Source organism: Amblyomma mixtum, chromosome 2, assembly GCF_055824585.1.
Source record: "Amblyomma mixtum isolate Tamu chromosome 2, ASM5582458v1, whole genome shotgun sequence".
Classification (NCBI taxonomy): domain Eukaryota; kingdom Metazoa; phylum Arthropoda; class Arachnida; order Ixodida; family Ixodidae; genus Amblyomma; species Amblyomma mixtum.
The window spans coordinates 81,813,564-81,957,742 of NC_143013.1; the positions used below are offsets into that span (position 1 = coordinate 81,813,564).

General features: G+C 46.7%; 1 long non-coding RNA gene across 1 annotated transcript; it reads left to right on the top strand.

Annotated features, from left to right (window-relative positions):
- Positions 1-44,524: 44,524 nt before the first annotated feature.
- On the top strand, positions 44,525-110,440 carry LOC149359919 (uncharacterized). Its single transcript, XR_016288197.1, has 2 exons — positions 44,525-44,708; positions 110,298-110,440. It is a non-coding gene; the product is annotated as an uncharacterized LOC149359919 (long non-coding RNA).
- The last annotated feature ends 33,739 nt before the right edge of the window (positions 110,441-144,179 follow it).

Genomic DNA, 144,179 nt, shown 5'->3' on the forward strand with positions numbered 1-144,179 from the left:
GTTGTTGTCCGTGCATAATAACGTACCGTTAGCTGCTGCGCCCACGGCGGACGCTACTTCCGGTCTCGGAAACGAACGGGATTCTCTCATTGTGTTCCTGCCTGACTGGATAGAGGACAGAGCATGTTCTCGTACAGCAGAGCAGAGTTCACGGCAGTAGTGTATGGTCGTGAGAAACGGCTGGAAGTTGCCGAGAGATCCAGCCAAAGTTATGTATCATTGCTTCGGCCTGTGCATCTATGGTCGAATGTTGCTCGGGTTGACTAATGAACTCCTTTGCGGTCGCTACTGACTAAACGTGTCCGTGTTTACCCTGTTGCGCCGTGATTTTTTGCGTTCTCTACAAATGTTGGCTAAAATGTAAAGCAGAGCGTTGAAAGTGCTGCATAGCTTTTGTTGCAACTACTCGTAAGCTAAACGAATACGTTCGAAGTAATTAGCGACAGTCTTTTCGGTAGGACTTTGCATAAAGTCTCGATTGGTGACCATAATCGAGGTAGCTCTCAGAAAACACGAAGGGACAAGTCAAAACTTTATGCAACGCCTTTTATAGAAATGGAAGTTCCGATTAAGACGGCAGTTCTGTTCGATTTGGCTTCACTCGCTGTACCAGTTCCGTAAAGTTCTGCGGTGGTGTCGCAAGCGTGCAGCGCCAGTTCCTGCAGTTCAAGTGCAGCTTGGCACTGGCTGCCTCGAAAACGAATGGTCGAGTGCAGGCTTGGTCGACTGCTAGATTGGGCGTCGCCAACAAACTGCGGCCGGCTGTGCTCTGCCCGCATCAACGGCCGACAGGATTCCCAACCGTGCGAAAAAATTCTCAAACAGCATATCACAATGAAGTGTTGCCATGAACAGCCTGTATACTCTCTGAATTCGACTGATGTCAACGTGCATCATACTGCATGCACGCGTTGGCTTTTTAGACCTAATGTCGAGTACGCGTAGAAGTTTCTTTGGCGAACTAGGGCTCCGTTCTCGTCGGCAAATGGAATAACTTGCGCATATTTGCCATTTCTGCGCATGATCAGGCAAGCCATCGTCTCTGCGTGGCGGCTGCAGCCGCTTGATTTCGGTACTGACCACTGAGGAGGCACAACTTTCCTGAACTACACCTGCACGACGTCTGCACTTTTTGAAAAGAATGGCGAAGTGCTGCACCACGAGGACCAGTTCATGTAGTGCAGGCAAATCGAACGCACCGAATGAGGCATGAAAAAAAAAAAATTGTCAGCCTCTGCTTCAGAACTGAGGGCTACGTTTCCTGTGCCATAATGTAGGAGAGCCAATGCTGGCGAAAGTGTTTTAAGCTCGCATTCATGTGCATGAATGTTTTTCACATATTGGACTTCACCCTATTCCCTGCCACTTGCACTTGTTTGCTCTTATGCTGATATTAGAAGCACAGGAGCTAACCGGTGTCCTGTAAGAAAAGTCAGCACATTCGCAATTCCCTCTCTACGTTTCTGCACATGCGCGGAAAAGAAGGTGTTCGTCGAACTAATGACTGTTGCTCACTGTTACAAATAGTAAAAGCGCATGAGTCTTGAAATTACTCAGAGTGAACAGTAGCTACAGAACAGTTCTGGGTGCTGCCTTTTATGCACTGTTAGCAAAATATGCTTGCCGCGTTATTGTATTCGGCACACGCCAGTACACTGTGAACACATATACGCCTGTATGGGAGTAAAAAGGGAGTAAGTTGTACAAACTACTCCCTTTTAAACTCCTTTCTGTTTATAGTACGTACAGGTCCCTCCAATATGAAAGGGAACAAAGTTTGAGCACTAAAATAATGATTACTCCATAATTCTATAATTATGTGTGACAAGCGCAATTCCCTCTCTTTTGCAATTAGTTTTCTTATTGGCGTACAATATCCATGCCATTTTAAAGTTAAGCATAAAAATATCAACAAAAAACTTTTTGGTGTAAACTGGTCGCTCCATTTCATATTAGACGGACCTGTATGCCACATATCGAGGCATAACAGCTTACGAAATGTGATTGTGACAAACCTCGTTCAAGCGCAAGTCAGAGTCGTTTGCTATGCAATCCGTATACAAAATGTTCATTTCGAAACCGGGACATTATCAACTTATTCTGCGTGTGCAAGACATATTTACGTCTGCAGTGAGGTGGGCGTAAAAATAGTACGAAAAAAAAACATCGCTTCAGAGTCCACAAGTGGATGAAACAAGCAGGGTCAACTTTATTCTCGTGTAAGACGGAACGAATTCGTTCGGGCATCCTTATGCGTATACGACGGGGAAACTGTGGCGACTTTCGCGCTGGTCTTACACTCTGTAGCACTAGCACAAGTCCAGAAAGTGGTGCCTATAAAATAGTGTTCAACACATTTTAATTTTACTCTCAGTAAACATAAATTTCGTTCAAACTAAGCTAAGTGAAATATTATTGTTTTAGCATATGCATTTGAGGCGTTCCTCAGTACCATCAAAAATAAAAAAAAGAATAATAAACAGCACAGCTGCAGCATCTAGTCAATGTAATTTGACGCGTCCAAGCACTTGTGTGAGCTATGAGGCGTTCTCTGGTGTAGAGGGCTGCGGATTATAATGAAAAAGCTGGAGACCTATAAAGTGAACAAAATTCTCAGCTCATAGGCGTTTTACTACGTTAACAAGAAGTCCCTTTTCGACAAAAAAGTCGTGGTCTCTGCGTGTGCGTGAAGCCTGCACACTCCGGAGGAAGCACCCACCGGTAAGTGCACCTCTGGGTATCGACCGGTAAAAATGCATCGACACAATACGAGCCTCGACCCATCCACCCATCTCCACCTCACAGAAGTTACCACCCACCAAAAGTCCGCGCATCACTGGAACGAAAAAGCGACGGCGAAACCCGATTCAAAGACCCAATAAGAACGCGAGAAAAACTTACAACGCAGACTTGTCACATGACATCGTGTGGTCGCCTGTGCATTTTCTTGCGCTTTGCCTTCATCGAAACGGAGTAAAGTTCTCTTTACTGCAGCAATAGCTTTACGACTGCTTGACCTGGAGTGGTCTTAAATATATTGGACGAGGCGTTTAGCGGTTTTCACTGTAAGGGCGTGCCACTGTTTCTACAAAGCTCATGCACCGTTAGCTGCATTTTAGGTCTCCTCGATGGCGTTTAAAAAAAAAAAGTCATAAACTATAAACTGAGGTTGATATAACCCAGCGAAAACAGCCGTCTGTGTTCCATAAGCGCTGTCAAGATGAAAAGAAAATACAGAGAATGCGCTCAAACTTAAAGAAACAAACGCGATGCTAAAATTAGAAAAAAAAATGGCTCAACGGGTCTGACGAACCTATGTGGATAGGGAAAGGAAAATAAATAAAACGTCTTATAGGTTGAGAAACAGTGAGCTGCAGGATGCCCGTATTTGCTTGCACGAAGTTGGCACGAGTGGGGAACGGGAAGCGCGTGGTCTCCGTGCACATCGTCTTATATAGGCGCACCGAAAGGCGGACACCCCCCGAGATGGGGCTATGGGCACAGTCCGACTGGCCAGTCATCGAACTCGCCGCCGGAGCCGTTTCCTGGGAGACGGAGAACGCGCCGCCGAGTTCTCCCCGGTGTCTTTTCCTCCCCTCAAAGGGGAGTAAAGGAATTGTATTCGCGAGGCTATACTTTTGTTTACAGCACTAATTCTTTCGTTTGTTTTTCTATCCACCTAACCACCGCGTGTGTAGCTTCTTTTGGAAGCCAGTGAGTGTGCCCGCTGTTACTCATTCTGCTTTTTGAAAGCACTGCACTGAAAAAAAAGAACAAGAAAAGATGGGCATGCAATTGATAACGCTACAGCAACCAAGCAAGCGCGCTATAAAGCTATACGACACCTTGTGGTAATTCGATTTTTCAAAATGTTTTAAGTAAGGATGCAGGATTCGTACTACAGCGTTCACTCCAGATGATGAGTTAGGCATTCGGGAGGCACAGTTCACACGATGTGGGGGGCTGAGAATGCAGTATGCCGCTCCAGCTGTTCCGATGCCTGACCACGGGTAGCACAATATTCCAAAGCAGCAACATGTAAAGACTGGCGTATACAGACCTGGTTCGAGCATGGACTGAGGAAAAACAGTGTTTGTGAGAATTGAAATTGATCTGAATTCTTTTCAACGAACACGATCCATGATGTTGCATACAGAAGTCTAATCTGCAACATGTGAGCATTCTGACAATTCCTTGCATTGCAAATCCTCCTTGGTGTGTTGGTGGTCCTGGCGATTGATAGCTGAGAATTAGCTCGCGTATTTGGTCTCGGCCTGTGTTGCCGCGTTTTGTTCGAAGTGCAGGAACGCCTTGCACCGACACTTCGGCGTACGTTAAAGAAACCTAGGTGTACGACATTATTGCAGAGCTTTCTACTACGGTGTACCTCGAAGACCACACTTTTGCTTTGGCACGAATAAATCCCAATCGTCTTGAACTATCTGCCATTAATCCTTCCCGTTGAGCTTTTTACCGTGCTGTTCTGTCAGGTAGCGGTCTACTCAGCTGAAGGTACCCCGAAGGACTGGGTCATCAGCACCCTTATGATTTCTCTAAGTTTATGAGAGGCCAGAGCCGTGATTAATTAGGGTGAGCAGAGGGGCGGGGGGATGTGCAATTTATATACAGCTTGATAAGTGGACTTGACGACCAAGCAGTAGTTGATCTAGATACTTTATATATTTACATACGTACCGGAGTCGTGCATTGCAACACTTTAGACAAACCGTGAGACTTAAGTTTCAGGTGAAACTGTACACACTAAACACAGCGCCTGTAAAATAGCGTTGACTATATATGATCAAGCTCTATATACGTACCAGAGTCATTAATTGAAACACGGTAGATCCTTGACGTCAAGACCATTAAACTGAAAGGAAATTTTATGAACTAAACAAAGGGCCTGTAAAATAGCGCGGACTGCGCATAGTGTGGCAGTATTGGCTTTCATGCGTCATACAGAAGAAAAAATTTCTTAAGATAACTGTTTACGTTTTCATCGTAAGTGTCACTTCCACGCTCATGCCTTTGCGTCTCGCTCCCAGAAGACGCTACACGGACTTTTCCGACCATACTCTCGGTTCTCCCATCTTCAGAATCACCCCTCTGTGTACAGAGGGCAAAACACACGTCTATAACAACCGAACTAAGTTTTCCGCACCTCCTAAAGCCGCTGCGACAATGAAGGCAAGAAATGACGATGAAATCCTATGAGTTTTACTGCACATGCTTACATCCAGACTATTTTTAACCAAATGTTATCGCTAGATATCGCGTGTTGACTTCAAAACACGCCCAGGACGTGTTCTAGACAAGCGTTTTGCCCTCTGTAGATTACAGCCGTTCTGAAATGAATGCCTCAAGTGCAGGATCTTGCTCAGAGGTTCAACTTCTGTAATGCAATGTAAAGTAGTTGTGCTTGAGAAAGTTGTGCTACAGCGAAAGGTTTACTGCCTCGTTGCAAGGCTCTGACTTCATCTTGTAAGCACTCCACCCCTTTCCTCCAACAAAAAAATAAATAAGAAGAAACGACTACAGGCAGACAAAAAACCGCCGGCCAAGGTGCCGTTGTCAAGCGTTTGTATTGTGGCATCTCTGTTGCTGTGTAAACAACTGAGCGGCCTATATTGTCCCGCGTTCTTTCACTGATGTTGGTGATCGTCTTTATTTCACCTCTTAGAAACGTCGTTTAAGAAGAAGAACTTAGAACAAGAAGTTCTTTGTCCTTAGTCCGATGTATCTTAGGCGACTTACATCAAGGTTAGAAAACTCTTGGCTAGGCTCTGATATGCTGCAAATAAGAAAGACGCTGTGTGTATGTCTGTGCGCTTATGTGTGTGCGCGCGTGCGCGTGCATGACCGCCGTTTGTATGCCGTTGTCAATTTCGCAATTTCACTGCTGTCCTCTCTCAGCCGTTTCAGTCAAGGTAGTGCTTGCCAACATCAACCCTAACATCTAAACAAGACGATTTTTTGTTAAGTTACAAAAAATTGATAATGTTTTATACCGTTCCCATGTAGCCGTTTAGCTGCTTTCGAGTGTGTGTTAACTTCAATCCCTCCGTTGTACAGGTTCTCACTGATTCCCCCACCGCAGGTAAGAGCGATAATAGCATGCGGGAAAGGCTAATTGGGAAGAGCAGAGGTGGGCCTCGTTTTCTCATGACGACGGATGTGGACAAAATAAGGGGTGGTATTGTAATTAGATTTGTGATCAGATATACGCGTCAGATTGCATGTGTATGACAGCCTGGCTGAGCATGAGCGCACGCTTTGAAGATGCATGCCAGGGCTGAAGCTTGTTTGTCGTTGCTCATTATGTTCGGACCAAACAACCCTTACAAAAAAAGTTTTAGACAGCCTATAGAGTTTCTATAGACTTCTCTCTACAAAGTCTATAGACTGTCTACAGACAAATTCGAGAGAACAGTCTATAGGCAATACAAATGCATTGACAGTCTATAGACAATCTATAGATTTATGGCTATGCACTTTTAGTAGACTGTTATCTATAGACAGTCTATAGACTATGAATAGACAAAAAGCAATATCGCAATATCTATAGGAAGTCAATAGAGTCAATAAGAAGTCTATAGACTGTCTATAGACCATTTTTATAAGGCAACATCTGTAGCACTTTGATGGAAGAAGACTCAGATACGGAGGTGCTTGCTTGGAAATTATTTTTCTCAAAATGCGCGAATATAGAGGCCAAGCACATTGTCAAGGTGGTCACGGAAGAGCAAGAAGGGTTGCCTTTCCTGCGTGCATTCCAGCCACAGCTAAAAGTACAAATAGGCAAATATTGGTAATTTGCGGGCGCACTTCGAATGCAAATAACCGATAAAAAACAAAATAAAAAGCTTGAAGGCTTTTTCTTCGGCCACCTCCGAGGCTGAAGCGTGACCGTAAGCAGCACTGAGTCCCTTCTCCCCACCAGGAGCAGTGTCCAGACCAACGTAGGTTCCATGATTACACTGGGTGCATTCTGTAGAACGTTTACTTCCTGGCCCGCTTGCATACTATTATCACTAACCATGAGGCGAAAGCGGTAGTTTAAGGCCATGGCATATTAAGTCGGCTGTGACGTAGTTAGATCCAAATAAAGCATCATGTACATAATCTGCCACCGTAAGAGGCAAAGTTATCGGTCTGCGCATCCGGCTAGCTATATTCTCCCTGTAGATCTTGCGGCGTTCCTCGTGGCTCGGATGTACACACACACACACACTATCATTCTTCCCTATTTGAAGTTGAACTGTAATACTGCTGCGAGGACTGCACATAACTGTATTTCCCTAATTTAATTAACCCTTTCTAGTCGTTCACTGTCCTGATCTCTTGGGAAAGGAACCGCTTAGAACTTTACATTGATAAAAGAAAAAATAATTTAAAGTTCCAGAGATCTTTATAAACAGAACGAAAACATCGAAGCCAAAAGCAAAGCAAAAAAAAAAACGCAACAGCGCAAAAAGATAGGGAGAGATTAAGAAAGGCACACTTGTCACCGCTTCTCACCTCGTCCGGCTTCTCGAGCTGTTTCTTCTTTCACGAAATGGTGCATCCGGTAAACCTGAACAAGCTCTGCGTGGCCATTCTGCTTGAAGTCCTCAGCTCGTCAAGTCAGTCGAGGAGAAACGTTTAGGCGTAAGTTTTGCACTGATTCCAATCGCTGTTTATCCAGACAGGCGAACATCAGGAGCGCGGATGACGGTGCGAAGTGACGACGCTGGTCTACGCAGCCTGTTGTACTATGAAGGCGGCGGCGGGAGCTCGATTCTCGTATGTCCCGCAGTTCGCGTTCCCCCGCTGCCTGCTTCTCCCGGAGTGCGTGGTGGTGTGCGTGGCCGCAGTGAAAGGGCTGCCGCCCCGGCTGGATCCTCCTTGGGCCCTGCCCGAATGACCGGAAGTCCCCGAAGGGGAACACACCGAAGGAGGCGGAAAAGGCAGAGGCCGGGGGGAGCACTCCTTCGTCTCCGCCGTTGTTCCGCATTCACGCATGCATAGCTCGCGGCGGTGTGCAGCGGTATTCTTCCTTACGCTTTCCTGCTTTCGTACCGAAGTGACTCGACGCAAGGCGATATGTATCACCATTCTTAGATGATGTGCTTGGTCAGAAAAGGAAATGCTGAGGAAAGCGCTGAGAGAGTAGGAACACAGTATGAAATAGCACGCAAAGTCGAATGAGTGATATCCCGCCGGAAATTAGGAGGGCAAAAAAATGGGCTTTGGTAGGACATTTAGTGCATGCGACGAATGGATAACCGATAGTATGTTGGGGCAAGATAGTGGATTACAGAGAAGGAAAGCTTATAGCCAACGGCCACCGATAGTCAGGTGGAGAGATGAGACTAGGAAGTTAGTGAGGATAGACTGACCATTACTGGTGCAGAACAGGCGTAGTTGGATATAATGAGTAGAAGCTTGTATCCTGCAGTGGACGCTAACCAGCTTGTCACGGTGGTGGTAATGGTATAAACGTACAAGCGTGGTTAGCCTTAGAGTTTCCTGTCGGCAATTGCTCCGCCTGAGACACTGATTTCAGTTTTTGCTTCTCTATGAGTGTTCTATAAGGCTAATGTCTTCTGAAAACTGCTAGACACGTCACACTGATATCTGCTCAGTTCGGGAGCCCTTGTAGGTATAGACGATGCAAGAGACGTCGTCAATGGAAACGTTTAGTCCCCTCAGGTTTTCCAGGAGTGTCTCAAGCTCGGCGCAGAGACGATGGCGAGGGTTATGTCGAAGATAATTATGATTTTTGTTGCGCGTGGTTTGGAATAAGGCGTTCAGTACACGAACTCATGAATCCACTCATCTTTGCAGAAGCGCGAAACACAGCTATAAGATACGGAAGACGACGCAACAAAGCGTGTTCTATAGTGTAGCCGCGTTTCGCGCTTCGTCAAGCATGACTACCATCCAACTCGCCCAGATTTCTACCTTTGCACTAAAGCGTTCGCGAGCATTTGCCCAGCGTTTTTAGAACAATTTTGTTTCTCCTCATGTTAATAGTGAATAAGTCACTATACTGCGCCTTATAGTTATCCGTCATTGAAGTGGAACCTATACCGCTCTCTTCAGCAAATCACGGGCCGCACCTTCACAACAATTTGTTAGTAAGAAAGTTCAGAACTCTCAAATAGTACTGCTTACGATGCCGAAACAAGATTGGCCGATCTCGTGTCGTTCTACCGCGACAGTACCCTCGAGATGTTCGCCCAGATTTGCTGTCGCGAGCTGTCCACTAGCTGTTGCTACTAGGTCAACAAATTATGAAGCAGAATCTAAATGCTCATTTTTTGCGTCCATCAAGTACTGACGATCAAAGGCTAATTTCTTGGTCGTCTCGGCACCGGGACTCCCGTGTTTACTTAAAAGAAAATGTAGTACTGCCAGGGAAACCATGAAATCGACAGGCTCAGCAGCATACACCAAACATTCATCTCATTTTTGCGCGTCGAATACGTTGTATACCAAGCCTTAAGCGTCCCTAACCGCAGGTATGCATGTGTTGCAAAAATCGCATAGGAGGTTGAAAATAGACCCTGCCTTTGTGATTCTAATCTCCAGTTTACTTGAACAGTTTTACCCTATAGTCCTGCAACGCTTCGCTACATTTCTGAGGGTGCGCAGAATTGGCCATAACCATTCTGAACAAGAAAGAAGGAATTTAATACTCTTTAGTACCATCGGCATTGCTTCGCTGTACGCAGGCAACACGGTGTACTTACGTGCGGAAAAAAAGAAGACATTACACCATTGATTTCGGTGGCCATAAAACGCTGGTTGATGCTAACGTATGTACTCTTTCTGCTATGTTCCATTTCTTTTTTTTTTTTTTTCGCGCTTGAGCTGGCCATTAATTTTTTTGTGCTCATCGTGCCAGGTTAACTAACCTACACAGAGCGGTACATTTATCTTGCTGACGAAAACTAAGCTGCACTCTTGTCATCTTTTTTGGTACCTAAGGTAAGCTCGAGCCTTTAATAGCAAGACGGGTAGCTCATCAAACTAAGGGACGATGACCGAAAAATATTGGACAAGCTACGGTCTAGAACGGGTTGCAAGGAAGGGCATCCTTTTCCCCAAAAGGACAGCAGAACGCGAAGCAACACACACACACATAAGAAAGAAATCAGACAAAAAAGAAAACCACAGCGGGAGCGCAGGAGGAACGCCTGACCGGAAGTGCGACCGCCTCGCTTCCGCCTTGGCCGCCACCGCGGCGCGGACGCTAATGGAAGCCGGCTCCTTTCTTCCTTCGGCGGGCACAGCGGCAGCGCGGAGCCCTTTTCTCAAAGCGGAAGTGGCCCGACGCCCAGCCTGCGAGAAGGCGGAAGGATATGCCGGAAGCCTCGAGTTCGCGCTCCCGCGCGCGCCTTTATTGCGAGAATGTGCTGAAAAATTTCTCTTTTCTGCTACTCGAAAAACTCGCGGTCCGCTCTCTCCCCTCCCTCTCCACTGCTTCAGGCCCTTCCTTCTTCTAAAGTGCTGACCAGTGGTGTCGGGGTGGCAATGGAAGCAACCAAAAGAATCAGTACACCTTATAGAGCAGTTTCTTATCTACGGCAATGCGAGCACTGAACAAACCAAACACAAAGGTTCAAAATATAGAAAGAGACGTTTCTTCCGCGTGCTTCGATGTGAAGGAAAGAAGAAAGAGGCGGAGAAAGAATGGTCCGGGGTTCTTGCTTATTTCACGGAGCAACAAAGAAGACTCAACAGGGAGCGAACAAGACCCGGCCAGTCCATGAGGGGGGGAGGGGCTGGTGGGCATTGGCCGGAGGGTACGCGCAATTGAAGCATAAAGAAAAAAGAAATCACGTGCGCAGCGAAAAGCGAATGCAAACATGCGTAATGTCGCGAGCACGTGCACGTGCACGGATTGCATTCAAGGTGTGAAGGTTGCGACAAGGCCAGTGCATAGCGCTAAGGATAAAGGAGTGACGTCACACTCCTTCACAGCTTTCTCAGCTTAGTAAGATACGCATGATTTGTTGATATGTTTGTGGCTTTGTTTTGATGTACAGGGCATTTCTGAGACGCAAAGAATAATTAGAATGAAGCAGTGGAGCAGTTACGTGCTTATGTACAGTCTTATGCGGCCTGAAATAAATAGTTGCAACTGCTGATTATAAAAAACTGCAGTCAAATATTCATAGCATGACAAGAGATATTCGGTTTAAATCCAATATTTCCGAAAGCTCGCCTACTGCTAAAATGAAGCAGCGGTGTGACATTGCCATATGCAAATAAAGAAACATGCAGGCAAGGTTTACAGCTGCACCGGGGACGATTTGAAGTATTTTGGTTAGCTTGAAATGATATATTGTGTCTTACTTTGTAAAAATTCCTTCCCGACAACTTTTTCTTTTCGTGCATCTAGCGTAGGCAGTTATTCCTTCTGACGTGAGAAAATTACTAAAAAGAATTTCAATCGCCAGTTCCGCTTCGAATTTAAGACTGACCGAAGGCGTAATATACCTGATGCAGAGAAACATAAATATCCTATTTCAATGCTACTTCGCTTTGGCTCTTTCCTCCCTTTGTCATTGGCTTCAGCGACACCCGCCTCTCTTTTAGATAGCCAGGATCTATTCCTGTCGTGCTTGGCGGGCAATAAGAACGAAATAGAATTCACGAATGGCAATCGTTATATCATACCGATCCGCATAGTAATCGCGGTTTCGAAGCCAAAATATCACGTCTCCTATTTTCTAACAAGGAGGCATGTCGCGGGCCCGATCCTTAACCTACGCCTATACTAGCGTCTTTTCGCAGTAGTTTCAGGTGAACTCGGAGCGATAGTGGGTGTTGAAAACGTAGGTGTCCACGAAAACAAGATGGAAAATAATCTAGCCCCATTTCTACGTAGAAATAGATTTTTTTCAGCTTTGGTCTCTTTAGAGATGGGACAGGCTGATGCCGATTGAAACGCTTGCGTAAAAACAGCAGCCCGTTCAGACCATAGCAATAAGTCGCAGTCATCATCATTGCCAACGGCAACTGAACAGCAAGAGCAGCTGAGCAAAGTCCCTGAAAAAAAAAACTAAAAAAAAGGACCTTTTCGTCGCTGTGATCATCAACTGTCCTTGAACTTAAACCGCTCCTTGCCTCCACCCAATTCCCAGCTTCCTCCAAATAAGTTTCCTTTTCCTTCATTTATACTAACCTAAGTAGAATCTCAATTTTCTGCAGTTTTCCGCGATTACTTTCTTATTATCAGAACAGGTGTTGTACGTTGTTGTACGAGTGAAATATGTTAGTGCTCGACGCATTGAGGAAAAAAAACTACCTCCGGTTTTCGCAGACATCTCAACAAATGTGCTGCAACATCTCCGCCTTTCGGGACACCAATTCTTACCGTGGCAACTGCGGTTCCATTGAAACAGTGAAGCATGTTTTATTAGGATGCCTAATCAATACGAAGGGGGGACCCGTTGTTACCACATAAAAATTCAGACAGTTATACCCAACCGCAGTTCGGTCAGCAAAACTTAATGGATTCTTAACCCTGCCCTTTCTTTTCAACATGAAGGCATTGGCTGCTTTGAGTGGCTATACAATCTGAAAAACATTACTTTCAGGAGTAGCACAAGGAGAAGGAACATTACAAAATGTGCAGACGACAAGTTACAAACCGCAGCAGCATCTACAAGCCAAACAGTTGAAATAGCCAGGCATGAAATTGCACCTAACCTCCCAAGAAAAAAAAAATGTCATTACTGTATTCGAATTTATTGTACGATTTTCTCTTCGCAGTAGAGTAACCCTTGAAACACTCAGCATTGAGGAAATTATTTATTGGAAACCTCCGCGTCGTTTAAAGACTGAAAACTGAACTGAGCAACTATGACACTAAGGAGCCGATTTATGTCCCGTTATTAGATGATCTGCTGTGTGTTTTTACTGAATTCATTGAGAATTAAAATACAACGTCTAACTGAACATTCCCTTCTGGTTTGGTTTGGTTTATCGGGATTCAACGTCCCAAAGCGACTCAGGCTATGAGGGACACCGTAGTGGAGGGCTCCGGAAATTTCGTCCACCTGGTGTTCTTTAACGTGCACTGACATCGCGCAGTACACAGGCCTCTAGAATTTCGCCTCCATCGAAATTCGATCGTCGCGGCCAGGATGGAACCCGCGTCTATCTGGTCAGCAGCCGAGCGCCATAACCCCCAGCTGAGCCACAGCTGCGGCTCATTCCATTCTGATGGAGTGAAAAAGGAGTTGAGGAGGATGACGGAGCGCGCTATCTTCCTCACACACACATACTTCCAAACCTCTGCCGATACTGCATGCATCTCTCCAGTTCATATTCAACCAACAGTAATTCCCCTACTTCTCAGAAGAGAAAACGCATAGCGGCATCCCTTAACGGTCTCGATTCGTTTCACTCCACGAACACTCGCCGATGCGGTTTAAGTATACGCGTACGACTACTTACTCCAGTGAGCATTACACCTATATACGTTCGCGGAAACGAGCGCACGTGTTGGCGGGCTGTACTCTGTGCACCGCTGGCGGTAGAGAACCGTTCAGGTCTGGTAGGCACGTTGTCGCTGGTTGGTTGCCCTCGGCGGCAGCTGCGCGACGCATAAAAGGGCTTCGGCGCGGCGGTTTTGGGCCCCGAAACGACGATCGAGTGCGTCCGAGAGACGTGTATTTATCGCTTCCCTTTGTGGGAGTACGGCGACGCCGATGTTTACCGCACAGCGGCCCGGGGAGGAGAAAATGACTGCCCGTTTCTAACTGGCGCGGATAATGCGTCGCGCTGGCCTGTGGCGGAAGTGGAGGAATCTATTTATGGCACTCGTGGTGAGTGCGCATGAGGGCGATTGGAGTGCCGCCGTCATACGTATACGATGAAGGCGAATGTGTTGAAGCTCTTGTATTTTCGTCTTGCATGTTCGTTATACTTTTTTATTGTAATGTGAAATGCGTGTAGGACCGGAGTCGACTGCGTTTAAACAGAGCTTCCGTAGAGTCTCGACAAGTGTTGGCCGAAAGTGGTCCTTCATGTACTACCAGGTGACAAAACAAGCAAAAAATACACTCGGGTGGACAGAGAAGATGATCTACTACACTCCAAACAGAAAAAAAAGGGAGTAAGCTGTTCTCTAGTGCTCTCTCTTTTATGAAAGAGATTGAGCTAGAGGACATACTCCCTTTTTACTCTCATATAGGTGTATTCGTGTTTAGAGTGCATGTCCTTGCACCAACTGACGCTGCGTGAGTTTCATGGCTTCGAGTGCGGGTTACGAAAAGGTTAGGCATGAGATGACGCCATATAATGGGAGCCGAGAAGGATGCTGTTGGTCAACCTCGAACACACAGGCATGTAAGAAGAGTTTTGTAAATATTGCACCTAACGTACGAAGCAATGCTCATTGCTGCTGCTTGCGTGACAGACTCAGTACTGCAGCTGACATTTATTTTCTAGGCAAATCTGTGCACGCACACTTCGGCACTGATGGTAGCGCCTGGTTCACGTAATGGTCATGGCAAGGAAATTGTGAATACGCCAAAGCAATAAGAGGGGAAAAACAGCATATAGAGCTCACATAAGTTTACTGTCCACAAGTTCCCTGCCAGAAACACACACACACACACACACACACACACACACACACACACACACACACACACACACACACACACACACACACACACACACACACACACACACACACACACACACACACACGCACACACACACACACGCACGCATACACACGCACACGCACGCACACACGCGCACGCACGCATACACACGCACACACGCGCGCGCACACACGCGCGCACACACACGCGCACACACACGCACACACACACACACACGCACACACACACACACACACACACAAATCTCCAGTTTCTTTGGTCCTCTCACGCAAAAAGCAAGTGATGTTTCCACACGGAACTCCACAAGACACGCACATAGGAAACACAAAGCAAGTTGCACAACGCTGGCGTCAGGCTGAGAACGAATGTTCAAAAAAGGCTCGATATTTCTCCACGCAGACGCCGTGTTTGCCACCATTTCGAGCATTTCCAGTTCGCTCAAAGTCAAGGAATTTGTATTATCATGATCACGTTCTTTTTATTCTTTCCATTATGTCATACTCCTTCCTGGAGACTTTAAGATTAAATAAAATAAAATAAATTAAGATATCCTTGAGTATACAGCTTATGACAATACCCTTGTCGGTGAAAGGCTTGTCTTTACTTCGTCAAATTTTGCGTGCCGAGTTGCACTTTCTGCCCCTACATTTCAGTTTTCGAGGTCCTTTGCGATATCAGAGCACCTGAAAGAACCTCAGGTGGTCTAAATTATCCGGGATCCTCCACTACGGCGCCCTTCACAGACGGAGACGCTTTGGGACGTTAAACACAACAAACCACCCATATCTCATTTTACTTATTTTCTGCTTGTAATGATTCTCTATTTCCTCCCCGATTGAATTCGCACGCTCCCCTTACATATCTTCGCATAAAATTTATCCTCATCAACGATATCTTTACGTTTACATGTTGCTTCGATTACAAAGCCACGGTGGCCCGGTGGATATGCATGGTGCTCAGCTGCTGACCCGAAAGACGCGAGTTCAATCCCGACCGCGGCGGTCGCATTTCGCTGAAGTCGAAGTGCTGGAGGCCTGTGTATACTGTGCGACGTCAGTGCACATTAATTAAAGAACTCCAGGTGGTCGAAATTATAGAGAGCTATCCACTACAGCGTCCCTCATAGCCTGAGTACATTGGGACGTTAAACTCCATAAACCATGTTGCTTTGAATACAGTGAGCAGAAATCGATACAGACCGATAAGTATACCTGAATCTGCTTGCTTCACGGCTAGACCAGATTTCATATATGCGTATGCTTAAATAATTCATAATTGCTGCTAAGAAAAAAAATCAGCACAACACGCACATTCGAACAAATAGTTTTAAGCGCTGCAGAACTCGCTTCAATGGATGGATGGATGGATGGATAGGAGCGCCCCCTTTGAAACAAAACACTTTCAGCGACCCCTAGCGCACAAAAATGCATCTAAGATAGCGCACCCCTGAGCGAGCAACAGAGCGCATACCCGGTCCGCGATTGGTCGCGCTCCATTCTGCTTCGTTCCAAGTGCTTGTCGCGGGGAACCGGAGCTGTTTGCTCCTCCAGAGCTGTATACGGGAACGGCTGCGGCGTTATTACTGCGGTGTGGCGGTTGTTGTCCTGCCACCGTCACCAAAGCGGCGCTCCCCGCCACCCCAGCCCACCCTACCATAGGCCGTAAATCTACTCGAGAGCGAGCAAGGCCTTCGAAGACAACGTCGTCCCGTTCATCACGCGTTTGACACACCTCGTCGTTGCGAGCATTCATCCGAATCACTCTAGCGCGCAAGAAAATTTGCTCTGACGTTGACTGGAGTCTCCCCCGGCGGTTTACCGACTGATTTGGAGGATTTTATGAGGAGAGTGCCGGCAGGGGAGATTTTCGATGTTGCGCTGCTTTGTGCTGAAGATTTCTCATTGCAGCACCTACTACGAAGTGCCTACTGTGTATTCACGTGATGATGAACTGTTATTGTTAGTACGTTATGCGCAACGGTGGCGAAGCCTTTAGTTTATAGGCTGTAGCCTTGAGAACGCATAGCCCGCGACGTTGTTAGGCGTGCACCGCAAAGAGGCTCGCAAAGAAACCCCAGTATTAACGCGATAGTCTTTGAAATTTGAAGTTTATTTTACCACAAAGCAAAAGATTATAAGGAGCGCTTGCCGAAAAAAAGCCGACGTCATCGTCGACGTCGGCGTCCGTTGTCGACGTCATTGGCCGTCAGCGAAAAATCCACGAAAATCTTCAAAAAGTAATCCCGATGGCAGCTAGACCACCTGCCACCGGACTGTGAGAAACCTGCCCACCGTGGCAGGTGGCAGATATATTAATGATTGCTACTGATAGGTTTCTTGGGAAGCGGAACCTGGGTGGCACAACCCCCACCGGTGGCAGCACCTGTCATAAAAGGGCAGTGGTACATCGCTTAACCGTTGCACCACTGCGACATGGGTGTTGTGAGGACTCCCAGGGATCTATGAATGTGAAGTTGGGAATGACCAATTCTGCATATATGGGCGTTGACCCGATAACACTCTCGCATCATTTCCTTAACTTTCTGTGAAACCTGTATAGCTTTCCTTTTTAGCCGTACGGCTGCGCTTGGGCAGATGTTAATGAGCAATTACTCCTCTATTAAGAACCAAGTTTCTGAGTGGCGTCGGATCACAGCTGTGCCAGTATTGACGAGGTGCACTGCGTTTGTCTCATGCCAGTGGACATTAATCGCCTTGAAATAAAAATTCAGGCGCGGCTTCAGCTCGTGGGGTCTGAACCTTAAGGCTGCTATTGACTACAAGTTGGGAACGTGCGGTGAAAAGTGAAAACTGAGTCGACGCACCGAGTTGGCTTCAATGGCACTCTTCGCCTCTAGTGATGCTGCATGCGTTTGCCCGTTAGCAAATCGCATTCCTCGCGTATTCCTTTTTAGGTTAGTGGGGAGCTTCAAAACTGTTTGAAAGAGCAAATGGTGATAAAATGGATCAAGGATTTAAGCTGCTGTGGTCAAAGAAAACACTTGAAGGCAGCTGAGAAAGGAGGTACTGATGTCAAGAAATGTAGCCTGTTGATTTCGGTGTATGACAATAGTCTCTTTCTGAGGGCCGTGTGCATTTTTTGACAACACTAGGGAAGCTTTGCAGCAGTCAAGTCACAGAGTGTTGCCGCAATGGAGTGTTTAACAGAAAAGGGGGGGGGGGGGGGGGGGGGGGGCAAACATCGCTCAGCCTTCTCGCACTCTGCCTTTCTTCGAGGCGACTGGATAATTTCGCGCTAGATATCTTCGCGTTGAGGTATCTGGTAGTGCTCGTGTTTCAAGCATGCGTTTACGTTTCCTGGATTCATGCGCACCCTAAGGCTGCCGTCTTTTTTTCTCACAATAACAAGAGGACTTACGCAATCAGGAGGCCCGTCCACTTTGCAGATGACGTTGGCCTTTTCCATGCGCAAGAGTTGTTTCCCCGGGGGTTCCCGCACTCTTTAAAAAAAAATGTTAGTAAAAAGCTAACAAGTACAGCAGTTATTAACTCTGACTTCGTTTTACTGCTTTTTATCAGCTATTTACTACCTACCTCAAGGTATAGTTAGTAAAAGTAGCCCTTGCTACCTTTTTACTAACTATGGTCGCTAGTTACTACCTAGTTAGTAACCATTCCTTTAACTATAAAATAAAGTCAAAGAATATAAACTGACACAGATTATAGTGCTAATAAATTGGTTTCGCAATTAAACATTTCTGCACGGGCATATGGTTAGGTAGACTAAGGTGATTTACAATCTGAACTTGATAATTAACGCTGGTATCTTAGCTCAACCGGTAAGAGCCACTAGCCCGTAATAGAGAGTGAATTACGGAGTATATAAGACTGAGAAAGATTTCCCCACATGTGCACGCGCAGTGCGCGAGTGTGACTCTTCCTGATTTGTGTTTTTCCTGCATCCTGAACCTTTGTGTGCGCACGGTAAAATTGTTGATGCCATCACCTCGCATAATTTGTACATGTAATGCGCGATACGCTTAAACCTAAGTGTGTGATTTACGGCCAGCACGCTCTGATAGCTCTGTCTGTATTCCGGAATCAGTCAAACTGACTGTGAAGCTTTTTTTTTGTTTATCGAGTACGCATAAATTTGACAAGCCACGCCAGCACACCGTACGATGAATCTAGCAACATATGCGAGTTTCTATTTATTTTCTCAGTAAATACTACTAGCCTCCCGTTAAAACTGCAGGTAGCAGCCGTTACTATCTCGATGGGTTAGTAACTGTTACTAACCTTCCCATTACTCACTGCAGTTACTAACAGGGTAGCAACATATGTGACAACCAGTTACTACCCCAAAAGTTAGCAAGTAATACTACTGTCACCTCAGTAGCAAGTAATACTACTGTCACCTCAGTAGTAAGTAATACTACTAGTCACCTCATTACACTACCTTTTCTTCTAAGAGCGCGTAGCGACAACGGGACGCGACGCGCTTTTTGGATCACCGGTACTGTATCGTCATCATCCAGTGCCTCCGAAGAGGTGGCGAAATTCCTGTACGGCAGGGACAGCCTTGTATGTGGCGACGGAATCGACAGCCCAGGACAGTAGTGCTGGAGATTCTGCTAGTTCTAGACCTAAAATGACCCCGCTTGACAACGAAGAAGTCTACGAGGCACCGACGACTGTCGATTGTGACTACTTGCGTAATCACTTCGCAGTACCTGGTGACATTTCCGGTGTAGGACCGCAAAACAGAACTACAGGGTGTCAGGCGCGGCTTCGTTCGGAATGTGTTGTACACGGACAGTGGTAATAAATTGGCTCGTAAGCACTTTCAACGCAACCTCTTGTCCCCCAACTTGGGCCTCGACAATCCAGTCCTTCTACTTCTGCATTCTGCGTATGGTCACGTCTAAGATGTCGAAATCCTCATCTTCGTGTTACTCTTCGCCAACCTCATGTTTTCTGCAGAAAACTGCGAATTTCGGCCTGCGCATGAGAGATAATTTTCCCCAAAGGCGGGGAACTTCCGTGGCTCGTGTCTTCTATTGCACTTGGAGCACTGGAATGAGTTTTTCACACCTTGGCTGCGACGCAGGTATACATTTCTTCTGATGCATCCACTGCTGCTTCGGTATTTTTATGCCCAGCAATTCTGGACGAAAGCATTTTTGAGCGGGAAATATGAACGCAATTTTCTCATATAATGTAATATTTCACTATAACAACCAATATATCGACACATCACCCGGCGGCAGTCTTGTATTCTTTTCTATTAACATTTTTGCTATCGTCAAAAGCGTTCTGCATTGGTTTTCTATGCAAGTCATAACTGTTAGATGTGATCGACGGAAACGCTATAAAAGATAGATTTTGACACATATAAGAAGAATGGATCATTACCTTCAACATTTCCTTAAGAGTGTCTCACAATTCTGCAATTATCAAGATTTTGTCGGAGAATGTTGGACATGGCCATGATCATTTTGTTTGCTAGCGACATCTGCGGCTTTGCAATTTCTTCTGCCTTTTGTAGCGTCAAATCCTTCTGCCTCATTATTTTTTCCCCCAATTTACTGGTCCTGGTACCAAGCATGATATGGTCGCGAATCATCGCGTCAGAAAGTAGACAGAGGTTGAAGGGAAACTGCGTATGCTTTAGAAATCAACGAGCTTAAGTGGAACTTGCCGGTAAAACATGTCTTTTTGGGCTAGCACTTGAAATAGTGAAGTAATCGCATATTAAAATCCAGACGCCCTCCAGGCTTCTCCGCAGCACACAACGCCAAGAGGGGAGGGGGGGACATGATGACGTTATCGAAATTATCGGTACATTTCCGACGCACAAACGCCTTCTTTGAAGGAAAAAAAAAAAAAAACCAGCGCCACCGAAGGCAAACCTTGCCGAGAGTTGTTTGGCAGCGTCTAACGCGTCAGGGCATGGTGTGGCTGGCGACAGCGGTAATTTGAAATCATACCTTCCGTGACGTCACTCTGAGTTTTTCTGCACTCCTTCAGTGCATTGAGGAGAAGCGCACAATTCAATCGTCGATTACGGCACTATTTTAAATACTAGTGCAAAAACACTTGGCATGATTTATCTACAGCCTACATAGATTTGAATCCTTGAATATCGCAAAATTCTCAAAAAAGTGCTGCAGTTGCACTTTAAAGAGTACCTTGCTTGCTTTCGCAGGTCTCGTGTGAAGTGTTCCACAGGTTCAGCTTCGTCTTGCGTCCTTGTCCTGGAGAATTATTTTCCGTAGACTTCATTTTAATGCTTTGCGCAGTACTCCTTTTTTTCTTTTTACCGCAGTCATGCGGTCTTGCCTGTCTTCGCCTTCAACGAACGTAAAGTTATTGAAGACTTCCAGGGCGTCGTCCCCTACCGCAGTCAGGAGCCTGGCGGTTTTAGCAGCTTCTTTCAGCGGTGTTGCTGGCTCTGTAGCTTGTAGGTTCAGCTCGGACTTTTGCTTGGAAAGCTCCCAATTCTTATGAACATTTCCCGCCTCACGAATATGGTCCGGTAGCTTCAGTAGTTCCATGACCGTTGCTACAAACGAAGCGTCGTAACTGCTTCCGCCTTGGATCCCACTTCTGACACCATGTATCAGCCACAGCCCGAGTGATAAGGGAGCCAGACAGGCGTCGATGGGTCCGAGAACAGCAAAACTGCCATGGGATTTATGGCAACCGCTTGTATAGGCCTTCATCGATTTATGCGCAACACAGTGCGCAGCACGTGCCATGATACAGCGAAAACTACAAATTTCAATAATAGTAACATTATACTAACCCACAAGGAAGGCAACGGAATATTACTGAAAATTTACAGATCTGTTAGCTTAAAATGTCCTGTATAAAATATATATCGTATAGAAATCGCTAACAGAACCAGGGTGTCCCTGTATTCCCCTCATTTCAAGGAACACAGTTTGTTTGTATTTGTTTGTTTGTTTATTTGTTTTTATGGGGGGGGGGGAAGGGTTGGGTGGGGATGGGGGGTACCAAATCACAGGTCGCATTCCCGTCATAAGCCTGGTTATAGAGGACTTCGCATAACACAAGACACTGTGCAGAGTCTTAATATATTATAAAAAAACACTATTTTCCTCACTGAAAACGTCAACAGTCATGCGGGCATTATGCAATTAAGTTTTCGAGTAAGCCTGCATATCAATCAGTCATTTGAGAAGAGCGAGAAAATGGCACTAAAGAAAGGCACGATGGAGATGTGATCTATTTCACAGTTAGAATACCATGAGTATCCAAAGCGCTAGATTGTAAAGAATCAGTTTGAAAATTAAACGGAGAATAATATGGTATCTACTATTTGCTTCTGACGTCGTGCTTATAGCAACCCATGCAGGAGACGAATTACAGCGAATGACTGAGAGCGCGAACAGGAAATGCACGGTAGCAATTTTAATAACTAATATAAAGATGACCGATACTCAATGTTTGGCTGGAAGAGCATGCACCAACTTACAACAGATGGTAAGGAAGTGGAAGTATGAGCGAGGACGTCTGCGTTGGTCAAATTTCAGGGCACGTCGATATCATAAAACTAGCTGGTGAATAACGCTGCGCGAGGTGAATTTAGAAGACGCTCCTAATCATTCGAAAGCCGCTTTCTGACGCCCATCAGAAGATTATATGACCATTCAGTGTCTCGTGGCCGCTACTCTCCCGTGAGGCCGAAACTTGGAGGCTAAGAAAATCTTGAAGTAAATTTAAGAGGAGCGCACCGAGCTATCGAAAGAGAGATACAGGTGCAACGTTGAGAGATTGAGGGAGGCAGGATGTATGAAAGCCGAACGGGAGCCAGTGATATTTTTTTATGGATTGAACAGAAATCAACTTCGGCTGATAACCATTGGGAAACGAAACGTAGCGGCAGAAAGTGAGGAGGAGTGGAGAGGCTGGGAAAGACGCAGGGGACGGAATAGTCGGAGCTGGTGCACTATGGTGATTACAAGAGATCACTGGCAGCGGTCTCTGTGGCGTATACTCCTTCCCATTCCTGGTGTTCCGTCTGTTATGGCGCGATGTTGGGCGAAGGACTCGCAGCAGTCGGAACCGAATAAAAACTAATCCATCGAAGCGGATCTTCTTTAGAGACTTATAGGGAGACTGTTGGGAAATTTTACGTCGTCTTTTTTTCTGATTAGCAATGAGGTTTTCTTATCATGACTATGAAAGACGAGATGCAAAATTTTGATCTCTTTATATGTACTTATGTGTTCACGCTTTACGGTGGATTAATTATTTCATGCTCTTGAAGCTTTAGGTTAACCACTTGGCATAACTAACGGCATTAAGACCTTTCGTGAGATATTAAATAACAAACCAACGAAGTAATCGAGATCAATATGGCGCTTAACCTGCTCAGATTAAAAGGAGAATTGAAGCTACAAAGCAGAAAGATATCTATATCATTTTATAGATAAGTTTAAATTTAGTGAATTGACCTAATTACTTGCTTGGATTGTGAGAAAGGGGACAACTAAATAAAAGTTTGTCATAAATGAGGCGCACCGAAATACATGGTGGCCTTTTTGCGACTTTTCGGCCTGCAAAGTTTGTAAAATTGTTTTCCAGTGTGCTTAGGGGAATCCCCATTGTGGAATAAGATTTTCACTAGTGATTACCATTCACCCAGGCGCTAACATAGCTAGGCTTGGGTAGATGTTGATTACTAATTACTCGCATATTTTAAATTTATTTTCTTTGGCCACGTCACAGATGTTATGCACGTGAATATTATGAGCAGGGTCAAAACAACAAACCCCATATCGCTTACATGAATGGCTCGCGATGGGCTCGCGCCTGTGCGCAGTGAGGTTACCCGTGGAAAACAATGTAATCATTACGGTACCACCCGATCGCTGACCGCATTCTCATCATGTGCACGGCCGTGTGAATCCAGCCTAGTTTTCTCTTTCCAGCCAGTTTTTTCTTTCCTCTAAGTAGTGACAACTTGTCTAGTGCTACTGCCGGCTGTATTTTTGTGATGGTCTTTTCCTAGAACTCTAACAGTTACAATAAAACGTCGCAAAGAACAAACCATGACAACAGCGCAGCTTTTGATAATTTCTCAATTATCTCTTTGCAATACATAGCCATCAATAATGACATTTCTTTTACCTATGCGTCGACTCGAGCTCTGATAAATTTGAGTGCAACCATTGCTCTCTGAATGGAAATTTAAAGTGAATGTAAAGACTTCGCCAAATGGCTTTTCTTGTCGCTAAGAAAAGCCGCGGACAGGGAGCTAAAAGTGCAATGAAATTAAAGGTGCACTGAAGAGGAATCTGAACTCGTCTTTTTCCCGCGGGAACTCAGTCTACACGTTCCGAGCATTCTTAGAAACCTCGATTTAAGGACGTGTGTGGCCGATTTCCTTAATTAAATCGAATTAATGTCTGGCTCCCGCCTTTTTTTTTTTTAATTCTCCCTCGTACGGTGGGCGGAGTCGACCAACGCGCGGAGTGCCTTTCACCCAGTCCCGTGGCGGCTTGCCGCTCTGCCATCGGCGGAGTAATACGTAGTAATCCGCAGAAGCAAATAGTCCGCGCGTATATTTATTTCTGCGGGCTTATTTTGCGGCTATATTATCAGCGAATGAAACTATTTATTCACGGAAACCTAAAAAACAACATAAAGCGAAAGCAAAGCCTCCACGGAGCTGGCTGAAAGGCACTCCACGCGTTGGTAGACTCCGCCCACCGTACGAGGGAGAATTCAAAAATAAAGGCGGGAGCCGGACGTTAATTCGATTTAATTAGAGAAATCGGCCACACAGGGCAATAAGTCGCAGTTTCTAAGAAAGTTCGGAACGTGTAGATCTAGTTCCCGCGGCAAAAAGGCGAGTTCAGATTCCTCTTCAGTGCACCTTCAATTCTCCCTCTCTCTTTTGCCACTAAGGTTACTGTATAAAAGTTTCCAGACAAATAAGCAACCTAATTATTGCCTACTAGATGCTCCTTTCGAAACAATCTTATGCCCTGAACTCTAGAAATAAAATCACGCTTTTTCAACTAAGGCATGGCATTTGGCGTATTTATATTAAAATGAGCGACTTGTGAAGTGAGCTTCGAAAACTTGACGCATATTCAGATCACGTGCCGAGTCTGATGCCTACTGCGCTTTCCTAGGCAATGACTGCTCTCTGAGTTGCCATGGTTTCATTGGATGCGCTTGAGGAAATGCATTTTAATTGTTTTTATTGCTGTTTGCTCATTTAAATATATCTTAACTCTTCATCTGCATCCTATTGGTCGTTTATATACTACATAAAATTGGACTCCTTGCACATTTAATCGTGAGATTGTGCCTTATTGCGATTTAAGTTACACAGAAGTGCCTAGTTCAAATTTTAGCAGCTCTTTCAATTGAACTAATCCATTTGCTGACACTCCTTGGCCAAACATCACCCTTGCGGCGCTAAAGCTTATGCACGGTCATCAAACGACCTCTTGGAAGTACTCCACTCGAAACGCTGCTCCTTGAACTTGACACTGTTGCATAACACTGGTGACCATTCAACATAGAGAACAGGATGTTTATAGATACTGAATCGGCATATTAATGCGAGTACCACAATGCGACAAGTTCCAAACGCGCATAACTTGGGTGGGAGGACATGTTTTATTTGCCTTTTAAATGTTGTGAATTTTTCCCCTTTCCCTTCCAGTTTTTCCGATTCATTCATTTGATGTCTGTCGCGTTCTGGTTTGCGTGCAGTCAGGAAGCTTTTTGATCTTAACTTTCCTTTATTGAACTTAAATTTCATAGGAGAGCGGTGCTGATCAGTTTGTGCCGTGATGGTCGCCGCGCATGTTCACTACGTTGGTTCCAGGATGCATTCAATGCGCTAGTTCCATATGTTTCGCTGACCGCTACAGTACGAGAAGGGAGCCGAACATTCTATTCACGAATCTTCAGCTACGTTTGTGCTTGAAATTAACTTTAGACAAAAATTTTCGCCCTCTGTATTTTCGAAACTGGGGAAAAGAGGAGGCCTTAGCAAGCTAATGAAAGTCCAGAGTGCTCTTTCAAGCGAAGCGTTCATTTCATTCAGCCAGGACAGCTTTATCATTAGAAGAACTGCGAACTGTAATTTCTGTTAATATATCTGTTATACTAGAATTTGCGAATTTCTCCGGTGTACATCCCATGCGACCGTTATCATTTCTAGAACAACAAAAAAAAAGTTGCGCTTTCATCCTGTGCTAACGTCACTTTATCTCAAAAATTGTCGTCTTTAAATCATCAATACATGCATGCTAAACATCGTGACGGTAGGGTGCTAAGCAGTCGCCGTCTTCCTTAGAAGGAAAGTACCGCGAAGCAGCTTCTTCGCTACGCGTAAACCGGGTCTTAATCATTCCTCTCCTCCAACGATCCCATGGGCGTGCCTCCGAATCGGCGCGTTTATCAGCGCAATGGCCGCTCGCCGGCGCCGACAACAAAGAGGTGCGATTGCCAGCCAGCCGAGTCGCCGGCAAGTGCAGGCCGAGCAATACGGCACGGGAGCTACAAGGAGAGAGAAGCAAACAGAAGATACTAAAGAGAGAAAGATAAAAGAGCGAAGAGAGGAAGAGGGCGCGAGAAAGAGGGTGAGGGCGATGCACCGATCGGCTCCACGCCTTCAAATATGGCGGCTTCCTTCCCAGAGTCGCGCGCACGATTTTTTATCGCGTCGCTGCCGTCGCAGTTATAAGGAGACGCCGCCATGAGCGCGTTTGCAGCGCGGGCGACGGCAGCAACAGCAGCAACGGCACGCAGACCGGCTCTCTCCAGTCGTCGCCGCGGCGTTGGGAACAAAACCAAGAGCTGCCGCGCTCCGCCGTCTCTCGCCCGGTTCTTTCAAGCGAGCGCGCGAACTGCGCGTGCCGCACGTGCCGTTAACGTGCTACCAATGGCGTTATGGCGTCCGCGGCCATACCGGCCAATGGCTGGCGCCGTCCGGGCGTCGGTAGCCAATGGAAAAAAAGAGGGGGGAACGAAGCGAGGCGGGAGCGCGAGGGGCCGCGGCGCGCGCCCGCGGTTGTTCGACCCCCCCCCCCCCCCCCCCCCCTCCCCCTACTCTCATCTCTTCCCCTTCATCTCGCGCTGGAGCGCCGGCGCGCGCCGCGGGCGGCGGTCGGGTCAGGCGCCGCCGGCGCGCAGAAAAGAAGAAGAAAAAAAGAAGGCAGAAAAAAAAAATGCACGCGGTCTCTCCCGTCCGCGAGTCAGAGACGCGAGGCTATAGTAGCGAGGCAAGCGACGAGCGGGAGTCAGCAGGCCGAACCGCGGAATACCAACGGCGAATGCGGGTTCGGCCGCCGAAGGCCCGCAGGACGGCACAGCCATGAACGAGGACAAAGGTAAGGGAAACGCAGCGGAAAGGATTGACGCGCGGTGCACCTTTGCTAAGCGACACGCTGCTCGAACGACGTGTCCTGACGATATCGTCTCGATATCGTCTCGGTGGCACCGTTGATGACACGTCAGGCGCGGGTCAAACGCTGAGCAGCGACGACTGAATGGAGAGACGTGGCGCGGCTTCGAGCCGCTTTGTGCAGACCACGTGACTTAACTGGCAGTCACCAGAAGAGAGTTAAGAGGCTGCTTATCTAACCTCCGGCTTCTTACCTGTCGTAGAGTACGCAGGTGAAATTTACACTGCTCTTGGCATTTCTTTGGCTAGTTTGAAGAGAAAAATCACTAACTATTATCTGGCAGCTTCAGGGGCTGTGCCCTATGAAACAGCGCAGCGCCCACAACGTGCAGAATGGTGGCCGTCACCGCCGGTTTTAGCTGCCCGCGCAAACATATGCATGCTCATTTGCACATGTGCGCGTTTTACATCTTCCCTGTTTTGCAATGCATCTATGTAACTGACTGAGGGCTGACGTGCATTACTCATGTTTCTATATATCACCGTTATTTATTAGAGCATTGCGCGGCTGTGAAGAACACATATTATGCGCATAAGCAATGGTGTTTGATTTTATTTCGCTTGTCTTCAAATCGCAAGGCACAAGTCGACATATATTCCTGCACGTATTTATGGTGTAGAAAGTGCTATTTTTTTCTACTATACCAGTCTTAGCGTTCAAGTTTTACGAAGTTTTTAACTTAAGCATAAGTCCATGATTACGAGGACAAAGCATCAGAGCAAGGAACATGGCTAAGCAGGGTATTTAGATTCAAAAGGAAACTGTCTCATCCCCCCTGTAAGATATCGCTGTATTCAACATGAGGGCATTTTGGGGAATAATTAAGCTAGATTTTGCTACTTCATACATATGATGAGCGCACAAATGTCTTTCGCATTACACTTCCAAATTCAAGAATATGGTGCGCGGCTGGACAAGCATATAATTAATCGAGAGGTTTTAGCCGGTGCTGGCACCTTGTACAAGTTCGAATTTATTATACGAGAGACCTCAGATCGACATAATTTATGCTTTACAAAACATAATGGTATGCGTCAATATAATGACACTTACTAGAGTATTTTTATTTCAACAACGAAAGGTAGATAAAGGTCGATTACGCATTCCGAAACACCGGAGATGCGAAAACCATCATTACTTGTATGCTTCTCCTTTCGCATTTATGTTATGCGGCAAAGCACCCTTGCCGTTTAAGGTGATGCCTTTCAGCTCGCTACGTAATCACAGCATTTGGTCGCGGCATTAGTGAACTAAGCAAACGGTAGTAGTCCTGCTAATAGTGTCTAGTCGTAGTATTAGCACGGAAGTAGTGTTGTGTATAATTAGGTAAATAATGTTATGCACAGTTAAGAGCTAAGCACGATGAAACAAAGCCCACTTCCTTAGTATTCTTCATTCTTGTTCTGTTTCCTGGTCGTCAAATCACAACAAATAATTTTTACTAATTACAAATAAAGAAGTAAAGCTGTTTGTGCAAAATAAATACTCTGCAAATTTTATGAGAGCGACTTTTAGTTTATTTTCTTTAGAAAATCTTAATGTACGAGGCAACCAATCGGGCAAAATCTGTTTCTAATCTCAATACTAAAACGAAATCAAGGTTGTGTTGGCCACTAACCAAATGTTAGCAAGGCTTCCTCGCAACATAACTACGTTGGTATTAAGTGCAAGTAGTAATAGTCACATAAAGAGCGGGTTTTAATCCTGGACAATTATGGCAAAAACTAAGGTCGTTCAAAGGCACCAGTGCCAGGCAAATAATAATATACCAGGAAAATCCTCGCACGACATTCAAAGTAAATTAGGCGCAGTGCGAACGCTTGCCTAGAGTAAATATCAGTGGTTCTTCTGAGAGAATCTTGCGGATACCTGAAGGATGTCTCTTTTTTTTTTTTTTTTGCGGAGTTTCCTCAGAAGCTTGCAGCTTTACAGCAACATCTTTGTTCGCAAGGCATGCTTGGGCTGTTCTCTGTGGAGCAGTAGAAAAACTAAAGAAAAATAAAGCTGCGACGTTTCCCATATCTCAGTAATGGCCAGATGCATATCCAGTGTAAGACTTCACCGGGACATGTGGCTGGGTTAAGACATGAAGGAAATAGGTGTGCAGTACTTTCCAGCGAGCTGCAACATTAACTTCAAACAAGATGCTAAAAATAAAACAAAGAAAGTATTAATAGCCTTATATAAATGATTGCGCTCAAGTTCACATCTTTACCGTTTTAGCCTTGGGTATTTTGAAGGTGTACGGCTGTCCAGGATACCACAGGTTGTTCAAGCAATCAGTCAAGCACCGCAGCGAGTCATTATTTCATGAGATCTCCCACAAACGATCACAAACCGATTCTTTTTGTAAAAAAATCCTACTGATTTTGTACGCGGTAAAAAATCTAAAGCACAATAAGAAGCTGTGAAGATGCCGTTGTGTATTACCAGGTTGTATTGAAACGCGAATGCTAACGAGTGTAATTTTTAAAGGGTATAGCGGTGTTCGAAGTGTTAAGAAATTCACACTACACAGGGACCGTCCACATATAAACACGAATGGGACTTGTTTCATACTTTAGCTGACTGTAAGAACGCGAAAAGTAGTTTGTATCCATAGGCGCTGTTCACGTTTGATTCCTTGATTGGAGTCCGTTTTCATCATTGTTGCTTCACCGCCCCCCCCGCCCCCCCCCCCCCCCAAAAAAAAAAAAAAAAGAAATAGTTATGCCCACTTGTGTCCCAAGAAAAGTTGAATAAAAAAAATACGCCATTAAGAGATTAAGAGATGTCGCATGGCATCTCTATATGTGGGCCTCAAGCGCTGAACAATAGGGAGAGACGAAGGCTCAGTTTTTTTGGTTTGGTTTATTGGTTTATTTGGGTTTACCGTCCCTAAGCAACTCAGGCTATGGTGGACGCTGTAGTGAAGGGCTCCGGAAATTTCGACCACCTGGGGTTCTTTAACGTGCACTGACATCGCACAGTACACGGGCCTCTAGAATTTCGCCTTCATCGACATTCAGCCGCCGCGGCCGGGATCGAACCCGCGACTTTCGGGTCAGCAGCCGAGCGCCGTAACCACTGAGCCACCGCGGCGGGGCCTCAGTTTTTTTTTAGTTGGTGTGAGAAAGCCTGCGGAAGTGTTGTTGTTTTTTTAAAACAGAAAGACGATAATAGCTCTCATCCCGTAAACATGAAAGAAAAAAGTTTCTCGTAGTATAACGTATTCGCTTTCACATTCGCGCTAGCTATGTTGACTTGCTCTTGCTTATAGTTTGTGAGCCCACAAATAAGAGTACGCTTTTTATGTTTTATGCGTTGCGTTAAGTACCGCCATTTCCCACGCCTAACGGAAAACCAAGAATAAAAAGAAAACAAAAGTGCATTTACGTATGACTTGACTAAGAAGCTGCGGTCTTCATAGCCTTTAGCAGTCTTCATAGCCTGACATAACCACCGAAACATTGGTGCATATCAGCTTTAGAAAGACATCTGAAATGGCTCAAATTTTACTTTTCTCTCTTTAAAATCGCTGCAAAAAAACCTATGCATAAAAGAAACCACTTGAAGAACGACGCATATAAGCAATGCCACCGATTGATGAGGAGCACTGTTTTAGAATACATTCCCGTCTTTGTAAACAAAGTAAATATTTTCCATTCATTGCCTGCTGAATTACAGTCTTTTAGGCGACGTCTTCTGCTTGTCAAAAATTAATACGCTTAATTTTTTCTATATCAAGTAGCAACTTAGAGAAATGGTTTTGCAGCAAACATAATGCAGCTGATAAAAACAATAACGGGTAACAGCATGCATCTGCGAATACTCATGCAAATAATAGCGACGTGAACACTCAATTCTGGCCCTGTAAGTTGCTACGCAAGGATTTCTTTTAAAAAGCGCTCCAAGGCAAGCAAAGTATCTTTTCTTGAACGTTTGAAAAAACACTGTGTATAATGAATTGAGACGAAATTTCATAATTATTTGATTATTTGCAACGTCCTTCCCACAACGCTATGTTAAGAGGACAGGATGGGAACGAAATGATTCAAAAGCGGCTTTTAGACACTTCTACGAACTGAAAGCACTGATATGACTTATGAATCAGAGACAATAGCTTGTGTATTGTTTAATTAATACTTCACAACAGAAAGCTGTCACTGAAATGTCATCTCCGAGAGCGATGAGTGGTTGTAGAGTTCATTTACAGTTCGTAGCAGTTCTCTTTGTCATCAAAAATGGCATTCGAACGGTTCAGCGCTTGTGCAGTATTGTGTGCGTTTGTTGTTAACTTTGAGTCCAACGAAAACAATTTGTCTCAATGCCTTGCAATGCCAGCGACTACATAAAAATTGGGCACTCCATATTCAAGTTTTCGAAAGGATGGGATACTAAATGAAGAAATAAGAGACAAAGGTGATGGGAGGAGAGCCATGAATGCCTTGCTGCGTTGTTTGAGAATATTTCCGGCTATCACCAAGTAGGCGACTTACACAAATTGATCTTGACGAGTTCACTGCTTTTAGCAGAAGCAAGGAATTTAGATTTTTTGGGCTGCTTGCTTTATGAACTAGTCGTTCCTTTTAAAACAAGCGGCTGATTGCAAAAATTTAACTATTTTTCTATCTTTTTTAACTTTGCAGCAGAGTCAAAATGCGGCTTTCGTAAGCCACACTTTGACGCTACAATTAGAAAAACAAGAACAAAACACCCGAAGCCCTGAGATTCGATTGTACTTGTTTTTATTCTGAGGTACGTGGTAGTTTTTAGTGTATTGACCGTTTCGTGCAAGACGAACTACTCCGTACTCGTGGTGCCACATAGAATTTTACCACCTTTGCGTAAGAAGCTACCTTTTAACGCGAGCACAGTTACGACTAATATTAAAGTAATCCTTTAGTCAGCATTTGTGAGCCAGATTTGTTATTTATTCAGCCTCGAACTTCATAACTCATTAAGGCAACCTTGCGTCCAAAAAAAATCTACTTAGAAGGAGGAAAAACCGTGCTTAGTCCTCCTACTTGGTTAAGCTGATGCAGCTTATCTTTTGTATTTTTGGGACCTGTATAACATCTCCGTAAAAAAATTCTTCCTTAATTCGCTGGATGTGAGCGCTTCGATATCCTTTAATGCGAGGACAGTGTAAGTGAGGGTACCGAATAGAGAAGCCTGGTGAGAAAAATATGAAGGCGAATTTATTTTAACAATATCTGCAACGTTCCTCAGCGTTCTTAACGGAAGGGAGCCCATTGGGGCCAAAATGCGTCGTCGGTGATAAAATTCGTCCATTGTTGTAAGGAAGCGACGTCATCCGACCGGAGCATTCTCATTGGATGAAGGGAGGTGCCATCACCGGACAGGAAGTAACTTCACTTCCGGTAAATACATCGGCAGCTCCTAATGCTTTCGCAGTGCTAGGACATAATGGAATTAGTTGTCCCTGTGAATTTTCTTCCTTTCTTAGAGTAGTTCAACGCGCCTCAAGAAATCTACAAAGATAATTTTTTTCTTATCATCAAAAAGCAGAAAGCCACACGGACAAGAAGCAGAGAACTTGTACTGCCGTTGACCAGTTTCACTGTCGCGTTAGACCAACTCGCCCAGCAGTTCGTGTGGTCAAGATTGTTCTGCACCTGTTTTATGGGTTTAGCGACGCTATCATCAAGAGGGCAACAAGCACGGCTAAAATTTTTATTTCACCTGATGCACAACAACTACAAGATAGACGTATCAAAATACATATCTTTCTCGCAATCACGCCCGTCGAGGCATAAACACGCGCGCCCGATAACAGAATACTCATGCCTTAACGACACGTTCATGCATTCGTACTTTCCCCTCGTGATCAGAGAATGGAATCGCCTTGATCCCTCAATCATAACTGCAACCACATTATCTCAGTTCACGTCACGGATAGAATCCTTACCAATTAACGAATAAAGCAGTTTCACTGACATACTCAACCGCCTCTCATCACTTCATTAGATTGTTAATTAATCGTGAAGAAAGTCTCTCTTATTTTTTCCGCTGCTGTGTTCCCATGTGCTCTCACTGAATTCCTTATGGCAATGCTCCACCCGACTCCTAGACATGTATTTTTCTTTTTCCTTGCTAATCTTTACCTTTTCTTTTATTTCGCTTGTTCCTTTCTGTTCACCTGTGTTTGATTTGTATTCACTTTTTTTTTGAATTTCTAGAGTGCACTGCTCAAATTTTTATCATGTTTGTCATTATGTTCGCCCACCTGCTATGGTCCCTGATGGGACTGGCAGTATTGTGAATAAATAAATAAATAAATAAATAAATAAATAAATAAATAAATAAATAAATAAATAAATAAATAAATAAATAAATAAATAAATAAATAAATAAATAAATAAATAAAAAATAAATAAATAAATAAATAAATAAATGTTGGTTCACAGGTCGCAGTTAAGCATTTTGAACGGGCTGAAGTTCGAGAGTGACATAGACTTCCTAATATGGCTTCCTCGGCCATCTTACAGCGCTGTCATTAATATTTCGAGAAATTATGAGTAGTTGATGGACTAAATTAGGAACGGTCTAACTGGGCGCATGCTCACAAACGCCCACTCAGATATGCAGATTGTGAGCAATCCTGTCCCAATATTCATCGCGCCGCGTTACGTGATACCTCAAACAGTACGGTAGCTGACGCAGAAACCGAACACCTTGCGTGGAAAAAATTTAATAATCAAAGTCAAGTTGCAACAGCGGGCCGCAGCAACTAAATACCTTCATAAAGGTTTTGTTATCGTTGTCCGTCTATTCTACCACTTTTCAACAAACTTGTTAAAGAAATTATCGTAGATAGACGGGGGAGCTGATTTGAAGATTTCATTCTAGCTTTTTGCAGTTCGCAGTTTAACGATAGCAAAAATGAGAACTTTTTTTAACGATTCGCATTATAGGAAAATTACTTTTATTGATTACAATAAACCGTTGCCATGCCTCCCTATATCGTTTGCAAGTTTACATACACTAGGATTTTGTGAACAGTAACTAACTGTCCTTCGATTTCACATGACTACCCGAACCTACGTAGTTAGCTTTGAAGACATATATCTTACCCTATTACTGTATGAAAATGATCGCCACAAGAATCCATCTTTTATGCATTACTCCCTGTTGCAGGCGCTAATGCTTTTTCGAAGTCCCTTCCTCACACTAAATACGTTCCAAATGAGGGTGATATAAGGATGCTATTACTACAAATTACTGCAAAATTAAACTGTTACCCTCGCATTGTATTGTACTATTAACCGTTCTCAAATACCTCCAAGTGAAATAAACTTAACATAAATCACTCTAAACGCAGGCAACTTGTAACCACCCTAGAAATGTATTTGACAACCATGTGATTGCCACCTCAGCCTGTACTGCCGTTTTTATTTTATTTATTTATAGATACTGCGGTCTTGAACAACAAGACCATCGCAGGTGGGTACATGATTTGTGTAATACCAAAGGACAAAAAAAGAAAATACAGCAGACAAGGCGTCACCAGCAACGAAATTACTACATCACACTGTACTGTATCGTTTCACAACATCAGAATACATACACTGCAGTCATAGAGCCAAGCATATAACAAATTACTCAGCAACCGAACACTCAAAATTTCGTCACTTGTTGCAGCAGCGCCTCAAAATGGGACAAATTATTCACTGGCTCTGGCTTGAAGCGCATTATACACGAGTAATGATGCTTATACACGAACGCAAACGACTGACTGAGAATAAGTGTATTAATCCACACCAAAAATGCTCACCAGAACTTATACTTGGTCTCTGTACTATGCTTTCATCCGTAGCCACCTGAATTGCAGCGTATTACTTTGGTGTAATGCAGAAGTCGCTAACCTAAGATGTTTCAAAATACTCCAAAACCAAGCAGTTCTAATAACTGCATCGAGCCAATGTGCGGGCTTTTTGCCCTTCTCATACATGAAAGTCTTGAAATATATCTCTTAGCATATGCACTGCAAGCGAAATTACCTTTGCGAATCTGTCGCTCTCGCAGTAATCAAATGTCACAACTGAAAAGTAAAAATGCCATCATATTTACAGAAAAACTGATCGGCTATTGCGAAAAATGAAAACCAGTTGCGGCAAACTAACCGTGTTGTTTGTTGTTTTGCCAATTTTGGAACTCGTTGCCTTGAGTCAATAAGTTATCACGATCAGTACACTTTTTACAAAGAGCATCAAAATGCATTTGCTGCAAATATGAATTTAGCACACTCATTGTGAACATACCTGTGATAACTGCAAGTGAGAATCAGGATGTATTGTTTCTGTACATGAATTATTTGTCACCCAGTATATGTGTTGAGGAGGAGGTTGCGGAGCTTGGGATTGTGTGTGATCTCCTTTTGGCATTTCATGACGCCACATTGCTTCTCGTAACCAATTTATTCACGTTTTTTTTGGTTACTTTTCTTTCTTATCATTATCATTAGAAGTTATCATTAGGATTGAATTTATACTTTTATTATTTTCTTCTTTCTCTCGAGGCGGTGCCCGAAAACTTGTCTCAGGCATCTTCTGCTAATAATCATACTTTTAATATTAACCAGCGTGCAATGGTATATAAGTCGAACAACAATTAGAAATACACAGTGCAGAACGGCAACACTCCGCTGCTTTGCCTCTGTGTTTTTCATTTTTATTATTTGCTCTAGAGGCACTTTTACATAACCTTGCATATTATAGTGATAGGCTGCTACATCATAATTGCCGCACTTAAAACTAGAGAAAATATTCATGATTTGGTTTCAAGGCCTGTTGTGAACACTTTTACGAAATGTTAAGTGTTGACTGACCGATTTAGCTTGATTTTTTTTTTATTCTTGACGACGACAGACAGTTACGGACTTCATTAACTTCTTGGTTACTCTTAGTACTTTTTGTCCTCGCTACTTCGATCACTGCTTACCAATGCAGTAAAATGCAGAAAAGACTGATACAGTGTTCTTCGAAGCATTTTCGCAGGCAAACTCAATATCCCATGCCAAATTTTCTCAGCCATGAAGCCAAAGTACATTAATGCAGAAATCAATCATGAAAAGCGCGCATAGTTTTACGTTCGTGCGGGATTTTAAAGATGGAAGAGGTGAAGGGAACGTTAACAAAGGGAACAAAAATCTAGCATTGAATGAAACCCATACGTACAAGACTAATGCTGTTCTGATTGCAGTGACTGAGATTTAGGTGTATTTTATTGATGGTAAGAACAACTTCACGCAATCTGCAGAGGCCATGGGTTCGGTCTCCGCTTTAGGAATGTGGCCTCATCCTTTACACACCAGAAATTTATCTGCATCAAAATATAGCCAAAATTTATTCAGAGCTGTTAAACTACTGCAGCAACACTTTGCTTTTCCTGGTTTCAAGAGACGACTTGTTTGTTTTATTCGCTTTATTACAACAGCGAGACAAAGCCCCTTGCCTGCGAAAGGCGCTGCATTGTTATGAAAGATGCGCAAGCCATGTTTAAAAAATTTTCCAAGCTTTCATCCGTGCTAACGTGCCCGCTGCTGACAACTAGCGCCATCTCTTTAGGGTGTGCTGAACCTACAAGGCCTCCTGCCGGAACGGTTTTCCGCTTCACCTCTAGGTTCCTCCCTGCGTTTTTACTTTGTTTTTGAAGTCTGAGAGAACCATCTCTACTTTTATTTTATTGCTGCGTCTTTTGCGTCATGGAATGAGGAACGAAGTTCACAGGCCGCTGAGGTATTTTCTGACGACAAAGAGAAGCTCGGAATCGGCTAGCTGCTCGCGCGACGCTTGCATCGTGTCTGCTTTGCCGCACAATGTCGCTCAGGGAAACGAGTGAAACGGGCTGGGAAATTCAAGATCTTCAGATTAACCAAACAAATCAGATGATGTGCCCGGAGGTCCTCTTGGCGTTAATTTGAATACGGTGCGCCCGATTTAAACGGTACCAACCCCACGGCAGAGGCACTAGCTAGAACTGCGAGCGGTTTGCTAAAATAGCGGCGATCGTATCGCCATCCACAGTTTTTTTCATGCGTGCACTGTGGCGCAGCTAACGATACAAAGCCCGGCACCACTGAGTGCTGCGCTGAAATCCTCCCGCTGAATGTCGGCTCATTTAGAAACGTGGACGAAAGACAGAGGGAGTAATTTTCTTATAAAAAATAATATAAGAAGCCAAAAGTGGAAAGATAGTGGTCTTCTGTCACATATGTGCCCGCTAGTTCGTTCACCTTCAGTGTGTGCGTCCCGGGGTGGTCTGCAAATCACTGGCACTTATGAATGGCGCTCTTTTTTTTACAGCGTGATGGTTCAGAGTAGGAGCTGCTCTCCATTTAGCTCGGCCACCATCACGGCTATCAAGGGGTGTGCCTTGAAAGGCCGGTTCTGTTTCATAGTTGTAATATGAGATGCACCGATAATTTCTTCCCGAGATTATGGCTTTTCTTCTCCCGATAAGAGACTTTCGGGCATGTAAGCCCCAATAAAATAAAAAAAAAAACAATTTAGAATGTTAGCTGTAACGAATCGGAATATTTCCAATAGAATTTAGAATACCACGGTAATCAACTGGCTTGAAGCCAGTTTGTTCTAAAGCGCAAAAATGACCGTGTTTTCACCTTGAAGAGGGAAACGTGATTTTAACGAATGAAGACAGAACCAGTAGCTTCCACTGCTTCTTTATCAAAACATGTCTTCGGGTAAGACGTGAAATCTTCGCTCTTTGTCAAAGCTACCAGCGATAGGCTATGATTTTTTAGATACGATGCAACACCTTTTGTGGGTAGGGATTTGCAATGCTGACTATATCGCGAAAAGCTTTGAACACCTTCCGAAACACAGGTATCAATTCAGACGAAGGCGCACGATTAGTCACTTGCCTGACGAAGCCCAATAGTTTTGGCGGTGTTTTTCATGAGTTCCATGGGCAAATTTCGAGCGCAGGCTGAGAAAGCAAATCACATTGTCAGGATGCGACACATTTCCAAGCGAACCTGAGAAGTATGAGCATGAGCTGACCCATCTAACTGCCATCACATCGAAGCCTTCTCATCTTGAGTTCGAAACTTGCTGTGAAAATCTAGAAAACACCACCACAACTACTGGGCTCTGAATTTGACACTTGTATTTCGGAAGTTGTTCAAATTTTGTTGCGGTATATGCATAATGACACTCTGTGTTGTTTAGTTTTGTTTAAACAATCTGTCTACAGAGAACCTTTGGCTGTTCTAATTCCGTTAACTGACGTTGTTCCAATCGTATCCATTAGGCGAACGCGATTATTCGAGCCTCAGTCTGCAAGACCAGTTATCATTGTGAAGCTAACTCATATTGAAAATCATTCAGAAAAAGCTTTTGTATTCACTATTTCGAGTAACTTGCACGATAGGTTCTGCAGGCTACTTGGGGATGTTTTATTGTTTATTTGCAATAATAACTTTAGTATTGCTCAAATTTTAGCTCGCTCTTTGGGCTCTATGCCAATGCCTAAAACGAAGAAAGAAATACGCGTTTCATCAAGAAAATGATATCCAAATCTGCCAGTTTGTTTGCATTTATCGATAGCAGCTTTGAACTATTGCATATCGCCAATCATATGACATACAGAGCAACTGAGCCAAAATGGTAGGCGAGCGAGTCTCGCATTTCTCGACGTTATAAAGCGAAAATAATTACGGAAAGCAGGTCGCCGCCGCGGTGGCTCAGTGGTTATGGTGCTCGGCTGCTGACCCGAAAGACCCGGGTTCGATCCCGGCCGCGGCGGTTGAATTTCTTTGGAGGAGAATTCTAGAGGCCCGTGTACTGTGCGATGTCAGAACCCCAGGTGGTCTAAATTTCCGGAGCCCTTCACTACGGCGTCTCTCATAGCCTCAGTCGCTTTGAGACCTTAAACCCCATAAAACCAAACCAAAGCAGGTCAGTTTAAATTCGGCTACAACAACTTTAGACGCTAACATCCACATCGTTAAATCTACGGCACCTGTGCTAATACTTAAATTGGTGGCGGATTTAAAGCCCCCATGCCATCAGAGAATTTTTTTACGGAAAAATCATGCAAAACTCATTTTTTTTCTTCACTGCAGAAGGTCTCATAAATCCACAGATGTATAAAAAATAGATCATTACCAACTAGCCCAACTCGCTCTACTGCTACAAACCCCACTATCAACCTCCCCCTCCAAGAGTCACCCAAAAATCGGCTTCTGACTTCAATGTGATGGCGCCGTGGAGCTCTGAAATGATTTCGGACACCAAGGGAAATAATATTGCGATACAGGAACGGTAATGGATTGGCAGTCGCTACTCTAGCGGCCCACAGATGTTTACATTGCTTTGTAATATAAACCAAAATTAAGATTAAAAAAATAATTCCTTACTCAAGTTATCGGGTGATGTCGAAACTAATTCTGATCCTGACGATAATGCTGTTGTACTCGTTGAACTACAGAAGATAAGCGCTAGTCAGATCCAGTTGATTACCGAGATACAGGGCCTGAAAGCCCAGCTAAGCACAACAGATACAGCCATAACAGACTTGAACAAGCGAATGGCTTAGGTCGAAACGCGTTACCAAACATTTCTTCACCTCAGAAATGATATTGAACAAATGCAGGCAAAGACAATAAACACGACTAAAAGATTCAAGAGCTACAGACACGCCTAGACGACGCTGAAAACAGATCACACTGGGATAACCTTATTTTTGTGGCATTGCTGACCATTCCAACCATGAAACGTCAGCTGAGTCTGAGAAACTAATAATTAATATTCGCCGGAATAATCTTTAAACACAAGTGCAACCTAACCACATGGAAATAGCACATCGTCTCGGTAATCGTTCTATCCGTCGAAATCTTTCCCGGATAGTGAAATTATCATCTTACAAAACTGAAGACGCACTTTTATCAAATGGCCGCAAATTAAAAAAAAAAAAAAAAACGGCCTGCCATATCGGAGAGGACTTCTCCCGAGCTGAGTCAACACGCGCCGCTGAAGCAATTACTTGCATTTGGAAAAACACGTTTTGACCGGTACTCCTTGTGCTTTGAAATCATGCAGATTGGCTCGAAGCATTATGTACATGACACATCGTCCAATATTGGAAAGGAAATAGCGCAGCAATGGCCCCGTCACCAAGCATCAACAAACCGTCAACCCCCTTCGTCCTGAAAGGGAATCCTCTCGTTTTCCATAATAATCACTAACACTCGCAGCCTCCTTCCAAAGCGTGAACTCATATCAAACAATTTCGTCATCCAGGAGCAACGCACTTACACTAACAAAATATTGGTCAAACTGTGACGCAGCGGACGCTGGAATCGTAACTATCTACCCGATTTCAACGTGTATCGCAACAACGCCAAATGCTCACGGGAGGGTGGTATCGTTGCAATTGAATGGGGTATAACATTTACTATTATTAACTTAGCATCCAATATCGAATCTTTATGGCTCATCTGTCGCACTCTGCCCGGAAACAGTGCTGCTTGGTGTTTGCTACAAACCTTGGAAAACTAATCCATACTTTTCACGCCGTCTGAACAATACCTTTCATGAACACGTTCCCGGATACCCAACCGCATTATTCTTTTCTGGGATTTTAACTACTCGGATACTCGGACATTGGTTTCTAGAGCTTAGCTAGTTCCGCAATAACTTGTCATGCAGAGGCGAAGAACTACATCGATGTCTGTTTAAATTCTAACCTTACGCAGTTAATTTCTCAACCAATCAACTATCATTCTCCCTCCACTTTTCCGGAATTCTTTCTTATCTATAAGCCCACCAGGACGAATATACTGAAGCCCGGGCTTCTCATCATGCTTAATTTATCTCTTAATTTGCATTAGTTTCGATAGCAGAACCATGCAAGAAAAAAAAAATCACTTACCTTCAATATACAATAACTATCACCAATGCCAGCGCCCATAGGAAATACATGCGGACTTCGAGAAGCTTTAGCGTGTCTGAATGTGGTTAAATTTTCATGGGGTTTGTGGCAGCGTTTTTTCTTTAGTGAATATAGGAAATTTTTCGAAGAGATTTTACTTTCTAATTTTAATTTTTTACAACTCAGAGGTAAATATAAAGAATAATTGTACTTCTTTCTATGTCGGTCTTTCATGTCGTCTCGCGAAAAAACTATCCTAAAAATAAAAATTTCGACCGCAACATTTCCTCCCTTTTTCTTTCTGGATTGTTAAGCCGCAAGTTTCGTCCATATCGAACCTATTGTTCGCGCTTTACAGGCTCTGAGTTGTGTACGTATTTTGTCCAAGGATTTGAAATTCGCGCCAAATTTGATATGCGGCATGACTCCATCTGGCGTCAGACTATTATGTCGCTACTACACTGTACCACCAGCCTATTGCACGTCTGTGCTCTAGCGCGCAAGCTTTTCTCGGATCTTGGACGAACTTAACCTCTCTTTTCTTTTTTCTTGCATGATCAACAGAATCTTCACACGATCTTATAAGTGTACTAAATTGGTGTATCATGTATGTATAGTCATGTAATCATGCACATATCTAGGAGCTACCCTCTTTTCAAATTTAATCACGGTGAGCTCATATCACTATCATTTCAACTGTAAGATGTGGGCCCTTGCTTTACCTGGGTCGTCTCGAAAAGCGGCTGCTTTGATGTGACGAGAGGGACGTTTTCGAGGGGAGGAGTTTTCAAGATGTTTATTTTACATATTTACAAGGCACTTATGAACAAGAAGAAAATCAGATGTTACACATGGTGCGGCCTCTTAGATAGGGTTGGTCGGCCCCATATCCCTAGCTAGGGAAACTGGCTTCATTATCAGCATCCAGTCACATGTCACTCATGATGGCGTGAGGGGGGGGGGGGGGGGGGGGCACAGCAGGAGGCGGCACCGCTGACCTTTCGCTGCTCTTCCAGTGCCAACGGTCCGCTGTCCTGGTAGGGACGTCGATTTTCGCTGTCTCTAAGCCCCCTCGCTGGTAGTGGAGAGAAATACAGTACTTCGTGTGGCAAGGACACCGAATTTTGGCTTCGACGCTTCCTGGAGACGGAAGGGGATTGCCGCCGTCGTTAGGGACTTCGGGGAAAAGGGACACTTCTCCACCACTCTCTACAATTTTCCAAATGAATACTCTCGTTCACAGACGGCAATCTCGCATTATTGTTCGAAAAGGAAGAGGGGAGATTTTGAAAGGACACCATAGAACAGGGGTGCGAACGTGAGGAGCGGGTCGAGACAAGTACTTGTCAAGGAAATGCATAATTGTAACCTTTCGACAACTGCCATTTACACAAAGCTGGTGGTGACCGGTGATGCTTCAGGTTCCCGCAGATTAGGGGCAGCTCCCTCACCTTTTCTAAGAAGAGTACAGTGGAGAGCGACTGATTAACTCCCCTCACGCTAATCCCTTCATTCAGCAGAGTAGCAAGTGAAAACGTGGTCTGTGAAAGAGTGTTCTAGGTTGGAAGAACCCTTCCTGTAGGGCAGCTTTCTTGTAGTGTCACGTCTCCTGTGTCACGGCTCCTGATGCACTTGAGCTCCTTCAGGTTGCAAGTATTCAGAAGACACAAAGTTCCCGCAATTTTTCAGAAAGGCAGACATTTTTTTTTCCACGTTGTGCCACAGCACGCAGTAAAAAGAAAAAAAGAGAGAGAGAGAGAGAGTTGCACAAGAACTTCACGTTAACTGTTTGTCGCAGTAGACTTCATTTATGTTCGGGTCCGAATAAATTTCAGAAGGGCGGTCAGAATAAATGGTTTCACGTTTCTTGAACATAGTGCAAAAAAAAGAAAGAAAAAGGATAGAACGAAATACATCGCAGAAGAAACACGCAGCGAAATAAGCAAAAATGTCAACAAAATGTAGAAACAGACCAAACAGACCAACTGGAAAACATTATGACGATGTCGTGAATAACAAATAAACTTAAACCAGCGTCGACTAACAGAATCAACAGCAAATTAAACAAAAATGCGAGGCAGGAGTACGTATCAACGTAGCAGCTTGCCAGTGTCGCTCAAGAAGAAAGTACATAGAAGTTGTATCTTGCCGGCATAGACACCTATGCCGCAGGGACTTGGAGGCTAGCAAAAATACTTGAAATAAAACGGAGGAGAGCGCAGTGACCTATGGAATGACAGGAACAACGTTAAGAGACAGCGAGAGAGCAGATTGCGTGAGGGAACAACCGCTAGTTAGGGTCATCTGAAGTTAAATGGAGAGACCTTCAGCCTTTCAACGGGATTGGTTGGGTTGATGATGATTAGATGCCACGATGAACACAGTAACGCTGAACATGTAAGCATTGCCTTGTATTGCCTTTAGCGGTATAAAATGCGGCTAAACAGAAGTTTTCCCGCGTTTTTTTTTTTGCAAAACAACTGCCCCTAGAGATGGGAAGACGCATTTCCTCTGTCTTGCACTGTAAGTTGATTATGTGCGCTGTTTCTTGAATAACGCGCATAAATTGCCGAATAGGAATGCTTAATTATCGATATTGCCACCTCTCGTTAAAAGCCGGCTCATTACAGCACAGTGCAAGTTCTGGCGCATGTGGTGGTCTCAAGTGCATAAGTCAGCATTATCCCTGAAACCTCTCGATAAAAAAAAAAAATTTGTTATTAAACTACTTTACAATATGCGCGGAGAAAGTGTACTCCGCTCGTGTACGACGAATGAAATGCGTGTACGACGTGTCCATGTTTTAAAACGATAAGCCGAAACTTCACCAATGTGCAAGCAACTAAAGCTGAAGCTGTCGTCCTACGTAACGAGTTACAGAAATCAAAATGCGCACAAAAAGAATAAAATATAAGCCGAACAGGAGGGAAGGGTTTGACGGCTTCCATGACGTTGGTTACGTTGCGTTAGGACAGGTGCCCGCGCCCGTCATGGTATACACTAACCGCCGTTGGCTCTTCGTCTTAATAGTCAATCAGGTCATGGGTAGTTTGTTCAGGAACCTTTTGATTCATCTCGAGTCTTCGTCAAAGAAGAAACCGTTACCTTTTGATTCATCTCGAGTCTTCGTCAAAGAAGAAACCGTTACCATACTCTCCTCTGTGGAAGACGGAAAAAAATAATGACGCAGCAAGGCGTGATGAAGCGCATACGGCGAGCGCTCGAACCACTGTACTAACGACGCCGCTCTTCTGCGCTGTTACTGCTGGCCTCAGTCGTTTTAAACAACGTCTGACCTTTCCAAAACCTCGCCACAACGGCCAGGTTGCGCCCCCTCGGTTGACTCGGGCTTTCACCCATCGCAACCTAGTTGCCCCCATGTCCACCAGCAGTCGCCAGCACCACGCTCCCTCGGCCCATGGTCAGCGGCGAGGAGAGGAGGCGGGACTCCTACGTCACATCCGGTCAGCATGCTTCCGGCCAAAGATGGCGCCCTCTCCCCCGCTGCCTCCACCACGCGGCGAGGGGCAAATCGCGGGTCCCGAGTCGCTTGCCGGCCAGTGCGCCGCGGGTCGCCGTCAGCGCAAGAGCTTGAGCTGGAGCGGGCTGTGCTTGCACGATGACCGCTGCCCTGGCCTCGTGTCACGCCGCGGGACCCAGCCTCGTGGCTCTCCGGTTGCCTTCGTCGCCGCCTCCTTCGGCGGCGGCTGCGTCCTGCTGGGAGGTCTTGTCCGCGCACCATCACCGACACAGCGTCATCATCAGTACGTACGCTCACGTCCGTCTGTCCATCCGTTTTGACAGGCAGCGCGTCACTGCGGTGTTTTGAATACGCGCCTCGCTTTGCCATGTGCGGTCCGTGACAAGGGCTTGATGCGGGCGTCCGTGCGTACCTTGTTCGCATTTACCGCGGCGCGCGCGGGTTGAGATGGTTCTCGTCGAGCGTCACTTCCTGCCTCTGTCCCAAGTTCGCGTGGGGTGTCTTTGAACGGGTTGTGTTTTTCGAGCGCGCGCTGCCGTAGTTCCTTGCGCTTTCCGTCCCTCCCGGCTGATTCATCGCATATGAAAACAGGTTGTACCAGCGGTCACTACATTTGCTTGTTGTAACTTAGTTGGCGCGGTATCCTCGAACGATTTATAATGATATGACTCTTGTAAACAATAGAATGGTTAGTTGCCGGTGTTGAGTTTATTCGGGAACTTTTACTCGAGTAAAAGATCCGGAGCATAACCGCTTCGCTGCCGCAGTCAAAACGCTCGAATAGTAGCGCTTGTCATATTTTGTTTAGACACCTGTTGCACCGAATAATGCGCAACCTCGGTTGTGTTGAAAAAACAAGAGTGCTAAGGGGATAAAAACTAAATGTCGGTGTTGTTTTAAGGCTCTAAAATTCGCAGCGATTGATTTTGCTGACGAAATTATCTACAGTGAGGCTCCAGACTTTTACAGACGCTGTAAAGTACCTATAAGTGGTTTCCTTCAGTGCGGTTCAAAAGAAAAGAAAACTTGTGCGGTAGACGAAAAACGTTTCTCAGGCAAACATTTGCATCAGCTTAATAGTGTTGATCGCTTAGGTATGTGGCATGTAATCCGTATATACGGTTAGAAAAGAAGCCCTCTTTTGATGTGGTTACCACGGTGGGAAGAAAAGGCATAACAGCTCGACAATTTCTGACTTATGCCACTACGCGGCGAAGACAGTTGGTCACTGCCTATAGCACTATCTTATCGAAGCGACTCATGCAGCTATGTGCGTGAAACACACATTTTACGAGCAAGCACACAGCGCTTGCGGGTGTTCCCGCAGCAAATTAACAGCGATCTTGCGATAGTGCTGCTTTAACTAAGCATGGTATGACACCAAGTGCTGCGAAATCGGCGAAGATCCAAATGTGGAAAAATGCAATAGTGATGAATTATTACGGAAAGCCGACCATGTCCATGCTTCCTGTAATATAGCGACATTTTTAGGAAGGGTTTGATGAAAGGTAAAGGTAAAGACAGCGCAGTAAAATTAATGAATATCTCATCCAAAACCAAGGATGTGCAACTGGATATCACTTCGCTACGCTAATCTGCATTACCCAAGCAAGCAAGGAGCCTCCACCTAGATAGAAGCCTGTCTCTGAGGTGATCAACTTTCTGCAACTATGGGCTCTGCACAAAACTAAAGTACTGACTACATTTTTTCGGCCGTGCTGGTCATGTATGAATTCTAAAAATTCTTGTGTCATAAAGCTGGCTTCCTTAAATACTTAGGGATTTGCGTAGCGTGTCGCCCGGTGATGGGCAGCTGCCGAAAGACGTTTGCAAAACCCTAATCTTCGCACAGACAAGTTAGGCCTTTTTCTTGCGTTTTCGTCACATCCTGCGTTCGTGGTATATTTTCGTCAAATTTTTTTAGGCGTGCTTCGGGTGCGTACCGATAATCTTGTAGCGAAGTTACATGGATAGCCAGTTAGATACTACAGCGGCATTTGCGTTCTTCGAAGGCACAGCAGCACCTCGATGATACTATAATGGCTGATCTGAATTCCAGGATGATGCGAATGTTTTACACGGCTCAGCCAGAATGCGTTGCGTACAGTACGTTATGTTTCGTGGCGATAACGTCGGTTTCACAAGCAGGAAATCCGTTCGAACTTTCAGAAGCTATAGCATGTCTAAACGTGATGCAATTTTAATCTGGTTTGTAAAAGCGTTTTCTTCTTTAGTGAATAAGGAAATGTTATGGACAGATGTTATTTGTTAAATTTAATTTTTTTTACACAGCGGAGGTAAATTTCCAGAAAAATTGTGCTTTTAGATATGTCGGTCTTTAATGTAACTGCGTGAAAAAACAGTTAATACAAAATTTCTTCCCTATCATTTTCTCTCTTCTTCTTTCTTACAGCCGCCGCGGTGGCTCAGTGGCTATGGTGCTCGGCTGCTGGCCCGAAAGACGCGGGTTCGATCCCGGCCGCGGCGGTTGAATTTCTTTGGAGGAGAAATTCGAGGCCCGTGTACTGTGCGATGTCAGTGCACGTTAAAGAACCCCAGGTGGTCGAAATTTCCGGAGCCCTCCACTACGGCGTCTCTCATAGCCTCAGTCGCTTTGGGACGTTAAACCCCATAAACCAACCAATCTTCTTCTTTCTTGATTGTTAAGCAACAATTTTCATCTATATCCAACCTGTTGTTTTTCTTCTACAGGTTCTGAAAGTTGTGTATGTATTCTGTAAAGGGATTTGAAATTCGCGCCAAATTTCGCGACATGGTTCCATCTGGCTGCAGAGTCTGTGTTCGTGCGGGCAGGTTTTTCTCAGAACGTGGACGAAAAGTATTTCTACTTTTTTTTTTTTGCTCCACCTTGTGGTGCGATTTCATTGGTTGTCAAGCGTCTCCGAAGCCCACAAAAGGAAGTGAGATTCCAGGCGACCCCAAAATCCCACCCCCGCCCCACGATATGGCCTTGTTCGCACCAAACACAGGTGACCCACAGGGCGATGGCCCCGTTCAGCACGATGTAGGGAACACCACTGCCCCCATCACAAGGCAAGTGTGCAATGACTCGGGTGACTGTACAGGTCAGGAAGGTAGCAGCAAATGCACGACAAATGATACCCTCTAGCCAATGGCGTAGACCGATTGTCATGACATCGCGGTTAACCCCAATTCACAACGGACAACTTTCGAAATGGCCGGAAAGCTGATTTGCAGTTTGATGTTTTCCAAACAAGGAACCTCGTTCACAGACTGCGTTTTTACTTCCTGCTCTACCCACAACAGTGGTTTGCGTGCAGGGAGATGATTCAGTCGCCCTCCATTGTAATCTCTTTAGAAATGGAGTGCGTAATACCCCTGTCAAGCGCGCAAGTTAAGTGCACTTACGGAGAGTGTCACTCGCTTTAAGTACAGTTTGCCGCATCTAAACGACGCAAGTGGAGTGTCACTCGCGGAAGAGTGCACTCCGCTAGGAGTGCGTTCACGGACCACACTTAGAGGGCTGAGTGCGTAGCCTTGCCACCAGCGACTTCAAAGACACAATATGTATAGTGCATAAAAAGTACTTTCAAGTTTATTTTACATGCTATAACACTGTTTTTAGAAAAAAATCGTTCGTTACATCTACAAGAGAAGCAACAAAACAAAGGAACGAGATCAGATGCTACATCGCTGCCCGCCGCCATCTTGTTTGTTGCCGAAATTCTGGATAGTCTTGGCTTTTCTTCTATATCTATTTTTTTTTCATCGTTAAAAACTGTTGAACATCGTTTTATTCGCGCTATCACGTTAAGCAATCCATCATTATGAGTACTTTTTTCTTTTCCATCGACCTCTTCAGAAATTCCGCTCATTTTTTGTCGCAATTATTTTTTTACAACGAGTGCACTTTGCTTTCCTGTTTAGCACCGCGTAGCTCGAAGTGTCACTCGGGATGCCGAAGCGCATTCTCCGTAAGTGCACTTAACTTGCGCGCTTGACAGGGGTATAAGTCTGAACTAAAGTGAACTAGAATCCTGAACTCAAGACGGTTTGTCATCAGTTTTCCAGAGCGGGTGTAAAGGGCGCATGTCGAAAGGGTGCAGTGGGGCCTCCCCCTGAAGGGAACCTGTCTCGACTTAAGCCTTTCACATGCAAGCGAAAACGTTAGCGAAACCTTCCGCCGCGGCGCAAAGACCTGTTCGGAGTCGTCGCGGCGGCTCGAGCGGCGAGGTTCCAACAAGTTGAAAATTTTTTGCTGCGGTGCGCCGTTCAACCGTTTGCATGTGAACAGCCTTAACTGCTCGTGTTCACACTGAGTTCTCACCCCTGCAAGGAACACAGAAAAGAGAAAACGTGAGGTGCGAGCTAAAGTCCCCATACATTTCTTTTGCTTCCTGTTGGTGACCGGGTGTGTGGATATTTTGGATTCACTTGAAAGCTTATACAGTGACTCTGTTGTGTCCTTCTGGCAACTTCCTTTCCAGAAAACGAAATTCAAAAATGCCGTCTATGAGCGAGAGCTTTTGGTTAGGAAACATCCTTGCAGAGAAGGGAGAATTAAAGGACCGTCTCTTTCCTTTCCCTGTCTAGCCTCTGCTGCACTGCAACTGAGTCGTCCTTGTCTTAGGAGTGCGCTGTGTTTTCCCCAAGATGAACTACCAACTAGCTCGCTCTTCTAACCTTGCACGTCATGAGAACTGGTGAAAGCCAACTGAGGGCATTCGCTCCTGCTTTTTTGACTTGTATCGCACTATAGTTTCAAAGTTTCAAAGTTTATTTCCCATCTAACACTACAGATGGAGGAATCGTAGAAAAAGCTGCCCTTGGGCAGCTTGACGAGTCTACAATCCTAATTATTGACAGGGAGGCAACACAAGAGTTTATACAATTTTAAAAACAAGCACATCAGGGAAGCACCAGAGAATACACGAAACAGCAATATGTATACATAATGAGATGCTGACGAATCTCACACAATGGCTCGCAATGCAGTTAAAAAAAAAAAGCGCCTCGAATTAGGCATCGAAGAGTTGCTTCTCTACTAAATCTTTGTTCGAGTGACAGTCTCTGCCGCAATATTCACCATGTAATCAATGCAGGTGTTTGTCCACTGTACGCAGTTCAGGCGTGGACGCGCCCTCTCTGCAGAAAGTAACTCGCGGGTTTTCTAGAATAGACCTCACTGTGGCGTAAACACGTGATGTCAAAGGGGCATGGCTTGGCTGGCAAAATCATTCAGTTCCCCTTCTGAACCGGTTTCTCATGTGTCAAGCGTTCCCCCACCGCCTTTCTTCTCCCAATTAGAGACGCCTCGGTATACGTCGTGCCTAATTTTTGCTCCTGCACTACGCTGCCAAAAGTCGCATACTTCAATCATAAAAGCACTCGGAAAGGGCGCTATAAATGCACAACGATAAAAAAAAACCCACATGGCGAAGCAGGGGGCATAGTGAGACTTTCCAGGAAACCAGAGGAGGGTATGGAATTTTTGCTTGCAAACCCGTGACGTCATTACAGTTGGTCCAAAACATTTGTTGGAGGGTCTCCTTTGAGAATTGTTGCCCTGTTTTTACGTACAAAAAGAGCACACGCGGGTGGCACGGTCAGCACCCATCCTTTCTCTTTATATTGTAGTTTTTATTATTAAAAAATAATCCGCTAAATAGCAACTTTGTTCCAAAAGAGTAAGAACTCTCTAGTGCAATGGCGAAATTTGAATACAATGTCACCACGAATAACAGCAGGATACTCTGTGCTTTTGTAAATAACAACTGTCACCTTTATTCAACTTCTTTCGTTGTGGAATTATAAGCACTGAGGGAGACAGGAAAATGACTATTTCTTCTGCAATTTATTTCAATATTCTTTCGAGGTGATGACAAAGCCAGGAAAAAAGAATGTGCAGATTAACGTGGCCCTGAAACAAACTCTTTAATGGGCTGACTTGGACCATAAAGAAACTATATAAAATAACTCGGAAGCTGTGACAAGAACAAACGTGCTCGACGGTCATCTAAGAAGAGGAACCTTTACGTGCGCCAGTGGAATTTCCTTTCCTCACCAAACCACGTTCTCTCTCTATCTATCTCTCTCACAGTAGATAAATTTGGTATAGCCCAATCCGCTTCTGCACCGCCGGTGCGCGCCCGCTGATTGGTCCCGACAATAGACACTTTTAGTTGGGCGTACGCAGTAAGCTTCCGCACGCATCGCTTACTGCGTTGCGTACGCTGCAAATAGTGTGAGCACGACACTTTTAGCTGGCCGTGCTGTAGCGTCCCTCAGGGGCACGCGTAAGCGGTAGCACCATCTAGTGACAAGACGCCAAATCACATCAACGCTGTGTTGAAGAAATTTTCATCCGTAATTACTGATAACTAGGGTGAGTGCACTGCGAGCCTTTTTCGTTCAAAGAAGATAAACTATGCACATAGAACAAAATGCAACAAATGACTAAAAACGGGGCAACTGCGTCGCCACATGTCGTTCTACTGTTTGTCCTGCTGGGGAAATACATATTTCACTCACATTGAAAGACTTCAGCGCCTTCAGAATCAGGCCATCAGGCTCATGTCATTCAGTTCATTCCTAACACACTCTTTACCACTTTATCATAGCTTGCGCATACTTCCACTTCAACAGTTATTCACTGTGAAATTATCCATCATTATCTACAAGGTAATTAATCATCATGCTCATATTGATGGCTTTCCTGATCAGCTTATAAATACTAATTCTACTAGGTTTCAACAGCGTAATAATCTTCTTCTTCCTAAAGTGAGGACTAATTATGGAAAATTTACCACAATATTTGCCGGCATATCCTGTTGGAATACTTTGCCATGTGAAATTAAAGCGTCGTTTACTGTTCACTCATTTCATCACCGCATTAAAGAGTACTTAATTAATTTCCTGTGTAGTTCACATGCCTAAACAGTAGTAATCCTTGTTTAAAGTCTCATTTTCTTTGCATTATGTTACAAAGTTGTTGCTGTATATACTTTTTGTTCCGTTTTTCACACATAACATTGTAAATTTTTTTTGTAGATTGTTTATTTATGCTAATTGATACACTGCCTTCCATTCTTTGCAATTTTACCCCACTTGATTTGTTCTAGGAGGTCCCCCGACAGTCGTGTACTATGGGACCTTCTTCTGTACTGATTTTATTGTATTTGTATTACTATGTGCGTATTAAATAAACTTGAAACTTGAAAAAAAAAAACTTGCGATGTAAACACAGGTTAGGCCTAAGAGCTTGAAAATCGAGAAATTATCTGAAAAACCAGGGCTAGTTATCACTTATACCTCTACGCGTGGGCGAGAGTGTGCGAAATAAAAGCGAACCGCTACCATTTGAGCGAGCTATCCCGTCGGAGAATGCAGCTGCGACATGTATTTATTTCGAAGCGGGCGAGCAGGGCGCCGCCATCTTGTCAACGCAACCCGTAACGTGCCCGTAGCGCACGCACGCAACGACACGATGCGTGTGTACGTACGCAAGCGGCCCAACGGTGCGGAACGTTCTGCGCATGCGCACTCGCGACCCGCAACGTTCCTGCGTGCGTAACGCCGTTCCGTACGGCCAACTAAGTGTCTAATACAAGCGTTCGCGCAGCTAGCGCGAACGTGAGTATGTGGCGTTCTTGGTTCAACGCGGGAGGTAAAAAAAAAAGCAAAAAACGTTTCAGAACAAAACTAGGTCGTCAGATATTGCGCTTTCTTGTTTCTGTTCTCGTGCTGTCAATTTGCAATCAAGGCATGAAAAGTTACGTGCACTTAATCAAACAGTCAGATAAGAAATAACAGGAATGAAATGGTGGCCACTAAAAATGCCACGAGTTCCGCTGGTTCACAGACAAGTTTTGCATGTCTCGTTTGCAACAATCACACCTAACAGGCTTACGCGATCTTATATAGTTTGTATTTGTTGTCTTGAGTGAAACTGTGCTTAAAGGAGAAGAAAACCTGCCGTTCTTCCGCCAAGCACTGAAAGCTATTGGCGTACTGCGCCACATACTCCACCCCCCTCGTGACTGCACCAATCCCCAAAGCCTACACATCTCGGCGACCACGGATGGAACATTCCTTAGAGCGCCAATTGCACTGCCGGCACGTCCTGTAGTCCAGACTCATCTCAGCAACATTCTTCTCAGAGTAGGCCCTTAGCAGTTTTAGACGACATGTTACGACATTCTACGACGCCCACGCCTTTTTACACCCCCCCCCCCCCCCCATTCTTTACCTAAAAAAAAAAAAATAGAAACACGCGTCTAAGGCTGTGAAGAGAAAAAAGACATAAAAAGCTCCATTTTCCGCTTGTGGATACCGCTTTAGTTTCTTCTCCCTTAAACGCCCCCAAAGCAATTCAACGTTCGTCCCTTTTTTTCTATGGGGCAGCGGACGAGCTCTACAGGCTCCGTCTGCGAAATGAAGATGGACTCCGGCTGTGTGGCGGGCGGCACTCGTATACAGGCGCGGGCGCATTTAAAGGAGGCGATCTCGGGCGATTGCTGCTTGCGCAGCCACGCATCGATAGCTGTTACGCGATGGTCGTATGTACCCGTTTCTATGCGGAAAGGACAGCCCCGAAAGAGAAAGGGCCGAATGCTTTTCGCCCATTCCAATCATTTCCCAGAGGAGATGACCCTAGTGGAGGCCCTGCCACGAGTCCGGGAATGAATGATAGAAGAAAAAAGGTTGAAAAGAAGTAGAAAGGACAAAAATGCATTTTCTTCGTGTATCGAGGATCCTGCATGGCCCCTTTTGAACGCCTGTATGATTTCGCTTGCTGCCTCCGAGCTAGCATCGCTGACGAAATTTCGTATCTGAGAATGGGGTCCCCGCTGTGAAATCGACGTCAAATGGACCTGTTCTGGCCGGATACAACTCAAGAACAATGCGGCTTTTCTCTGTCAACGGGGCCCATTCCAGCCAGTGGCGTCGGGCGATTCTTATGAGCCTGCTATAGGGTGACAATGCAGGGAGTGGCAGATGAAAGTCCCCTCCCTCCACGTTTGGGGATAGTGCCTTAATTGCATTGTGGCACCTTTCCCTGCATTTTCACCCTAGAATGTTCATGAGAATCGGCCGACGCCATTGGCTGGAGGGGGGTTCTCTGACGGGGAAAATCCGCTTCGTTCTTGAGTGGTATCTGACTACAGTGGTGAGTTGCTTACCCAGGAACAATCCTTTACAAAACAAAAAAATTACACAGTCTATAGACGGTCCATAGACTTCTGTCTATAAAGTGTATAGACTGTTTATAGACAAATCCTAAAGAACAGTCTATAGACAATATATACATTTGTGTCCATACACTTTTAGTAGACTTTTGTCTATAGACTATGAATAGACAAAAATAAATATCTATAGGAAGGCAATAGAGTGTATAATTAGTCAGTAGACTGTCTATAGACCATTTTTATAAGGGATGAGGGGTGCTAATAAGTTTTCCCCTGATCTTTACCTGTTCTGTTAAGCAATGAAATTGAAAAAAAAAAAAAACTTTCAAGTAAGAGTTTTTAATGTATTCTTTATCTCGAACACACCGCTCTTTGAGCCGCCGCGGTGGCTCAGCGGTTATGGTGCTCGGCTGCTGACCCAAAAGACGCGGGTTCGATCCCGGCCGCGGCGGCTAGAATTTCTTTGGAGGAGAAATTCTAGAGGCCCGTGTACTGTGCGATGTCAGTGCACGTTAAAGAGCCCCAGGTGGTCGAAATTTCCGGAGCCCTCCACTACGGCGTCTCTCATAGCCTCAGTCGCTTTGGGACGTTAAAACCCCATAAACCAAACCAAACACCGCTCTTTGATATAGACCTCGCTAGCGGCGATGGTTGACATCTTCCTGCGATGCACTACTCTCTGCACGCCGTCGAAGGAAAATGAGGGTTGCTGTTCGCACACCAGGAAGCAAAACTTATCTAAGACCTCTAGTAACTGCTTGTTCTATGAGATCGTGCAACGCAGGTCAATAAAAAGCCTTGAAGAAGAACGGAACACGCTTGCTCCATTCTCTGGAAGAGTACCAGGAAGTTACCTATCGCGACAACGCAGAAGTAATTTTTTCTTCAAATCCGCATCTCGCCAACTCTCTTCTATGACTGTACGGATGGAACCGAGCATGCTGTACGTACAATAAAGAGCGCGAATTTCGCGCTCCGGTAAGTGTCTGTAGCTGCTGTTCTTTAGGGATGATGCCTACGAAAACTGCAGTGCACAAAAACACAAGAGGCCCAGAAAAGTTGCTGCGCTTTCCTTGAGCCCCGGCACCTTGTTTGTAGACCTCACTCCATTTGCACCAAAGTGCACTGACGTTTTATTTAACCCTGGAACGTTCTGCAGCCCACATAACAAGGAACACAATTTAACCATACTATATTGCGCTATTCGCAGATTTCACGGGCTATAGGGGGCGCCACTGGAAAACCAATATGGCTGCCCATGAGAAGACCCGGCCGGCGCGAATTGCTCGAGTGCTCTAAAAGTACAGAAGTTGGTTGGGAGATGCCGCACTAAGCCGTGTGTCGTTCGCCGGTGTCATCTTAAGGACAGTGGAAGCGGCCGTCTGATAGCCGAATCATGCGTGAAAGTTGCGCATACTCCAACTATACCGTCAAACCTAAGCTTAATCGCTCTTCAAGGAGAGCTGAGACCCCGCATCAGTGCAGAGCTTCGTCACCCCGAAGATTTCAACCGTGCAACGCAGACAGACTCGAGAGCACCACCCCTTTTTCTCATCTCCGCTGTTTGCGTTCAAGAAAGTCGCATCACCGGAACGTAAAAGTCAAACGAGTAAGAGCCGTTCGCGTCTCCTGCAGCGGTATATATACCAGCCACGAGCCGATCTACAAAGCGTGGAGGCATACGGACACGAGGATAGTTCGAGCGGCAGTCCAAGCGACCGACTGACTGCGGCGACTGTCCAGAGCAGCCGTCGTGGCCTCCGTCCTGCGCGTTGCATTGTGTGCACGCGCTCCAAGCTTAGCGGCTGCCCCTTTCTCAATGGTGGAAACCCTGAGATACCTCACCCTCCCTCGATCCTCCTCCGTGGCTTGTCCCTGTTTCGCGTAATACTGTGCATTCTGTTTCCTCTAAGCTGGGAAGGAGTCTTCGAAATAAAAGCCGATCAAAGAAATGCAATCATCCTATCCTATAGTCATCGTCGTTGTCAGAAGGGCTTCGTTGGCTTCCTTTATTTTAAGCGCGTATACAGCTTAGTTCTTTCTTTTACTCGGCTCTTTTCATCTCTTTAGGAGTCCTCGATCTTCGTCGCCAGTCGAAAACAGGGTCTTTGGAGCGGAAGAAAAGGGAAGAGTATAACAGAAAAAAAAAAAAAAGATTGCGTCTGCACACGAGGCTTCGAGAGAAATGTAATCTCGCCGCTCTCTCGATCAATAAGAAGGGCCGCTTTCACGCACACCCGCTTACGTAAAATGGATTTCTTTTAGCATGCCTCGACAAGCTAGATTGTGGATAGGGGCGAAATGCTGCGTGGAACGCGGTATATGCAAAAAGAATTATGTAGCTCCCCAGCAGTCTTTTTTTGGTTCTTTATTCTTTTTGGTCTCACTGTCTCTGTTCGAAGTGTACAGTGCTGGGCATTTTCGTCGCTTGTTATGCAACGACGTGTTTTCAGGACTCTACTTGGCTTGTGTTGTCCCTTATGAACCCGTGAAGCTGCACAATAGACTGCATGTTTATAGACAAAAATATATGCATACATACAAGCTGGAACGCAAAGTAGACGCAAACTACTCACGACCACGTAAGCTTTATGTGCTTGTTTTTGTCGCTAGCGGTCTCTTCTAGTGCTGCTGGTGAGAGGTCTTTACGCAAGACCGATATTGAAATGAATTCCGTTCCCTGCTGGGGGACAAAAGAATAATGTATACGCTTCAACGCGGTAGCTGTACTCGAGCCAAAAAAATGTGGCCTCATAGTTACTTGCTAAAGGCTCCTTATGCAATTCATCTTCTTAGTGTTCTCCCTGGCAACTCTTTACCCTATTCACAATTGGATCTGGTTGCTGTTTCTTTAGAAAGCACATCAAGAGCTTGTGGCGAAAAACAGCGTTTACACGAGACAGAGGAGTGTGGGGACACTGTTCCCGTCCTCCCCTGCCTCGTGTAAGCTGTTTTTCGCCGCAAGATCACGTACCGACCAGCCCCACTTTTCACCTTGTTAAAACATCAAGAACGTTGGTGAAGCATCTCGGTAAACCGATTATGGAGGAAATCGTTCAATCTTTTTTGAGAAAGTTTACTCTATGCAGCCCTTACACACCTGCTCAAGGAGTGCGCAAAAATTTTGCCTCCTAGGACCGATTAACTGAGTGACGGAATGTAAAGATGTTGCGATCAAATGAGGTTTAGAGCGTCCTGATTGGCAGGAACGCATCGCTTTCCGATACAGTCTCAAACCAGATGCAGTGCATTTGCATCATTTGTGCGCTAATCTTTTCAACGGCGTTGTTAACGAATGCGGGCTATTGATGGGACCAAAGGCTCCCTGCATTGGTGCTTCTCTGTAGTGCTCGAAGCGCGTGTACATTGCAGGTCTTTCTTTATCTTGGGGAATGAGCCACTATACTTAATTTTCACCGACATCATAGCGGCCGCCATCTTTGGGCCCGGAAAGCGTAGTGGCGATAGGCGTTTTCAGTACGCCTATCGCCAACCGGTTCCCGCGACCTAGCCACAGTACCCAAAAATGGCGCCCGTGACGTCATGTGAAAACTAAGTCGGATGCGCAAGGTCGTAAGACGAGCATGGCATATATCAGCACTGCTCCTTCTTCTAAGTCGGCCATGATGGCCTGCAAATTAGTTTACAATTTTACTATGCAGTCCAAACAACTTCCAGTTAACATTCGGTCCAAAAGGCGAAGTCGCATGCATTACCGTTACAAAGATTGAAGTATGTTTCGCCAATAAAAATGGAAAATAAAAACAAGGCAGTTTTATATTCCTTACTATTTTCACCAACTACCAGTAGATATGTTGGGTTGTGGTTCTGTCAGGGCTGCAAAATCTGCACTGTAAGCTTAGGTTCTCAATCGTGATGACAGAATTCACTGAGCTCCTTTGTATTTTGCATCCTGTTCGCATCACTTTGTATTCCATTCACTGACTATAAATTTTGCTTTGCTTTCCTTGCACATTATTATCGGTTTACTGGTTTGATCAAATATAATGAATTATACTCATTGTATTGTTTTACTCCGTTTAATGCGTTCGGATTGCCGTCACCTATCGGATGCTTTTTATTGAGAGTGCATTGCTGTGACTGTCGTGTTCTGCCCACTAGCGCTTGCGCTTCTACAGGCTCATGCAGTGTTATGTACATATTGCAGCTATATTTATGCATATTGTGCATATTGCTTAAGGAAAAAGGTACATATTTCCTATTCATTTATGAAAAATGCGAAAACTTTAAACGGGTTAGGTTGGCTCGAACTCACTCGGAAGCAGAGCGAAAGAGAGACAGGCAGAATAAAGGGAAGGCGGGGAGGTTAAACACGCTGTGAAAAATGTGCAGCCGAGGTCCAGGAAGGATATACGCACCCATAAGAGGTGGCTCCGTAGGAACAGATAAAAATTGGAGGGGGCACTTAAGCTCCGCCTTAAGCGTATGACGTGATACCATTAATGGTTTAATGCCCATACATGCAGAATTGGTCATTCTCTTCTTAAAGGCCGGAATAAATGGAGCGTTTTTACCGCGGCGAGTCGTCGATTCTCGCCCGACGGCGCAGATCTGACGCCCGGCGTCGAGAAAAACGCCCGCCACCGCCGATCAGGGCCGGCTAGATTTTGACGCGCGCGGCGTCCGGTGAGACCGGAAGCGGCGGCTGAAGCGAGCCAATAGCAGCGCAGAAAGACCGCTTTTCCGGTCTTCTGCCTGCCGCCGCCAACATGGCCGCCATGGCCGACGAGCTACCATGAAGGAAGGAAAAGCTACGCAGTGTTTTTGGCACGGAAATGTTATTGTCGTGAAAATAGACGCTTCATCAGACTCAAAATGTCGCTCTTTTTGGAGAACACTGCCGAATCTTGGATCGTAATGCCTGCGCTCCCTCCCTGAAGCGAATGTGTCGAAGACAACCGCAGCCGCTGGTGTCCGCGGCCGAGCGGGCGTCCAAAGGTACGCGACGGCATGCATTCGAGCACGCAAATCTTTATAGATACTTAAGCGCGCGTGCTAAAATTTGTACAATGGTGTCGAAGTGAAACATTTTTGATTTTAACAGAATGGGCAGCGTCGCTGTTCTCACAGACCTCCTTGCGCACTGGTGTTTGCCACTTGTTGATCATATTTGCTTTCGCGTCGAGGGATACGCGGTGGCGCGCCGCCGCTTCAACGCTCCTTGTATCTCCAGCCGGGCGTCACGCCGCCGCGACGTTTTCTGCCGCGCGAATGTCGTCGAAAAAAACGTCGCATGTATCCCGGCCTTAATCCATAGGTTCCTGGGAATCATCATACTACTTGGAACAGTGGCACAGCGGATGAGCGATGCGCCACTGCCAAGCGATGGCAGGTTGCTGACATCGGTAGGGCTTGTGCAACCCAGGTTGCTCAGAAAGAGCAACCTGTGGCGGTCAATCGTTAATTTAAATGCCACCTACCGCTGTGGGTGGTTTAGTTAAAATTTGATGCGCAAGTTATGATGACTCCACGAGGTCAGGTGACATAATCCCAACTGGCCTTCGGGATGCTCCTCCGGCGATTTTTCGGGGATTTTTTGCTCATGACGACGATGCCGCCTTTTATGGGACGCGGGGACCTTGACGCTGCCCCCTTAAAAGGCACAGTAAGTACATAAAATAAAGTTCGTGCGCTACGTACCACAAGTGTACTTTAACGTCGGATTCAGCGCACTTGGCACGTGACATCAATATGCTCATGCAGATAGCATCTGGTAATGATGCGAAGCAACTCAGAAGGTAGTTTCGCAATATTACTTAATGAGCTCGGCATCAGCATGTGGTGTCACATGTCATGCACGCTGAACCAAACGTCTAACGCCACAGTACATCAGACGTGCGTGGCGCATGAAGTTTATGTAATATACAGATTACTTTTTTTTCCTGATGGAATCGCTTGATACGTACGCCTGTGTAGAGAACATAAGCCTAGTCTTAAAGGGCAAGTGAAGTTGTTTTAGAATGTCATGAGTTTAAAATGGCCGAATGTGTGAAACATGCAGGTAAATCTTGCGAAATGATTTTGCGCTAACATTTGAAATGGTGGCGTAATCGTCGAATAAAGTGGCGTCGATGCTTAGGCTTCTCTGCAGTGTACAGCGACGGTCAGAGGCCCCGATAATGACATCACGTATGGCAGCGTTGAGTTTACGGCGAAGAAACAGTTGTTTCATGGAAGAAAACCAATGACATCGAAGGTGAAGCTCACGAAACATTGTTTGGAGGCATCGGATGACACACAGCAGCATGCAGGCGAAGGCAGCGGACATCTGAAATTTCGGCGATAATGACGTTACTACGAGTTTCCCCGCACTCTCAGTAAGGAGAAGCCTGTAAATCGTCACGATTTTAATTTACGATTATTTCTCAATTTTAAATGCTAGGGCAAAAATACTTCGCGTGCTTTACCTAGAAGCTTCGCAGATTTGAATTATTGAGTAACCTCGAATTCTCAAAAAACCGTTTCAGCTTAACACTGTTGCAACCCTGTTGTACTCATCCACAGAAGAATACATTCATTCAGGGAAAAAAGAGCATCAAAAAGGCGTTGGGGGTGCAGAATATTCAGAACCAAATCAGATGTATTATTTGGCAAGAAGGTACAATTAAAGCAAAAAGTGCAGGTACTTTATATATATATATATATATATATATATATATATATATATATATATATATATATACAATAGGCTTACATGTGCTGTTTGAGCGATCCGCTGCTATTACTCGCTTCCCCTTCCCTAAATGTGGAAACGAATGCATGCACAAAAATGACTGCAAGAGAGCAGCATCACTTATGCTATATCCTCTCATCACATAATATAACTTAGTCTTTTTATTTAGGTCCGGAAACCACTCCCCCCCCCCCCCCCCCCTTTTCGTACCTATTCTACTCCGATGTCTTCCATCTCCTAGGCGTCTGCAAGACGAGGGTGCCCGCCCTCCGTGTAGTGCAGAAAATTCTGAGTCGAAAAAAAAGGGAAGATTGAAGAGGAGAGGCGGTGCGCCCGCATAAAGTTTAATGGAAAAGCGCGGAAGGCGCCTACTGCAGCCGGCCGCTCCGTTTTTCCATTGGTTGAAAAGCTCGCGAGGAGGCGGTCTTGCGTTATTGGACAACAAGCCTGCTCTGCGCAGCAGCAGCAGCAGCGCTATTGCAGGTCCCGGCTGCACGCCGTTGCTGCAGTCTGTGTGGAGTATGTTCAGAGAGGGAGAGGGGGAGACGAAATGTGGTGGAAAGCGGGTAAGGAAGGCAATATACGCGAAGAAAGTACAACAGGAGCGAGGGAAAAAAGGGAAAAAGTAAAAAGGCTGCGACGAGAAAGAAAGAGGCATAAAGGAAAACTTCTTTGAGGCGCGCCATTTATTCTTTAGTTTTACTTCGATTTCATTTCCTCGATCGGCGACAGCGGCCCGCTCTCTTTCTTCCCATCAACGAAGAGCTGTTTTCCGGCTTCGTATAAAATTGGAAAAATAAGGCCACCCGCCGCTTCGATTGAGAGGGGGAGCTTTGGGGAAGAAAGGGAGAGAAATGTTGCACCGCTTCTTCGCGGCGGCGCGCGCGAGCGCGCGCGGCGCTCAGCTTGTTATTGGACCGGATCGAAAAAGGAGAGCTTTTGCCTTCTTCCCATTTGCTTGTTTCCTTCTTTCTTTCTCTGCTCTTCTCCTTTCTAACCCCGTTCTCTTCGCTTCCTTTCCATTGCGCTGCAGCCGTTAGTCGGCGTTGTATAGTTCCTACAAGTTTCGGCTCTTCGATATTGTTTGTTTCCCGTTTTTCCTTTATTTCCTCAATTCCGCTTATTGTGCTTTCTTCAAGCGCCCGGCGATGGCACATAGACTGTGCCCGCTCTTCCTTATTTTTCTTCCCCTCGCGACGTTCGAGCTTGTTTGCGCGCTTGCCTCCTAAAGCCTTCCCTATTCTCTTCCCGCTTTTGTTTTCTTAGCGTTTCCTCCCCAGAGCCCGAGCGTCTCCGCTCTCCGGAGGGGCTTTATTTTCAGAAAAGAAAATGAGGCCCGTGCTGCTGCCGCCGTGGGGAGGTTCGTGGAAAGGGGCCGTGTGGGTGCACGGGGAAACGAAATGGGGTTGGCGAGATGGGGAAAGTAGGATGTGTACTGACGTCGTCTCTACGCCGCTACCCTCTCTCCCTATTTCCCTCGTTTTTTGCCGTTAGAAGAACGGCGGCGGCGGGTCTGCTTGTTTTCTCATTCGTCGGGGCCTCATCCTGAGTGGAATGAATTGTGGGCGGATATCTAACGTCGTCCCCCCAATTATTCCGAGCGGGAAGCTGATCGCGGAAGCGCAATTCGCTTCAAACGGGATAGGAAAGAAAAAGGGAAACACGGCTGCGGGATGAATGAACAGAGCGCGCGCGATGTACTGCTGCTGCTTCGCCCTCTGTTTATCGAGCAAGGACTTTGGGGAGACAAGCCCTAATGCCGAGGGGCTAGCAGCGGGCAGCAGAGCTTCTTCCTGTTTGGCCTCGGAGCTTTTGTTTTACGTACTTTACAAATGCGATAGCGTTCGTAGAACTCGCCGGACTGGTCTCCTATGCTCGGGAATCCACTAGGGCCTGTGAGAAGTCGCGAGAATCGATGAACTGCCTCCCTTTGATGTGGAAAAGTTAAAATAATAACGCTATGCTATCTAAGTGCAAGGTTTTAATGCGCGTCAGCGCATCTTCATAGCTGGAAATATGATGATCTTAGAATTCTGCCAACGGCGTGTTTATTTTCTGTTTGCATCACACTGCTCCATGGCAGTAATATATTTATATATATATATATATATATATATATATGCCGCCGCGGTGGCTCAGTGGCTATGGGTGCTCGGCTGCTGGCCCGAAAGACGCGGGTTCGATCCCGGCCGCGGCGGTTGAATTTCTTTCGAGGAGAAATTCTAGAGGCCCGTGTACTGTGCGATGTCAGTGCACGTTAAAGAACGCCAGGTGGTCGAAATTTCCGGAGCCCTCCACTACGGCGTCCCTCATAGCCTTAGTCGCATTGGGACGTTAAACCCCATAAAACAAACAATATATATATATATATATATATATATATATATATATATATATATATATATATATATATATATATATATAGAACTTGGTGCGCATGCAGCGTAAAAAAAACAAACAAACCGGCAGTGATGCCAGTATGCAGAATATGTTCCGCGCTCCACTGCGACGGCTGAAGAAAAAAAAATTGGACATTTAAGCTACGCTTTAAGGGTATGATGTGATAGTGTTAACGGGTTGATGCCCATATATGCGGAATTGATCATTCTCTACTTTTTATTCACAGGTCGCGGAGAGAGAGAGAGAGAGAGAGCAAACCTTTATTAACCAAATAGAGAGGATGATCCGGTGCAGATGGTGAATGACGGCATCTTCTTGGTTCCGCATCCCTCTTTCGGGATGCCGCAAGATCCCGCAGCCTCGCGAACCAGGCGAACGAGAGCAGCTTGTGCTGTCGCACTCGATGACTCGAGGTGGAAGGTCTCCCAAGCCTCTTCAGTGGGCTGGGGTGGGAAGTGGGGACTGTGTTGACAGGCCCGCACCATGTGGGAGAGAGAACAGAGCTCGTCAGTGTGGACACAAATGGTTCACTTTGGGGTCATAGCGAGGAGCCATGGCGGGAGTCCTCATACCACCACTCGCGCGGTGGTGCAGCGGTTAAGCGATAAGCCTCTGTCCTGCGATCGCAGGTGCTGGCACCGGTGGGGGCTTGTGCGATCCACGTTGCCGAGCAATGTGCCGAGCAATGTGCCGAGCAATTGAATTGCCACCTCCCAAGGTGGGCAGTTTTCTCACTGTCCAGTGGGCAGGTTGTGATGACGCCACAAGGTCACGTGACCTAGGTGCCTCCCCCCTCATGGTCAACGACGCTTTCGCCAACACTGACGCTTGCTTTTCTGCGACAAAGGCTGGATGACAATGCCGCGTTAGAATCTGAATGCTTCATAGGACCGGCATAACAACAGTTCTGTCGATTCGGTTCTATTCCATTCTTAATATCCGCGACGACGGCGAAAGCAGGCATTGAAAGAGAATATAAATTAATAGAATTGGAATAGAATCGTTCTAAAAAATCTCGAAATTGCACTTGAAAAGCACTCCACTAGAAAATAGTCTCAATTCATCCTTTCACTTGCCAAGTATGCCGACTGGCCTGCAGACCTTGCTATCCCTGTGTTTTATCGTAATCCCGTATTTCTATGCAGGTGCCACGCAGTTACGCGTTATTTAGTGTTCCGAGTTATATTTCTTGCGTTGAGGATTCGCTTTCACTGCTTGCGTGGGAGCGGATTGCACTTGGCCCAGGCTGTCTTTGATGCGCACACTAAACCAACTCTGCAGAACCAGCGTTTCATGTGAATGGCCTACTATATCAGTCCGCTATCACGGATGAACGCTGGACACATAGTTCCTTTCCGTTTCTATTGTTTATTTTTTCAAGTAGAGTGGACAATCATTCCCATTAGACTTTGGAATAACCCTCAAAATATGCCTGATCTGAGGCCGCGTCTCTTGCGTAAGTATCATCTGTGGCGTTCGTTAATTGCAACCTGCGGATCCTAGTTCGCCACGCACTTACGGCCGCCTCTTATTAGACCACCGCTTTCTTTAGCTACCCTGGATGAAAGCTCACCTCACCGAGTCACCTCACGGAGCCTTATATCTACGATGCGAGTTTGACAGTTGACCGTAGGTATGGCTAGGTTAAAGTTTGATTTCATACGGAGCCGCTCGCTTTCAATTGATGATTAATTAACAACCAAGCACTAAGTGCGTTTGCACCGGGTAATGGCAGTATACCCCCGGTATGCTTGGCTTAAGTTAGGTTTAAGTTTAGGTTAACTTTAAGATTAGATTAGGCTTTGCACAGTCGTCAACCGTTAAAGATTAACTATTAACTTCGTGAGTTTATGGCAGTTTACTGTAGGTGCGATTAGAGTCGGGTTAGGGTGATGGCTGGCTTCTCATTCTAAATAGATGCATTATAATTAACGGCTAGCAATTAACAGCTAACTACGTAAGTTCACGGCTGTTTATTGTAGGTATGGTCAGGGTTAGCTTCAAGGGTAGATTAGTTGAAGCTTGGGATTAGGACAAGTTTTAATAGGGGCATTAAAATTACCTAATAGCGCTTTTAAGAGACTACCCTTCACAAGAACTAGCTAAGGTCGTCAAAAAATTAATTACCAACTACCGTATTTACAAAACCAGTTAATTGAAGCAGGCGTAAACCTCCGTGAAATCACCATCTCCTCTCTGCGTAGTATGATTGTTCATTTGGTTAAGTGCTAATACATCAACTCCTGTTTTATGAATTGCTCTCCACCCTTTTTGTTATTTGATGACTGGTCGTCTACTGTGCTGATACCCCTTTTTCGTTGCTGGTACCCCCTTTTGATTTCTGCTTATTCTGTTCGGTTACAGACATTGCTTATATTGATGTTTTTATTCATCTATGACTTGATGTTCAATTTAGTTCCTCGTTTTATGTTCTTAATGACTTCATGACTTGATGTTCAGTTTAGTTCCTCGTTTTCTGTCACTGCCGTCTGAACAGGAGAGGAGAACTCCGTCAAGCGGATAGCCGCTTTTTTTCTCCCCTCCTCCATCAAATTGTATTTGATTTGGTGGAAATAAAGCATTATTATTATTATTATTATTATTATTATTATTATTATTATTATTATTATTATTATTATTATTATTATTATTATTATTATTAAAGCTTCGATGAGATGAGCATTTGTCCCGGTCAGTTCTCAATATATAAGCTATTTTTATTAAGAGGTATGGAATTGAAAGATGGTGGCATTCAGCTCCAAGTTTGAAATGTTAATATTAAAAGGAACGCGCCACATTTTAATACAGTCCCCCACACCAGCGGCTATATACTTTTTGGCCCGTTAATACGACTCCCGTTGTGGTAAATTAGATGTCCGTTGTGGTCGTTTCTTCTGAAGGAGCATCTGAAAAGTGCGCGGTTCGCTTCCAGTGGAGGAGGAATTACGAGTGTAGTGTGCCATTGGCGGTTGTCAAGAGCTGCGCACAAATGCACCAGTGATAAAAATATGTCGCCTCTTGTACGGAGTGCATGTAAAAAAAAAAGAAAATGGTACACTTGCAGGAAGAAGCATTCTCTAATTTTCATATTAATGCAACCTCGGTCATTCCTTCTCTTGATGTGTAAACTGCACAACAGCAAACAAGACTCATCGCAACTCCCCCACACCCTATATTGAGTAGTGTTATATATGCAGTGTCAGGATCGAATATATCAGTTTGACGTAATTCTGTTCGGTCTATATTAATTAATGAGTGGGATAACGTTCGGCTTGGATCCTTCCTGTAACCACCACAGCTACAACAAGAGCGATGAGTTGGCAGTCTAAAAGGTAAATGTGTAGCGAGCAACTGGTACCCACTTTTTGCGAAGCTGTACACGAGAGCAAGCAGGCTCACGGAGCCTTGCGACGCGTCTTCCCTCGCACCACACGTGCGCGGAAACACGCCTTTGCGACCTTGAAAGGGCTTCGTGGTGGGGATGGTCCGGCCTTGCCGAGGTCTGCCGAACAGCGGCTGGGCCGGTGGCGGCGTACGGCGGATGCAAAACAACAACCGCCGGCTGGCCCGCAGATGTGTGGCTGCGGTGTTGTGTTTGTTGCGGGCTCCCCCAGCTGCATCCGTTGTTTACGTTGCATCCTCTCCCACCCTTCTTCCCCACCCTGTCGCTCGTGCGACGGGGTGTCCGGACCGGTGGTCCAGCCACCGAAACAGGCGGGCTGGCCTTCTCTTCCTTCACCCCCCCCCCCCCCCCACCTCCCTGTGCGAGCCACGCGGGCACGGGAACCCCCTCCCGACTGACCTTTCCCGCACCCCATGCCTGCCGACATCGGAGAGCTCCTTCCTTCCCGCTGACGGATGGACAGGAGCCCGACCACTGCGAGCGCATGCTGGCACAGAGTTCTTTCAATAGCGAGGCTTCACCCTCCCAAAGCCGGCTTTGGTTTCTTAGTTTTTTCTTCATTTAGTTGTTTTGTTTGCTTGTGCCTTAACGAGAGTTTGGGCTTCCAATTTTTTTCCACGCAAAATTTCGAACGGAAACCGGGGATGTCACCTCCAGATGTAGATGCGAAGGCTTCGAGTCCTCTTTGGCGCCTGGCTGCAGTAAAAAAAAAAAGCTTTTACACTGTGTCCGGCGCCCATAGAATGCTTGTACCGCCGTGTTTAGGTTGCAAGGCGTCTGGACTGCGTTTCAAGTTCAGGTTTCCGATTGTTTTCGTAAGCTTGGGTTTCTTACTAGGCTTGAGTGAGTTGATAAGGGTATCGTGGCGATTATTTTTGACTATGTGCCGCATATTGAGGACAGCCTTGTGGAGCATGGTCGTTGCTTGCCGTCACTTGTGTCCGCGCTCGTAAGTGGAACGGAGAGGACAACGCAAAGAGCTGCACCTTAGAATTCGTGGAAAAGGCTGCGAACGAATTTTAGTGAACTGGAAAGGAAATGTTTGCAGCATTCGATTCAGTGCGAAAGCGCGGGCTTTTTTTTTTTTTTTTTTGGCAAAGACTGTTTTTATACTGATTTTACTTGGATGAATGATTGAACTGAGGCACACATATAATGAACTTACAGCAGCAGCCAACGAAGGACAACACACAGCAAGGAGACACGACACGAGGCTGCAGTATGAACCAACTTGGTGATGTCCAGATTATCCTGAAACGTCTGATGGCTGATTAAATTTGTTGTTTTTCTTAGCGGACACGGAAAAGCCGCTTTTGCTCGGGTCAGAACCTCCGGATTAGTGCTACGTAGAAGACGACGATGAGCGGGAAGTGTAGCGGGACGGAGCGCTCTTGCTGGGTGAATGTACGCAAGAGACGATTTTGCTAGAATCTGAACGTCCGGATTAGAGCTATCGCTTTTATAGTTTTTTCAATACGTAGCATCCCATGTTTTTTCGGTTCGCCGTCGTCTTTGTAATCTCACAACTTCGTGGAAAAGCATTCGTTACGGATAAATTTTAGCAGCTCTCGAAGTGTGCGTGTTTTTTTTTTTCCCCCGAGCAAAAACGAAAAGCCTGCGCTGCTTTGAGGCATCAGCCGGTCCTTAGATATGTCCGCGGACACGCACAAACACGCAAAAAAGTTTTCTGCACTCTGGAGATGATCGATTTTATATGTTCTCAAAAGGCAGCTACGATAGTTCTTGAAGGATGTTAAAAAGCTCGAAGCTAAGGAACTATCCCATGTTTACTGCCCATTATCATGAGGCGAGCCTAACTGCCTTTCGATACAAAACAACTATCTGGAAAGTACTAAGAGTAAAGTTAGTGGATTTCTGTACAGTATTCCCGAACATATTTTCAAGAGACCTTGTTGATTCCTGATTATTGCCTTTCTTTTGCTTTTTTATTGTGGTGATTGGCTAAGATTCGCGCCTGTGGGCTAAACATTCATCATCACCATCTTTAGCCTTACTACGCCCACTGCTAAACATTAAAACCATGAATATCGATAGCAAACCAATATGTCGATATCGCGTATTAGTTTGCTGCAATTCCTTGACGTCAAGTTTGTTTGCTTGTTTGTGTCTTTTTCAGCGTAATTTATTGCGCCAAATGGCCGCAGGCAAGTAATTTGCAAACGCCATATCTGTTGTAGTGAACAAGCTTCGGGGATTATATATATATATATATTAAGTTCATTTTATTTCTCGAATTTCTTCCTCTGCATACAAAACAAAACGAAAGGAACGCTATACCAAGTCACTGCGATCGGTCTCACATCTTTAGCAAGCCTAGACTCTATCTATCTGTCTATATCTATCTATATCTATATCTGTCTATGTCTGTCTATGTCTGTCTATATCTCTCTATGTCTCTCTATGCCTCTCTATGTCCGTCTATGTCCGTCTATGTCCGTCTATGTCCGTCTATGTCCGTCTATGTCCGTCTATGTCCGTCTATGTCCGTCTATGTCCGTCTATGTCGGTCTATGTCTGTCTATGTCTGTCTATGTCTGTCTATGCCTGTCTATGTCTGTCTATGTCTGTCTATGTCGGTCTATATCTGTCTATGTCTGTCTATATCTACCTATATCTACCCATATTCCTCCCGCGCGCTCAGTCTAGTTTTGTGCGAATGATAACCAGTCTTGCACGGAAAGTGATAGCTGAATATTACGCGGCCTTAGAGCATTTCGGTTTGGAGTAGGCAGCAGAGTAGGGTTGAAATTTCAAATGATAGCTCCTCCCACAAAAGAGTCCGCAAAGCCACGCCCACAGTTCATTCTGAGTTGCCGCGTATGTTTCGCTTTGTTTGTTTGTTTGTTTGTTTGGAGTTAAATATGAATCCTTTTTTCTGTCTTCGTGTTCATCTTTTCTTGCCATCTCATATCACACGTAACCGTAATTTTCCGAAACAAAACAGAAATTTTCAAAGCGAACATCCAGAATCCCCGAAGGAACCAAAAGGCAACGAAGAGCAGAGAAGGTTGGACGCTAAAGAAACGCCGTTTTTCGTGGACGGCGACGTAAAATCGATTGGACGGCGGTAACGTTCGGCCTGGCTGGCTTTTATACCTCTCATAAAGGACGAAAAAAAAAATGAAGACACGGCTAACGTAAGGTATTTTTTCTGCGGCCAATGAAAGGAGGAGGACAAGTTATAGAAACTGGAGCCGGGTGAAAACACCCAACGAAGATAAAAAGCGCCGATGTAGGATTTTCTTTTTCTTACTAATATTATCCGCCTCCCTAGCCGTGTTCGAAAGACTCGCGACACGGCCGTCGTTGCCGCTGCTACCATCCGCGCCTCGACTTTCCGCGAAGACAGGAACAGCAAAACTCGTCTCGAAACAAGAAGAAAAAAAAAACCGTATAAGGGCGGGCGAAATTGTGAAACAAGGCGCCTCAACACGAACCCGAAAGTTCTTCTTTTTCAGCCCCGCTTCTTTTGTTACTTTCATTTTGCTCTTTTTTTTTGTTGTTGTTGTTTCGGAAGAGGGGAGCGTTCTCAAGACGTGTAGTCTGCTGTTGGTCGGTTGCTCTGGGCGGCCGGGTTGCCATCCGAGCGCGAACGGATGAAAAAGGAAATAATAATGAAAGCAATGTATTGGAGGTTGGGGGGGGAGACGCGCGAAGGAGAAAAGATGGCGCAAGGAAAAATTGAGGGTGAGGGTGGAAGGTGAATGGAGGAGGGTAGGGTTTGGGGAGGAGGGCGCGTTGAAGAGAGCGACGACGAGAAAAAACGCGTCGTCGCAAGGAAATGAAAACAGAGGACGGTGAAGCAGCAGCTCTGGGTGACCATGCGCGCTCTCGCTTGCCCCCCCCCCCCCCCCCCTCCCCCCCAACCCCCCCCTTAACCCTCCTCCTGCCATCCTTCGTCGCAAGAGCGCTGTTCTACTCCGGCTGAAACGGAACGCAAGCAGCCGCTCTCGCTAAGGACAAACCCAATCTCGAAACGTAGAGGGGAGGCGAAACGGTGAAGGTATAAGGAGAAAGAAATTATAAGAAAGAAATTCGCCCAAGAAAAACGGGAAACCACGAGAGGTGGAACATCGTGTGTTGTAGAGAGACGAACGAAGGAGCGAGCGGAGCGGAGGTGGAGGGAAGAGCGGGGGAGCGGGCGCGGGACTGGAAATCTCGAAACGGAGGCTGTGGGTAAGGTGTATCGGGCGGTGGAAACACACATATATATAGAGAAAAGCAATCGAAGTGAGCAAATGCGAAGTACGAACAGTGGATTGAAATAAAAGATAGGCGAAGGAAGGCGCAAAGAGGTGGGGAGGGGATGAGAAGTCGCAAGGAGGGAGCTGTCCGTCGGGTGGAACGGGCCGAGATGGCGTTTCGATGTAATTTTAGAGATTCGAGTCGAAAGGAAAAGTGGGATGGAAGAAGCCCTGATGCCTCTGATTTCGCTCCCTACGTGTCTTCCTTTTCAGTCCTTTTTTATGTTTGTTTCTTTCCCGCCTTTATAAGAGACGTCTATAGGTTTCCTTTTTTTTACCCTAATTTTTTTTGCTCTCCATCCAATCTTCCCCGGTGTGTCGTCTTTCGTGCTGGCTGCCGGTCAGGCGTCGTGTCCTTCTTTCCTTCCTCGCCTTCCCCTTTTTGTTTTCCACCCTCAGGTTTCAGAAACACTGCGGCATTTTATCTTTTTTTTTTTCATAAGTGGTTATCTGTTCGTCCCTTATTTTCGCCGTTCCTTTTCTTTTCCCTGACCGTTCCGTTTTCCCCTGCCTCGAGTCGTGTTTTCGAGGCACTCCGTTTTCGAGCGTGTATCCATCCCCTCTGTTTTGTGCCGTCTGTTGCAGCAATGCCTCCCTCTTTCCCCTTTTCCCGCCCACGAGCGCTAACCCTCCGTTCTCCCTTTTTCCCGTCCTTCGATATGTTTTCCCGTTTTCTTGGGGCAAGAACTCCCCCCCCCCCCTTTCTTATTCTCGTACATTTTCCTTCAGCGCTTCCTCTCCAGTTTTCTGCTCTGCTCCCTTCGTTTCAGCCCGATTTGTTCCCTGTTGTCCCTTCGTTCCCGTTTTTGTTGTCATTCTAGGTTTTGTTTTTGTGTCTCGTTGCTTGGGCCCCCACTTTTTCCAAGCCGGCATCGTCGAGCGAAGGCGAGCTTATTTATTTCCTCGCCATCCTGCGTGAGCGCCCCGGGCCCTGCGCCGCTGCAGCCGGGGAGAGAATCATGGAAGCGTCTGCCAATAAATGAATTTCTGTTTTCTGTTCGCCCAATTTCATTTTAGTGCTGCTGCCCCCGGCGGCTCCTTCCCTCCTCGGCTTCCCTTCGCGCGCCCGTTCCTCGCGACAGACGTTTTCTTTTCGAGGGATACATCCCTAGATGTTTTTTCTCTGTGTACTTGTTGATATCTTGCGTGCCTGGTGTTTTCTTTTGCGGGCTCGGCCGATTTCTCTTTGTTAGATAGCAATGGAACGAGTGCTGCGCCTGCGCGGCTCCGGCTCAAGGATTGGTTTTGGGGCCGGACACGTTTTTGACGTCACTTAGTTTTGTTTCGGTGAAGTTCACGCGCGTTCGTGGTGCACTGTGAAATTCTTATGTTCTGCTTTTAATTTTGCTGCGCGGCCTGATTAGGCTCATTTAATTGGTAACCTAGCGAACTGAAATAGATATTCTAGGACTTGGGGGCGGGTTTGTTTATTTATCTGGGCCCGCTGAAGCGAATGCAGCAAGTGAGGATGTCGTCTGCGTCTATATTGCGCATCGTCTTCGTAGGCAAATTGGCAAGCTATTTTCATGCTTTACAAAGGATTCAGTCAATTATTTGTATCACTACGAGTCCGTTGTATGAAAATGCTGTAGGATAGGAAGTATGCTCTTATCTTCTAGATGGAGATCTTTTTTGCCCTGCATCAACTATAACTTTCATTCACATGCACCGGGGAAGTGCAAAAACGCGTTTTTATTACACCGTTGCGCCTATTTCAATTGTTTTCGTACAAGAGCAAACGGTGTTTTCAAAATACATTGATATTTTTTTTTCTTTTAAGACACAGAAGCTGCTCTTTGGGCTATAATGCACACCATAGAAGAGGACTTCGGATTAAATTCACCCCCTGATGTTCTTAAACGGGCACCGTAAGTGCAGCACACGGGCGGTTTCTCATTTCGCCTGCATTGAAATGAGGACTCCATGCATGGAAATCCAAATCGCTATCTCGTGCTCAATATAAGAGACATGTACAATAACGCCTGCGACCCCGCATCGGATTGAAGTATAACGTTTAGCGACCATAGAATTCCTCCAGGCCCTTAATCGGTTATATATTTTTCCGCATTTTGCTAGGTCTGAAACTCTAGATGTCACACTTTCACAACCTTATAACTGTATAACGAGAATATATATCGAGACTGCGAAGAAATTTCTCTTAGTTATACTGTCGGGAAACTTACGGGATAGTGTCAAACTGGTCGCAAGAATATTGCGAAATTTCTTTGCTAAAATTCTGTACAGTATTAACGAATTGAACCGGATAATGCGGGCGCGTTGCACTTTCACGACCCAATAGCTTTATAATGACAATGACGAGATTGCGGAGAAATTTCTCTTAGGGATACTATCGGGAAACATACGGGATAGCGTCAAACTGGTTGCCAGAATTTTGCGGAATTTGTTTGCTAAAATTCTGTACAGTACTATTAACGAATTAAACCGGATAATGCGGGCGCGTTGCACTTTCACGACCCAATAGCTTTATAATGACACTGTCGAGAGTGCAGAGAAATTTCCCTTAGGGATACTATCGGGAAACATACGGGATAGCGTCAAACTGGTCGCCAGAATTTTGCGGAATTTCTTTGCTAAAATTTTGTACAGTACTATTAACGAATTAAACCGGATAATGCGGGCGCGTTGCACTTTCACGACCCAATAGCTTTATAATGACACTGTCGAGAGTGCGGAGAAATTTCCCTTAGGGATACTATCGGGAAACATACGGGATAGCGTCAAACTGGTCGCCAGAATTTTGCGGAATTTGTTTGCTAAAATTCTGTACAGTACTATTAACGAATTAAACCGGATAATGCGGGCGCGTTGCACTTTCACGACCCAATAACTTTATAATGACACTGTCGAAAGTGCGGAGAAATTTCTCTTGGGGATACTATCGGGAAACATACGGGATAGCGTCAAACTGGTCGCCAGAATTTTGCGGAATTTGTTTGCTAAAATTCTGTACAGTACTATTAACGAATTAAACCGGATAATGCGGGCGCGTTGCACTTTCACGACCCAATAGCTTTATGACACTGTCGAGAGTGCGGAGAAATTTCTCTTAGGGATACTATCGGGAAACATACGGGATAGCGTCAAACTGGTCGCCAGAATTTTGCGGAATTTGTTTGCTAAAATTCTGTACAGTACTATTAACGAATTAAACCGGATAATGCGGGCGCGTTGCACTTTCACGACCCAATAGCTTTATAATGACACTGTCGAGAGTGCGGAGAAATTTCTCTTAGGGATACTATCGGGAAACATACGGGATAGCGTCAAACTGGTCGCCAGAATTTTGCGGAATTTGTTTGCTAAAATTCTGTACAGTACTATTAACGAATTAAACCGGATAATGCGGGCGCGTTGCACTTTCACGACCCAATAGCTTTATAATGACACTGTCGAGAGTGCGGAGAAATTTCTCTTAGGGATACTATCGGGAAACATACGGGATAGCGTCAAACTGGTCGCCAGAATTTTGCGGAATTTGTTTGCTAAAATTCTGTACAGTACTATTAACGAATTAAACCGGATAATGCGGGCGCGTTGCACTTTCACGACCCAATAGCTTTATAATGACACTGTCGAGAGTGCGGAGAAATTTCTCTTAGGGATACTATCGGGAAACATACGGGATAGCGTCAAACTGGTCGCCAGAATTTTGCGGAATTTCTTTGCTAAAATTTTGTACAGTATTAACGAATGGAACCGGATAATGCGAGCGCGTTGCACTCACAGACTCTACAGAACATTGCGACGTACAGTCAGCGTCAAATGAAACGCGAGGAAGGCAGTGCAAATGAAAATGTCAGCAGGAGAAAATTTTAGCTGAAGAAAAGTGAACTTTAGTGCGCACCAGGGTTGCCAGATTGGGCTATTAATAGCCAAATTGGGCTACTTTTTGTACGAGTTGGCGTCAGTAATTTCGTTTTGGCTATGTGGCTACTTTTGGGCTACATCTTTTTCATGCGTGAAAAAAAAAGTTAAAAGTAGTTATAATGTGCTCTGTTACAATTATACAGTGACAGAAATAAAAGACATGTTGGAATCAAAATGCAGGCTATAGAGGGTTAAAGAAATTGAGCGCGTCTGCTACAAAATGACAATTTGTAAACGCTGTGTTCCAGAAAACTTGCATGTGTTTCAGGCGGTCAAGGATCATGGCCTTTCGATTTCTTTTATAAAGAGTGGACACTACGTGAAGGTTGCCCCCCGGAAACACTTCACGGCCTGTAGATTCCACTTAATCCGCGAACTGCGGCACCCGCGCGCGCGCGCGCCCCACCGAACATAGACTGTTGCCGTCTGCACATGCGAACGTTCTCCCATTGACGCTGCACCACGGGTGACCATGGTACCAGAATAGAGGGAAAACACTAAGAGAACTTAAGTCTCCCTACGTGGTGCGAATGCGTAAGCATTAAATGCTACTGTTTCGCTTCTGTTGCCTGGTTTTGTGATCCTCACATGTTAACCGTTAAAGGGTCAGTCTACTCACCGAGATGAGTGTATAAATAATGGCATATTCTGGTAGTTGGCACCCTATAACATCAATAACGAGGGGTCTGCGCCCGATTTAGGCAGGAATTTATATTTTATTTCGGCGTTAAAAGTCGCGTAAAAAAGCATGGTGGCGACCCCAAACGTTCATTTTGTTCAAGAAAGTGGTAGTCTTCTTTTGTAGAAGCATAAGTGAATATACTACGTACCATTTGTATGCCCCAATGTCAGAGAAACGCACGTTTTGTTCTAGTAAACTGTAGAAGGCGTACCGCTCGCTTTTTCTGTAAATCACATGAATATTTATAGTTACACGTACGCAAAACGCAGGCACATTCCCACTTTTAGTTCAGCGTATGCTAGCAGAGACGCAAAAATAAACTCAGCCTATAGTGGCGCCATCTGGTCGTCAGGACGGGAACCACTGCAGTAAACAAATCGACTCTCCACTTAAGCCTAGGAGCGGCAGAATCGTCACTCTAATTATTAAAATAAAGCAAATTTATCTCTTATATGTTTTCATATAGGCGAGATGAGACGAAGCGAAAGACAGGCGCCCCATTTATGACCAGTGAACGCACTGAAAAAGGCAGCAACAACGAGAATTCAGTCCGAAGCGAGAGGTCCGGCTTCGACGGGCGCCGCCATGCTTGTCGCCGCGCGGCGGAAATCCAGGTGGTTGCCAGATGAGACTACCATCTCATACGGATGTGTTCCCACATTAATAAATTCAATTTTAAAATGTTCTACCACACTCCTTGGCACCACAGCTGGCTAAACGGTAATTTGAGTAAAGAGCTATCGGTTGCCGCAAAGAAAATATGGTCGATAAAATTCAGTAGACTGACCCTTTAACCGTAGACGTGGCCTAGTGGTTTGGGCGTCCGCTTCGGCTGCAGTAGGTGGCTGGTTGGAAACCCATTGGCGGTCAGGCATGTCCTTTTCTTGTATTGTTTATTCTGGTTCTGCGGACACATTCTGCTCAAGATACGCATGAGGCAAGTAATGCTTACGCATTAATAAGGTCTTTTTCTGTTTCTTTCTATTCTCGTGGTGGACAAAGCGAGCGCGCTATTCGCAAGAGCCTACGCTTTTTCTGCAACTTCAAGTAGCACAAGTGCAGCCCTCGAGATTAGGGAGCCTTCACGTGGCACATGAAGGCTCCCTACTGGAGATTCATTGCGAGCGGCGCGAGAGCGCCGTGTCCGTTGCGTAATCTGCATGCACTAATGCGGTGCCATGGAGCCATCCTTCGGCGCGGCGCGGAACCCACTGTAACTAACGAAGGCGGTGGAAGTTAGTGGCATGACATGGCATTAGATCCGTCGTTACGAGAACTTTCAGAATTGGCAAATGGGCGATGAACTTCCAGAACTACAAAAAGAAATGGAAAGAGGAGCGGGAATTCAAGGGTAATATGTTTTTCTCATTATTGTGAACGTGCTGTTAGACTGAAGATAAAATTGACATAGATTATCATGTAATGGCATATATCCTTGATTTATTCTGAGCTCATGCATATCGTAGAATGTAGCTTCAAGAAGGCGCATGCTAGATGCTTTGAGGTGACGCTCTCAGTGAGAACCTTTCTCTTAAAGCATAAAATTGAAATGTGAGGCTGCGTAAGTATAGAGTAAGGTATTTTCACTGTCGATGTGTCTAATCTGCGCGCGAACATTTAAAAGGTGAAATATTCCTAAACTAGAGCTGCGATTGCGTTATATAACGCCGCCGTTCTTTTCCGCGTGCAGACTAGCTGTCGTCACCCGCCTCAGGTGATATGGCCTACTGCCGCGCCTGCAAAGTGGAACTGCGGCCCCATCTTTAGGACCTGGTTAGCGCACCTGGTTAACCGCACTGGTTATCGCGCATGACGGGTGCGAAACGTAACAACGGAAAGAACATGCCGTGCGCACCGTGCGCACCGCCTCAGACATCATGTGCGGGAAAGAAATCTAGTATGTAAATATTCCTGCCGAAAATTAATTCAATATGCTTAAGAAATGTCGTCACAAAAACAAATATTTTTGGCTACTTTTGGGCTACGCAAAATTTTCGCTTTTGGCTACGTTTGGGCTACTACGGAGGCCAATTTGGCTATCTGAGGTCGGAGCTATCTGGCAACCCTGGTGCGCACTTTCACTTCAATGGCTCCGAGACCGTTGCGTGAAGTTTTAATGAACCGGGCGTGTATTTCTTCTGAAGCCCCTAATATGTTCGTGTTGTTGGGTTCATGTTTCAGTGATCCCATTCACGTTTCATTTGTAGCTGATAGTGCAGATTCGAGCGAATCTAAGACGCGAGTAGCACAACCACTGTGAATGCGTTTGAGTGAAAGAAAAATTCGTTTAGAACCCACATAGCCGGCATATCATAGAGAGCCTGATTGAAGTAACTACCACGCAATGTGGCTATTGCGTTTCATTCTTTGAGGGCTGCAGCCTTCCACTACAGAAGAGGTAGAAGAGGTGCAATTTTTAAAAGTTAGACGCAGATCATTTTTTTTTCTGAACTTAACGTAAGACCCTTCCTCATTAAAAAAAAAACATAAAAAGCTTGGAATTGGGATGTTTCTCACAACCGCTTTTAAAACAAATTTACGCCGCCGCGGTGGCTCAGTGGTTATGGCGCTCGGCTGCTGACCCAAAAGACACGGGTTCGATCCCGGCCGAGGCGGTCGAATTTCGATGGAGGCGAAATTCTAGAGACCCTTGTATACTTTGCGACGTGAGTGGACGCTAAAGAACCCCAGGTGGTCGAAATTTCGGGAGCCCTTCACTACGGCGTCCCTCATAACCTGAGTCGCTTTTGGACTTTAAACCCGCATAAACCATACAACAAATTTACAGCCTACTTCCGGGGCGATGTCAGACGTAACCAAGAAATGCACTGTAGGAAAGGCGTCGCACTTTCTAGGACCCCTCATAGATGACGGTAGCCGCACTCTTTCAGTAGCTACTGTCCAAGTTCCTGGGTCGCTGGTTTTTCGACTTGGGCAGCGCTCTTGGTCTCTCCGCTGCTTTCGCGGTTTGATGAGCGGCTGCTATCAGCGGGTTCTCGCCCAGCTTGAGAGTGCGCTCGGCGCCCCTCGCCATTCTTTCTCTATTTTTTTTTTCTTTTTAGCAGCGCGCTCAGTGTCCCTCGCGCTTTCGCGTCTTGACGCGCCCTAGCGTTCGCGCGCCTTGGCTGCTTTCTCACCTTAGTGTGGGGCTACATGAAACTCCCGCAGGTGACATAGGCGAGCGTCCGTATCTCTTCACTAATCCACCTGCAGCGCAGTGCCAATGCTGCAGCGCCGCTGCCATCAAGCATTTGGGTGCCCAGAATGAAGATATAATCGATGCGCCGACGGCAGTCATCATCATCATTCGTACCCTTACGTTTTGTCTCAGTGTGGTGGCGTCCATCGCCTGTGCTTTCTGAGTGAAAAAGCGTTGCCTAAGTGGCGCCATCTGTTATGCGCACGTCGATTTAGTTGCTGCAGATGTCGCGAGACATTGCAGCGTTACATTCCATCGTTTTACTGTGACTAATGCGACGGCGGTAAAGAAAGTAAAAAAAAGTGACGATGGCCGAGTGTCTAAGGCATTGGAAAACTGGCCAATCCCCCGCCGTGGGTATGTGCCATTAAGCCTGAGTACATCATCATCATCATCATTGGAAAACGAAACTGTGCCGGTGCTCGTTGGAATGCTGTTCTATAGTAGGATACAACTTAAAAAAACAGCAGTTGCTAACACTGGGCCGGGGTCCGCGGCGTCCTGTATTACTCCGCTGGCCAATGGCAGCAGTAAACGAAATCAGCTTTTTAATGTTTGACTTTATCAAACAATCCGCGTACCAAAATTCTAGAGCTCATAATTCTTTTCTTATGATAAGCTTCATATTTAGGTGAGAAGAAACCTTTAATCTGCGGACTACTTTTTTGTCGTGGAGGAATTCTGTGCGCGGAGGCTGAATGTGGGCGGAGCTTCACTGCAGACTTAAGTTGTATCCGACTATAGGCGTTGAGGTTGGAAAGGCTTTTTTTTCCACTGGACACCATTCAGACGGAAAATTTCGGAAAGTTTCGGCTTGAGTTCTTATGGGGGGGTTCCGTGCGGTGTAAGGACGAAGTTCGTTCAGTTTGCTGAAGATGGGAGCCAAAAGCATTTAAAGCTCGCCGTAAATGGTAGTAATGGCAGCATGCTTGTCTTTACATTCCTCTGGAAGACCTCATCTTTCCGGAATAGCTTGATCGCCTTTTCTCCAAGGAGGAGTAAACGTTCACATGCTGATCTGCTGGCGATTAAGTATGCTTCATCTCTGGTCACGTAAATCGTGGGTCCTGGAATTGACCCTACTGGAAGGAGTGGGGGGGGGGGGCACTTTATGTTGTCTCTTCGTCGTCCCAGAACTGAGCAAAACTCATAAAAGCTTTTGAACCCCCCTGCTCATTAGGTGTACAACTACACCTAACAAAGTCAACAAAAAAAAAAAAGGCGAAGAGTTTTAGGCAACTGAAATGACGAGAATGCTGCTGAGAGCCGTGTGACCTAGTGTGCAGCATTTTTTTTTCATTCTGTAACGTGAATTGATTAGTAAGGGCTAATTAGGTAACTTTTTAAATATTTACTTCACGAATAAACTCAATTCAGAAGTTACGCATCGTGTTGAAACACAGCAGGCTGTATTATTTGGGACAAGGTATACCTTCTACGTAGATCTTTTTATAGGACTAAAAGAAAGGCAGCGAAATGCAAAAACTAGACCATTTGAAAGCGGTGTTAGTTCAGCGCATCAAGACGCGTTGTCTGAGAAAAGATTCCTTATCTCCTGAATGCTGTACCCGACGTGACTTTGCGTTTGGAATGACCGCATTGTAAGCGTCAACAACTGCTAACATTTTAGCTGGCGTAATTTTTATGCGTATAAAAAATTATACCTCAATGGTGCCTAGTTGTACACATTTTAGTCTGCTGTGTTCCAAGACGATCTACAACTTTAGAATTGACAACTTTCTTCTCAAAGCCAGTATTTGAAAAAGTGGTGTGTACTATTCAACTGCCTTTTCGGAACAAAAAACACTGCTGACTAAGCTGCATGACTCTCAACAGGGCTCAGCTTAGGTTAGGTTAGGTTGGTTTGACTGGCTTATTTTCTGAAAATTCGGCCGACTTATTTTGGTATTTGTTTCAGAACGCAATTTTCGTGTTTCTCTCTGCGAATATTATTTCCCGGGGAAGAATTCCTGCTTTTCTTCGGTGATATAGGCACTCCCGTGCTCTCTAAATTTGCGTATAGCTGATCTTAGGTTGTTTGTTATCCAGAAAGTTTATGTACAAGCAGGGGCGTAGCCAGGGGCGGGGCTTATGGGGCTTCAGCCCCCCCCCCCCCCCCCCGAAATTTTTTCGAACTGTCACGAACCGCTGACCAAAACAACCACCGGCGCCCGAAGTCATTCTGGATTTTTCTACCTACAATGTCTTTTTTCAGACTAGAAAGGACATTTTGGCGCGAATATTGCTAACTCGGGTTGGATTCCGTGGCAACGCCCATGAACCAGCAGCCACGTAACGCAACCATCGGGCATCATGATCAAATTACCATGCGAATGCGAAAATTTTGAGGACATCAATAACCGATCTTGATTGACCTTGCTTATTGAAAGCCCTGCCCACGCTGCGTTTCCCAACATACATACTCGGATATTGGTTATTTCAAACTGCGGCATCATTCGTGGCTTTCGTGTGCCCTTCTCTTTCCTTTTTAGCTAACTGCTTTCACTTTTTCTTTGAACCAAAGGAATACCCTTCTGTAATTATAGGTGCAGAATAATTGTTGCCGTGCAGGCAGTTAAAAAGTACGTACTTTCGTATTGATTTCTGCTGTTATTCTTTGATTGCTATTATTCTTTGCTATTATTATTGATTCTTTATTATTCTAACCATATGGTGCTGTCGCGACTGCAGCATGGCCCAAGTACATATCGCGACTTCTGCTATTATAGTTTGGTTCTTGCCTGAAGCGTCTGTCTTTCCGTGTATAAAGTTTACAATTTGTGTTTGCCCAAGATCTTTATTTGTCTTGTTTGACGCATTATATAGAGTGACTTTTTACGTAGATATAATGGAGACATACGTGTACTGAAATATTGTGTTGCGAGGTTTTGTGCAAACATAACATGACCTTGTTTCCATTGGTACTTTTTTGCCCTTTATAAAGTTGTCTTCGCATTCCTAATATTCCATTTTATCTTCGCACCTCTAATGCATATTTTGCAGAACTCCTCGTTTATAGATGTGCTCGTTGAGACTAAAATTTCGGTGTAATTATTCGCAATACATGGCCGGTGACAGCTGCTGCTGCGCAGTACACTGGAACAAAGGACAGCGTCGTTGAGATTTTTTCCTGGCCGTTGTATATGTACAAAAATGTAAAGGTTCTTGAACGACAAAGATTCATTAAAATATTTGTCGTCTACTTGCTAATTTCATGGCTTTTACGTTTTTCATATCAGCGGCATGCACTGCTTAGCTGGTTTCGGACTGATATAGTTGTAGACTTCGTGTGATATTTGCTTTACTTATTAAATACGCAAAAAACATGGAAGCATTGGTATCAGTTATGTCTGCCACGATTTTTAAGGCATACGAAGACATTCTTTTATTTTAAAAAATACATATTTCACTTGTCTAGACAATGCGTAGCGTTATCTAATACACAATGGCAATGCAGTTATTATTCTTGCGTTTGATCCCTCCACAAATTCTATGAGGAGGCCGCCTTGCGACATCAGCCCCCCCCCCCCCCCCCCCCCCCGAACAAAATTTCTGTACGCCACTGTGTACAATTCATTATCGCACAAGTTTAGGTGTTCAATGCAGCAGTTGCAATAAAAATAGTATCTCCATAAATAAAATGTGGCAGCGCGAAAGTTAAGGTTCGGGCCGTAAGTAATAAACGTAAATAAATGTTTAACAAAATAAAAGAAAATATACAAGCGAAAGCCACAGCTGATAGACTCGCATATACATCTACCTCCGAGGCACGTGGAATCAGGCTTGTCTGTCTAGTGAGTTCCATGTCGGAAATGATGATGATGATGATGATGATAGTTATGATGAATTCAAAACACATTGAGCATTGCTTCAGCCACAGACACTGACATGTGGAAGCATCAAACGCTGTAAAAGAACCAAGTTTAGGTTTGGAAAGAAAGAAAAAAGTCAGAGACTTACCTAACCCTTGTCTCCTATGCAATGTCCTCACGTGTGAATGTTGTGGGAAATATACAGGGCGTCCTGTGCAACTTGAGTCGAGTATAACCTTTTTACTGCCATAAAAACCGGGATGGTACGAACGACGGTCGCCAGAATAAGCGCGCAGCCGTTTCTTTTAGTGCCCATGTAATTAATTAATTTAATTCTTGAACATTTACATAACTGGCGGTATACTTAAAGATTACTTTAAAAATCCGTAGACATATCTAATACATGTGTCAGATTGCGTAGGTTTTGTACCACTAGCGCTATTGTGGAAATATTTTCTCATGCTGCGGACGAGGGATTCGAAAGAGAGGGAATAGTTTTATTCTTTTTTTTTTAGTTCGGAGATTTGGCATGTGGTATAATAATAATAATAGTTTTGTTCAAGAGCATAAATCAAGCGCTCATTAGATCTTGCACATGGTTTAGCGAGGCGTGCTGGGTGAAGCTACGCCAAAGACAGCCGAGCACTCAGAGGATCTTAAGGGCTGCGTAAGAGGTGAGGGCGACAGGGAAAGGGCAAGGGAAAGGACCGTGTTCTCGATTAGCATGGGAAGCAAGCCGGTTGGGACAAGTGGGGTCTGAAAGGAGTCTGAAAAAGAATAGTCTTGAAGGTCCCGTGAGGGTAACCAGATATCCCGAAGCGCTATACAGAGAAGTTGTGTGACCTCTGTTTCGATCAGCGAAACCAGTGTAAAAGTTTGAAATGAAACTTTTTAAGCGAAACTAACATACTAGCTTGAGTTCGGCAGCCTGTGCAGAACTCCCTCATATGACGGTCAGAATAACTGCGTCCGCGTGCTCTCCCTGCTCGTCGGCATTGCCGCTGTTACAATCGCGAAACACGGCCTTCGCTCTACCGAGCTGCTACCGACGCCGACGTGTGTCTTGCCGTGAAACCTAACCACCACTACTCTGTTCGCCGCTGGGCGACGTCAGCCGCGTCAGCGGTATGCGCGCTGCGCGCAAGCTAATCGTATATGGCGGAACACCACTGTTCCGCCGCGCGCTCCGCTTTCCCTCACTACACGAAGGCGAGGTCGACGTGTAAATACAGCACAGCGCGCACAGAGGACGCGCGTGTCGCACGTCGTATCAATTCGCACAAACGCCTCTCCTCATTCCCTTCTTTCGCTAGACACCTCGGGTTCGGGCTCATCTTCACCCCACGCTCGAAGCGGCCGATACAACAGCGGGCGCATGCGAGAGCTGCCGCTATGGGATGTCATATTTTGCAGCGCTCAGCAGTCCGTGTCGCGTTCGCTGCTCAGCAACATTTGTACGACGTGCTGAACGCGCTGAACGCGGTAGTATATACTATAGGCAGGGAAGATGTGAGAATGGGGAAAGTGGGGAGTGGAAAAGGGGCGAGCGATGGTGCTCTGAGTTGCAGACCTTTCGTTTCTTCCTTGCATTGTTTCCCTCCATATATTCTACATGGCTGCGCAATACAGTCAGCTTTTTCTTTCGCGCCTCACCCTCCCGTCACCTTCTCTCCACACAAAAGGCGCCGCTTTCGGCCAAGACTGCAGAACGTCTTCAAACCCTCCCCACATTTTATCCCCTTTCATATCCCGAATGCAACGCTGCCGGCCGTGCGAGGGTGACGATAAACGAAACGTTGAAAAAGAATCGAGAAAGGGAGTGCTAGAGAGCGCCCTGGATAAGAGAAACAGTACTGCCGAGCGGAGAGAAAAAGGGCGAAAGGGGGAAAAGGGAAGAAAGGGAAAAGCAGGCGGAGAATGTTTACGCTTCTCGAACGTCGTCGTTTTCCTATCCTGTCCAACGGTGAACGCCTCCGCATCATTTTTCCTCGACCACCCCACCTCCCCCCTCGCCTCCCCTCCTTCTCCGTCCCACGCTAGCTCCCATTTCTTGCGACCTTCCAGCGCGGGCTTTCCTGCTAGGCCCCGGCGAAAAAACTTGCAGCGCCACGACGCAGCATCTTCCACAGCGCGGCCCCCGCCTCTCCGCATTCCTCTTCATCCGCCGCCTCTATAAGAGCAGCACAGCGGCGACCGTTTTCTCTTTCCAAAACCTCTTTACGCGCGCGCTCCCCTGCCGAGGGAAAGCGCGCTCTAGGCCCTCGCTGGACGTGTGTATATAAATATAAATAAGCGTATATAAAGCTCGCCTCTAACGTCGCGGCAACATTTTTCACTTTGAAAGCTCCGTTTCTTGCCGCCCGGCGCACTCTCTCGTCTCCCGCTTATCTGTCTTTCCTTTTTTCCCCTTTTTGGCGCCCTCCTCCCCATCTTCTCTTTCCTATAGAGCGCGCCGGTGGATACATCCTTTTTTTTCTACTCCATTTTTTTTCTTTCCTGGATTTGATCCGAGCGCCGAGCGTTTCTTCACGTCGGCTGCAGCGCGCTTGGCTTCCTCTTATTATTTTCCCCATTTCCCCGCTTTCTTTATCCCCTTTCTTCCTTCCAAGACTCCATCCTTCCATTTCCTCTTCTCTCTTATTCTTTTTTTCCAGTTTGAACCAATCCCGACGAAGCTCGAAAAACTCGCCCGCTCCGCGGATAACAACGCGCAGCTTCTTCCTCATCACTTTTCCTCACTTCCCTCTTAGCGCTCGCCCTATTTCTTTCCTTTTCGTCCCCAGCCGTTCGTGTTTTTCCTCGCTTGAAACTAATACATTTTCCCGGCTTTCTTGGCGCTCGTGCCTCTTTTTCTTGCGCTCTTCCTTTTGTCGCACTGGCGCACTTCACTACACTCCAGCGCAGCAGCGCCTCGCCGTGAAGCTCTCCTCTCCGGGGTCTTTACATTATTTTGTCGATCCTGGTGCGCTCGTAGTTTCTTTTTTTTTTGTTTTCTTCACCAGCCTCCCCCACTTCGACTCCATCGCCCGCTCACTTTGCGACCCGTCGTTTTCTTTCCTCTGCCATCGCCCCTCTATCTATGTATGTATTGCTCGCTGCAGCTTCTTGCTGTCTCCGTCGGGGCCTGCTATAATTTTGTTCCTCTTCGATGCTGCCTGCCCCCCCCCCCCCCCCCTCTCCCATTCCCCCCCAAAGCTTCTCTAACCTCTCGCTTCTGTTGCTGCTTCGTCGTATTGGAGTTTTCGCGCTGCCCGCCGTGGTTCGGCTTCGTCGTCGTCCGTTTTCTTTCGATCGCCTCCCCCCCCCCCCCCCCCCCTCTACCCTCCTTCTCCACCTGAGAGCTGCTGCGCTTGCCGTTTCGTGTCCGAGAAAGATGGAACTTTAAAGGGGAAGAGAAAGACCTTCCATTCCACATCGGCGAACGGGCAGAGAACGAGGGCGTTCGCTGGGAAGGGGAGGTAAATAAAAAGAATGAAAATAAACGGAGAGGAACGGCGGCGGCTACGACGAGACGGTAAAAAACTGAAAACGGGGGTCGGGTGGGGGGGTGCGGTGCTGCTGCCTGGCGGGTTGCCATGGTGATCGTGTTCGTCTCGATCACGTGCCCGGCCGTTGGCAGCCAATCGCGTCTATTCTCAAAAATTGCGCACTTTATTTCCTCCCCCGCCTCGCCGCCCCACTCCAACCTCGCGAAACGCCCCGCCGCCGCCGCCGCCTTCCATCTCTTGTTTCATTCATTGCTTCTCCTCTGTCGCTTTCTTTTTCTATCGCTGCGAGTGCTCGCGCGCTCGCCTTAGAGCTTTTTATTGCTTGCTCCTCTGCTTTATTACTTTTTATTTTCCGCGCGTGAACATAGCCACGCGCGCTGCTCCTGTATACCTTCGCGCTCCCCCTTTTCAGTTGCCTCCCCTTTTCCCTGTTCTCCTTTCCAACTCCCCATCGCGCAATAGTTTCCCAGTTTTCTCGGCCGGCTTCAATTTTATCGCTGTTTGTTTATGTTCGCGCATCGAAGCGCTCCCTTCACCCTCGTCTTTCCTTTCTAAGCGAATTTTCCTCCTCCCCTTTTCCTTTTCTCTCTTTCACTTTGGATGGACGGTCCCTTTTATCCGCTCCGCGCTTTCGGGCGCCGTTTTTTCCGTTTTTTTCCCCATTTTGCTTTTTCACTCCCTTTTCTTTCCCCCGCGCGTGTCTGATATTGCTTGCGCACTTTAATGCCCAGAGCTTCGCGTTCCGTCCAGCGCGGTTGTTCCTGCCGTTTATCGCTCTTTGCCGGCCAGTTTCTTGCGCCTCGCGTCTTGTATTGCGCTTTGCCTCCGCCCATAAAGTATTTTGCGCCCTTCTTTCTTCGACCGATGTATCGTATTGCCGCTCCGCCGGCGTTCGGTTTATGCAGGAATGGACTTTTCCTTCTTCTTCTTTCTTTTTTCCGCGGCAGATGTTTCAAGTAAGGCTGATAGTACAACTCCGATGCGCACTGACGCTCTCTCACTATTTAATACAGAGCTTTTCTTCAAAACAGGGCTAGGTAAAGTTCTTGTTTTAGCTGCACTGACAAATATGGCGGTCACGTTTGCAACAGCTCTAAAGTGCACAATGCTTTCAATAAGGTTTTACTTTAAGCTAAGGTCTTTTCAATGACAATTAGCTTTTCCAAGGTATGCATGCACATTCCGTTGTTTGAGCCTATCTCCATACAATGCGCCGAGCGCTTTTGTTATCCTGCAGATTTGCGTTACTGTCGCTTTTGCCGTACAAGTGGCAACGTGCATAGCAAGCACTGATCCTGGTTACGATGAGCATCGTCTTTTGTATTAGGTCATTTAACCGAATTTATGTGCAGAAGCTATGCAAACAACCCGAAACTGGCTCTCCGTTTCTTGAAATTTGCAGTTAAAGGGTAGGGTAGTAAATTCACCGCGCCCTAAGCGCGTGGACGAAACCGAGGTCTCTGCATGTGAAATCGTTTAATTCCTTATAGCAAATTTATACAGAATGAAGCACATTTGGCGAAGAAACAAAAGCGAGTCTGTTAACGAGACTTGCCGGTTTTAAGCTGTAGAGCGAAAGCTTCACTGCTACTACGTATGTCTAATCGCGCAGCAAATTTGTACAGGGTCGTCCACACTTAAAAGAAACACGCGATCACATGACTGCGCTCTTGTGCGTCCATCGCGGGCGCGCATCGAAGCAGAGTGGCGCAGGTGAAGGGCACCATCTGGAGGTAGTTCTTCGCATCATCGATAGCACTTGGTTACAATGCGCAGCCGCACTGCGCGCATTGGCGCTGGGAAGTCTGCACCACGCGCCCGTGTGTTCACCTTAAGTGTGGACGACCCTGTACAGATGCAGCTTCACGGTTTCTGCGGAGCTGCTTACAAAAGTACCTGACTCGCATAAAAAAAAATAAGAAAAAATTTTCGTGCGATTGCTGCGATAGTTTTGGCTGAGCGCAAGGCTCTATCGCCGTTTCACGAATATTGGCGCCTGCGTGCGGCATATTTTTCGGAACTGTGACGCCTACGCATTGCCACTCGTGAACACTGGTCATACCTGTGCCACAGGTGCGCAAGAAATCACATTTATTAACATAACTAATGTCTTAGGCTGGTTAATACCATCATTCTAGGAGGTGAGCTACTGCACGTCCAGGTTTAGGGTAATTATGAGGCGCCATGATAATAACGCCTGGAATCTAGTAACGAAATTTCACCTCACTATTTAGAAACAGTGCTCATAAGCTGAAAGTCGCGTCAGTTTTGTAAAATGCAATACCAAGAATTGTCATGAAGAAAATCCCACTGTGTCCCGTAGGCACGTTCAAAAAAGTGTACATGACTCCACGTATGAGCGCAGAAGCCTATAGTTTATAGAGACCGTGTAGGATGTCGTTTGCAAGCACCGTTAAAATTGGGGCCATTCCCAACGAAAATGTGAAGATGCCTTATGTTATAGAAATTTATGTATGATGTATTTACTGCTTGAAAAGAGGCTCTTTCTAGGGAAATTGTGTGGTGTCCCTCGCAATTAAACTTAGTTAGAGTACAGATTTCTTTGGCGAATGAGTTGTGGCGAACTCAGCTGACTGGGAATGGCGAAAAAAAAAATTAAGGTTTTAGATATGTAGCTGCTAGTTTGTGCATACCTGCTTAATACTTACGGAAGTTTGCAGCATTTTGTTGGAAGCAATGCCCTTTTAAACTTCCTTACGCGATATTTTTCAAAATTTTAATGACACGAATATTTCTGTTTGCAGTACGGTATGCGCCTCGTACCCCAATACGTTACTTTAACAGGTACTATCCCATTAACTACTAACCGTCTGAATCTCCGCAGTTATTTCGCGAGTAGAGTTATTCCCGTCAGTGTAACCAGTTAACTGTATTTATCTTAGGACGGCGGACTGACGGAAGAAATGAAGGTAGAAAAAAAAAAAGAAATCAGGAAAGGTGAAGGAAAGAAACAACGAAGGAAAGAAAGAAAATGTGGGGAAGAAAGGCAGAAGGAATGCAGAAAAAGAGAGAGAGAGAGCCGTGAAAGGCGCCTGAGAAGCACGCTAAACAAGGAAATGAAAGAAAGGAAGAGAAAGAATGGAGAGATACAATGCGAGAGGAAAACAAAAAACAAATTTAAATTCCGCTGCAGATATGTTCTAGAGAGTACGCTTCTGGGTTTCGATGAGTGCAGCTGTTTTCTCGATGTCAATTCTGGTCCGTCCCCTCCCCCTTTTTTCTCTTTCCCTCTCCATTTCTCTCCCTTTCCTGCCACGTAATCCGAACAGCGGTCCCTTTGTGCGCTCTTTTATTCGTTCGGCAGCGCATGCGCGGGAGCGCTTTTCAATACAGAAACGGGGCGCGCGCGCGCGCAGCGTAGCGTATCGATCGCTTTGAAAAAAAAAAAAGAAATCTAGGGAGGGGCCCTCTTCGTGGGCTGAACCGTTCGCCGCGCGTTTGCCGTTTTTAGAGGGATAAAAAGTTGAAATTTTCAGTCGCCAATCAAAACGTCCCGTTACTTTTTTTTGTCCTCCCCTCAGCGATCCGCTTGGTGTTGGGGGATGTGCTCTCTTCGGGCCAAGCCCATTTTTGAGGGAGCATATCGCGTGACAGCGGACTCCGCAGCCGGTTTTTCAGTGCGTCGTAAGAGTTGAACGAGTGGACTGCTCTTTAAAAGCTCCAAAGCACTGATGTGCAAGGATTGGAAATGTTTTGTGAGGAAAGGAACAACGCAGTAGTTCTCGCATTCTTGCCGACATCAGAAGGGCACCGTGCGGGAATTTAATTTAAGAAGACGGTTTGGTTTGGTTTATGGGGTTTAATGTCCCAAAGCGACTCAGGCTATGAGAGACGCCGTAGTGGAGGGCTCCGGAAATTCCGACCACCTGGGGTTCTTTAGCGTGCACTGACATCGCATAGCACACGGGCCTCTAGAATTTCTCCTCCAAAGAAATTTGGGTCTTTTGGGTCAGCATGAGTTTAAGAAGAGACAGACAATACGCTCAACTCCATCCAATTATTGCTCTAATTAAAAATTGATACTCTGGCTTTTTCTGGCTAATGTGATGATTGCCTGGCAGCAAAAGACGCATTTATCGCAATGAAAATTGGATTTTAAAAATCTTCCCGCCTGGCGGTTCAGTTTGGTGACGTCGTCACTGAAAAGAACCGGTTGTCACCATGTTGGATTTAATGGCAATGTAGAGTAGCCTCAGGGATCCGCGTCACAAAAAAAAAGGGGGCTTTGACGCACGCATTTTACTTGCGAAATCGGCCGGCGAGGGCGACACTCGTGTGTCCCTCATTGGTCTTTTCTATCTTAATCCGTTTTCGGTGACAGTTGTCTCTTTGTGATTGTAATCCGCTACTGTATCGATAGTGGCCGACTTCAATTTTATCTCAGTGTCTCTTTAAGAAAGGGGCGAAGGTGGACAGGGGGAATGGCGGTGCTTTGGAGGACTCTGGATTGACTTCGATCGCGTGACCGAAAGGACGCGTTTTGCGTTTAGTCTTCATATATAAATGCTGCCGCCGCGGCGGGGATTTCATTCCATTACCTCGGACTCGGCATTCGAGTGCGATGACTAACCGCGGAGAGTCTCTACAAGGCTTTTTTTTTTTTGCAGTATTTACCCATGATTTTGGCCCAAGATAATTATAACGCAACACGTGATGTTCTACAGGCAGCTTCAAAACTTCACCAGCGCTGCGACGAGGAACAAAGACAGAGAAGGAAGGACAAGGACAAGCGCTACTAACAACTGAAAGTTTATTTTAAAAAACACAGATTATATGCACACAACTGACAACCCAAAGCGCCTGCGCTTCCCGCAAAAAGCACGCAAAAGAAAGTTACGAATCTAGATACAAAATTTCACACTCATGTATGTTTACAGATGGTGTGCTAACGCACGTGTCGCTGTTCTTGTGAATGTGATAGGCTTCACACAACTCCCTAGTCAGCTGATCTGGATGTCTGAATTTAATATTAGCCCTGTTAAGCAGTGGAAAGCATGCTTCTTTATTAGACACCTTGGACACACCGGGTTTGTTCAGATGACAATCTCTGTAATGAAGGGACAGATTTGATGAAGGAGCACCATTCAAAGAGGTTTTATGCTGGCGTAAGCGTGTATTTATGCATTTCCCGGTTTGCCCAATGTAATTCTTGCCGCATTTAAAAGGTATGTCATATACCACTTGTGGGTTTCTACGTGGACACAGGCCACCACCCACCGCGGGTTCGAGCTTCGCGCGAGCCAAGGGCCCCGATCAGCCGTCACCACACACACACTGGGACACCGCTGCAGCGCACTCAACCTCCGCTGGGAGGAGAGCGATTCGCCACAAAGAAATAGGCCTCCAAGTTCACAAAGGAGACGTTTATTCACGTCGTCCTTCAGCAGTACACACACACTCAATCGTCACCCCGTCCCGGGGGCGCGCGAGGAGCAAGGCTCCGCTGCGCGCACGAAGCGACTCGAGCAATATGCGCCGCTAGCACGCCGCTGCAGGAGAATGTCCCCGCGGCAGTGCTGTGATCTCTCTCTCGTGTCGACCGTTGGGCCGGTTGCGAGAGAGAGTGGGCAATCAACGCAAGGTACGCCTGTCTGAGGTCGCTGGACCCCGCTGGACAGGCTCGAGCCGCTGCAGGTCAGAGGACACGTGCGGGCGGGCTCGAGTAAGCACTGGTCCGAGCGGCAAAGCCGGCACGGACAAACAGTAACGTACGCACCTTACGCTGTCTCGGAGGGATCTCTCTCTCTCTGGGCCCCGCTCGGACGGTCGCGCGGCGCGCGGCCGCCCAAAGCGGGGTCCCGAATTCCCGCCAAAAGGCGCCAATGGCAAAGGCCCTTGGGGAGCCGGGGAGGAGCTGTGGCTAAATGACAGTGATTAGTCACCCAGCCGCCTCTCCACCGCCTGAGGCGGGAGCAAGGGGAAGAGGAGAAACAACGCGGGAGGCCGGCGAGCCGCGCAAAGGCGACGGCGAAAGCCAGGATTCCCACATCCCCCTCTCCTTAAATGCCCTCCTACCCATCGGCAAAGCACGCGGCCAAAATAAAGAAATCAATACACAAAAAAAAATAAGCTACACTTCAGTTCCAAAATAAAGAAATGAATACACACAAAAAAAAACTAGCTACCCTTCAGTTCCAGCCAGAACAACGTAAGAAAACAAAGGGAAAACAAGGCAAACACTGGCATACGCTTCAGTAAATCAAAACAGCTTGCAGATTATATACACGGTACACAAGAAGATGTGATAACTGTACAACTATGTGACAGGTGGGTGACAGTCCCAAAGTTCGGTGGCGCGGCCCAGTGGGCCTGTCGGCGACTCACCGCTCGCAGACTTCAAGTTGAACAGGTTGGGAGGGCCGACGACTGATGGCGGTCTTCTTTCCGTTGATGTAGGGTGCGTTGATGACGACGGGGCAGCGGCAGAGCACTGACCTCGCGCCCTTGGACACGACATCACGTTCGGGCACAAGACAGTTAGTACACCCCCCTTCACGCCGGCTGAAACGGGCGAGGACGTTCGGCGGGGTCCTGATGTGTAACCTTGGCCACAGCGAGGGGTCCTTCTCATCCTCGCGCTCACGCAGAAGCACAGCGGCACAACTCACAGGCGTCGCCTTGGTTCATGGTTACGCGCGCACACAGTCACAGCCACAACCACGCATACACCGGCACGTACGCGGACGCTGGTCGGCGACAACGATCCCCCTCATCAGAAGCGTCCAGAGGCGCCGCGGCGAGGGTCGAAGGGTGCACTTTCCGCCCCCCCATCGCCTCAAACGCCCCGCCAACTTCCCCTCCATACGGGCCGCACAAAACTCGCGCACCGCGACACACGGCTCCTTAACGAGCCAACCACCCACAGTCGGGCCGGAAATGAGAAAAGGCGCGCTGTACAAACGACACCCAATCCAATCTATTCCTTCTAGAAGATAAGAGCAAGCACGAGCGGGCTGAAGTTTGCCTATGTACATGTCTGGTAAAAAAAAATTACTGAACGCCAACACAAACGCATGTTACCTATGTACATCTCGGTACGTTAGAACAAAAACAGACGAACCAGCTGGAAACGAAAGTGGCTAGAAACTGACTCAAGCAAACAAATAAATAAACTGATAAACACACAAGGCTAGAACTGATCCTGCTGCCAAAACAAAAAAAAAACACACCGTGCTTCGCCTGGGTAGGGCCTGACGAGAAAGCTCGCCAGCTAGCTGAGGCTGCGTGCCTTCGGTTGCGGAAAAGTCCGCCGTCCGGCATCAATCACACAGGTGACTGTCGCCTCAGATTGTACCGGTGCTCCGTACGCTTGCGTTCCGTAGCACCAGTTGTGCATTTACACTTGCCTTTGATACCAATGGGTACCGGCGCAAGCTCATCAGACCGTGACGCGTAGGCCTTCAGGTCAATGAACCCCTGCTTGCTCCTGGGGAAAGGCCCCATCAAATCGCAGGTGGCCATCTGCCACGGACGCACACTGTCAATCGGTTTCATCATTCCAGGCGGCTTGCCACCCCGTGACTTCACCGCTTGACAGACATGGCAGGAATGGCAATAGCGGATAATGTCACGCTTCATGCCGGGCCACGTCACCGATTGACTCAGTTTTGCAAAAACTTTGGAGTCACTCAGATGACCGGCCAGTGGTTCGTCATGAGAGAATCGCAAAAGTGCGCCTCTTAGACTTTTGGGGATAACCACCTAGAACGGGTCGATGGACTCGTCATCGGTGGCTATGTACTTCAGCACGAGCCCGTCATGGTCCAGCAAATATGACTCCCCGGGGTTCGCCGCGACACACGCTGGCTTCTGCCCCCCTGCGCCCGCTACAATACAAGTAGCGTCACGGCGCTCCGTCTCCCTGAGACCGTCGCTCACCTCGCGACAAAAGGGGTCATTTTGCTGGGCTTTCAGTAGCTCTTACGGCTGAAAACGATTCCAGTCATCCCAGAGGGGAGCATGGTCTCGTCCCCACTCAGGTTTGCAGCCAAAATTTCCGTTCGCGTCGGCACCTCCGAGGCGCTCGCGCAGAGCTTTGCCTCTCGTCCGCTTTGCGAAGCGCTGCTCGCCTGGTTAGCGGAATGGGTTAACCCGTTTGCGGGTTCCCCCTCCTTGCCGCCCGGCGGCTCGTCCGCTGTTTCGCCCCCTCCGCCTACAGGCGTCAAGGCGCCGCTGGCGAGTGGGGCACGGGATAGCGCGTCAGCTACCACGTTTGTGCTCCCCTTTCGACACTGCACGGAAAAGTCGTAATGCTGTATCAGGAGAGCCCAGCGCGCCAGCCGACCCGCAGGCTCGCGGAGCCGCATCAGCCAACTGAGCGCACTGCACCCCTGCCTCAGTGGAGGCTTGGGTGGGCTGCACGAACGAGGGAGGCAAGGCTCCTAGTTCGATGAGCGGCGTGGTTTCCACAGGGAACCGGGCCAGCGCCTCGCCGTTCCCAGAGCAGAATTGACTGCTCGCGGGGCACGGCTGCTGCTGTTCGAAACTGCCGGTTGCGGCAGCGTGACACGAACTGCTTTCGCACTGGGCGGAAAGCATGCACAGCTGAGGCATGTGACCAGCGGATGCACCGCAGGGTGCTTCCGATACAGCTCCAATGGGAGCCACGTGGTCAACATTTTGGGTTGTGTCACCGTAAACCCCAATGGGGGCCGCGGCCAACCACGGTGTCTAGCTATTCGAAGGAACAGCAGCCAGCGGATCAAACGACGCTACAACTCCGTAGGGAGCCGACATGTAGCTGCCGAGTGCCGCGCTGGGGGTGGTAGACACGGTGCGCAAGCGTGATCGTCAAGGCGACCTGCTCGGCTAATGTGCCATCAAAGGCGTAAGCGCCAATGACTTAGCACGTTGGGCGCCAGTTGTGGGTTTCTACGTGGACACAGGCCACCACCCACCGCGGGTTCGAGCTTCGCGCGAGCCAAGGGCCCCGATCAGCCGTCACCACACACACACTGGGACACCGCTGCAGCGCACTCAACCTCCGCTGGGAGGAGAGCGATTCGCCACAAAGAAATAGGCCTCCAAGTTCACAAAGGAGACGTTTATTCACGTCGTCCTTCAGCAGTACACACACACTCAATCGTCACCCCGTCCCGGGGGCGCGCGAGGAGCAAGGCTCCGCTGCGCGCACGAAGCGACTCGAGCAATATGCGCCGCTAGCACGCCGCTGCAGGAGAATGTCCCCGCGGCAGTGCTGTGATCTCTCTCTCGTGTCGACCGTTGGGCCGGTTGCGAGAGAGAGTGGGCAATCAACGCAAGGTACGCCTGTCTGAGGTCGCTGGACCCCGCTGGACAGGCTCGAGCCGCTGCAGGTCAGAGGACACGTGCGGGCGGGCTCGAGTAAGCACTGGTCCGAGCGGCAAAGCCGGCACGGACAAACAGTAACGTACGCACCTTACGCTGTCTCGGAGGGATCTCTCTCTCTCTGGGCCCCGCTCGGACGGTCGCGCGGCGCGCGGCCGCCCAAAGCGGGGTCCCGAATTCCCGCCAAAAGGCGCCAATGGCAAAGGCCCTTGGGGAGCCGGGGAGGAGCTGTGGCTAAATGACAGTGATTAGTCACCCAGCCGCCTCTCCACCGCCTGAGGCGGGAGCAAGGGGAAGAGGAGAAACAACGCGGGAGGCCGGCGAGCCGCGCAAAGGCGACGGCGAAAGCCAGGATTCCCACACACTCCCTGTCATGTCATATACCATAGGTCATGTCATTATGTCATATATCACACAGGCACCTTGTATTACAACGATTCCTATCTACATTCATTCTTTTCCTGCTCATATATTGGTTACTGCTCCTTCTGACGTCACTCCTGATAATGGAATTGATTGGGCGAGTTGGTTTTCCATCTTGACAGTGAAAGCGCTCAATAGGACAAGGACGACAGAAAAGGAAAGTCATACAAAGCGCTTTGTATGACTTTCCTTTTCTGTCGTCCTTGTCCTTTTGAGCGCTTTCACTGTCAAGATGACTCCTGATAAACGACAAGCAATACCCGTCATCGACTGTAGTGTGAAAAGGTGGTGCTGACCGAAGGCGTAGGCGTAAAAACAATTACTCGTGAAAGGAACTGTTGCAAAGCGCTGCGCAGATGTATTTAATGAACATTATGCAGTCGAACGTCGTTATAACGAAACGGTTTATAACGAAGTAATAGCGGTTCCCCTTAGAAACACGGTCAACACGGGCTATAACGAAGTAATCTCCAGGTCCCTTCAAATTCGTTATAAAGAGCTTTAACTCTAGGTATAGGAAACCGGCTATAGCTTTAAGTGCAGCGCGATGCGCGTGGTCGACATCGCGATTTGGAGGGGGGGGGGGGGGGGAGGTGCTGAAATGACGAGGCGCGTTCCGACAACTGTGCCTATTGTTCTGACCTTCCCATATTTTCAAAAGTGATGCTCCAGCTGGCCGTATACCCGCGCGGCATATAAGCGGGCAAGAAATGGTACACACTTCGTGTCCTTTGCTTTTTTTTTCGCGTTTTTCGTTTCTTTATTCGAGTTATGCCCCAAGATTTTCTCATCATTCCCCTCGTTAATAACATTTACGGATGACGACCATGACGACGACCGCGGCGAAATTGTCGTCTAGGGATCGCGACGAAAACGAGGGACGATTTGTAGCGTGCGCGACATGGTGCGTCATGCCAAGCGGACCGTTGAAGCGGCCAACATACGCGTCGTGCCCCGCTATAGAGACCAAGCTTTTTTTTCATCTCTTTTCTTCGCTCTTCGTCATTCTTAATGCGCTACAAGCGGTGCTACAAAAGTAAAAACGACAGGCACACATACACACGTAGCTATAGCACATATATATACAGGGTGCCCATTTGCAACGAGACAAATGTGACCCTCCATCGAGCTTGTACATATACGCATGGAGCGGCAATTTGCGCCCGACAACTCTTATTTCATTTGTCTATGATGGGAGATGATCGGTGGAAAGAGGGAAAATGAAGGGGGAGGCAGAGGGGAGGGCTCTGTGTACGCAGTGTAGCGGGTCGTCTTATGGGGCTGGCATGGTGTGACCGGCGCGGCACTAGAATCGTAGACCTCAAGATTTTTCGTCCCACGCTCGTACGCGAGAGCGAATAGGCTCCCAGAAAAAAGAAAAGGAATAGAAAGAAAGCAAGAAAAAGGAAGAAGGAAGAGTGAGTGAGTGCAGTGCGTTTCGGGACTCGGACCGCACGCGGCCCATATCGGCCGTCGGGCGCGTAACAGCCCGGGAAAGAGATAGAAAGAAGGGAGGGGGAATCTCCGAATGGGTCCAAATTGATATTACCCAGTGAGCTAGCCGTACAGGCGCCCGCATTCGTCCTACGAGCGCCTCTCCGCCGTGTGTGCGTTCGTGTGTATATATATCGCGGCAGACCCTCAATCGGAGCAAGGGGGCAAAGATTTGGAGCCGTTATACGTCCGCCATATCACCCCCTCTCTCGCTTCTCCCCTATATCTCTGCCTCTTTCACAATCTCTCTATTTTCGTTTCCTCGCTCTATATACACGCGAAAGCGCACACACATGCGGTCGGTCTCGATCTGTCGGATGCATCTGGGTCTGACATTGTTTTGGGGGAGGCTGGCTTAAAGATGTTCCGCGGGCTCTCGCAGCGCCCGCTCAGAGAATGCGTGCGCCAGGCGTGAGTATGTGCGTCTTCGTTGGGCTGTCTTAGTGAATTGCTTTCTCCGCGTCATTGTAGAAAAGGCGAGTTTTAGCTGGTTCAGTTAAAGACGAGAGTAGCCTGACCGTCCAAATCGGGCGTTAAAGCTTTAAGATAATGGCCTCAACGGCAGCAAATGCTTGCAGTTGGTGTATAAACCAGCAATGCATAAAGTTGGGCGAGTTGGTAATACATGTTGAACTTAGAAAAGCGCAATAAAAAGACAGGTGCTTCTTCTTCTTCTTGTCCCTGTCTTTTTATTGCGCTTTTCTAAGTTCAAAACGTATAAACCAGCTCATAGCATTCGAATGGCTTAGTCATTTCATGGCTCAGAGGTGGCGCGCAGAGACTGTATTTTTATCTTTGTAGATGTACTAGGCAGCATGATCCTACTCCTTTCTTACTCGTTTCTGTTCAGTGTGCACAATTGTTGTCTGGTGGCCTTCGAATGTTTGGTAAACTTTTGTGAAAATGTCCTTGACAGAGAGAGAGAGAGAGTGAAAAAACTATTAAGGCGGAAGCCTTTAATGCCTCATCGTTGTAAGCACGAGTTGTCGACAGAAATGTCACGCTTTTCAATTGGTCGAAACGGTCGTGACGGCACAGTGCGCGAATTTCAAACGGGGCCATTTGTACTTTGGCTAGTAACCATGCAACCTAACCAACCAAACCCAATTAAAGGGATCGTATAGTGATGCTCCAAGTAAGTGGGACTGAGTTTAGTTCATTGCTTAATTAACCAATTAGCCCCAATTAAGCTTTCTAGTCAGACCATATAAATAAATAAAACCGAGAAGGAAATTGCTCGAGTTGGGAAATCGAACCAGGGTATATTTACCGACAAGCAAGACGTAGAGCCGAACGGGCGATGGCGTTCTGTGGACTCCCTGTCAGCGTTGCAAGACGCTCTCGCGTTCCACTCTTACAGGCGAAGCTTAACATTGTAACCACACATCAGTGACACAAGGAGCAACACCGCATTCGCCTCTCCGCGCTTTAGGTCGACAAAGACCCCCCTGAATTTTTTCATGAAGCCGGTAACACGGGTGTGACGTAGGCGTCCAGGAGTGTCCACGGTGTTTGACGCATTGAAACAGGAGGAGCGGGCTCTAATAGTCCTGCCAGGAACAGGATACGTGTGGGTGCGTGAATTTACGTTGGAGGTAGTTTTTGAGAAGCCCAACTTTGCATTGCTTACGCAGCTCCTTACGAAGCGGCATGCCACGGTATGCGCGTACAGTCGACGCGTCTAAATATCCACAAAACGCTCTTAAGGCGTGTGTCACACGTAAATACTATTGAAGAGTTTCAATCTAATCATTTCAAAAACAATATTGAATTGCGTCTGTCTCCACGCCTGCACAGTTCGCAGGTTATGTGGCTAGACGCAATCTTGTTTTAAGTTATGAGTCTTCCATCGGCTGCGCTTCTTACTAAAACATGGCGTCTTCAATAAAGTCCCTGAAGCAAACAAAAAAAAAACCTGTCTTAAAATTCAGTAGAGTATAGAATTAGTTAGTGCATTAAATGAATAGAGATGATAGCCAGGATTACCGGTCAGAAAGGAAGAGTTTAGAAATACAGTTCGTTCTTCTTTTGCCAATTAAGTAAAAGGTACAAAGTTGATGCAGAATAGTTTCCTTAACAAGCGCTAGCTTTAGGTTTATTTCATTTGCGTTCGTAGACTAAGCCTCGTCATTATTGGACTCAGCCAGTCTACAGCGCGTGGTGTGATTTTTTTCTTATGCTATCTCAAAGAGCTCTAACTGAACCAACTGCAAGCATCTGCTAGACGGAGAAAGAAAACTAGCCCCAAAAGTTTTCTCGATGGCTCGCCGTGAAGAGTGCTAATCGATGGTAACACTTGTGGAAAAAATTACACTAATCACTTTATGAGGTCTGAAACCGATTTTTTTGTTGTTGTTCGCTATTGAAGATGGTTGTCTGTCACTCCCTCAAAAGAACAAAAAAAAAACGTGCAGTTTTTCTAAAAAGTCCTCAGGCCATTTCGTGCTGCTAGCGCTCCGTACTTCATTCCTATTGTGGACAGTTTTCGCTTGACACATGTTGAGCACCTCACTTCGTATTCCGCGTACTGACAGCGCTTCGACTGCTGCCCACCAAGAGTAACCTACCATGTTTACGCACTGACCAACTTTCGTCATACATGCTCATGCACACACGAATAGGATTGGACAACCTTATATGACGGAGCGTTGACGAAATCAACAGCAGCCATGTGCTTCTCTACACTCTATCAGCTGCAGGGTGCACTGAAGGCTGAATGCCGCCGCTCCGTCATTTCAGGTTAGGTTGTCCAACTCAACACTACCGTTGTGTTTCAAAACTCTCCTGCATGCGTGTCATTCTTCGAGCAAGAGCGACATCCATATGTAACTGCAGCTGATGAACGGACACCTTGTAGTACCGTTGACTCTGAAACATGAATAACGCTATTAGCTTTGTGGGAATCCTGGCTTTCCGCCGTTGCCTTTGCGCGGCTGTGCCGGCTTCCCGCGTTGTTTCTCCTCTTTCCCTTGCTCCCGCCTCAGGCGGTGGAGAGGCGGCTAGGTGACTAATCACTGTCATTTGGCCACAGCTCCGCCCCGGCTCCCAAACGGCCTTTGCCATTGGTGCCTTTTGGCGGGATTTCGGGACCCGCTTTGGCGGCCGCGCACCACGCGACCGTCCGAGCGGGGCCCAGAGAGAGATCCCTCCGAGACAGCGTAAGGTGCGTACGCAACTGTTTGTCCGTGCCGGCCTTTGCCGTTCGGACCAGTGCATACTCGAGCTCGCCCGCACGCGTCCTCTGACCTGCAGCGGCTCGAGCCTGTCCAGCGGGGTCCAGCGACCTCCGACAGGCGTACATTGCGTTGTTTGCCCACTCTCTCTCGCAACCGGCCCAACGGTCGACACGAGAGGGAGATCACAGCACTGCCACGGGGACATTCTCCTGCAGCGGCGTGCTAGCGGCGCGCATTGCTCGAGTCGCTTCGTGCGCGCAGCGGAGCCTCGCGCGCCCCCGGGACGGGGTGACGATTGAGTGTGTGTGTACTGCTGAAGGACGACGTGAATAAACGTCTCCTTGGTGAACTTGGAGGCCTATTTGTTTGCGGCGAATCGCTCTCCTCCCAGCGGAGGTTGAGTGCACCGCATCGGTGTCCCAGTGTGTGTGTGGTGACGGCTGATCGGGGCCCTTGGCTCGCGCGAAGCTCGAACCCGCGGTGGTTAGTGGCCTGTGTCCACGTAGAAACCCACAGCTTCCAAACGACTCTGTTCATTTGCAGATGACGTTGGAGTTCGATGTAAAATAGCTAATTTGCACGATAATTCAAAAAAAGTGTTGGAACCTGATTCCGGCCTGAATCACAAACCTTTGGTCTCAGAAGCCTTTAGGCCAAATGGTTTGCGTTTCAGCCGTTTAGCGCAGCACTTACGGCACCTCTATAGGGACCACGACATCTTTAAATGTGAGGATCAGGGCTCTTCTCACTTTACAACGATTTAAACCTTCAGCGGTGCTGCAAATGCTGCACTACAAACTTTTCTTCGACGCTGCATGCACACACGAACGCACGCATGACATTCTTTTGCATTGTTTACACAGAGGAGCGGGAAAAGTGGTCTTTGGATTTAGCGAACGTGTGCAGGTGAATGCTAGAGTTACCATTTGCTTTGTGGTCCCCGCAGGTGCACAGAACGCTCCACCGTAATGCAGTACGATGGTGCGCATAGTTATTTTTTTTTGTCAGAAGTCTATTAGCTGCAAACCATTTGTAATATTGTTACGTTGCGGCCAGCCGAAGAATGAGACGTGGTGAACCATGAACAAGAGATGATTTAATGGCCGCTGGCCTAGCGCGAGCGCTCCGTCCCGCGCCACTGCCAGCTTCGTCTTCGTCACACTACCCGGGCCTCCGAGCGATCGTCCCAATCGGTGACGAAAAGACGGCGAAATGGCGAACCTGAGTGGGGGGTTGAACAGTACGTAGAAGATGGTGTAGTGCTGGCCACCACGATGATATTGACGTATGCAACGTTTTGTAAGCTATACTAGCAAACTAAGTGCATGATTCTGAGTAGGGCGTTTTTAGACTGAGGTCCGAAGAGTCACAGGGGCCAAGTACCCGTCCCTGTAGTGAATGGTCCACAACGCCAGTGCAGATCGCGTTCTCCCTTGGGTGGTTGCTCGGGGGTTCGAGTCAGGTGTTCGCCGGCTGACGCGGAAAGACAGCGTGCGAGCAGCTGTTCGGCAAGGGGGCTTCTCTCGCGAGGGGGCGGGCGGGCGGGCGGAGGGACACAGACCGCGTGCTTTGATATACGTGCGAAACGGGCCGAGCGGGCCCGGACCGTGCGACGAAGGGCGCAGGGCGCAGCGAAAGTTCGTCCTTGGGCGGAGCGGGGTCCGAGCCGAATGACCGTTGTGTGTTGTGTGTGCGGGGGTGGGTTTCCCCCTGGGGATGATGGCGTCCGCCTGGCACACATACACAAAAAGAACGCCCAGGGCCGCCCCCTCCTGCGGTGATGACGGAGCGGAACCTTTCACACAGTACGCTGCGTGCGCATGCACGTGACTCGTGTCCGGCGCGTGTATGTGTGTGTGGAAAATATATATATATATAAATCAAAAGAAACAAAACAAACGGAGGGGCCGAAGGGCTGCAATGGCTGTAGCATCTGGACGGGTCGCTGCGAGCGAGGGGTGATCCCGAGTGCGGGACAAAGGGAGAAATTCAAGGACGTTGTATTCTCGATTTGGTGGCCACAAAATGGGGAGCCGGCTTGCTTGTGCAGGCTGCGTGCATGTGCACCCTCCCTCGAAAAGTCTTCAGGACCATCGATTTATTTTTGAGCACCATAATTGGGCACTTACGGCTCACCTGAAGTTCGAAAAATCTGCGTGGGGAAGACAAGACTCTTGAAACTGTTCGAAGATTTAGAACATCGGATGTTCGGTAACTGCCCGGGTACGTGTCTCAATAAGTAAACGTAGGGGCCTGCAGACTTTTGACCAAAGCAGCACGTTGACAGCTTCTTGAATCCCGGTTGCTGCTTACGCAATGTCGAAAGACCAATGACGTGGATGCGCTGCTGCTTGAATAATAGTTCTTCGTACAAAAGCTAGCGCAAAACACGACACACACAAGAAAGGTAGGCAGGACAACGCGCTACTGTTGTCCTGTCTACCTTTCTTGTGTGTGTCGTGTTTTGCGCTAGCTTTTGTACGAAGAATAATGCACCAACTAGGCCAGCAACAAGTGTTACTTGAATAATAGTCCTGGGGGCCAATGAACATAGACGACTGCCTTAAAAACTTTATCTCAACGAGTGACGAGCAATGACGGGGGCTCTCGTGTGCTATGTTGATCGTGTGTATGATGAAGAAACTGTCTCACTCTAATTTTGACTTCTGTCCACATATCCATTTTATTTCTTTACTTTCTTATTATCCATTTCCTTCTAACGTGGTGTTCTCACTTCCTCCTTCAAAGTTTGCTTCCTCTGAAGTACTGAGTGTCCACCATGACGACAGCACCGGGTTTGATTTTGTCACATTACTACTGGTGAACAGTCCACAATATCAGTGCTGAGCCCACGGCAGTACCAAGAAGACAAGAATTTGATTTATCTCAAAATCTAACAGCCATTATAACCAGTCACGCTGTTATGAAATGTTTGAAAGGTATACAGTCTAGCCCCTCAGGCAAGCCAGGCTCTGATAAGCTAAACACCCAACCCACAACGAGAAAACCAGTTGGTCGCAGAGGGAAGTCAACGAAGTGTGCGCACGCGTACGCGCGATCAGCAGCGAGTAAAAAAAAAATCACAAACAAATAAAAAGAATAAAAACATAAGACAAAAAATAGATTTCCCTCCCCTCTTCGTGCAGCCCGTCGAAACTGGGGGGACGGACGAACGTGCGTCTGTCCTTTAAAAGTCCTGGTCTCGGGTTGGTCAAACCGTCGGCTGCCACCCACCCGCCCGGCTGGCGCGCAACTTGACGCAGTGGCGCGCTGGCTGGGACGAGCGGTGGTAGCGGGCTTGTGTGCGTGTTGTACTGCGAGTGTCTGGTGGGGAAGTCGTTGTCTGCATGGTTTTGAAACAAGCAGAAGGCTGCTGCCCTCGACGGAATAGCTTGTGAAGCACCGAAGAAAAAGGTGGGGAGTCTTTCTAGTGGTCTCTTTTTTCCTGCATTTAGGAATGTTTTGTGCATCTGCAACATTATTGCGAAATACCCGTTATGCATTTGTAGGATGGGGGGGGGGGGGGGGGGGGAGTGTTTGTAAAGACGTAAACCAGCAATAACAACTTCTCTTTTTTTTTGTCCCTACAAAACTAGTTATCTTTGGTCAATTATGAAAGATTGTTTCTTTCACCGTCCAGCAATCACGCCCCTGCCATGTCGTTTACGTCATGGATGCAAGCCGTTTTCATTTCTTCGCGCAAAAAGCGAAAGGTTGAGCAAAAAAAAAAAATGCTGGGTACGAGGGCACCAATGCACGGCAAATTTCCCAATGTACGATCCGAGTGAATATAGGATTGCTGCACTTCCGTTTGTGCATGAACTAGGCAAAGCATATCGTTGAAAACGCCCCTCGCTATTCCACCTCCATCATGGGCTCGAATTGAGGCACGTGACCTCGGTAGCCGTCGTGACGTCATCGCCGAGCGTTATGTCTGGGAGCGGGGATCGCAACAAAGCCACAAGCACAATGGTGCAGTCACGATGAAGAGCGCGTGTCCGTTTTGCTCCAGAGCCTGGCGTGTTTCCCTGATCTTCACGAAATGTAAGCGGAAATCTATAATTTTTTGGAGAGTGAGCGTTATGAGGTCGTTATGCTATGTCGCCCCTTTTAATCGTTACTAAGATCTATTATAATCGCAAGCCGCGGTCAGTGGATTTCAGGGTATTCTTGCATATTCCATCGTGTTCCGAATCGATTGTGCGGTACGATGTAGGCCTGGAAGGAACTTTTGAAACGAACAAAGGCGGAGTCCTAGTCTGGTGCTAAAACATTTCAACAGTATTCCTGTTCTTCGGGAGCATAGCACTTGTCGTTAGCGCTCCTATGAAGAGATATATTTAGCACGAAGACACACTGCCGAAACTCAGGTTCTGTGTGTAGAGCCTTATCCTTTGCCTTCCCTTTCTCCTCGTCACTAAGTCCGACTTCAACCTTCGTTCGTAGTACATTAGCGTACCTTACGTTTGCGTCTGCACCAATGCACCGTTCGTGTTATGTGTAGTACTGAACCTGGCAGAATCCTTCCACAGCTGTTGGTGGATAGCCTGAATGGTCTGGTTTTGGTTTTATGGGGTTTAACGTCCCAAAGCGACTCAGGCTATGAGGGACGCCGTAGTGGAGGGCTCCGGAAATTTCGACCACCTGGGGTTCTTTAACGTGCACTAACAACGCACAGTACACGGGCCTCTATGATTTCTCCTTCATAGAAATTCAGCCGCCGCGGCCGGGATCGAACCCGCGTCTTTCGGGTCAGCAGCCGAGCACCATACACTGAGCCACCGCGGCGGCTGGACAGCGTGAATGGATTCCATCTGCTATGCCTCTATTTGGCATGTTTAGAAGTGGAAACAATGCTTTAAAAATGTAATGCTTTCTTTATGTTTGTGTCTAGAATATATTCGCGTCCTTATTTCGGAGCCGAATGCGCGTTGTATACTGCGAGTGAGGACGGTCGTACCTTCCCGTGCTACCCGGCTATACCTTGCACCACTGACAATTCGTTCTCTGCTTGGAGTGCGTTGTAGAGCGGTCCATGCATGAACCTTTATGGTGCTATGGTGGCGAAGCGCCTTGGCGTCGTCTACGCGTTCCTCTTTTTTCTATTATACCACGAATCATTTCTAGCCTACCGATGTCCACCGAGAGAGTACATCACCGCTGTATTATGCCAGTATTTACGTACGGGTCCGTAATTCGGAAGCTAAAAAAGAAGCTTTGAATAAAGTATTAAAGGACAGTAATTCGGGTAACAAATTAGAAAAAGATAGTGTTACTTTGCTATACGTATACGGATAGCAACGTGAATGAGGGGAAGAAATGTGAGTTATATAAGCTGTAATAAAGAAATTCAAAATGGACAGATAACCGCCGTGCTACAGCCATGCTTAGTTCTAACCGACTCGCCCAACTTTTCGTCCTTCTGGCGATAACCGATGATCAGTTAAGATAGAGGAGTGAATTCCAAGGGAAGGAAAGGCAGCCGGATGGCCGCATAGGGTCTGGTGGAGTGATATATTGGATAATTTGCCGGTATGGTACATGGCAGGGCGGTTTTCGCTAAAGAGGCGTAATTTGTATATTCATAGTCTACAGACAAAAGTCTACTCAAAGTGTGTCGCCATAAATCTATAGTTCGTCTATAGAATTTGTATCGGCTTTAGAATGTTCTCTAGGGCTTATCTATAGAGAGTCTCTAGACTATATGAAAATTTTTTTGTAAGGGATATCGTAAGGTACATTTTGTTTAGTATATGTAGGTTTGGGAAAGAGCCTGTTTGTAATTGTCTCCAAGTGACAGCTTCCTCTCTGCTGAGAGATTAGTGCGGCTGGGGATATCGCATTCTTCTGCCTCTAAAGTTTTGTAGTATGGCCGAGTACTCCCTGGGTGCTGGCGCGAGTTCCGCGGTCTCGTCGGATGCTCGGAAAGTAATATATCCTCGAGCTATCCTGTATGGTAGACTCTGCTGTCCAGCGACCGCGGTAAAGACCAACAAGGTCTGGTACAGCGAGCTCAACGGGCGGCAGTGGACAGCGGAGCCCTGGACTGAGGGCAACCGACCATTGATTAGAGGCGGACGACTTCGACAGAGAAGGTTCCTGCGGATAGAACCAAGACGTCTCTGAAGATGCCCCCAAACCGCAGGAAAAAGCATTAGTGAAAATAAAGTTTTCCCTTCCTTCCTTGCTTGTAAGGGATACAGAACGCTATACGTACCAGTGCAGAGCAGCGTTTCGTTGAGTGGAATCTCGTTTCACTTGACGCCATATGGCGAGCACGCGCCTAGTTCGCAGAGCAGACAGAGCGAGGCAAGATTCTGCAGGGCAGGAAGTTTACGGCGCCGCTCGGGCGCCGGCGGGGCGGGATCTTTTGTTCCCGTGCGCGTCGCTGGTGTTGGTTGACGCGTGCGTGCATCGCCACGATTCGTCGCTCAGATATGTGATGCGGACGTCGCCACCGCTTGCGACGACCTGCGCGGCTCGGTTAGAAGAGCGGTCGCGGGGCTGTCGGCGTTGGGTGTCGGCGCCGACGCGACGCGGCTGTAAAATGTCTGCGCCAGATTCTGCCAGTGCACGTAAAGAAATGTTGGTGCTTTACATTGCTACCAGCTACTACTTTTCGCAAAAGGGTCAGAGTTGGACTTTAAGTGACCGATATAATAATGCGCAACACTTAAAAAGAATTTATTTAGCCAGTCTGTAGACTGTCCGTTGACGTTTCTCGGTAAAGCGTGTAGGCTTTCTATAGACAAATCTTAGAGAATTGTGTACAGGCAATACAAATTATACGAAAGTCTATAGAAAATCTATAGATTTATGGACATACGCTTTTAGTGCCTTGGGTTTGGCGCGTAATGACCTTAGTTGCGTATGCTCCATAAAACCCAATGCAACACAACACTTTTGGCAGACGTGTCTCTAGATAGCCTATGCACTGAGAATAGACAAAAGTAAATATCTGCAGGAAAAAAAAACATAGTCTCTAAGGTGTCTATAGACTGTATATAGACCACTTTTATTCGGGAACGTAACACAGGTGTAGGAAGCAGTACACAAACATAATTCACGCGGATACAGCATGTCAGCGATGGCAACAGTGAATGACAAAAGAGAGGATGACGTAGCCTATTTGAAGAAAATGAACAATCAGTCCCAGTTTAGCGAAACCAAATCCCAGAAATAATTAAGATAAAGGCACTCGTACACTATCATAGTCTCGAAAGCAAACATTGCGTTATTAATCGTAGGCGCATGAATTAGTCTAGTTTCTGCCCTCACAAAAAAAAGTTTTCAGCTCAAGAACACCTCGCTGTTGTAGAACACATGTCAGGCATGGAGGCTTAGCAACTTCCGCTTCTCACATTCCGCAGCGTACGGCGGCTAGTATTTCTTTGAAGGAGAAATTCCAGAGGCCCGTGTACTGTGCGATGTCAGTGCACGTTAAAGAACCCCAGGTGGTCGAAATTTCAGGAGCCCTTCACTAGGGCGTCTCTCATAGCCTGAGTCGCTTTGGGACGTTACACCCCATAAACCAAACCAAGCTATATACTGCAATCCACAAATGGCGCATATGCGAGGCGTTTGTTTCCCATGCTTGACTGGTATATGCTCATGCGTATTCGGCTCTTCGCAAAGACAGGCCGCACATTATAGCAAACTAACGCATATATCGAAGTGCTATACGCTCCGGACATGTAGATACGTACAGGTAGGAGTGATATAAAAGTGAGCACTTAGTTGCATTAAAAAATCAAGCTCATTTTTACTTTTACAAAAAAAAAAAATGTTTTCGCTTTCCACTCATACACAAGGAGTAATAGGCAACAGCGTGATAATGCAGTCTTTCTTTTTATATTATATTGATCCGTGCAAGCGTACTTGCAAGTAGATTGCTGCATACGAAAAGATGCGGACGCCCGTGAGGGTAGGCAGCGTAAATCAACTCCGTAGTTGCATAAAACTGGAACTAACAGCTAACTAGTTGATAACAGAGTAGGTAACCAATATAAGTGGAACGGGGAAATTAAGCAGGAATAATGTCTTCAGTTGGCTGCCAGCACAAGCAGAAAGGAATAAACGGGTTTTAAAATTTCGAGAGCTAGCTGAAAAAATCAATCTCGTCTGTGGGTGTCCGTTGCAAATAAAATTAAGGAGAAAAACCCATAAAAATGCGTTTTCTTTGTAATACAGGCACAAATTCCTGTAATTAGAGCTGTCGTCGTCCAGGCTGCAACTTTCCGTGTACGAAAAATCAAGAAAGAATACGAGGACACTTCGCACACTAAAGTGTTGAGAGGCGAAAGCCGAGGACACTATGCCGTGACGACTTCTGGTGGATGTGACGTCACACCATTCCCGCGGCTATATCGATACTCAAATTATACATCTTTCGGGGATCTTAAGTGTTAATTACGCTTAATTACACATTTTTCCATCTAATTTGACACAATTCCGACGTTTTCCCGATCGTTCTGTGACAATTTTCACTATTCCGTGACGACTTCCGGTGGACGTGACGTCACACCGTTCCCGTGGCTATATCGACGTCCGCGCTATTTCGACGCAATTCCGACATTTTTGCCTATAATTAATTAACTAATTAATCTACAGTTTTCAAACATGGCTTCTGGGTTCATTTTTTCCTCCTCTATCTGAGGCAACCATTGGTTTTCTTCTGTCTTTTTAGTTCCCGAGATAAACGCGTGTGACACGCTTTGTTAACGGACGACAGTATGAGCCATTAAAGGCTTTCACCTTAATATTTGGCCAGTTATAAAGCGGTCAACGAGCTTCAGCGACTGCGATGTCGAATACTTCATTACTCTCAATCGAATACTCCACTGAAGCGAGGATAGGGACATGCAGCAAAACTGCATAGCTCCCCTTCACTCGGAAAGGGGGGAGCAGCGAGTTCGCGTTGATCATCAGACTATGAGAATACGTCGATCCTGTTTATATCTGGTGTTCGGTATACTGCAGCCTTTGTGTTTTGGTCTTTGCTTCTTTCTTGCATGTCTGGAGTAATATCTCCAGTTTCAGAGCACGTGGTGGCCTGCAATAAACCGACACTCAGCCTCAGTGTAATCATCGTTCGTCGGCTCCACTGCCAGCGGAGCATCCTTGCGTTGCATGCGTCGCCTATACCCGTACAGGCGGGGCAGGTTGTTCGTCGTGTTATTGAACGTTTCCCTAATGGAGAAGGGCCTCCGCTGATGCGGGGACGTTGCTTATGAGAAAATTTTTACTGCGTCCTCTCATTGTGCGTTCATCGTTCATCAAAAAGACGCGACCGCCGCTCGCCAAAATGACAGCTTGACGCGGTTTGTGGTGGTACGTTGACCTCCCCTTTATTTCATGCGTCTCTTGTATTAACATTCTCCTTTGCTTTCACTCCGTTAGCTGCCACACAAGATTCGAAAAATGAAAGTTGTTTACGTCGTTTACAGTTTTAGCAGGGAGGATTCGGGTCATGGTTGAGGCATTTAGTTTCGCTCTTGTTGATACTGCTCTGGAGCCGCCCTGCACTGGCACAGCACTGACACTGTACTGGGACTACACTGACAATGCACTGAAACAGCACTGGAACTACACCGGCACTGCACTGGCACAGCACTGGCAATGCACTGGAGCAGCAAGGAGGCGGAGGAGGTAACTGCCTCACTCTGCGTGTGAGCACCTGAGCCGCACCCTGGGGGAAGGTTTGAAGGGAGTGGAACGTGGAAGTGCGGAAAGGACGGAAGTCTTGTTCACCCTCCAGGGATTTCGTGCGCTGTGGATATTTCAGTATACCAGCCGCAGTGCATGACCCATCGTGGAAGAAGCCGTGCAAGCATGATGGCTCAAGAATTTTTGACTGAAACTACGCATTTTTCGCGCTTTCTTTCTGTTTTGAAGAGAAACGTCCTGGGCCAGGTCATGTGGTATTAAAAAAAAAAAAACGAAATCCGTAGTGAGAAACAACAGGAATGAAAGAGACGTAACGGTAATTTACAGGTGATTTAGGAAATACCCTAACGGCAGTCAAGTGCCTCGCATACGCCATAGCGCGGGAAAAGTGGTCAATAACACAGCAATCCAGTTGGACTTGTGCCACTCAAATCGCAGCATGTGCATTGCGTGTACGTGCCGTCTTTTTTGTCTCATCCTCTGGGGCTACAGTTCTTTCAAAGCTGTCGCTGCTGCTGACACTGAACGCCATCATTCTAGTAATAAATTCTGCAATGTGTTGCTACACTCTTGAAATTCTGTCTCGGGCGCTCACATTAAAATGGAGACGGTGGAAAAACGAGCGCAATAGTTTTTGCGTGCTGAATGGTACAGTGTGTAAGAGGCAGCACATGATGCATCTTGGTTACTGTGCTAATTGTTTATTCGCCCATACATGATGTCGTGTCGGATCCCACAATCTCAGTGAATCGTACTGACGCCATTTTCTCTCTTTTTTCGTGCAGGTTCCGAGGTCATCGTACACACAAACGGATGCACAGAAAGCAGTATCAACGGTAAGCGAGCGACGCGCATGCGTGACTCGCACGCTCATTCACCCGACGTCACTGGAGCATTATCAGTTGATGAGAACTACACTGCAGCTTAAATTTTAGTTTAGTGTGTAAGACACAACAGTGAGATCAGTGGGATAAGCCGACATGCGGAGGAAGAGTCCCAGAGACAGAAATTTGTTGTAAAAAGGGTCGAGTTTAAGGAATTCAGGCCGTTGTGTGATTGCCGCATGTGCGACTTTCGGTCGTACATGGGAACTTTATGGAAACTTAATTCTAGACGCGTTTCGTGATCAGCACATTGTGAATACTCCATTGGTCAAGTCTTATAGGAGTGCTTAGGCCGGTGTGATGAACAGCCAGGCAAGTGACAGCGGCACGGGACAAACTTGTTGCGGATTTTGATTGGAATAAGCTTATATAAACACAGCTTCAGCATCAGCCAAGTAACTGTCTTTCGCTTGCTGTACAGGCTAAAAAGTGCGACATCGCAACAACAAAGGTGAATTTCCTACTGATGTTAGGTGGACAGCAACTGAGGAAGCTCCAAACTCGTGAATTTCACGCAAGCAGTGAGAAGAATGCAAACACGTGCATCAGAGCTACCTTATAGGCTCTTGCTGTTCTCAACTTAATTCAATATGCGCAAGATCCCGCGCTTGTGTATAGGTCGCATTCCGAATATTGCCGCGAAGGTTTGTAATGTTTGTTTGTTATGCTGAATTAACTTCCTTGTTTGTTCATGCCGAAAAATCAATGTGTACACTGTCTGCAATGCGGTCTGCACTGCCCTTGTCCTTTGGGGCCTTGTCATCTTAAATGTTTTACTCGTAAGGTACTAAGAACTTGGTTTCCATGGCAAAATACATATTTTTTTAGAATGACTGAAAGCGAGATCTGTGAAACAATATATATCATTGTTATTAATAATTATCCACAGAGAGGCCAAGAAAAAAACACTTAATAGAGATTTAAAAGCTGGCGTTAAAACAAATCGGCGTTCTCAAAGAAAATATTTCAGGCTGAGCAGAATTCAAACAAAGGAATAGTTATTATTGGAATCAACTCCAGTACAGCTGTATAGATAATATGGATAAGAAGGAAAGCTCTACAGATTCGCAATTCTTCGCTGTCAAAAAACAGACAACCAACCCTGTCTAGAATAAATTTGCTTCAATTGCGAATATTTAGAACGCCATTTAGCATGTTTTGACTATATGGCTTAGCTCAGGGGACGTGATCGTAATTTGCACTGTTCTGAAAACTACAGAGGTTTACAATAACAATCTATGTCGTTTACGCATAGGTCACACACACATCACCCATAACTTCTTATTAACAAAAAAAAGCCAAACCTGTGTGTGAAATGTGTGGTGAGGAGCTCACGGTAAATCACATTTTAATTTCTTGTTCGCATCTCGAAGAACTTAGAAAAAAAATTTTTACGGTATTTTACAATGAACACATTCCATTTCATCCCGCATTGCTTTTAGGCGAGCAAACACTTGTCGAGTTTTCACTTGTTTGTAAGTTTCTAAAGAAAGCCAATGTTTTAAACCTATTATAATGTAACCTCTGTACACTTAACATCATCTAACCTTGTGTTTGGCGCATGATAGCCATAGTTGCTTATGCGCCATAAAACCCCGTATAACTAACTGATCGTAATTCGCACTGTTCTAAAAAATACAGAGGTTTGCAATAGCAATCAGATAGTATTTAATAAAGATCAGGTTATCTATAACGGTTATTTCAGTCTTTATGGAGTAGCAGTTGAGATACTGCGATGTTTCAAGCGGATTGCGTTACGTAAGCTCTTTCAGATGAGTTTGCAGCAAACGATACATCCCTTCATTGCGTAATCCTTAAAAGAAAACACTCACTGCACAGGCGATGTATGTTGGGCGACGTATACGTATACCTCACACATCGTACTCTTCATTAACCGCATCTCCTCAACTTTTATACTGCATTTTCGTCCACCAATTTTTCAACTGGGCGTTCTTATGGGAAACGTATCTGCATTCCACAAAGCCAGACAAACATAAATGAACAATGAAGGCTAATAATGAGACTAATAGTAAGCTTACAAACTCGCAACTGCAAACTACTGCAAGAGCGTGCAGTCACTTGGCTGTACAGAGGTGACTGTACAGTTCTCAACTCGGTTAGTGACACGAAACGAAGGCTTCCATTTCCACTTTGAGTTCGTTGCAATAACGAACCAATAACTCGCTCAAGCTTCCACACAGGTAAGTAACCAGCACGATTAATGCACAGCAGAACCCCAGATTTATTTTTTTTCGTTATCACGACGCAGTTTTTGTATGGACCATTACTGGCCCGACCTCAACACACTGACCTTGTTATAAGCGCAACCTACGAAGAGTTGACATTGCCGGAAGTCGCCTTAATTAGCTCCAGTCTCACAATTGCAGCGTGCTTCTAGTAGTTTTCATACATTAAAAAAGAAGAAACACTTTCTGGCTTTAAAAAGCCAGCCCACTTGAGCGGAAAGTCAGGACTTGGTTCAGGACAAAAACGCAATAGCATCGAAGCGGCACTTTCCGTTAAATGTTCCCGTACCCTGTTGGACTACGGGATAGCTCCCCCTCTTCCCTGTGCTCGAGCAGCGATAGGTTTATAAAACTTGTTTCTTTAAAGTGCGATGGCTGGAAGTTCGGCTGAAGGCATGATTTCCCCATTTCCTCCCTCCATACCACGCGCCCCCCTCGGAGCTCCCCCTCCTTTGTGTTCTGCGTGACGTGCGCGCGCCGTCGCGTGCTGCTGCTGCCCCGACGCTGAAGTCAATGCCGAGAGGTGGGGCACCGTGTCCGTGACGGGGGAAGCATTGCCGCAGGGCGAACAGTCGCAGCTCGCGCGTGTGCGCCTCTGCGCTTGTGAAAAACGAGTGGGGACGGCTCAGTTCAGAGATTGAACGTGGACCGCCAATCAGGGCAGTGTGTGCATGACGGGGGGCAGTTGAATACCTCCTCTCCCAAAATCGTGCTCGTTGTGAAACCGCCTTTACCTCGCTTAGCCTTGTCATCGTTTGTCTCCTTGTTTCCTTGCTTCTTTCCTTCTCTTTTATTCCTTTTTTTATTGGCCATCGTCACAAAGGGAAGCTTTTTCTTTTCTTTCACAACCTGCTTGTTATATTCAGTGACATAATTCGGATTAACTGATCAATAGGTCTACATTACCACGAATGTGATGATATCTGAGGCGCAAGTGTATACGTGTTTACACGTAGTCTTTGTCAAAAGTAACCAGGCTGCACGCGTTTCTTCTCAGTCATATATTAAAGCTATTATGCCCGCCCTCAAGCTCTAAATCTCTGCATGGTAAGAATGACCCCTGTTCTCACCTTCAAAGAACTTTTTGATCTTTAGGGATGCCGTGAGGGCTCTGTTATACTAATGAGAAGCAAACCATGGAGCCTGGTTACTATTGACAAAAACTGTACAAGTCACTCTGAACTCAACCATTGATTGATTGATTGATTAATTGATTGATTGATTGATTGATTGATTGATTGATTGATTGATTGATTGATTGATTGATTGATCACTGGCTTCATTCGTGCCTGACATTTCTTCATCAACGTCCACTTTACTGCGCTGTGTTCATAAAGCGATCGCATATATTAAGGCAACAAAAGATGACTCTGTGCTCGCAAGAGAGGAGACAGTAAGGAGCTGCGGAATTTCAGGGGACTACCTGAATAAAACTCGGCGCCCGGAGCGAAGCTACTGCGTCCGTTGATTAAGATACACTTCATGCAAAGTTCCATTTGTCATATTAAGGAAGCGGCCCGCCACACACGGATTTGGACCAGCTCGGCTTCTTCCAACGGAGGGAGTGGGGGCCGTCCGCAGTTGCTTGTTTACTTCGGAAGCGGCCCCGGCGGCCTCTCAATAGACCGGGGAAGACCACCGCAGAGACGAGACCGGCTCCTCTTCCGCCATTCATTCTGTATCGGCGCAGTTGCTGGAGCTCTTCGCCTCGGACGACCGATAAGGTGTCCCTCTTCTTTTGTTCATCCTTGTTTGTCTTCCTTTTCCTTTTGCGAGAAATAAATACTTGGTGGCGGCGAAAACGCGGAGATAAGTTTCGCGATAAGTACCGCCGCCATTGCCCCCGTCGCGCTCTGTGGAATTTTGGCCCCGGCGGTGGCTTGGCGCGACTCCATTTCGTGTTGGCCCGCGCTCTCAGTTTGAATTCGTTCAAAGCGCGTGCCGAAGTCGGAGAGCCGGCGACGGCGGCGTCCGCATGTATGGGCCACTCGTCGGGGGTCGGCAGCCGGCATTCCAGGGCTGATAGATAGGCGAGGGGAATTCCGAAGCTCTTCCTCGGGTATTCCCCCGATCCTTTCCTCCTTTCCCCGTTTGATACCTTCTCTCCCTCCAACCTGCCGTACGTAGCCTCTCGTGTGTGCTTCTTCGCGCAATGGCAATGTCAGCGGCAGATTCGCGCCCTGCCTTTTTTTTTTTTTTAGCGGTCCCCTCGCGCATTACAGCGCAGTTCGCTGCTTGGTGACGGTTCCTTCATAAGTGCGGTTTTCGAGTGATCGAGTGTTGCGTAACGTACGCCAGAAGGCCAAGGAACAGAGAAACAGTCTGTACGTAGTAACGTCCAACGTGGAAAACCGTTCATTCATTAGATGCTGCCTGCTAACCGGAGCCATGTTAATCGGGAATGACTAAATATACGCTGTTTTTGGAGCAGCCAGAAGTAGAACTAAGCATACACTCTCAACAAAAAAAAAGGGGAGTAAAAAAGGGAGATTACTCTCTTTTTATTCCCGTATAGGCGTATTCATGTTTACAGTGTATGGTTGCAATGTACAGCCGCTGTAGTTCTGTCGAGGTCTCATCGTTTAAGTGCATTCAGCTGAGGTGTTTGCATGTCATCCGAGTGCTGCGCGACCATGGGCTTCGAAGCGAAGCAACATTACAAGTAAATTGCGGTTTGCTTCATCCAGTCCCTTGATGGCTACCGCTCACTCTTCATCAGCCGCCCCCTCTCTCTGGCTTTCTTGCACCCGTTGCGAATATTCGCAAAATGAGACTCGTTGTCCCATCGCGTCTCAGCAGTCAAGGGGAAGCCGGGGTGAGCGGCTTCGCCGGCGGTCCCTCACAGTAGCAGCATATACATCCTGCCTACGCTTCCTTTCGGCTCGCCTCACACGAACGCCCGCCATTACTACCACTACTACTACACGTCTACAACTTCATTCAGGCGCCTCCCTCCTCACGTGCTTTCGTCTCAGCTTTCTCAAACATCACGTTGGTCGATTCCTTGCTTCTTTTCGCTTCCTCTTCGTTTTTTAAAGGCGCTCGGCGTGTTTATTATCGCCTCCGACGCTGCGTTTCGTTATTTGCGTTTTTTCGTTGAAACGCGAGCAAGACCGGGACCCCTTCTTCTACATCCCCCCGGCTTCCGCCCGGATATCAAGTGCAGCTGCGTCTCGTGTACAGCCGCTCGTATATCGTACAAGTCAGTGGCAGCAAGACGCGAGACTTCTGTTCGGTACCCCGTGCCGGTAGGCTCCTGTTGCCGCGGCGCAGCTGACGCTGGCGGCGGCGTCCGTGAAATCGGAGGCAGTTCTCTTCCGAAAGATCGCCTCTACCACAGAGGCGCCGCCGCCGTTGTTGCCGCCGTGCATCCGCCGCTCTCGCCACCGTTGCCCCTCGGAGTCGGGCGGTGACGTCGCACGTGCCCTGCGCGGTGCGAAGTCTCCGCGTCACGCGGGCGCCAGTTTGCGGTCGACGTTGGTGGTTTCCGTTGACGCAAGACGTGCGCACGCGCTCTGTTCGGGGGAAAATAAAAAGAAGATGCAGACTTTTCGCCCCCGCAACTTTGTGAAGTGACAGTTAATGCGACCTTTCCTAAGTGAATGGGAGCAGCGTGCATCTGGCTCACGTGACGTCATCATCGTACAACGGGCATGTTCCGCAGATAGATATGCCCGCCCGTGGACTGTGGGGTCGTTGCACAGACAGAAGATTCTCACCCTTGGACACCTGGAAGTGTTCCGCAGATGGAACATTCCTATATCCTTGGACAGTGGGCACTTTCCGTAGGTGGAACGTGTCCACTCTCGGATAAATGGGCATGTTCGAGAGATGGAACATGCCCATCATCGTGTTGCGTAGCGAGCTTCGCAGCTTTTGCGCGCCAGTTTCTCGAACAAGCTGAATGTGTTCTTCTCCCCGCGGTGCGACTGTTGCTGTCCGTGTGCTCGCTGCTGTGCGGGGAGCCGTTAGAGGTGCTCACACTCCGACATTTGGCAGAGCCGCTTTCTCTGTGCTCTTTGTAAGCAGGCGTTGTGCGGCTCCCTCCCCGACCTTGTTTGAATGTTTAGTTAGAGTAAAACGCAGTAAACTGCGAGGGTACAAGGTCTGGTGGTCGTAGTGGTTTATATTTAAAAATAAAAAAAAAGCCACGGAAAAGAGTGTTGCCGGCCGCGGCAATTGCTCTCTAATATCTTAAGCACCCGAGCTGCAGCCGGCGGAAATGAATGGGATAGGATAGGATAGGATATGATATGATATATGATATGATATATGATATGATATATGATATGATATATGATATGATATGTGATATGATATATGATATGATATATGATATGATATGATATGATATGATAGGATAGGATAGGAAGGTCTCCCAAGGCCGCGTCCGGGCCACCAGAGCGGGCGCGCGGACCCACTGTGATTTCCAGGAGAGTCGCGCGAAGTGATTGCTTCGGGCAGCACACTGTGGGTCCCGTTGCGCACCGACTGCGAGGTTTGTGTTCCCTGTGTTTCGGGTGTCGTTTTGTGTGTTTGTATCTGTGTGCCGAGTGGAAATGCGCACGTCTTCGTGGAATTTACGCGGTGCTCTCGAGTAAACAACCTCGTGGGCACCGGCGTGCTATTGGCTGCTTCTGTTTTAAAGAAATCCTTCTCATTGGCTCCGACAACAGCATTTCCGATTGGCTACCAAAACCGTGCCCAGAATCCTGAGCAAACGTATTTAAGAGCGAGGTTTGGCGCGATGAGGGGAGAGGAACGGCTGCGGTCCTGCTGCTCGGGACCACTGCTCGGAAGATGTTGCGCGGCCCCTTGGTATGACTGCCTGCGTTATTATATAATCTTAGATCTTGTGTATCAGTTTGTTGAGTTTAAATGATGTTTTGGACTCATTTTAAAGAAATCGAGTTAATTCATGCTACCCATCGACACCTGCTGGTCAACTTCTTCGAGGCGGCGGAGCCACCATTCCGTCGCGACGTACGCTTCGTAACAATCGGATGGTGGGGATGTTCCGCGTATGGAATGCGCCCACTGTCCCTTATGGCTCACCCCTATCTGTGATTGTTGCCTTAGAGTGCTAGGTGAGCGCCGGATCTCCCGGTTACAACATACGTTGACAGCGGCGCGTCTATAGAAACCCCAAGCTCGGCCAGATGGCGCTTCGGAAGCGAGCAGTCAGCGCCATCTTTGATGAAATGTCAAAAAGTGGGAGCGAGATAGGCTGGGTCTCTTCCTTGCAAGGCGGTGCACCTCGCATGAAAATAAGGATTTGTTTTGCGATTTAGAGGCTCTTTCTACGCTGTTACGTTTCTTGTGTGGGTTCAAGTGCTGCACTGTTGTACAACATTTTCAAAAGTAAAAGCAAGGCTTAGCAACATTAATGAAAGCAAAACAGAAATCATCAGTGCCAAAGCAAACTCGTCGCGTTTATTTGATTGTCAAGGTCCCTTAGCGTCCACTTGAAATGCAATTGATCAAGTGCATCGCAGGTGCTATCTTCCACGCATAGTACAAGACTAAAAGCATTATTAAAGTAATACACGAGCATAATTAAGGTTAAAACCAGCGTGCTGAGGCAACAGTAAGAAACAAATGTAGCCTCGCTAAAGGCAATGCTGCGCAGTAATATAACGGATTGCCGATTTACATATCTTTATAATTAACCTGTACTTAACAAGCGGCCGCCCGCGTGCATAGGCGCTCATAAATTAGGTGACGTCGCTTTGCTCATCGCGCTGTAATTCCCAGGTGAAGCCAGGAATCGTTAGGATTAGGATTTCAGGATTCATGAAATCATGAATCATGATTTCGCAGTAACTGCAACCGTAGCTGAAACTATCGCCAAGTGCCGTTTCGAATTCGAAAGCACTGCAACAAATATGAAGCACAAAAAGCTGTAGTAGTGACACTAACACACACCGCTGAAAGCTCGTCGCTTCCTTCGCTGTGCTTCGCGTTTCGAGGTTAATTCGAGATGAATAAAATAAGGGCCCACCTCTTCATCCTGTTAATCTCTGCGGTACTGTCATATATTCATCCAAACCTATCTATTAATTAAATGTATTGCATTCCCTCGCTCGCCTGCAGTGAGCGAGTGCGTCGTGGGCAATACCGCCTGTCGTGATATTCTCGGGGGTATGCCTACGATTACTAATACTGTAGCGGCGTTTACATGAACCCGGCAGCGGCGGGTCGAGTCAGGGGATCGAGTTGAGCAAGGTCAGCCCAACTCGACGACTGCGTGTTTGCATGAACTCGATTTTAGCGAGTCGACACCGCTTCAACTCCAGCGACACCAAGCGTCAAACAGCGCAAGCGGGAGGGGGCAATGACAGCATCCAAGATGGTGGCACGGTACCGCTGTCTCAGGGGCGCTATAGCGCAGGTGAAAAACAGGTTCGCTTTTATCCTCTTAACTCGACTCGCTCTGCCGCTTATTTTACTCGGCCCGACCGCGTTTTTGTGAACCCGACAACTGGTTTTTTACCCGACAAGCAAACTTGACACGACTGTATCGACTCCATGTAAACAGGCCTTGTTACGCGATGCAAATTAAGCCGATACTTCTGCAAAACAAACGCTAGACTGCCGCAAGCCACGCTTTACGCCTGTGCTTTTTGCACCAACTTGCCTCGAAGAGCGCTCAAAATTCACGGGTGGTTCCTACCTCTCCGTGAACTTCACAGACTGCTGTGGCACCACACAACACAATAGTAAGGACTTCCAGCTTTCTGTGAAGGCGCATAAGTCGATGCCATTTCGAAACATGGACGAATGTTACGCGCGAAACGCGTTTCAGACGGTTAAACCCGTCTCTGCACGCTCCCTGCAGTTTCGCCACACTCCGCCAGGGGAGCAGCGCGGCGCTGTCGGCAAACTTGAGCTTATGTTCTTTATACAGGAAAAAGTCTCATACAGCTGCCGCTGCAGACACAAGTCCCACGCTCGGAAGTTCCCCTTTCACCAGAGTGACAGATGTGCACCGCCACCACCTCTCTCTACTCATTCCTATCACAGACCACGTTCATTTCCCTACACCACGCCAGACTTAGACCACTGGACAAAGCTGGCGTATTCTTACTGGCGACCAGGAGATCACCGCAGTGGTCAGAACAGTCTCGTTGGTGAAAAGTCGACCACGTGATGACGGACTGGTGACATCCCTGAGCTTTGTTACGACAGACGCACAACAGCCGCTATAACTAACGGAAGCGATGCTGTGAAGAGTGAAACAGAAGTCTTCGATGAAGGTGAAAATAAATGGTTCCATCTACCGCGCTGGTCTCGAGCAAATGTGTTGTCTGTTTAGCCACGACATGCATGTTTGCCAAATCGTGATAGCCAAGGGTACAGCAGCGCAATCCTGACGACTAACAAAGACAAAAAAAGAAACAACTCATGAATTACAATGTGTGTTGTGAAAATCCCATCACTGGGGTCTGAGTCTCGAACCAACCGTTCTTCGGCTGTCAACTGGTTGTTTTACATAATCGTGCGGTGCCGCGAAACCACCGAGAAGCAAGCGTGGTGTAAAGCATATGCCCTTCTCCACGCGCCTACGAGTTCACCGTCTCTGCTGTGACAGCAAAGCAATTACGCTGCCTCCATCATTAAAACCGTATTGCTTTGTGCAAACTCTAATTAGTGTTCAATAGCACAGTATAGCACAAGGCGCCTTCGCCTACTTAAAGTAGGTTTATGGTTTATGGGGATTTAACGTCCCAAAACGACTCAGGCTATGAGGGACGCCGTAGTGGAGGGCTCCGGAAATTTCGACAATCTGGAGTTGTTTAACGTGCACTGACATCGCACAGTACACGGCCCTTTAGAATTGCGCCTCCATCGAAATTCGACCGCCGCGGCCGGGATCGAACCCGCGTCTTTCGGGTCAGCAGCCGAGTGCCATAACCACTGAGCCACCGCGGCGGCTTCTTAAGCTTCTTAAGCCTATCCCCCAAGCATTTCACCCTAAAGAAGCCGACCACCAGGCCGGTAGAAATCTAGTACCCATTGTATGACCGGTGGGTACCCGGCGGCACTGAGGATCGAACCCCACACCTCCCGCATGCGAGGAGGATGCTCAAAGCACTAGGCCACGTACCGCTGCGGTGGTTCTTAAATCATAAATCATTCTTATATCAGATAAATGATGTCAGCATAATTCACAGGATCGTGTGGCGTTTTATGATGGCAGAAGTTTCGTGTATGTGATTTCTGGTCCCTGTAATTCAGTTACCGCATGTATTGCACGAGCTTTGTCCAATGTTCTGGTGGTCTGTAATCACGTTAATCTTTTTACGCGTGGCTAAATAGTAAAGTCCTTGAAATGCTGATGGAGAATATAGGACCTCTCCATGGCGGGCTCTTCTGGCGGTACCTGCACATCGGAGACGAGTTCGATATGACTATAAAGCTGAAAGATAACAGCCACACACGCGCGCACACACGCATCCGCACACACACGCACGCATACACACACACGCACAGCGAATACTTTATTGCATAAGTGTTTTTCTGAATACGAATCCAGTAAGCAACAGAAAAGGCAAACATCCTCCTCATCCTTGTTGTCACGTGAAATCGAACGCGACGGAGTTTACTCCGCTCCTTCCTTGAAGCGCGTGAATCACTCGTTCGTGGAAAACCGTCGGCGTGCCGCGGTAGCCGAGAATCTGCCAAGTCCGCAACGGCCGCTCGGAGGCGTTTGGCAACACGCGAAGGCACAAAGAACCCCTTCCTCTGCCGAAGAGCTGGCTCTGCTTCGCAGGTGTCGGCCCCGGTGTATAGGGAAGCCCCGCCCCTAGGCGCGACACGAATCTTCGCTGCCGCCCGAACGCGCTTCGGTTGCTCTTTGGCCTTGTGCACGTATTTACCTCATGCAATAAAGCGCGCGTAAAGTGGACTTCATGAACGCTTGGGCATTTCTTTTGCGACGATGTCTTGGCACGGTGTGGATACTGTTCGGGAACTATATATAGGCATGTTCGCACCCTGCTAACTTTGGATTAACCCCGACTCTGCCTCGATGGCTTACAGGGAAGGACATAAATTACAACAATTTCATTACAGTAATTTTGTTACTGCGTGTCTTACCGCTGGAGAACGTTACTGGTATAGAGGATCAGAACGATTTGTTGATGTCCAAATGCATGCCGTGTGAGAAGCGAGAATGAGCTGCATGCATTGAAGAAGGGTGGTGGAATCTTGCCATTTTACTGGCGAAAACGCTTTGTATCGATGATTTTGTTACAGGCACAATTACGGCATAGCACAGTAAAGGTACCGTACAGCTTCCTGAATCAGAGATAATTTATTCAGCGATAATTTCGTTTCGCGCCAGGTTTGGCCAGCTACGGCCTTTTTTTTTTGCGAAAGGTTCATCACGCAGGAGTCACAGCCACATTTAACTCCCAAACAGAAAAATAAGAAGATTGCGCGAACTCATTTTAACCTTTCGTTCACCTGCCCTGCGGTTCCGCTCTAAGCTGCGGTGATGCACGCTTCCCTTTTTGCACGCTGACTCACAGGACGTGCTAATTTTGAATTTCGTTTAAAGGTGGCCGTGACGGTGCAGTGACACCAGCTGCCTCTTGTGCTCCATGAGATAACGATTTTATTCGTTGCCGCCAAACTGCGCTCCAGGGGACTTTTGGTGCACGTGGCTGGTGGGACGGGCTGTTGCATGTGGACAACGCATTTTTTCCACTCTAAGAACAAAAAAAAAAACAAGAATAAGTTAGCAGGAGTTTGCAAAATTATTCGCTCAGGATGAGACGGACCCCTGTCACCGCACACCTCCTCAATCTAACTTTACTTGATGCTGGCCGTGTATTAGTAGCATCGGCGGGCAAAAAAAAACAATAATTCCCAGCCTTCTCAACGTCGTGGTGGGTATGATTCCTGTCCCGGCAGACTTTGTGCAGCAGTGCATTACGAAAAACTTTTCATGACATTCAGGTAGGCGATGAACGACCCCAGGGGTTTGCAATTAATCAGCAGCTGTCATCTATTTAATAATAATAATCTCTTTATTTGTGTCGTAGGGTACACAGTCGACACTGGAGGCCGGCAGTAAAAGCTGTCAGAAACGACAGCTTGACAGAGCCGCAGGCCCCCATGCACTTGGCAGCAGTACAGTGGCAACGCTTATATGCAAAAAAAAAAAGATGCTATACACAGTACAGCTCACAGTACACGCTGATAAATAAATTCTATTTTCTTTACAGAATACAACATAAAATTTTGTGATATACGGCATAAATTAATAGAAAGAACATAGAATAGAACATACAACATGATGGATAGTAGTACTAATACTAATACTAGTAGTACTATTAGTAAGTGCTACTGCTACTATTATACCACCACCACCACTACTACTATATTACTGCTACTACCATTACTACTAATACTAAAATTGCTACTAGTACTACTCCTACAACTCCTGTTTACTACTGCTGCAACTGCTATTACTAGTTGTGTACTAAAACCACAGCTTCTACATTAATACTCATACTACTATTGCTACTGATACTACTACTCGTGCTATTACATCTACTACTATCAATAGTATGACTACTACTGCAACTACTGCTACTAATGCTATTGATACTACTACTACTACTATGAGGGACGCCGTAGTGAAGGGCTCTGGAAATTTCGACCACCTGGGGTTCTTAGCCTAAACCCCAATAAACCAAACTACTACTACTACTGCTACTACTACATTACTACTAATACTAAAATTGCTACTAGTACTACTACTAGAACTCCTGTTTACTACTACTGCTGCAACTGCTATTACTGGTTGTGTACTACAACCACATCTTCTACTATTACTACTGATACTACTACTTGTACTACTACTGCTATTACTACTACTCGTGCTATTACATCTACTACTATCAATAGTATGACTACTACTACAACTACTATTGCTACTGATACTATACTACTACTATGAGGGACGCCGTAGTGAAGGGCTCCGGAAATTTCGACCACCTGGTGTTCTTCATAGCCTGAGTCGCTTTGGGACGTTAAACCCCAATCAACGAAACTACTACTACTACTGATGTCAGGATACCTCAAGCTGTTTTTTCAGCATTTTACCTGCCCTCCTCGCAACATTTCTTTTTGTTGCGGAATAAATTTCAATTTCTACTACTGCTACTATTGCTACTGATACTACTACTGCTGCTATTGTTATTACTACTACTAGTGCTATTACAACTACTACTATCAATAGTATGATTGCTACTACAACTACTACTACTGTTGCTGATACTATCACAAATGCTGCTACTGCTATGATTGCCACTACACTACTACTACTAATTCTACTACTACTACTACTTGTGCTACACTACTTCCACTACTGCTACTTCTGCGACAACTGCTACTAGTACTATCACTAGCAGTACTACTCGTAGTGCTATTACTACTATTACTACCAACAGTATGACCTCTACTACAACTACTGTTGCTGATACTATTGCAATTGCTACTACTGCTATCGCTACTACACTACTACTACCACCACTAGTACTACTACAACTAGTACTGCTATGATTACTATTACTACTACTACGACTACTACTACTATTACTACTACTCCTGTGCTACTAGTATTACCGCCGCTACTGCTACTAATCATCGTCATCCTGATAGTTGTTGTTCATACTGCGGTTGTAATAAGGTTTATAAAAGAGGCCGACCAAACGCGCCGCTTGCTTGTAAAGTATATCAAATAAATGTATTCACTTCAAAGATCGGCGTGAGTCCCGACGCCGCGTTAACGTCAAGCACCCGCGCGGAACGTTTCCTTTCTGGGCGTTGAACTCGCGAGCCGCACTTATATAAAACTCAAAACGCGCAGACAAAGAAGGGCGGCCCGCCACTGTGTATACGCGTCTCGCTCAAAAATAGACGCCCCAGCTCACCACAAACGCCAGCGTGTTATTGCTCTCCACGCTATTCACGGTTATGAAGGAGCTGTTTGATGCCCGCCATCTATCAAGCCGTGCTTACGGCTCGCGTCGCATTGTGTGCCCGGGCTCTCTCCCTTTAAGATTACCGCGCGACTGATCTTGAGAACGCATTTTAGAGTCATTTACGCGACGATTACCGTGACATTTAATAATGAAAGGCTGCTTCAAGAAAAGCCTTAAAAGGCGCGAGTGATATGTTATACGAGTGATAAACTAGCGTAGACGTATGCAGAGTTAAAGTATATCTACTGCACATGCGCAGTAGATATACTTTAACTCGGTATACGTCTACGCTAGTTTACGTGTTCACTATGCTGAAACTTTCTATTAAGGCGGGGCCTATTAACAAGACGTATACCGAGGTAAAGTGTAGCTACTGCACATGCGCAGGAGGCGACCAGTAAGACGTCTGCGATAATATCTCAGCTGTGCTAAAACACTCCAATATTGCGCATTCGAAGAGGTCATTTTGTATACAAGAAAGCCTAAATTGTCGCATTATCGCAGACTACTTCAATAAATTTTCCAGAACAGAGAGAGACAGATAATACACTTTTGTTTCTGCATGTTTTAGGAACATATACGAGCAGCCTCACTTTTTTTTCTTCTGGCGTTTATTATAGGCGCTCAGCATAATGAACGAGGCGGATGAAGGCATCAAGATGTGGCAGAGAGCCCAGGAATTAAGAAAGTAAAAATAAAAGAAAACTGTCCGCAGCGTTATAAAAATAGCGATGCGTTAGAAGCGAGGAGAGCGAAGTCATCACTATGTACTGTGCATTGCCTTCTGTAATATTAACGGCGTTCTGGTGAGGGCTTTTTCCTGTGATGCGCTTCCAGAAGTTAACGATGGCGTTCTGCGTGACGCGTGTTGAGGAAACAGGCATCGGTCGGCAAAGTTTCTGCAGAGTTTACGCTTACTTCCAGTTTCTGGTGCTCGGCTGCTGACCCGAAAGACGCGGGTTCGATCCCGGCCGCGGCGGTCGAATTTCTATGGAGGCGAAATTCAAGAGGCCCGTGTACTGTGCGATGTCAGTGCAGGTTGAAGAACCCCAGGTGGTCGAAATTTCCGGAGCCCTTCACTACGGCGTCTCTCATAGCCTGAGTCGCTTTGGGACGTTAAACCCACATAAACATAAACTTCCAGTTGCACACATGTCCACCGCAAGGCTAACAAGGCTAATAGGGATTATCTTGTGATCCATTACAGCATTTGAAGACGAGGACACAGATAAAAGTCCTCTGTCTATACTCGAGTTTGTTCTTGCTACTTGCAGTACACTGTAGTCTAAAATGCAAAATCGGGTTGCCCACAGATCTTTCTTTTTCTTTTAACAAGTAAGGCGCCAAGCAACAGTCACCACCGGCATCAACAATCAACTACATGCGACAATCCACGAGCGCAGTCGAGATGCACGCGCACTTATCTCTTCGTTTGGAATGAGATAAATGGGCGACTGTGTGCGAAGACAAACTCTCATCTTCTGTTAAGCACCTTAGTATCGCTATGAAAACGAAGCAGTCACCGCGAGAATTTTGGCGGCTGAATCCCAGTGACTTACGATAAATGTTTCGGCGTTTCGTCGCATGTTACGGCATACGTTACGACTTGCGTCACTCCATCCAATACGGCGTACAGAAGCGGCCAAATTTAAGTGGAACATGGGCCTGATATAAAATAGCCGTGACACAGCGACATTCTTAAATTTAACAGGCAAGATCTAAGTATATCATCGCGCATTTCAGTTTTGCGGCTACGACCTTGCGGCGACATATAATATGGTTCCGTACTTTCATTATGTCGCCCTTTCAGCGTAGTTATATCGCAGCTTTGTGCTCTGTACTCCACCCATACGTTACGGCAGACGTTGTGTGCTACTCGTTACGCATCCGTTAGCGTGACATGACGTCTTCCAACATCCGTTACTCTGCACCTATTACAGCCCCCGCAAACCGTAATCTTCAAACATATCCGGCGAACACTCGTGTTTCGGGTGCACTTGTTCTGAAGGAACCGTAACATTTGCGGTAACCGTTACGGTGGGCGATGCGGAACATATCCACGAACCGGGTGTGTGTTTCACATGTCACGAAGGAACCGTAACCATTGCGCTAACCGTCACCATAGCCGTTACGCCGTACAATGCGCCTCACACCCACGGTCCTGATGTGTCGTTCGCCTGGTCTGTAAGGTCCGTAACCCTCACAGTAACCGTTATGATAGCCGTTTCGCACATATGGGCGCACCGCGTGTGTGTCGTTCACCTGTTCCGAAGGAGTCGTGGAGGGAGGACACGGCAACTCATAGTGCCTCCGCAGATGGTGCAAGGAGGCGTGCGCAGCACGTGCCCTCTCGGTGTCTCGGCAAAGCGGCATGCGCACGCTCTCCGTCGCCCGGGTCGCGCGCCTCGCCTTTGAAACGGCAGAGGAGGAGGCGGCGGCGGCGGCAGCAGACGACGGAACCGGAAACCGGCGGGCCGTCCCGCGACGAACGTCCGCCCGTCCCCCCACCTCCGCTGAGGCGGGCAGCCACAAGCAGCAGCGCGCGCGATCTCGTTTTGTTTCTCGCTTTCGCGACCGCATCCTCTCTGGACGAGAAGACCTCCTCCTCCTCCTCCTTATCCTCGACTTCGTCCATCTCGAACGGGGTCCAACGTTGCCGCTGCGTGTTTGCATGCGTATGAGTGAGCGAAGAAGAGGGTGAAAGGGGAACCTGCCACCGCTGCTGCATCCGAGGATTGTGCCGCGGCGAGGAACTTCCCTCCTCCACGGAGACCGCCCCGAGAGGTATCCACGTAGTCGCGCGTCCACCACGAGCGACACACCGTTGCTGCTGCCTCCAGTGACGTCTCTGTACACTGCCCCTACTGCCGCTGCCAGCGAGCACTTTTGTCGTCTGCCGTCCTTAGCGAGGCACACGCGGGGTCTGCCTTCCAAGACGGGAGGAGTCATCGACTTCTCCTTCGTCTTCTGGTTCAGCGCGGAGAAGTGCGCGAGTCCCCGAGGCCCTTGACTCCAAGCTCCGGCCCGTGCGCGAAAGCCGGCCGGCTGGCGACTTCGTTGCCTCGGACCACACTTCCGAAGACAGCGTTGCGTGCCCGTGTGCTAGCGCGCGCGAGCGCGCGTTTCTCTGTGCGTGTGTCTGTGGCGGATCCTTCTCAGCCGGCAGCGTGTGCGTGTGTGCGTTCTCGCGAGAGAAGGCGCGAGTGTGAGAGGAGTGCGTCTTCTCTCCCGTGCGTGCGGCGAGGCTAGATTTTTTTTTCTTTGCCATCGGCCGCCGCCGCCGCAGCAGGCATCAATGGAATTCGGCGCCGATTGTGGACGGGGGCGTCGCCGGCCTCGATGACCTTCCGAAGAAGAGACCGCGTTACGACGACGACGAAGACCGGGGCGCGGAATCCGTCGCCCTCATCATCGGCGGCGTGGAAGACGCTAGCGGGCCGCTCCGACAAATGTCCTCGCAGACCAGGACGCCAGGTATAGAGATACACGCGCTTGCCTGCAAATCGCTCGCCCGAAAGCGACCAGCGCGCGGAGAAGCGTAGCGTGACGAGGCTAGTGACGAGGGCCACGCCTCGAATCGCTATCGCTGCTGTTGCATAGGGCGCACGTGCTTTTTTGCCTGTTGTGCTGGGAGTTTGGGGCGGAATGAGGGTGTCGAGTTGTCACCTTTCGGCAGAGGACTTGTACGTCAGGAAACGGCTTGCAAGCATTCAGTCCCGAAAGTTGTTTTTACTTTTGCGTCGGACTTTAGCTTCAAGGATCTATAAAAAAAGTATTATATTTGGTATAGCAATGTACGCGGCATGCGGTGATCGTGGGTTCGGATCCCGGTGGTGTCATGTGATTGCCTTTCCACTGAAATTCTCTGAAAGTTATCAAAGAGAAGCGAGCAATTTTCCGCCCTGATCAACGAAGTAAATGAAAAGAAGTAACATACCTCTATAGATTTTCTTGCTTTCAGTGACTGTTGACTTCATTCATATGGAAAGCCGGAATTATACAATATTTTTTCGTTTTTTTTTCTCCGCTTATGTTCCGTAATTTCTGCACCGATTAGCGCATTCCGGCAATAAATGAGGCCTGCCGTCGCCCGAGACAGCTATGGAAAGCCAAAAATATCGAATTGGAATAGGACTTAAATAGGATCACGGCATTATCCCTGTCTGTATTTTTTCAGAGGAGAAGCCACTCGGCAGACGTGCAAAAAAGCGGGGATCGGGTTTGATCTTTGAAGCTCCTATTGGCTGAAGTAATTAGTTGTTTCCTGTTATAAAAGACTGCAGAGAATGTTCTACGACCAAACCAAGCGATCTGGTCGTAATTTGTGAAATGTTCAGGAAATGAGCGTTCCACGTGACTGCTACTTCACGTTAGGAGTTCAAGCGGCTCATTTTGCTGCTGGAAGCATGTCTTTTTTATTACATTTGTTTGCCTTTCTTATCAGCATAACAAACAGACAAGTAAGACTGTAGAATTTCGCTGATAGGCTCATCCAGTCCTCCTTTGTAGCAGGCTACAACGTTTCCAGATGATTCGTGTGAACTTCTACAACACAGTCTCTCTTCGAATCGATGCCGACGGCGAATGGTCCTGGCAGCACCCAGGACAAGTAGAATGTTCTGAGCTGACTAAAGAGAGCTCAGGCCCGCCGCGGTGGCTCAGCGGTTACGGCGCTCGGCTGCTGACCCGAAAGACGCGGGTTCGATCCCGGCTGCGGAGGTCGGTCGAATTTCTATAGAGGCGAAAGTCTAGAGGTTCGTATGCTGTGCGATGTCAGTGCACGTTTAAGAACCCCAGGTGGTCGAAATCTCCGGAGCCCTTCACTACGGCGTCCCTCATAGCCTGAGTTGCTTTGTGACGTTAAACCCCAATAAACCAAAGAGAGCGTGGAGATCTGAATAGATAAAAAATAATGAACTGGAATAATGGAATAATGAAAATAATAAGCTCACCGCGATGTTCTTCAAGCATTCAACAAAACTACGATCTACTTTGTCCTTGAAGAAAACGTGAACACAAGCAGCAACATAATTTACACAAGATTTTAGTTATTTTGAATTAAATTAAGAGTACGTTCAATTTAAATTGCGCTCATAACTAATTAGTCTTCACTATTTTCGAACACTGGCCTGCACACTGAACACGTTCTCACACGATGCCACGCTGGAAGTGTCAAGTGTGCGAAACCCAAAGTTCAACGGCAGAGCTAGGTCGGCATGTTTCTATTACAATCTTGCTTGTTTACAGAGGAGCAAAGCTGATAATTTCGTCACAGCTCGCAGCTGATAGCTCTACGAGATACCAACTGCGACAGTGACGTTAAAACGTTTGCGCTTTGTCGGTGATAAAACAGTGACTGGCCGTTGATAAGTGTTGGGATTGCAAGAAAACATCTTGTCCAGCTGTCTACCCTTACTTGGGCGCCAGAAAGATGAGACATATATATTCGTACGCATAGCATGGTCAAAGCATGGTATTTTCCTGCAGAAACCATTTGACCATTCGTTTCAGCGAGTTGGCATTCTTTAGGGTAGGCAATGGCAAAGCCTTAAGATAGTTTTACAAGGAGATGGTTTGGTTTGGTTGATGGGGTTTAACGTCCCAAAGCGACTAAGGCTATGAGAGACGCCGTAGTGGAGGGCTCCGGAAATTTCGACCACCTGGGGCTCTTTAACGTGCACTGACATCGCACAGTACACGGGCCTCTAGAATTTCTCCTCCAAAGAAATTCTAGCCGCCGCGGCCGGGATCGAACCCGCGTCTTTTGGGTCAGCAGCCGAGCACCATAACCGCTGAGCCACCGCGGCGGCTTTTACAAGGAGAGAAGGGTTCTCTGCGGAGCGCGTTTTGTTTATTAATTATTTAAATAAATACCGCCGTCCCCTATAGGGAATTTCAGCAGGGTGATGGGATATGAAATATGTAAGAAAGGCAAAAATTCAACGCAGTAACACAGGCTGGAATAAAATAGAAATGAAATTAACACGGCTTCAATATTTCGACAGATTCACGCCGTTGTAGCGCGGCTTTGGCAATTGGCTGCTAACCCCGAGGTCGCGAAATCGAATCCCGAAGACAAAATGCAAAAGTCTCCCGTATGCTGTGCAATGTCAGTGGATGTTAAAGAAACCAGAGCAGTTAAATTAACCCGGAGCCCTCCCATTCGGCGTCCATCATAAGTCGGTTGTCGCTTTGAGACGATAAACCCCCGTATACCATCTCATATTTCCATAGATAGATATAAATAAAAATTTAAGCAAGATAAAATCAATTGGTTTCGAAATTTGTTTGTTAATCGGGAAGATTTCAATCAGTTACTCTTCGTGGAAAGAGAATTACATGTAACAATTTTTCGGTGATCAAAATAGAGTTATTGTTCGAGTGTGTCTCCACCTAGCAGCATAAACAGATGGAATTAAATTATAGCCGTTAGGTCGATTTTATAATTACCATTAATAAATTCAAAGAGCAACTTTATTTGCCATGCACGATTTCTTCTTGTTAAGGAGGCAAGATAACTGTCAGTAAAAGAACTGTCACACGGGTGCATTCTTGGTACCTGAGTGGAATTGAAGCTCATGTAATAAATTATGTTTTTAAATTTCATTCAATTTACCACAAGTTAGTTTCATGCAAAAGCAAAACTAGCAGCTGTTCTCACTACCTATACCTAGTGTCTAATCGCTTTGCTTACCAGACGCCATTCCTGTACTCCTTGAGCACTGCCTGCCCTACTTTTGTAGCCGCCTGTTGCAATGACTGTCTCAGTGCATACTAGTGGAGTTCATTAGTTCGCCTGCCAGCCATTATCATATCACGTCGTTATTAGGGGCAGTCGCAAATGCGCGTTAAGCACACTGTCGTTCTGGACGATATGAAGCGTAAAAATAGGTCAAGCCGTCCACACTTGGGCTTGTTGGTCGTGTGTGTCTATGTCGTTCTCTATCACTTGTCTGTTGATGCGCTACAACTTGGAAACATGAAACCGCCGTTGCTTATTGCCATTTTTTGACAGAAACATAACGTGAATCTTCATGAAAACACTCTGCAACATAACTGGGAACGTGAACGACGCGCGCACCTCTGCCTGCCAACATAACTCCAGTCAACAAATGTAGGCGCAATATTTTACTCCCGTACAGAGTAATAAGCACAATGAGCTGAGGTCTGTATACGATGCACCTCGCGCGCTCCTTAGACCGCCCAACATAACGCCAATGCAATTTTCACGTCGAAGTCAGTTATTCAGTGGCTGGTGCTGTACATTTTTCCATCTGCCACTAATTGGTTACATCCCTCACTGGTGTATTAAAGAGTTTCAATCTGGGCTCTACAGTGTACCGCCTCCGTCGGGCACTCAAGGTAGCTTGACGAATTAATCAACGCCAGATTGCAATACAAGGACAAATTAATAAACTTTACTAAGCTAGCCTATAGTTTATCATATCATAATTTGAAACTGCGCAGCACGGGACAGGAGTTTGGTGACAACGCGAGCTCAGCGTTGTTAGCGCAATTCGTAGCCCTTCCACCTTATCTTTTCGCGTTTGGATACGGTTTTCAGTCGTGTCTTCTTATTCTACGATCACGTAGCACTTGCCAAACTTGGAAACCTTGTCTTCGTCTTCTGCGTTTTAAAAACCCTTCTTTGGACATCCGGTAGTATATATACTCGTCGTCAGTGGGAAGGTGGTTGTAGTATTTCTTGCTCTTATCGCGCAGTTCGCTCTGAAGTACGGCACTGTAGTCCCGAAGTGCGCATCTGGGGTTTTAACATCGCGAATACACTTCCCTTTGACAGGCATCAATACAAATGTCGACGAAACTACGTTCACCTAGCTGAGTTCCGCTTGAGAAAGCCGTGTTGACGAAAACATTTTACCTTTCTGTAGCGGCTGGAAAGTGAATAGAGACATTTAGCATAGCGCTTACAGTCTACCCTCACAGCTTACGGCGGCTTACAGCCGCGAATGCGCATGCGCAAATGGTGCCAGGTGCCGGCACCAGGTGCCAGCACACTACGCTAAAGGTCTCTAATGCGAATTTGCGCGGAATAAGCCGATGTTAAATGGTATCGAATCTTCCGTCCCCAATTGCGCATGATTTAAGAACTGTAAAATTATATAAATCTCTAAGCAATGTCCGAAAATAGGCACAGTAAAATGTGTCATTCTTATATACGTTTATAAAATCTATGTGTTGGCCTGTGATTCTTCATGCTCGAGCCATTATAACTAACCGAGCCATAGAGAAGAAAATTTCAATCATTATTCGGTTTGGTTTAGGGTTTATTGGGGTTTAACGTCCCAAAGCAACTCAGGCTATGAGGGACGCCGTAGTGAAGGGCTCCGGAAATTTCGACCACCTGGGGTTCTTTAACGTGCACTGACATCGCACACTACACGGGCCTCTGGAATTTCGCCTTCATAGAAATTCAGCCGCCGCGGCCGGGATCGAACCCGCGTCTTTCGGGTCAGCAGCCGAGTGCCGTAACCACTGAGCCACCGCGGCGGGTTCAATCATTATTAATTCAACTTTTTATAATACTTATACGCTGGATAATCAATATATTTTTGTCCCTTATTGCCGGGATTAGCGCACAACGTTTTAAGACAAGGTGGTTGTTGGTAGAGCTGGCACTAACGGGTAACCGGGATTAGCCTTATAAAGAACATTTCGGCGATTGCTCCGCCTCTGCCGCATAATAAAACAAAATATTACTCCCACCGCTGCGCACAAGGACAGTGGCGTGGTAGGAGACAACTTTTACGACAAATCACTGCTCATTACAGTGAAATGCCACTTTAATGAACACCACTTGAAGGAACGTATAAGACAAACGCAGTCTTGCACAATCCTTGGCATAAATATCATTTGTCGTATGCAAATGAGTTTCAGTTAAATTAAACGAATCTGGACACATTGTGACTTTCACTTAAGTGAAAAATTTGGAAAGCATTAAAGTGCCACATGCTGGTCACAGTGCACAATTTCGGCACACATGCTGCAATTTTAGTCCCCAGAACTACAGACACAGCAATTTCGAAACTGCGCTGCTTACAAAATATCGCAGCGCCATACTTTGGCTTGCAACCTGCGAAGGAGCCATGAGTATTGGCTGTTGCACTTGCCTTAGTCATAGTCATGTTTGACTGTTCCACGAGAATTTCAGCAAGTGAGGCAATAATGTGTCTAGAGAAGTTGAAAGCCTTTGACGTCTGGCAGGCATTTGTGCAAGAAAATAGTGAACTAAGGTCCACTTTGAGTGCTCAAGTTCAGCAGATCATTATTGTATCTCACCGAAACTCATAAGTCCCTACCTAATACATGCGTGGGGTTTTCAAAAGCTGAGTGAAATAAATGCCTTTAGAGACGATTTGAATGCTTCACATTTTCTTCGACTCATCAAAATAAGCCGCTGCTAACTCGTTTCAATTGAAGCCAACGTTCAATCAAGCCTGACGTTCCCTGAAGCTCAAACAAACATTATTTCACTGTAAGCTGTTTCTGTATATAAGTTTTTGTACATAAAGATATAATATGTATCTTTGTAACAAGGTTTCTCTGCCTCGAGAGGAAAGGTGTGATCGTTGCATCGTCATTTCCAGTTAGGCTGCACCTTATCTGTTCAAGCTGTTTAGAACTCATCGCTTACATTTAGGCTATGAATAAAACGATGAAAATTGAGCCTCACTGGGCTGTTTTCCTTTTGCCACAACTCACAACCAGCACAAGCACGAAGATAGGCACTCTTAGAGCTAGAAATTGCGAGGATCCACACTTTGGCAACTGAAGTGTTGAGAGGCGAAAGCAGAGGACACTATGCCGTGACGACTTCCGGTGCATGTGACGTCACACTGTTCCTGTGGCTATATCGATACCCAAATTATACATCTTTCAGGGATCTTAAGTGTTAATTACGCTTAATTACACATTTTTTCATCTAATTTGACACAAATCCGATGTTTTTCCGACCATTCTGTGACAATATTCACTATGCCGTGACGACTTCCGGTGGATGTGACGTCACACTGTTCCCGTGGCTATATCGAAGTCAGCGCTATTGCGACGCAATTTCGACATTTTTGCCTATAATTAACTAGTTGCTCTACAGTCATCAAACTTGGCTTCTAGTTTTATTTTTTCCTCCTCTATGTGAAGCAACCATTGGTTTTCTTCTATCTTTTTTAGTTCATGAGTCAAACGCGTGTGACACGCTTTGTTAACGGACAGACGACAGTATGAGCCATTAAAGGCTTTCGCCTTAATATTAAACATAAAGAAAATTAGAAAGAGTAACCGTTGAGCACGAATGCGAAGCAAAGCAGTTCAACGAACTCGTTCAGTGCTCCTGCTACACATATTCATATTGCGCCCTCAACTATATATTCGACCATAGCCGTAATCTGCTATCGCACTTCCTTGATATATATTCCCGGTGCAATGTTAAGACGGATTTGGAATATCTTCTGCAATAGCGTGTTTAAGTCCGCTCGACGTCTGAGTTTTCGCCCAAATATACGTCTTAGGTCTCCTGCGAAATCGCTTCCAGAGGCTGTCATTCAGCGAAAGGAATCTAAAAAAAAATATGCGTTCATCACTAACAATAAGCACTGCCTATAGTAGGATACAACTTAAAAAAAAACAGCAGTTGCTAACACTGGGCCGGGGTCCGCGGCGTCCTGTATTACTCCGCTGGCCAATCGCAGCTGTAAACGAAATCAGATTTTTAATATTTGACTATATCAAACAATCCACGTGTCAGAATTCTAGAGCTCGTAATTTTTTTATTGGGATAAGCTTCTTGTTTAGGTAACAAGAAATGTTTAAGCAGTGGACTACTTTTTTGTCGTGTAGGAATTCTGTGCGCGGAGGCTGAATGTGGGCGGAGCTTCACTGCAGACTTAAGTTGTATCCGACTATAGCACCGGGTACGAAATGTACTAACCTTTAGGAGAGCGAATATTGTCGAAAAACCTTCTTCCTTCGCCCGACAACACATGCCCAGAAAACCTGGACAAGCGAATTATTTTTTTTTAACGGAAAGTTGTTTATGAAAGCGAGTTTTTCGCATATTGTTATATTACGAGATATAAATCAATATATCCGCAGCTCCCTCCTCAAGACGGTGGTAGTTCTCCTTTTATTCGTTGTCAAAAAAACTCGCCCCATTGGTTTTTTGTGGCAGTTTCAACTACTCGATGTGAGCGTAGGGAAAACATTAAAAGCAGGGTTTTGCTGCGCATCTTTAGGTTAGACCATTCTCATCAGTATGTTCATAACAGTATCTTACAACATTCCACACCTGCCTCACAGTTAAGTGATGTCCAAGAAAGCTGGATTTGAGACAAGATAAAACGTTGAGTCTGCTGCGGCTATTGACGACGCTTCGCAGTGGGACAAATGTCCGCTGCGCGTTTTGTGCACGAGCAGGCAAAGTCACGAGAAAACATAACGGCAGCACGAGACAGGACAAAGCGGGATGTCCAAGTGCTTTAATTCACCAGCCATCTCTTGAGCTTTCTTCGTTTAAAAAATCGGGACCAGTACAGTTTTCCCACAGAACATATCTCATGGAGCTATAGACCCCAAGAACAAATGCAGGCTGTGGTTGGTTCGTGAAATTGATGAAGAGTTAAGTTAAATGTATCGCTGGAACACAAGAGAGATGTGTTAAGTGGTCTGAAATTCAATTGGAACACGCAGAGAATAAGTTTTTTTGATAGTTTGCGAACCGAAGGAAATATTTTTGCTTTAGCTTGGTTTATGAGGTTTAACGTCCCAAAGCGACTAAGGCTATGAGAGACGCCGTAGTGGAGGGCTCCGGAAATTTCTACCACCTGGGGTTCTTTAACGTGCACTGGCATCGCACAGTACACGGGCCTCTAGAATTTCTCCTCCAAAGAAATTCGACTCCGCGGCCGGGATCGTACCCGCGTCTTTTAGGTCAGCAGCGAGCGCCATAACCACTGAGCCACCGCGGCGGCAACGAAATATTTTTCGATAGCTGATATAGAAAATAGACAGAAATTAGAAATCATGTTTTCAACAAACTCTGCAGAAAGCAAGAACTCATTTCAAGCGGGCAATACTTTCCGGTGTAGTGCCTGTTCTATTAGATATTTTCCTGCAATACTTCGAGGAAAAAAAGTTGGACAGTAAGGAACCACCTTAGGGAAGCACGACACTCCACGCTTCTAAATTTATTGCCGCTTTGGCATGGTACGGCACAGTATGGCACGGCACGTTACGGCACGGTACGGCACGGTACGGCACGGTACGGCACGGTACGTTACGGCACGGTACGGCATAGTATGATATGATATGGTGCGGTATGTTAAGGTATGGTATGGTGGAATGGTGCATGGTACATGGCGTTTAACATCCCAAAGCGACACGGGCTGTGATGGACGCCGTATTGGAGGTCTTCGAATTAATTTCGGCCACCTGGGATTTAGCGTCCACTTACATCGCACTCTATGCTAGCGCCTTGCGGGGAAATTGGGAAGTACGCTATAGAATGGGGCTAGTGTGATACTGCGGCTGTAGGCTTCGTAATTATCTGTAAAGAGCAAGCGCAGATAACGTTTCGGGACAAACTGATGGAAAACACGTGGAGGTGAAGCACATACTTGTCCCATCGCTGCTTGTGTTTGCAAGAAGAAAGTCAAAATTTATGATTACGCTGGACTAGGCGCAATCCGCGTCAGTGCTTTCTCAAGACAGATTAAAAGGAGGAGAACGCATGGACCAGCCCACCTTTTGGCTACCCAGTTCCGTGCGGTTGTTTGACATCTTTAGCCGGCATTTGTATGTTGCGTAATCATTCAAGGTGCACTGAAGAGGAATCTGAACTGGTATTTTTGCCGCTGGAACTCGATCTACACGTTCCGAGCATTCTTAGAAACTTCGAATTTGCCCTGTGCGGCCGATTTCCTTAATTTAAATCCGATTAAACGTCTCGGCTCCCACCTTTTTTTTTGTTTTGAATTCCCTGCATACGGTGGAAGGAGTCGACCAACCTTTCAACCAGTCCCGTGGCGGCTTGCCGCTCTGCCATCGGCGGAGTGATACATAGTTATCGTCGAAAGCAAGGAGTTCACGCGTATTTCATTTCTGTGGACATAATTTGCAGCTATGTAATCTCTGACTAGATATATTTATTCACGGAAAATTAAAAAAAAAACAAAATAAAAGCGAAAGCAAAGCCACCGTATACGACTGCCTGAAAGGCACTCCATGGGTTGGTCGACTCATCCCACCGTATGCAGGGAATTAAAAAAAAAAAATAGCGGGAGCCGGACGTTAATCTGAAATAAATTGGGGAAATCGGCCGCACAGGGCAATAAATCGAAGTTGCTAAGAATGCTCGGAACGTGTCGATCGAGTTCCCGCGGCAAAAAGACGAGTTCAGATTCCTCTTCAGTGCACCTTTGAAGGCGTTTCTCTGTGAATAATTAATTTCCTAATATTTCAATAATATTGTCACGACCAAAGGAGCCGCGAAGGTAGGCGTCGGCAAGAACCCAAGACTGGGAGCATTCTTTTAATTATAGAGCCAGCTTCCACGTCACCAAACAGAACAAGCGCGCCGCGAGAGGCCACCGCCGCTTCGTCGTCGTCTTCGATTCAGCGCGGAGGCCGCGCGGCTCGTTAGGCGCGTGGCATTATTGAAAAATTACCACATGGTATCTGTTTTGTTTTTATTTGGAAATGACTCAGATACGCCGCTTATTCTCTTGTGTATGAAAGACGGCCCAAATGTCTACAATTCCTTGAAGCGCCGAAAATACGACTGGCTTCATCAAGGAGCTTTTTGCGACAAGGAGTTTTTGAAGACTTTCGTGGGATGAGGCAGCACGCTGTCTATTGTAATGCAATATGTGAGCTAAGCTTTCCTTTTTTCTGCTAAGTTATGGACGCTGTGCTAAGCTGATGTGTATCTTCTCACGCAAATGCCGAGAAACAGTCCTTACGTGGCGAAGAGTTGGCACTGCTTTTTTCTTTCAGTACACACGTCTATACGAGTCAATTCGTGCTGAACATTCGTTTCAGTAATTCATTACATTACATTTCTGCATCATTTCATGTAGTAGTATTCAGGGCACGCGTAGAATGCCGCCGCGATTACAGTCAGGATTGAAAATTAGACACCGGACGATCAACTGCGAATTACAGTATGACAAGAAGCGCTAATAGCAATTGAAGAGATGATGCTATTTGTTTGTTTTCCCTTTCCTATTTTTTTTTCAAGCACTGATTGCTGACACGACCGACTGTCAGCCGTACGTAACGACCATGTACGGCATGTGGGAGGTTTCTCGTGCAAAAACAGCTCGCTATTTTGCCAATATCGTCGGTATCGTCCGATAGGTTGACGTGGAAGGTCAGTTTGCGTCTTCATTTACGAATCGTTCCCATTTCATATCATGTGATTTTCGTCATGTTGCTGTCGCCAGCGTGAAAGGCCGTTAGAATACCTATAACGAATCGAGCAGCGGCTTCAGTTGCAATAAAAATCGCCTAAAACTTGCCATAGATAGAGGTTCATTCAGCGTCAGATCAAGTTCACTACGACGCTCGATCAGGTCTTGGTGAGAATTCGGAATTTCAGTATAGTTCTCAAAGTTGCACAGCTTTTATTAACTCGTTGACTAAAGGCGTTTTTCTCGAAAGAAAGAGGGAAAGGAAGAAAGAAGGGAAGAAAGAAAGAAGGGAAGAAGGAAAGGAAGGAAGAAGGAAAGAAGGAACGAAAGAAAGAAGGAACGAAAGAAAGAAAGAAAGAAAGAAGGAAAGAAAGAAGGAAAGAAAGAAAGAAAGAAAGAAAGAAAGAAAGAAAGAAAGAAAGAAAGAAAGAAAGAAAGAAAGAAAGAAAGAAAGAAAGAAGGAAAGAAAGAAAGAAAGAAAGATGCAACGCGATGAGCGCGGGTGCATGCGGCTCTCATCTCTATCAACTGCGCAAGTTAAACGCGAAATAGTCTTGAGCCTCCTTTTTAGCCCCTACCAACCTGAGTTCCTCATTTCCTTTTCTTTCCTTTACATGATATCTCCTATCTTGCGACGTTACTTCGGTCGTCTCTTCTTTTTTTTGTCGGGGAATAGTTAAGGCGTCTATCGATAATGCAGGCAGTCCCAATGCCCGAGACATTCTTCCTTTTCACATTGAGCAACTTTACTACTACTACTACTACTACTACTACTACTACTACTACTACTACTACTACTACTACTACTACTACTACTACTACTACTGTCAGCAGTTCCACCTCTCCAGCGTTCCAGCTCTCGCAGAGAAGGGCAGCGCGCATCCCGGAGTGTGGTCACTGTGACGGGTCACGACGCCCCGAAGAGGCCAGGGTAAAGGAACCGGACCAAGGCGCTCGATTCCCACGGCTTGGCTGCGGGAGCCACGCACACGCCGCTCCCCGAGAAATGCGCGGCATTTAATCTCGTCGAACGGGTCCCGCTCGCCGCTTGCGCAACGCGCACAGCGCACTCGCGGTACGCGCGCGCGCGCAGCTCGCCTCGCCGGTGATCGCGTGTTTGCCGGCGCGCATCTCATTATAGAATCGTCGCCGGCGGCCCCGCCCTTTGCTGACTTTTTTTATTTGCTTTTTTTTTTTCTCAACGGTGTCTAGCGCTGGCGTGCGCTCTCGAGCAGTTTGCTGCCTCCTGCTATGGGAACTGGTCTGGCGCCGACGAATTGGATTGGTTTCATTGGATCTTTGCTTATCTAGTTGGGCTCTTAAGGCGCTAGGAACGTAAATGAGAATGCTTAATCGGTAACCTTGGAAAGCACTTTATTTTTACTTTTGCAGGGCCGTTGGAAAAGCGTTAAATAATTCGGAAAGAAAAACAAGAACAGGAAAGTGCGCTCTCCATAGTTAAAGCTAAATCTTTAACAGCAAATGTTCCCTACATTATTGCTGTGGCTTGTATTGTCTTCCGCAACGTGAAAACTCGTCCTTCTAGCACACGTGTTAAACGTTAATTAGGCCCAGGAACATTGCGGCCGGCTCTCTCCTGCATTCATTGAGCCACTTATCAGCTCATCATCTATCGTGTTTTGTCAAAAATGGCGCGAAGCCTGCTATACTATGGACTGCGCTGAGACAAAAAAGCTCAATGGGCAGTCCTGGCCTACATCGACAAGGTTGCGAAGTGGTGGTCGTTGATACTGTGCCGTCTCGTAGAGTTAAAACATCGTGTTTTTCTCTTTCTTTAGTTCGTGTTATTCGATTGCTGACCACGTCTAAACACGGGTGTATTTCGTTCTATACTTGCAAACAACGGTTTGGTAGCTCGCATGGTCTCTAAAGAAATTTTGAACGATGATGATAATGATGATTAATTTTAGTGAAGCCAAAAAGCGCAATAGCAACGAGGTGTTTTCGACTCCACAAAATGTGGTCGAAGACCAGTTTTCCAAGCATTTCACCACATATAAGCCGAGGATCAAGCAGCGGGTAAACTTGTGCCCATTGGGAACAGGTGGGTACCGACGGCACATGGATCGAACCCCTTACCTCCCGCATACGAGGCTGATGCTCGAACGACTAGGCCACTTCAAAAAAGAAAGAGAAGAAGTAACAAGCTTGCTCATTCCCTGCTCCATTGTAATAAATCGAGCGGCAATGCATCATTTTCGATGCAGCTGTCATGCATGCAACACATCATCGCTTGACTTCAAACTCCGCGGCGTGTTGGATGTGCATAAAACTGCCACAATGCGCGCTTTTACCTTTTGGTACAAAATTTAAAATATCACTATATCGTCATCATGAGCGTTTCCTACTGAAAAATGTATTTAGGTTTGAATGGGTCAGCCAATAGGATTATGGCACATTTAGCTTGGCTTTATGGGATTTAAGTCCCAAAGCGAGCCAGGCTACGAGGAAGGCAGTAGTGGAGGGCTCCGGATAATTTCTACCACCTGAGGTTTTTAACGTTCACTAACGTCGCACAGTTTACAGGCCTCTAGCATTTCGCCTCCATCGAAATGCGACCGCCGCGGAGGGATCGAACCCGCAACTTTCTGTGCTGTACGATGTTAGTGCACGTTAAATTACCCCAGATGGTCGAAATTATCCGAAGCCCTCTACTATAAGGCGTCCCTCATAGTCTGGGTCGCTTTGGGGCGTTAATTATATAGAGACGAACAAAATGGGCCACAGTCCTATTTGCTGACGTATCTACACTCTTTCTCCCGTAGGATGAACTTTCGAAAACTGCATGGAAAACAAATCTAGCGCTCTCTCTATACAGGGTGTTCCACCTTAGACTTTCTGCAATTTTTAAAAATAAGCTATTTGAATTAGATGCCCGCTTTTTCTGGCATAGCATTGTCAGTGGTGTAGTACATCATAATGCAGCTAAGACGTGCTAACTAGCAAGCTTGTTAACCAATATTTAATAGTTAACTTTTAAAATATTATCGTTGGGCTCCTTAATTATTTAGAGGCATGTAGCCCACTGTAAGTAATACCCATATCAGTTTTTATAATTCCGAAAACGCGGTTGCCCTTGGCGCAGTGGTCCAACAAATTTCGCCTACATCGCGCCAAAATACATGCGGTTTGAGAAGCTTGCAGGTAAAGCAACCTCTCCAGTGAACCTAACACGTCGAGATAGCCAAAATTTGTTGGGCCACAACGCCGAGGATAATCGCGTTCTCGAAATTCTAAAAAAGGATATGGACATTACTTACGGTGGGCTACATGTCTCTAAGTAATTAAGGAGCCCAACTGTAACAGTTTAAAAGTTAACTATTAAATATTGGTTAACAAGCCTGCTAGTTAGGACGTCTTAGCTGCATTATGATGTACTACACCACTAACAATGTGTGGGTTTCACGTGGACACAGGCCACCACCCACCGCGGGTTCGAGCTTCGCGCGAGCCAAGGGCCCCGATCAGCCGTCACCACACACACACTGGGACACCGCTGCAGCGCACTCAACCTCTGCTGGGAGGAGAGCGATTCGCCGCAAAGAAATAGGCCTCCAAGTTCACAAAGGAGACGTTTATTCACATCGTCCTCTAGCTGATACACACACACTCAATAGTCACCCCGTCCCGGGGGCGCGCGAGGAGCAAGGCTCCGCTGCGCGCACGAAGCGACTCGAGTAATGCGCACCGCTAGCACGCCGCTGCAGGAGAATGTCCCCGCGGCAGTGCTGTGATCTCTCTCTCGTGTCGACCGTTGGGCCGGTTGCGAGAGAGAGTGGGCATTCAACGCAAGGTACGCCTGTCAGAGGTCGCTGGACCCCGCTGGACAGGCTCGAGCCGCTGCAGGTCAGAGGACACGTGCGGGCGAGCTCGAGTAAGCACTGGTCCGAGCGGCAAAGCCGGCACGGACAAACAGTAACGTACGCACCTTACGCTGTCTCGGAGGGATCCCTCTCTCGGCCCCGCTCGGACGGTCGCGCAGCGCGCGGCCGCCCAAAGCGGGTCCCAAATTCCCGCCAAAAGGCGCCAATGGCAAAGGCCCTTGGGGAGCCGGGGCGGAGCTGTGGCTAAATGACAGTGATTAGTCACCCAGCCGCCTCTCCACCGCCTGAGGCGGGAGCAAGGGAAAGAAGAGAAACGACGCGGTAGGCCGGCACAGCCGCGCAAAGGCGACGGCGGAAAGCCAGATTCCCACAAATGTTATGCCAGAAAAAGCGCGCATCTAATTCAAATAGCTTATTTTAAAAAATTGCAGAAAGTCTTAGGTGAAACACCCTGTATATATGGGAATATGTGAGCTAGCGATCTTTACCACGTAAACAAGCTCTACCCCTCGTTTTCACTTTTGCACACTTCGACACGGTTCAGCAAAATTGCCCTCAATTGTGATATCGGAGCTCCATGTAGAGAGTGCATCAGCAAAGTATAACACGCAAGCTCTTACGCATCGTGCATAACTCCTTGCCCCCTAGAAGGATACGCCGTCATGCCTTATAAAACAAATGCTCTCCGCGCCGGAACGCGATGCGTCTGCTTATGTTTACTGGCTATAAAAAGAGCCCTTTGAGGTGATTAGTGGGGGGAAAGCGGTCGGCTACTGCGTAAGTTACAAGCGGCCTTTAGTAAACTATCTTCCTTCAGATGGCGGAACTTACGGCATCGCGCTCAAGAATCATACAACGCGAGGCAGAACGCTTATAGGCGCAGCGCAGAGTTCCTTGACCCTCGTGTTTACGGGGAAGCAGAATATTCCGAGCATGCAAACGCTAGAAAAAGATGAAAAGGGAACAAAAAACAAGGAAGGGAGATGTTCTCTATCTTTTTTTTTCGGGCATGCATACAGCATACGAGTAAACGATCGCACTCCAAGTTGAGTTCGTCCTTTTAACTCTCTTTTGCAGATCTTGATTATGCAGCAGGAGTTTAAGGAAATAACTGCTGTATGGTGGACGGCACTGATCTCATTAAAACTGAAGAGGAGCCGAAATTTACTTTCACGCAGTAAGGCTGACCGAACCTAACGCATGAATGAGTTGTGCGCTGCACAGATTCCGTGCTTGAAGCCATAAACATTTGCGACGTATTATTAGGGCT